The sequence below is a fragment of the Prionailurus bengalensis genome, chromosome C1 (genome assembly GCF_016509475.1).
Source record: "Prionailurus bengalensis isolate Pbe53 chromosome C1, Fcat_Pben_1.1_paternal_pri, whole genome shotgun sequence".
Taxonomy (NCBI): Eukaryota; Metazoa; Chordata; class Mammalia; order Carnivora; family Felidae; genus Prionailurus; species Prionailurus bengalensis.
The window spans coordinates 28,933,947-29,074,358 of NC_057345.1; the positions used below are offsets into that span (position 1 = coordinate 28,933,947).

Here is a 140,412-nt window from a genome sequence, read left to right on the forward strand (position 1 = left end):
TGGTGGCGTTCTCTGTGGGCTGTGTTCACCTCACCATCTCAACCTCAGCCAGGAATATATGAATTTTTTCTTTTTTTTCTCCCGCAGATGGATAAATGAGATATAAATGTTAAATATTTTATGTTTTTAAAAAGTTTTTTAATTTTTTTTTTTTGAGAGAGTGAGAGCGCCAGTGGAGGAGGGGCAGAGAAAGAGACACAGAATCTGAAACAGGCTCTGGGCTCTGAGCTGTCAGCAGAGAGCCCCGATGTGGGGCTTGAACCCACGGGCCGTGACATCATGACCTGAGCTGAAGTTGGACGCTTAACCGACTGAGCCACCCAGGCACCCGGAATGTTAAATACTTAAGTGAAAAGTGGGGCTGTCAAATCATCCCCAAACACCATCAACAGGGCAAAATGGAAGAATACAGTTTTAATAATTCTATATTTGAACATCTCACCTAATTTGTACTTATTGTTTATGAAGCTTTTATGGTAGCTGTATTTTTTTTAGAAACTGTTCTAGCACAGAACAGCTGTGCAGCAAGTGGAGGCCCCCGCTTCGTTCTTCACCCTGAACATTCTTTAGAAGCCTGCACTGGGCAGGAACCCAGGCGCAAGGTGGGAAGGATCTCAGCAAACATTATCTCGAAGCCTCCACACCTGCTCTTCACGGCGCCCCGTGCCCATTGCTTCCAGCCTCCTTCGAAGGTTTTATCTGCACAAAGAAATGTCATTGCCTTATTTATAAAATACTTTCTTCCCATCAAGTACTGTATTCCAGATAAAAGGCTTTTTTATGGGCCTCTGTTGCTTCGTATGGAACAGGAAGCTGCTGCTTGTGTTTTGAGGGATGGGGGAAGGGTCCTACAGGCCGGTGGCAGCAGGCAACGGGGCTAGACCGGGGGTGGCTAATGTCTAGAGGCTGTGCCTGGCCCTGCTGGCTCGTTGACCGGCACCAACAAGGACAGCAGAGCCCATGAGGCAGGTGCCAGCCGAGTCTGGGCTCCGGCGAGGGTTGAGTCAGTCCAGGGCCCTGACGGCCTGCACTTGCACCCAGCTTGGCTGTGCCAGCCATCCGGGGCTTGGAGCTGCCCTGTCCAGGGCCTCTTTCTCAATCTGGCGGCCAGGCCCGATGCCCAGGATGTTTCTTTCCCATGACTTGGGCTGACACTGCAAAGCTCCACGCCACCTCCTGCCCTGCCCGCTGAGGCACCTTTCCTCACAAGGCCTCAGTGTTCCCACCTGTAAAAGGGACACAAGGATCCCTGCATCTCTCTAGACTGACAAGAGGATACCTCAGTTGGTGTGGTGCCAGCCTGAGAGGGAGAAGTCCTGGCTGTGTGGCCCTGGGCCGCTCACTTCCCTCAGCTCCCTGGCTTGCCTCACAAAAGAGTTGTAAGGTTCCCACAGGCTCGTGGGAAGGAGAGGGTGCCAGGGCAGGAACTGATCCTGAGACAGAAGTTCAAGCCACCGAGGCGTGGAGAGGATCAGACTCAGGTGGCTGCCCCGCGTGCCCTTTCCTCCTCTGCCTTCCTGGTTCTAGAAGCTGAGAAGCTGGTGGGGAAACCAGTGAGTATGCAAATCCTTGCCTTGTTGGGAAATGATCCTGGGGAGCTCCCGGTGCATGGCCTCCTGCCAGCCCTTCCTGAACCCCCTCCCACACATCCCCCACCTCACCCTGGGGCTCTTACCAGCAGGGGCCAGGCCCTGAGTCTCCTTGCCAGCTGTCTCAATGCGGGTTAACCCTGCTGGGGGCACAGGGTGACTCCAGAAACCTTGGCCTCCCTGGCAGAGAATGACCTGGCCCCCAACGGATGAGAGTCCCTTCCCACTCTGCCCCCATCCCACTTTGTTAGCCTGAGGAACACCCAGTGGTCCCCGAAGAGCTGGGGAACTTCAACCAGGAGCAGGAGAGCTCTGAGGCTCCAGGGGAGTAGCTGTTTCTCCCAGGCCGCCCACCCCCGAGACTGCTAGCACCTGGAACATTGTTGGTCTCCCTCAGGGTGGCGTGGGGCAGTGGCTGAGAAGAGGCCACCGCTGACCATGCAGTTGCCACTTCCTTCCCTCATGTCCCCTCCCCTACAGAGAAGGGCAGGGCCCCCGGCCCAGAAGGAGGGGGTGGGCAGGCCTCCATCAGAGAAACTGGGACCCAGTGAAACACAAATCTAGGAGGTGGGTGTGGGGAGGGTGGTGGAGCCACCAGCCCAAGCCCCAGGCCCGGCTGGTCCCCTGGGGGCTCCTGGTCCCCTGGGGGCTCCTGCCCCCAAACAAGGCGGTCTCAGGATCCTAGCACTCTTTCTCTGGGGCTTCTCAAATCTCTGGCTCATTTTCTTCCCCCTAGACCAGAGCAGAGTGGGTGGAGTTAAGAGCAGTGAGTAAGTGCCTGTTCAGGGGACCTCCTTGTTCAAGGGAAGGGTGTGGGAGATTTGGCTGAAAAAGACAGGAAGGAAAGCCCTGCAATTAAGGAAACTCAAGCCATCCCAGGCCAGGATATGTAAATCCTTCCAGCTAGTTCCTGGATGGGGAGGAGGCCTCAGGCTGTCCTCCTAGGATGTGGCTTCCTGGAGCCCATCTCAAGGCAGCTGCTGGCCATCTCAAGTTGTCTGCCCATGTAAGAAATGGCTGCAAAGGTGGAAGAAAAGGATCAGGCAACCCATAGCAACCCACACTGACTCCGGCATGTTGCTGGGTCTGGGAAGGGTCCAGTGGCTCAGATTCTGGCTGCTGTCCAGAGAAGAGCCCCACTGAAGGCCAGGGGTGCTTATGGTGCTCTGCCTGCCACCTGCTGGCACCTCCTGGTATGACTGTCTGTGCAGCAGGGGGCGGCTCAGCCCTCACAGCCACCAGCACTGGCCTGAGCGAAATGCCAAGAGACAAGCATCTCCAATAGGATCTGAAAACAAGAATTTAAAGAGAATAATATGGAGAGTGCTAAGGCAAAAATGGGAATTCTTTTTTTTTTTAAATACTTTTTTTTTTTTTTGGTAACACTTATTTTTGGGAGAATGCAAGTGGGGGAGGGGCAGAGAGAGGGGGACAGAGGATCCTAAGCGGGCTTTGCGCTGACAGACAGCAGTGAGCCAGATGTGAGGCTTGAACTCACAAACCGTGAGATCATGACCTGAAGTTAGACGCTCAACTGACTGAGCCACCCAGGTGCCCCTCTTTTTTTTTTTTTTTTTTTTTTTAATGTAAGCTCTACGCCCAATGCGAGGCTTGAACTCATGACCCTGAGATCGAAAGTCAGTTCTACCAACTAAGCCAGCCAGGTGCCCCCAAAATGGGAATTCTTAATGGCGTCTGCAGCTCCACCTGGCAAAGCGGCACCAGACGTCACGGTCACGCCTTCTACAAAACGGGAAGCTCCAGAAAATTCCAACTGCTATGGGTAACAAATAACCCAAGAAAAATCCTCAGGAACTGGAGGAATAAGGAAAGGGAGAAAAACAAAGCATTCACATTTCAAAAGTGATTGGGGCGATAAAAATCACAGTGAGATCCGTGTTTTAAGCCCTTGGTACATTCTCTACAGCTCAGCAATCCCACTGCTAAGAATCCTATTTGCAAAGCCGAAGGCGCCATGATACTGCCCAAAATGGCAAAAGAGGGAAAAGAGCATTCATGCCATCAGAAGACCCGTTACATAAATTTTGGTGCAAGCATATAAAGGAATGTGAAGTAGCCGACAGAAGTGAGGCGGCTGCATTTACAGAACACTTTCCAAGCTGGGTTACTAGATCAAAAACGTACGCCACATTTTTGTAAAAGCCACATGCGTGTCTGCGAATAAACTCCTTTGGGAGGACACGCAATGAACGGCCTCTGGGAAGGACAACTAGTCGCTGAGGGACAGGTGGACTGACTTTTTTCCTTGACCCTACTCCAGCCCTATTTGAATGTATGTCGTTTGCATGTGTTACTTATTCAAATGAAATATTTTAAAGCCTGAGGAAGGTACAGAAGTAAGTTACGGGGGTGGGGGTGGGGATCTGAAGAGGGTTATTTTGGCCGGGGCAGGGCGGCGCGGGGCGGGGGGGGGGGGGTCCTCTAAAGTTTATTCTAGTACACGAACAGTCAACACTTAGAGCACAACGTGTGCGTGTTGTTAAAACATGACAACTGCCCATTCTGAAGATCAAAATGGTTGCATGCCAGCGACTGCTTGCGGTCCAAATGAACATTTATGAATTATCTACATGTACTAATGAGTATTTACAGAGACTGTATCACAACACATTCAGAGAACCAAAACAGGCTGAGCCAGAAAATGGATACAAATCGAAGGCCCGATATGTTCTTCCCACCTGCCATGAGCCATCCTCCATACCCTCCTTCCTGGGGACCACCACCCTGAGCTGAAGTGGGGATCAGAATCCATACCACCGGCTGTCTTAGCAGTGAGAACCTTCACTCCGCAGAAGCAGTTTCTTTTTTCTTAACTTTTTCAACGTTTTATTTATTTTTGAGACAGGGAGAGAGTGCAAGTGGGGGAGGAGGGAGAGAGAGGGAGACACAGGATCCGAAGCAGGCTCCCCGCTCCCAGCTGTCAGCACAGAGCCCGATGTGCGGCTGGAACCAACGAACCTCGAGATCACGACCTGAGCTGAAGTCAGCCGCCCAGCCGACTGAGCCGACCCAGGCGCCCCTGCAGAAGCAGTTTTTGAAGCAAAGTGAAAGCGGTTTCAAATCATGAAGCTTCCCATTTAGAAAATTCAGACACGAGAACATTTACATTAACACAGGAATGAGACTCCCAATTCCTTCCGACTCTCTCCGCGTCTTCCACGCACACGACCTTCCCCGGGCACTGAGGAGGACACCAATCTGGGAGAAGTCACTGTGTACAAAGAAGCACAAGGCCGCTCTCTCTCTCCACACTGCGCCAGGGCAGTGGCCCTGGAGTCGGGCTTCAGAGGTGAACTTCTACATGTAGTAATTATTGCCTCAGTCATTTGGAGTGAGGCTGAGGGGCAGAGCAGTCAGGAATAAAAGCAGAACAACTAGGTCACAGCATGTTTCAAAACAGCGTATTTACTCCTTTCAAAGTTTGGCCATTTTAATATTTATTTCAATGCCCTTATTCACCGCACGGGTCGAGATATCGACAATACTCTCTATAGACTACTTAACAGAGTATTCTAGAGCACCCCAAGGCTCAATTTGTGCAAGCACTGGAAAGGCACCCAAGACACATACAGCAGCTCTGAAAAACCTACGCTCAGCTTGTATGGGCCGGATCCGAACTTACGGCGTTTCCCTCGGCCCCTCCCCCAGAAGAGCTTCCGATCTTTCACTTGGTGGGTTGTCCCTGCTCTCCATCTTCAACTTGTAGGGTCAGATGCTTTTGAGAACATTTTGAGTTTCTTTTTTTTTTTTTTTAATTTTTTTTAATGTTTATTTGTTTTTGAGAGAGAAAGAGACAGAATGCGAGTGGGTTGGGGCAGAGAGAGAGGGAGGCACAGAATCTGAAGCAGGATCCAACCTCCAAGCTGTCAGCACAGAGCCCGACGTGGGGCTCGAACTCACAACTGTGAGATCATGACCTGAGCTGAAGTCCGACGCTCAACCGACTGAGCCACCCGGGCGCCCCGAGAACATTTTGAGTTTCAACAAACTATTTCCTCAGCCCCTGGAAGAGCATACTTGAGACTCCCTAGGGAGCTCTGTACAGACACCTCCCTTCCAGGAGAAGACACAAAATACAACTACCAAGCGCCTGGGTGTTTTAAAATGTCTCATAACTACCAAAAGGAGCGAAGGACAATCTCTTCCCGATGTGGACACGAGAAGGCTAAAGGCCTAAAGCAAAATACCATTCCAAACCCAAGTAACCTGGCGAAGACCTGTCTGGAAGGAAGCCCCTCTCAGGGCTCCTGGCAGCTGTTCCGGTTCCGAGGTCATCGGCCCAGTGGATGTTTGTGGACAAACTTAGTTAATAAGCAGAGTTACAAACATCACAAGCACGGTAAGCGGGATCTCTTGGGTTTCTTTCCTAAACCTCCCCAATCTAAAGACACAAGCAGTCTCTCGGGATGTAAATATCTTCGGTCTGTGGCCAGCTTTCAGGACAACTGGCAGGTCCCCTAATCAATGATTAAAACTTTATAGAGAAAAGAAGTATAAAGCAAGCAGCCTACTTCTAACCATGATTATACACACACATGTGTATTCACATACAGGGGTATGCTTTTATTTATTTACTTTTTTTTTTTTTTTTTTATTTTAACTGTTGATTTATTTTTGAGAGAAAGAGAGAGAGGGCGAGTGGAGGGGAAGAGAGAGAGAGGGAGGCACAGAATCCGAAGCAGGCTCCAGGCTCCGAGCTGTCAGCACAGAGCCTGATGCGGGGCTCAAACCCACAAACTGTGAGATCATGACCTGAGCCGAAGCCGGAGGCCTAACCGACTGGGCCACCCAGGCGCCCCAAGTATGCTTTTAAATAATACATCTTTTTAAGCGCAATCCGACTAGACCTCCAGCAGATGTCAGAGAGTCAGAAATATTTTCAGGTTTGCTGTGTGCTTTTCCTTGGGATCATGGAAACTGTAGGAACCCCCACTCCTCTCTTCCGGAAAAGGGAGAAACTGACAAAGAAGGACAGAGAAAGCTTCTGGTTCCCATCGTTTTCAGTTTTACAGTTGTTTCTTTCTTTTTTTAAGGAACAATCTAAATATAAGAAACTATTTTCTTAAAAATGCAGACACCAGAGTCCTCTTACCAAAGACATAGCCAAAGACATCTAATTAGCCACAGAGTCAAAAAAAAAAAAAAAAAAAAAGTTTATTTGAGAACAAGACTGAAAGCGTTTGCACATCCGACAAGGTAGACTCATTCTGATAACAGATGCCATCCGTATTCAGCTCTACCAATATTATCACAATGGAACATATTTTTTCTAACAAAGATATGGGCATAAATCAAGGACTATGACTAAATAGTATCAAAGGAAAGGTGGGGCCCCAAATCTTATCCCACAGACTGATTCGCAACATAGGATTTCAATCAAACACTCCTAATGCAGTGGTTTGCAACCTGGCTTCTTATCAGAATCCCAGGAACTCTTTGGAAGGAAATCCCCAAAACTAGACTGCACCCCAGTCAGAGTCTCTGGTGGGGGGAGGGCCCAGGCATCGGTAGGTCTTTAAGCTCTCCAGGTGATTCCAGTGAGCAGCCGAGGTAGAGCACCACTCAAGAGGCAGGTGACAGTTCAACAAATCGGCAAGATCCTCAGCCCGGCCGGCCCGGTGAGGAAGGGGGTCTGCCGGGCATCGCTGGCTCTCACGGATCCTATCTTTCACTCTGCTCAAGAACTCCATTCGTTACTGGCTTTGGGTGCAACTGAGAGCCTTTCCATATGCCTTAATGATTTTTAGAGCAACGTTTAATCAGGCAGATACCAGCAAAGAGAGAAAAATGGAGAATGAAAGAAATTTCCATCAGGCATGATATGAATAAATAAAATAAGTGAAAAAACAATCTCAGGTTTAAAAGTAAAGCATGAGAAGTCAACACCTGTGAAATTTTATTTATATAAAAGAATAAAAATATTTTAAAAGGATTGATTTAAACTTAGGTCTTTCAGCTTTTCCTGTTCCTTGAACATGAAACTGCTTCCAACGCAGAAAGATTTAAGATAGGTAATTATTAAATAAACACTCTTTACCTTTCCCCTGCAAAAAAAAAAAAAAAAACAACACAGAGCCGCGTTTCCCATCTTATTTATGGTAAACCAGATCATTCTCTGTTAAAAATAGTGGCAACTGCGCGAAGCGGACGATCAGATATGCCAGCAGGAAGGTATGAGCTGTACAACGGCATTACAAAAAGTCCCAAAAGAAAAGAAGATGGTAAAAACAATAGAAAAATAATAAAACACAAACAAAATAGGAAAATGCCAGATATTTACAGCCTCCCTCTGAAATGTGACCTATGTTCTACTTTCGGCATAAAACAAAACCGGAGAACATGTCTCAATGGGTATCACAGACGAAGAAGCTGGTGCCAGCCAGTTTTGGGGGGGGGGGGGGCGTGGTGGAGGGGGGGAGACACTCATTCCAAGAAGGGAAAAACGCACAGTTAGCAACTTGCTGGAATTGTAACCACGTCTTGGTCTTCTTGCTGTTCTGTTACCAAAAATGACACAAAGTAAATGATCCAATGTGGTCTTACAGAAATGACTTGTCACCACGGTTCAGAACAAACTATTCAGAGTCACAGGCACTGGGTCTGGGAAAGCAGAGGTGGGTGGCCGCACGCTCAGGTGAGGGATATTTATCTTTGTGAGGTCGGAGGAGGGAAGCAGGGCTCTATAGCCTGGAAGCTTCTGCACTAATGAGTCTTCTAATAGTCCTAAAGAGAGAAAAACAAAGTCCCAACTTACTCTCAGTAGAACATCAGTTTGAACCTAGGGGGGAAAAAAAAAAAACCTCACCCATAAAGAACCCTGCTAGGGGGTTGCTCTGTAGCCAAATATTCTACTTCAAATGTAACAGACAACACTTCACATCTGAAAATGGCCTGTCTTCCAAGTCCAGAGAGGGACCGAAACATCAATGCTGCCCTTATCAGGCCCCCTGAGCTCACCAATCAGAGAAAGAAAGAAAAAAAAAAAAATCCTAGTAGTAATTCATTTTTTAATCAAAGGGACTTTTTCTTCAGGAAAAATGTGTGACCCCTTTCTCTACCCAAAATACAAAAGAAAGTAACACCTACAAGTTGAAGTGTACCCAAATGGACACCCCAGCCTTCAAAATGAGAGCTGCAACCCGAGAGAGACAAGAGAGACAAGAGACAGAGAGAGAGAGAGAGAGAGAGAGAGAGAGGGAGAGAGGGAGAGAGAGAGAGAGAGAGCGCTCATGCGGGAGCACTCGGGCTCTGAGGACAAACACATGGTTCTAATCATCTACAAAATCACCAGTCTCTCTGAAATGGTCTGGCTGATACTTACAGCTCGTGGTTTTTTGTTTAACTTCAGATCAATCCTGTGATAGAAAAGATAAAAGATATTTGCATTTTAATTTACAGAAAAAGGGGCCAGGAATCAGCTACTGCATAGGGCACAAGCTATAACAAAGACTATTTGGTTAAGTAAAATCCACATTCTTCATTAGACTATGTCACATTTAGTTGTTTACCCAGATATTATTGAGCAAGTATTTAAAAACATAAGCAGATACTCTTGCCGCAAGGCAGACTTAGATGACAAAAAGAAATGTACAGCAGTTACAAAAGCCGTATCATTTTAAAACTATTCAGAACTAGGCGTTAAAGAGATTGGATTAAGAGGGCATGCTCTACGTTAATGTGTTAGCTCTGTAACTCTATCACTGATAATCACTGAGACACATAATGATTAAGAACAGGAAAGAGACTAGGAGTTTGTATTTCTGGACAGGAAACACAAAAGAAATTAAACAAATTTCAATTTTTAAGTCTTTCCAAAGCAAAATATCAAGATCTTAAACTATTAATCTCCTTACGAAGCAAAGCCAGAAAATCAATTTAAATGTGAATTAAAAGTAAAGGTTATCTACTTTTAAAGAAATTAAAATGCATAAGAGTGAAGTTTACTTAATTTTGCTTAAGTTATTAAATAAAATGTTACCTCCATCACGTTTTTCTGTTTTTAAAAAAAACTTCCCAGCCTAACCTAATATACATACCTACAATTGAACAGATAAACTATGGGTTAGAAAAGTCTCAAAAAGGCATATCGGTCTCTACACACTAAACAACACAGCACAAATACTAATTCAAATCAAACTTACTCAAAGTCATAATCAAACATGCCAGACGGGCTGAGGGGCAGCATTTGAAAGGAAGAAAGCAATAGAAATTAATATACTAATTGAATAAATTAGTCGATTAGCCACCCTAGCAAGATTTGTAGAAACAAAATCAGCTTTCAGAATCTTAAGCGATAAAGTTTCAAACATCAAAGCACCCAAGATTTTGTGGTTGGGAGAGTCCCTTCCCTCCTGGATTTTGTATCAGAGCAGACTATGAAAGGAAAAGTTATTTCATTAGGAAACGAGGTAACTGCAGGCCCTCTATTAGCTGCCAGACTCAGAGTTAGAACTTGTAAAATATTTAATTGTCATGAAGAATATAAATAGGGCATTAGAAGAAATAGAGAAAGAAGGGTTTAGTCATACCATGAAAAAGGTGCTTCGAAGACAGTACTAACAATTCAGCACAATATACTTTGACCAACATAAGAGATAAAAACATCATACATTTTTAAAAAGAAAGCATTTTGCAACTTTGAACTCAAGTTCTATGTTGGAGGCATGTCTGGGGAACACGGTCCTCTTTCTACAGCATTCATCCTAGAGGCCCAGGGTCAAACGAATCACCTCAGTGCTAGGCCTGCTCCAGAAACTGCAGAGACAAGTCACTTTGCCCCTGAACTGGCGATGACAGCTAACTGTTCCTGTCAGGGCCAGGACTTCGAACACCCAAACTGACGGCCCCCCCCTACTAAAACAAAGGAGAGCCGATCTCCCCAAGCCCCCAAGCCTCGGGGATCTGCAAGGGAACGGTGAAGGGGAGGAGGCTGTGTAGGCCATCGCTGCTAACAGACCACGGTCCAGGCAGACCTCCAAGGCAAACATGAACCCTGAGCATGACACCGGCTCCTTGGCTGTTGTAACACCTTTTACAGCGTAGGTAGGTGCTGGAACAATATGCAAAATGCTGTATTTTCCTCCTAGCCCATGTTTGCAAGAGTGAAGCTGGAAGAAAGCATAACTTCGGTATCCCTTATGCAACCGTGTCACTTACGGCATCTGGGAAAGGGTACACGGTGTACCAACCGGGAACTATCAACAACCTAACTCTCGGCCTAACTCAATTTGTTCGCAAATTAAAGTAGACTGTACCCACCTAATGAAAACTTCGCAAACTACCTGGAAGAATTCTAGGGTTTTGTATATTAGTAAAGACCTGTAAGAACAGCTGTAAGTTATTATTGCAGCTTTCTTCCTTACAGCCGCTGGGACTTATTGTTCAGATACCCTGTAAAATATAAGAATTCAGAACAGGGTGATCATCTGTGAATGCTAACCATTATTTGATAAATGTTCATACTCCTAAGGAGGACAAATCCAAAAGTTATTCCTTTTTGCTCAAATATTCCATATTCATTTCCACTTTGCTTTACTCAGCACTAAATAGGGCCTGGCACACAGTGGGTACTCAGGCATTTGCTGAAATAATTTACAACTGACTTCATCTAAATAGGTGGGGGGGGGGTGGCACATTGCGGGGGAGATACAAGTACCGTTCGGGGTGCAAACGTTCAAATGTGTACAAACAAAAAGCACTCCAGCCCCAGCCCCATGCCCACTAGGAGAGACATCAGTCAGGGGGCAAGGGGTCTGGACACTTCCTGACCAAAAATGGCAGAAATCTGAGAACTTTAACTGGCCACTGAGATGCCACTGCAGTGCACTGAACCTGTTTACACAGAAAGAAGGCAAATCAGCTCCACTCTGCTCCCTTGGGGAAGGTAAGCGCCTACAGCCAAAGGGAGGAGGCCGGCCAGATACCACACCAGGCGGGTGACAAAAGGCTCCAGCTTTCCAGAGAGAAAATGTCATTTGTGAAAGCAATAACTAACATCGAAGATCTTTATAAATCCTAGTATTTATAAAAATGGCAGGAAGAAATGCTGTTTCTATGGAAATCTACTAGTACTAGAAGCCTGCAGGAGGAAAGTTAAGTTCATGCTTAATTCCCTTTTATCGGTCAGCTGATCATGGCATTAAAAAAAGGGAAGGATTGGGGCACCAGTCGGTTAAGCATCCGACTTCGGCTCAGGTCATGATCTCACGGTTCGTGAGTTCAAGCCCCGCATTAGGCTCTGGGCTGTTGGCTCGGAGCCTGGAGCCTGCTTCGGATTCTGTGTCTCCCTCTCTCTCTGCCCCTCCCCTGCTCATGCTCTGTCTCTCTCTGTCTCAAAAATAAATAAAACATTAAAAAAATTTTTTTTTTCAAAGGGAAGGATTACCTATAATAAACAGTAGCTATCTACTGTACCACAAATGGAAGAAACATCCAGAAACTTTCAAGGAATGTTCCCCCTACTCAGGACACTGTGAAATAGGAAAAGAGTAATTACTTTAAAATGACACTGGAGTAAATTTAATAAAAGCAACACAATTGTTGCTATAATAATGACAATTATCTTGACAATTAAAAAAAAATATTTTGAGTATGGTTCGGGAGGTGGGGGGCGGCCCGGGTGGCTCAGTCGGTTGAGTGCCTGACTCTTGATTTCTGCTCAGGTCATGATCCCAGGGACATGGGATCACACCCCGCATCAGGCTCTGCACTGAGCGTGGAGCCTGCTTAAGATTCTCACTCTCTCTCCCCCTGCCCCTTGTTCCACCCCTCCTCCACTCACGTGCTCTCTTAAAAAAAAGAAAAAAAAGATTATGGTTCCCTGCTACTGTTTGTGATCAGTTAGCATTAGTCCTACCACAGTGATTATACAGCCTATAACCTACACACAAAAAAAGATAAGCAATTTTTGCTATTTGTTACTGCAGTTACGAGATTGGCATAGTGATTTTTGGTTTGCAGGAAAGTGCTGAGCAGCAGTCTTGAGTCACCATTTGGAGGAAATACTATTTCTGCAGTCTAAAAACCACCACCACCATTGACAAGAAAAATTTTTAAAAGAATTAAAGAATCTATTGATGCCTAGGAGGCTTAAACCAGTTTAAGTTCATTCTACATTATCCCCATGTGCCATAACCATGAAGCTAACAACGTGAATGCCTTGGGTGCGTGTGAAGGAACATCCTACACGTCTGTGGAACAAGCCAGCCCAGAAGCACACTGGAGCACAGGGAGCTCCGCCCTCCTTGCCCTTCCCCTTTCCTCTCAATGTGCAGCCTCCTGGGGCGCCTGGGTGGTTCAGCCAGTTAAGCGGTCTACTTCCCTTCAGGTCATGATCCCATGAGTTCCAGCCCTGAGTCAGGCTCTGTGCTGACAGCTCAGAGCCTGGAGCTGCTTCAGATTCTGTGTCTTCCTCTCTCTCTGCTCTTCCCCTACTCATACTCTGTCTCTGTCTCTCAAAAATAAATAAAAACATTATACACACACACACACACACACACACATCTATCTATCTATCTATCTATCTATCTATCTATCTATCTATACACACACACACACATATATGCAGGCTCCCAAGAGGAGCAGGACAAAAGCCAGCCTGTGGATACCTGGTTTTCATGCCTCCCAGAAGAAGGTTTGAGGTCAGGGCAAGATTCTTCTAGAAACTATGCCATTACCCTCTCTGAGTACAGCTGTTTAATTTCCAATTATCTGAGTTAATAGTCCCAGGCAGAGTGAATGCTAAAATCTTCTCTGGATGACACCTGACCTCTCTGTCCACTGATGTCATACCTATCTCATTACACACTGTAAAAACAAAAGAAACCAAAAGACAACCCCCACCCCACATACACAGTGGACACACATTATCTAGAAAGGCACTCTCATATCTTACAGACTTTATACTACTCCTCTCTGATATCTGAAATCAGCATATTAGAGAGATACATAACAAATCACAAGGAATCAAAAAACTTGTATTTAAAGAGAAAAAAGGCATGTCAGATCAGCTCTCTCCATCCACAAGCGAATAACTGTAGGCAGGGACCAGGATTAAGAGCAGAAGACTTTCTCCACTTTTCCAGCTTCCCAACATGTACTCGTGGCATTTTCCAAAGACTATTACACACATTCCATTTCTACTTCCCCTTTTGCCCTTCTAAAAGGATTCCAAATTCACCGCATTAAACAAAGTTTTCATAGAATGCCATTCTTCTACACTAGAACAGTGGGAAGGATGTCTTCCTTCATGGTTACCCTAAATGCCCACCAATTCCTCCACTGGAGAAAACTTCTATTTCATTTGGATCAAAGCAATCTCTCCCCATCTGCAACACAAAGGGGGCACCAATCCCAAAGAATTCTCACTCTGGTACAGACCCTTAACAGCAATGGTCACGGAGGCTGGAGGGGTTGGGGGGGTGGGCAGGGGGGGCAGGGGGGCAGGGGCGGGCGGGGAGGGGAGGCCCCTGCCACTGACCTGTGCCGGTTTTTATTCTTTCGTTTTTTATGGCTGCTGTGATGACTCCCTGAGGAAGTAGAAGAAGCAGCCTTCTGAGGCTTCACTCCCTGCACAGATCCATCCAGATCCTCAGGGTCCTCCTGGCTGGGCTCATTTTCCTGATTGTGGAAGTCTGGAGAAGTATCACTTTCCGTCCCGCTTCCCGGCTCCCCTGGAGGGAATAAACACAGGTCCCAGAAGCAAGGTCAGCATTCCTCAGGCAGTCTGTCCGGCAGCCAGGAGACATGTCTCGGAGCACTAATACACAGAAAAAGAGACTATTTCCTATCCTCGAGGACCAGGCATTTTACCTGACAGGAAAATACTTGCAGACAGAGAAGGTATGTACCCTCAAGGCATCAGAGTTACCAGTGTTCCTGAACTAGAAGTCCTCTGAGACACCGTAACCAAAAGCAGCCTTTCTAAGCACTGCTGGGAGATGGGACCATACAACCAGGAGTTATTTAAACACAGAATCCACGAATGGGATTAATAATTATACAAGAAGCCTGGGTTCCTTCCCCAAACTGTACAGAAATCCTGTCTATCAAGAAAGGGGGCTTGGGATGCCTGGGCGGCTCAGCCGGTTAGGCCTCTGACTCTTGGTTTCAGCTCAGGTCATGATCTCATCAGGTTCTGGTATCAGGCTCCGCGCTGACAGTGCGGAGCCTGCTGAGGATTCTTTCTCCCTCCCTCCCTCTCCCTCCCCAGCTACGTCTCTCTCTCAAAATAAATAACTTAATAAATAAATAAATAAATAAATAAATAAAGTGGTAATATTCTTCAGCTGACACATATTCCCAATTTTAAAACATCCTTTATATAGGGGCGCCTGGGTGGCGCAGTCGGTTAAGCGTCCGACTTCAGCCAGGTCACGATCTCGCGGTCTGGGAGTTCGAGCCCCGCGTCAGGCTCTGGGCTGATGGCTCGGAGCCTGGAGCCTGTTTCCGATTCTGTGTCTCCCTCTCTCTCTGCCCCTCCTCCGTTCATGCTCTGTCTCTCTCTGTCCCAAAAATAAATAAACGTTGAAAAAAAAATTTAAAACATCCTTTATATATTAAATAAAAAATTAAAAAACACTCTGCATAAACAAATGCTCTTTAAAACATTTATTTATTTATTTATTTATTTATTTAGAGAGACCGCGCGCGCACACACATGCGACAGAGAGGGAGGGAGAGAGAAATCCCAAGCAGGCTCCATGCTGTCAGCACAGAGCCCAATATAGGGCTCGAACTGACAAACTGTGAGATCAAGATCTGAGTCAAAATCAAGAGTCGGACATCTACCCAACTGAGCCACCCCGGGTGCCTCATAAATAAATACTTTTAAGAATAATTGTATATACTCTGGCAAATGTATACCTAAGTTTTTCCTGAAAGGAATTTCTTGAGACCTTAATAGATGAGGACGGAAGAATACTTTCACTTTACTCAACTATTGAAGGACCCTAAGTATGTACACGTTTTCTTGTTTTAAATTTTTTTATTTTTTTTAATGTTTATTTATTTTTGAGAGAGAGAGAGAGACACAGACAGAGCGCAAGTGGGAAGGGGCATAGAGAGGGGGAGACACAGAATCCAAAGCAGACTCCAGGCTCTGAGCTGTCAGCACAGAGCCCGATTGGGGCTTGAACCCACAAACCGTGAGATCATGACCTGAGCTGAAGTCAGACGCTCAACCAACTGAGCCACTCAGGCGCCCCTAAATTTTTTTTAATTTTTTGTACACTATCCGTTTGTAAAAACTGTCAAGAGGGGTCTTGTGGACAGCAGAGCCAGACCCCAATTTTTTTCTTTTTATACCTTTGTATTATAAACTGTTGGGAAGGATTTCAAATTGAGTAGGTCATGGGTATAAGAAGAAAAGAAAGGGATGGTCCCAAAAGAGTGGAAGGGAGAAATGGAACCAGATCTCAGAAATCATGAAACCCTACTTCTGAACACTTCATGAGAGCAACAGAAGAGGGAGCCCTACAACCAGGAAGCCAGAGAAAGCGTGCTGGTGAACTGTGCTTCTAAGGTTCAGGGAAACCCATTTCATGTAAAAATTAGCAAACAAACTTCAAACTGCAGGAACCACGACTGTGGGGGCACTGGCATAAGAAGAGACCTACAGATCAAAAGAATTCAAAGTCCAGTTACAAACATTTGTACATTTACAGTCCAATGATTTTCATGGGCGACAAGACAATTCAATGAAGAAAGCGTCGTCTTTCTGATAAATAATGCTGGGACAAGTGGATGTCCACGAAGGAAAGAATGAAGTTGGAGCCCTGTCTCACACCAAACACGAAAATTAACTCAAAATGTATCACAGGCCTAAATGTAAGTAAGGGCTAAAAACTAAAACTCTCAGAACTCATTTGATTAGGCAAATGGTTTCTCAGATAGGACCTCAAAAGGAAGCATAACAAGGAAAAAAAAATGTAAATTGAACTATATTGTTTTATTATATAAAACCCTTGAGCTGCAAGCAATATTCGAAGAAAGTAAAAAAAAAACAATTCACAGAACGGGAGAAATATTTGCGATTCATATATGTGATAAGACCTTTTTTGTTTGTTTGTTTCTACTTCTGTTTACAAACCCTTATGCCGAGGGCTGACTTTCAGTAGATTGCAGCGAGGGAGGTGCTCTGCCGGGAACAAAACCCCAACCCACAAATGGGCTGTCTACAAATGGCTTAGCTCTAGGCTCTCCACAAACATATATCGTGTGACGGGCGAGGGAGCAGCCCCTTTCTGGCTGCACCCTGTTTCCCAGGACAAGAGGCTCTCCGCACTGGATTTAGAGGCATTCAGTCACCATCCCGCAGTTGGTAGCTTCGCCCCGTTGGCTCTTCAGCCAAGCACGTATACCAAATCTGATGAGGCCTCATATCCAGAATATATATAAGAACTCTTAGAACCCACTAATGAAAAGAGAAAAAGCCAAATTAAAAAATCGGCAAAGGATCTGCACACATTTCTCAGAAGAAGATACACAGTGGTCAATAACACGTGGAAAGATGCTCAACGTCATGAGCCATTAGGAAAGCGTAAATGAAAACCACAGAGATACTAGGAAGATAAACAATAACAAGTGTTGGTGAGGATGTGGAGAAACTGGAACCCTCATACACTGCTGATGGGAAGAGAAAATGGTGCAGCCACATTGGAAAGTTTGGCAGTCCCACAAGTCCCGTGTGAACGAAAACAGGCTCACACAAAACTTGTCATGGATATTCACGGCAGTGTTACTCAACAGTAGCCAAGCGACCATTAACTGATGAACGCATAAATAAAATGTGGTACAGCCACACAATGCAATATTATTCAGCATTAAAAGAAACATAATACTAATACACGTTCTGTTTTGGGTTTGCTTGTTTGTTTTCCTTGGTGTGGTTATAGTGTTAAGAGCGTATCGTTTACAGAGAACTACCATATCATCCAGCAATCCTACCTCTGGGCACTTAACCAAAAGAACTGAAATCAGGATTTTGAAGAGACACCTGCACTCCCAAGTCGACTGCAGCATTCATTCACATTACCCAAGGTGTGGAAACAACCTTCAGGTCCATCAACAGATGAACGCATAAAGAAAATGTGGTATATACCTATAGGGGAATATATTATTTGGCCTTAAGACAAAGAAGGAAACTCTGACATATGCTGCAAGGCTGATGAATTAGGAGGACGTCGTACTAACTGAAGTAAACCAGTCCCAGGAGGGCAAACACCACATGATTCGATTCCGGTGAGGGGTCTAAAATAGACTCACAGAAGCAGAGAGCAGGATGCTGGCAGCCTCCAGGGGGAAGGAGAAATGGCGAGCGGAAAGTTTCAGCCAGACAACACGAAGAATCTCTAAGAGATCTGCCGTACAACACTGTACCGGTAGTTAACAATACTGTATCGGGCACTTAAAAATCTGTGTGGCTCAGCTGGTAGAGCATGTGACTCTTACTCTCAGGTCTGGAGTTCAAGTCCCAAGTTAGGTGTTGAGCCTACTTAAAAAAAAAAAAAAAAAAAAAAAATCTGTGGAACCCATTTTTAGTGTTCTTACAACAATTAAAAAAAAAAAACTCTATGAAACATGTAGACAAGAAAAATAGTATGATGTTTAGGATTTTCAATATAACACAGGGGGTGGAAGTGAGAGTATGGGGGGTGTGAACACGGCGCTGACTGTGTTCTGATGATTTGGGGGCCATGTGCTAGATACACAGGGGTTTGTCATTTTACGGTCTTTATCAGTCTAGATTCAAAAATTCACTTTGATAAAGAGTTGAAAAGTACTCACTTTCTTTTTTTTTTTTTTCAACGTTTATTTATTTTTGGGACAGAGAGAGACAGAGCATGAACGGGGGAGGGGCAGAGAGAGAGGGAGACACAGAATCGGAAACAGGCTCCAGGCTCTGAGCCATCAGCCCAGAGCCCGACGCGGGGCTCGAACTCCCGGACTGCGAGATCGTGACCTGGCTGAAGTCGGACGCTTAACCGACTGCGCCACCCAGGCGCCCCAAGTACTCACTTTCAAGACATCCAGATGGCCAACTGACACATGAAAAGATGCTCAACATCACTCATCATCAGGGAAATACAAACCAAAACCACAATGAGATACCACCTCACACCTGTCAGAATGGCTAACGTTAACAACTCGGGCAACAACAGATGTGGGCAAGGATGCGGAGAAAGAGGATCTCTTTTGCAGTGTTGGTGGGAATGCAAGCTGGTACAGCCACTCTGGAAACAGTATGGAGGTTCCTCAAAAAATTAAAAATAGAACTACCCTATGACGCAGCAATTGCACTACTAGGCATTTACCCACGGGATACAGGTGTGCTGTTTCAAAGGGACACATGTACCCCCATGTTTCTAGCAGCACTATCAACAATAGCCAAAGTATGCAAAGAGCCCAAATATCCACCAACGGATGAATGGATAAAGAAGATAAAGAAGATGTGGTGTGTATATACATATACATATATATATATATACATATATATATATACATATATATACATACATATATATATACACACATATATATACATACATATATATACACATATATGATGGAATATTACTCGGCAATGAAAAAGAATGAAATCTTGTCATTTGCAACTACGTGGATGGAACTAGAGGGTATTATGCTAAGCGAAATTAGTCAGAGAAAGACAAATATCATGACTTCACTCATGAGGACTTTAAGACACAGAACAGATGAACAGAAGGGAAGGGAAGCAAAAATAATATAAAAACAGGGAGGGGAATGAAACATAAGAGACTCTTAAATATGGAGAACAAACAGAGGTTACTGGAGGGGTTGTGGGAGGGGGGATGGGCTAAATGAGTAAGAGGCATTAAGGAATCTACTCCTGAAATCATTGTTGCACTATATGCTAACTAACTTGGATGTAAATTAAAAAAAATAAATAAATAAAATAAAGTACTCACTTTTCCATGTAGTTTACCCAATAATATCTACAACAGGCCTTCCCAAGCTATGCCTTTAGGAATGTAAATGGTGACACTCTTTTTGGAAAGTCTAGGGTGTTTTCCAAAACCAAAATCCCATTCCCTGATTCTCCAGACATCAACAACTGGATTCCATTCTGACACTAACTACCAGAGTTAGGGCAGACCCACAGCTTAAGGGCTCAATCCCATAAGAGTGCCCCACTTCAAACACCAGTCCCAACTCCCAGGCCTCCCATACTTCTGACCAACCGGCTATAAATCAGGGGTACCCTAAACCCCTTCCCTCAGCTTCCATAATTTGCTACAATAGCCACACAAACTCAGGAACATGATTTACTTACTGTTAACGTTGTCTATTATACGGGGTACAGCTCTGGAGCAGTGAAATGGAAGAGACGCACGGGGCAAGGTACCCACGCCTTCTCTGGGCCTACCACCCTGCCATTCACCAAGAAAAGCTCCACCGTTTAGGGGTTTAATGGAGATTTCATTACACAGTCATGATTAATTAAGTCATTGGCCACTGGTGACTCACTCAGTCTCTAGCCCCTCTCCTTTCCCCTCTCTCAGAGATTTGGGGGTAGAGCTTAAAGTTCTAAGCCCCCATCCTGGAGCTCTCTAGGGGCCCCCAGCCATCAGTCATCTTCATTGCCATGCAGAAATTTCTCTTGGGGGCACCTGGGTGGCTCCGTCGGTTAAGTGTCCAACTTCAACTCAGGTCACGATCTCACAGTTTTGTGAGTTCAAGCCCCACATCAGGCTCTCCACTAACAGTGCAGGGCCCACTTCAGAGCCTCTGTTTCTCTCCCTGCCCCTCCCCTGCTCTGTCTCTCTCTCTCTCAAAAATAAATAAATAAATAAACATTAAAAAACATTTCTTATGCATGCTAGTCATTCTTTTTTTAAAAATTTATTTATTTCAGAGAGAGAGAGAGAGAGAGAGAGAGAGAGAGAATGCACGCACACATGTGCAAGTGGGAGAGGAACAGAAGGGGAAGGAGACAGAGAATCCCCAGCTGACTCTGCTGTCAGCACAGAGCCCAACTCGGGGTTCAATCCCATGAACTGAGAGATCACGACCTGAGCCAAAATTAGAAGTCGGATGTTCAACCTATTGAGCCACCCAGGCACCCCACCTGCTAGTCATTCTTATCGCTCTGGAGATTCCAAGGGTTTTAGGAGCTGTGTGCCAGAACAGGGGACAAACACCAAATATATATTTCCCATCACACCACAGAAAGTAACTGTGCTATGTCATGAAAATCATCCTTTGACACAGTAGTGCCACTTTTGGGGCACTATCCTGTAGAAATAAAGTCCATTACAAAAAAGCAAGCAGACAAGGAAGTTTACTGCAACCCTGTTTAGCGGGGGGAAAATGGAGACACTGTGAATTCTCACCCACAGAGGAGGTACCCAGTATTTTTCAGCTTTTAAAAAGAATGTGAGGGTTGCCTGGGTGGCTCAGTCAACTAAGTATTGGACTCTTGGTTTCAGGTCAGGTCATGATCTCATGGTTCGTGAGTTCGAGCCCCGCGTTGGGCTCTGTGCTGACAGTCTAGATTCTCTGTCTTCAGATTCTCTGTCTCCCTCTCTCTCTGCCCTTCCCCTGCTCATGCTCTCTCTCTCCTTCAAAATAAATAAACATTAAAGTAATAATAATAATAATAGATAAAAAGAATGGTGAGATTACAACAATAGCTAACACAGTCCCTACTAGAAGCCAGGCACTGTTCTATACACTTAAAAAATTTTTTTTAAATCTTTATTTATTTATTTTTGAGAGAGACAGCAAGCAGGGGGTGGGGAGGGGCAGAGAGAGGAGAGAGAGAATCCCAAGCAGGCTCCACAAGAGTCAGCACAGAGTCCGACATGGGGCTCCATCTCACAGACTGTGAGATCATGACCTGAGCTGACATCGAGAATTGGGACGCTTAACCAAGCCACCCAGGCACTCCCTCCACACTTCAAATATATCACATCTACAACCTTCACAGAAACCTCTACAACCAAGATGACCATTTGACAGAGACGGGAATTGAGGCTAGAGGTTAAGAAACCTGACCAAGGTCACACAGCTCGTAAGGTGAAGATTCGGAATTCACACTCAAAGACGGTTTGGCTCCAAAGCCCACGCTCTTCATCACGACTCTACCGTTTCGCTCGATGCACACTCAACCTGCAGGAGTGCATGTGCTAAGGGAAAAAGCAGGTAATATGCACTGGGAGAGCCAATTTTTTTCTTTAAAAAAAAAAAATCCTCTTTATGTACATAGTTAAAATTCCAAGTTAAAAAAAAAAATCCCCAACCCTGTGAGTCTGCATCTGTGTGTGTGTGTGTGTGTGTGTGTGTGTGTGTGTGTGTGTGTCCCAGATGTGTTAGGAATAGTGTTAAGCTGTTAACGTTGATTACCTCAGAAAGTTGGGGGTGAAGTAGAGCATGAGGTAATTAACCTGTTTCATATTCACCTCTAAGCAGTTTGACTTAGTACCATCTGAATGTATTACTTTTCTAATTAAAAAAAAAATCTAATGAAATCTACAAAGATGAGTTTAAAATGGAGAAGGATGATGAGGACAGCCTTCTTCTCCCAGAGCCAGTCCTATTTTTATTTAGGTAAAAAAGGCCATCTCTCAAACTGCAAATGGCGAAGGCGCTGGCCAGGGCAGGAATGGGTTGCTGGGCCATGAGGTCATAAAAGCTTTGGCTCACGGCTGGATGACAGAAGGAGCACAGGACTAACTGAGTAGGGGCTGGGCACAGGGAGAGAAAGATTATCTCAAAAAGCGGGAGACAAGAAAGAATGGCAAGTTAGAGCAAATCTGGCCAATGCTGCAATTCTATTAAAAGACATTAATAGGGGCGCCTGGGTGGCTCAGTCCGTTAAGCGTTGGACTCTTATTTATGGCTGAGGTCATGATCTCACGGTTCGTAGGTTCGAGCCCCACACTGGGCTTTGCACTGTGAGTGCAGAGTCTGCTTGGGAGTCTCTCTCTCCTCTCTCTCTCTCTGCCTCTCCCCTGAACTCACTCTTTCACTCTCAAAATAAATAATAAAATAAACTTAAAAAAAAAAAAAAAGAAGTGAAGCTCTGTCTAAAAGAGAGATTAACGGGCAAAACAACTGTTTACTCATTTTGGACCAGTTGCTACGGGAGTACTGGGTAAATGGATCAGTTGGTCATATTCTATAAGTACCTGTGTGGAAACACATACAAAAGAGTGAAAATCAAATCAAAGCCCTATGAATGGAGAATCCACCTGTGTTACCTCTCTGAAGAGGTAACATCCCAGGGAGTAACAGATGTCCCAAAGGACTGATCTGGATATTAAGTATCATGGGAGCCAGAGAAGAAAGAGCGGATTGTTCAGGGAAAGCTTCGCTGAGGGGGTGGAATTTAAACTGGGCCTTGGAAAATGAGAAGCCAAAATAGGTACAAAAAATAGCACAAGCAAAAGTGCAGAGGTGAGGAAACATAAGGTACATTTTGGACAAATGAATCAAGTATCTCTTGAGCAGACGCCTTGAGGATTGAGAGGAGAAATGGAAAGACAGGTTAAGAGCCGTGACTGGGGGGCGCATGGGTGGCTCAGTCAGTTAAGTACCCAACTCTCAGTTCTGGCTCACGTTATGTATGATCTCATGGTTCATGAGTTCAAGCCCCACACTGGGCTCTGCACTGACAGCACAGAGCCTGCTTGGGGTTCTGTCTCTGCCTCTCTCTCTCTCTCTCAAAATAAATAAACTTAAAAAAAGAAAAGAAAAAAGAGCCATGAGTGTCAGATTTAGGGATCTGATCTAGGGAGACAGTATGAGGTGATGGTTAAGATATGTGACTTGTTGCTGAATCTTTCAGACCCTGTTCCTCCATCTGTAAAATAGGACGCTTCTCTGTACTGAGTATCTCTTATGGACAAGGCATTGGACTAGACACTGGAGCTCCAGCAATGTTCCCTACTTTCAAGGAGTCTATAATCTGTACTTATCCCCAAGAAGTAGCTTTAAAGAATAAATGAGATAATGCAAGGGTTTGCATAGTGTCTGGAACACAATAAGTGTTCCAATCTCAATATCCTTGAGATCCATAAATATGCAAGTCAAATTCTAACACAGTAGACAATTTGCCATAAAATAGTTGTTACCAGGACATAAGGAGAAGTCATCGAGCCATTTCTAAACAGAGAAGTGACACTGAACAGTGAATGTTTACTGAGTTCTCTGTATAAACCCATGTTTTAGGATTATCAGGCTACAAATGGTTTATAATAGGGACTGTAGCCAGGGAGACTAGATTAAACACCGCTAAAACACAAAGTGCAACCACAGAGTAAGAATCATGGTCTTTTTTGGGCTCCCGGAAGCAGGGGAGGAGTGAGGCCAAAAGGGCTGGGTTAGAGCACCCCGAAGTACAGCAGCAGTCAGGCAACCCTGTGGTGCTGTCACCAAGAAAAGACACCTGTTTGCTTCTCCCCGACACAGAAGAAGGCAACTCGTTTTTAGAGTAAAGAATGCCAGATTTGGGGGTGCCTGGGAGGCTCAGTCGATTGAGCATCTAGATGACTCTTGATTTCAGCTCAGGTCATGAGCCCAGGGTTGTGGCACCAAGGCCCACCTCAGGCTCCGTGCTAAGTGTGGAGCCCTGCTTGAGATTCTCTCTCTCTCTCTCTCTCTCTCTCTCTCTGCCCCTGCTCACTCTCTCTCAAAAAAAAAAAAAAAGAAAAAAAAAGAATGCCAGATTTTGATTAAGTGTAATAAGCCTACAAATGAGACACTTTACTTATTAAAACAACAACACCACCACCTACTGAATAGTGCTAGGCACTAACTTCTTTTCAGCACAAAAACTTTAAAGGAGGCAAGAAAGATACCCAAAATAATGCTTCATGCGGCCCTTTACTTATCCACTGGAATGATGAGAACACTCAGGGGAGATGTGGTTTGATGAAAGCTTCAGAAGAGTCTGATAAAACAGTATCAACTATGCTGATCCTTTAAAGGAAACTGGATAAAATCTGCCTGCTTGTCTTTTACTTTATTCTTTTTACAAAAACACACAACGCCTAGCTAATTTGCCTAAAATTCCCCTTGGGAACCATGCTAATCCACTCTATCATCCTAGTTTGGGTAGGTAGGCCAAAGGAAGCAGAAAGTAATGCATTTTTTAATTTTTTTTTTTCATGTTTCTTTCTTTCTTTATTTTTTTTTTTGAGAGAGAGTGCAAGCGAGGTAGGGGCAGAGAAAGCAGAAGACACAGAACCTGAAGCAGGCTCCAGGCTCTGAGCTGTCAGCACAGAGCCTGACATGGGATTAGAACTCACAAACCACAAGATCATGACCTGAACTGAAGTCGGATGCTTAAACAACTGAGCCACCCAGGCGCCCCACAGGAATGCATTTTTTTTTTAATTTTTTTTTTTAACATTTATTTATTTTTGAGACAGAGAGAGACAGAGCATGAACGGGGGAGGGGCAGAGAGAGAGGGAGACACAGAATGTGAAACAGGCTCCAGGCTCTGAGCAGTCAGCACAGAGCCCGACGCGGGGCTGGAACTCACATATCGTGAGATCGTGACCTGAGCCGAAGTCGGACGCTTAACTGACTGAGCCACCCAGGCGCCCCAAGGAATGCATTTTTTTTTTAAAACGTTTATTTATTTTGAGAGAGAGAGAGAGAGAGAGAGAACACAAGAGGGGGAGGGGCAGAAAGAGAAATTCCCAAGCAGGCTCCTTGATGCCAGCGCAGAGCCCAGTGTGGGGATTGATCTCACAAACTGTGAGATCGTGACCTAAGCAGAAATCACGAGTCAGATGCTTAACCAACCGAGTCACCCAGGAAGCCCAAAAGTAATGCATTTTAAAAGAAAATGTTCAGAATGGTGTGGAAACAAAATGCCAAAAGTACCAAACTCCAAAACCCTTGAGATCTAAGAATGTGCAATTCAAAATCTAAGACAGAAAAAATGTTCAGTTCATCACCATCAAAAAACAAGAACACAGGAGTCATTCCACAAGATCTGTTATACAGAAATCTGGAGACACTGGAGAGCTTCTATGCAAAGGGAGAAGTGCAAAAGGCAAAGGACACCGTCCCCCTCGTGGAATGAAAGCTTGGTTTGAATCACCTGGCTCTTTCAGGGACCTGCAACTTGGTTTAAAGTGATCCAGCCACCCATCAGAAGAAAACATAAAATCTTTGGAAGATAACAACTTCATCCTCACTCTCAAATTACTCAACAAATAGTTTAAGTTACAGTGAGCGGTACACCGTCAAAGATAAGCACACAGGGAAATTAGACTTTGGAAGCAAACTACAACAGAAACAGGTCTTTAAAGACTTCACAGGTTGGGGAGGCTGGGTGACTCAGCTGGTTAAAAGTCCGACTTTGGCTCAGGTCATGATCTCACGGACCATGAGTTCGAGCCCTGCATTGGGCTCTGTGCTGACAGCTGAGAGCCGGGAGCCTGCTTCAGATTCTGTGTCTCCCTCTCTCTCTGCCCCTCCCCTGCTTGCACTGTCTCTCTCTCTCTCTCAAAAATAAATAAACATTAAAATAAATTTTTAAAAAAGACTTCACAGATTGAAATTGTTTTATTTTTGAGAGAGAATATGCACGCGCACAAGTGGGGCAGGGGCGGAAGGGGGAGACACAGAGAATCTTATGCATGCTCCACACTCAGTGCAAAGCCCAATGTGGGGCTCGATCCCACGACCCTGGGATCATGACCTGAGCCAAAATCAAGAGTCAAACAAACGTTCAACGGACTGAGCCACCCAGGCGCCCCCACAGAATTACACATTAAACACAGAATGTACAGAATTAAAAACAGAATCTTGTACAACAAGCAGGCTTACTTACTCTGCTTAAAGAAACAAAAGACAAGTTTAAAAATAATTGCAGGGAAAGCTACTGAAAAATTACATGGCAGATTTTAGAAATAATTAAGTGGAATTTTGGAAATTAAAAATGTAATAAAAAATTTAAAAATCAAGGAAAGGTTGGGGCCCCTGAGTGGCTCAGTCAGTTAAGCATCCGACTTCGGCTCAGGTCATGATCTCACGGATCATGGGTTCGAGCCCCGCGTCAGGCTCTGGGCTGACAGCTCGGAGCCTGGAGCCCGCTTCAGATTCTGTGTCTCCCTCTGTCTGCCCCTTGCGGCTTGCACTCTGTCTCTTGCATTGTCTCAAAAATAAATAAACATTAAAAAAAAAAAAATCAGGGGCGCCTGGGTGGCGCAGTCGGTTAAGCGTCCGACTTCAGCCAGGTCACGATCTCGCGGTCTGTGAGTTCGAGCCCCGCGTCAGGCTCAGAGCCTGGAGCCTGTTTCCGATTCTGTGTCTCCCTCTCTCTCTGCCCCTCCCCCGTTCATGCTCTGTCTCTCTCTGTCCCAAAAATAAATAAACGTTGAAAAAAAAAATTAAAAAAAAAAAATCAAGGAAAGGTTTAACAGCAAGTCAGACTCAACTGAAAGGAGAATTAGTAAACTGGCAGGCGGCCCAGAGACAAAGACAGAAGACACGGAGGAGCTAATAAAAGACCATGTAGGATAAAATGAGAAAGTTTAACATACAGTTAAGTAGAGTGGGAGAGGAGAGGGGAGACAGCATGCAGCAAATGCATCATCTGAAGAATACTGGGAATTTTCCAGAACTGATGAAAAATACCAAGCTACAGCTACAAGAAGTTCAACGAAACCCAAGCCAGATAATTAAAAAGAAATTCATAGACACATTGTATTTGACTGTAGAAAATCAAGATGGAAATAGACTCTTAAGAAATAGCAGGAGTAGGGGTGCTCAGTGGCTCAGTCGGTTAGGCGTCCAACTTTGGCTCAGGTCATGATCTCATGGTTCGTGAGTTCGAGCCCCGCGTCAGGCTCTGTGCTGACAGCTCGGAGCCTGGAGCCTGCTTTGGATTCTGTGTCTCCCTCTCTCCCCGCCCCTCCCCCACTTGAGCTCTGTCTCTCGGTCTCTCTCTCTCTCTTAAAAAAAATAAACATGAAAAAAAAATTTTTTTTAAAGAAATAACAGGGGGGCACCTGGGTGGCCCAGTTGGTTGAGCGTCCGACTGTGGCTCAGGTCACAATCAAGCATTCTTGAGATCTCGCATTCTGTGGGCCCACATTCTGTCGGGCCCTGTGCTGACAGCTCGGAGCCTGGAGCCTGCTTCAGATTCTGTGTCCCCCTCTCTCTCTGCCCCTCCCCCACTCTCACTTTGTCTCACTCTGTCTCTCAAAAATAAATAAATGTGAAAAAGATTTTAAAAAATAAATAAATAGCAGGAGGAAACGGTAATGACAGGTGGTGAGACGGAACACAGCAGAATTACTTTAAAGGGGCTTTGACCATTTGAATTGATGAACTCCAGTATTTATGTAATTCCCTATTCCAAAAAGAAGCCAAAGCCGCTTACCAAGATTCGTATAATAAAATCCATACAATAAATTTAAAATGAGACAAGTAAAACACAGAAGGACAGAAGACGTCCGTAAGCTGGATGCGGTAGTAAAGATTCATTCCCAGAATGCATGGTCTAGGTTTGGATTTGCTTTCTAGAGGAGAACCACACAGTTGGCTTTAAACATTTTAGCACCTGGGGTGCCTGGGTGGCTCAGTCGGTTAAGCGTCTGACTTTGGCTCAGGTCATGACCTCACAGTCTGTGGGTTCGAGCCCTGCGTCGGGCTCTGTGCTGACAGCTCAGAGCCTGGAGCCTGCTTCCGATTCTGTGTCTCCCTCTCTCTCTCTCTCTGCCCCTCCCCCTGCTTACACTCTGTCTCCCTCTCTGAAAAATAAATAAACGTTAAAAAAAATAAAAAAATAAAACATTTTAGTGCCTACACAAATCAAGTCCATCATCAGATTTTCAGTAAAAACCAACTAGTTGTTCGGGGAAAACAACTAGTCCTAAGAGACATAATAATTAGTAATGGTAATAAACATCTGCAACATCCTATTACAATAAATGCAGTGGCACATTTAACGGGACCAAAATGTAATTCATCAAATGCAGCTTTAGAGGGAAGACCAAGGAAGACCAACAGGATCTATTCCAGGGGCGTGGCCCAGTTCCAGGGGGAAGATCTCAGGGGAATGGATGGCCTGCATGTGTTTCCGAAAATCTTTAATACGTAAGTGCTGGTCTCAGCCAAGCTTCCGCAAGCAGTGGCATTGAGCGTCATTCCTTCACGAGTACTTAGGTGTGTACTTGTGTGGCTAGTGAAGTACAGGGCCAGATGCTGAACTACGCACTAAGCCAGGAGGAGGATTGTAGGCTCTCGTGAAAACTGAGCAGTCAGTAATCATTCCATCTCCGCTCACAGCGGTGGGGTCCAGGCTGTTCCTTAACCAGTCTTGTGACTTCAGAGAGCAGATAACACTAGCTCTATGTCCTAGAAGTGGCATTAACTGAAAAGAAATAGTAGGATTTAACGTATTTGAGCCATAGCAAGAGAAAAATCAAAAGGACTTGCTATAATTGTTGAGGCTGGCAGAAAGGAGTCAAAGATACCTACAGAGTTTTGAATGAGGGGGAATGGAAGTACTATAACAGAAAAAAACTGGGCAGACAAGTTTTGAAGGTAATAGAACAGTTCCATCTTAGATAAAATGTTTTGAGCCTGGAAATCTGAGTGGAAATAACTCGCAGACGTTTTCTAGCATTTTCTACATATTTAGAAATCTGTACCCAGAGGTAATAATCAAAGTCACAGTGTAGTTCTAATTCCCAAACTACCAAAATCCCTTCTCCTCGGAATCACTGGCCCAGTGCAGACCCGAGAACCAGATCCTACAAGATACATCATCTGAAAGAAGCACACAGCCACAGTACAAAAAGCAGGTTATGCTTTGGAGTGATTCAGTGCACAGGAAGAGTGTTCAATACAGCTGCACCCAGTCTGACTCGGAAAGATGAATGTATAGATCTATATCCTATCACTTGACATCAGCAGAGAATTAGACTGTATGGCTTACGTTTGGAGAATGATACAATTTCTTCACAAAGTAAATACTATCTACTCTCTGTTTTATATTTAAGAACACTCAGGTACATTCTGTTCCCACGACCAGATTTTCCTAAGAATTATTAAATTGCGAACATGGAGATTTATCAGATATGTCCAAAATTTTCCATGAGAAAAGGTTTTCTTTCTAAGTTAAAAAAAAAAAAAAAAAATTCCCCTAACACTTAGCAGTGGGGAAGACCTGTCTTTGTGTCTTTGAGCAGGGGCAGTCACCCTCTGCACGACAGAAGAGGCAGGAGGGACATGATAGTTTCTTCCTCAAAAAACAAACAAGCCAACAAATAAACAAAAGGACACGATTAACGAGACTCTAGAGGGTGCTTACCTTCTAGAAAGGAGAGGCAAAAGTATGAGAGATGTAGTCTTGAGACCTACAGTTGGATACGAGTTAAATACAAGGGCTCCTGTAGCTTAAAAATAAAGTAGTAAAACAGTAAGAAAATAAATAAATAAACTTACTCTTTTCAATGAGCTGATCCTGAACTCCTGCCAACGCGCTCACTGCCTAAAAGACAAGAAACCACCCGTTACTAGAAAAATTATCAGAGCCCTCAGGACAGCACTCGGACAGCAGGGAAAGGGAAAACTCACAGGAATTTAACTGAGGTTTCCCTCAACAATGGGCCACAGAAAGAGTCCCCCCACCTCACTTACAGCTGCTGAAGTCACTGAGGATTTACTGAAGAGCCGCTCAGCTTCCTTAAACTTCCGGTTCCTTCGATCGTTTTTGCTATTGGAGTTTCTAAAACACACAAGAAGCTTCGTAAGCAGCAAGCGGGGGACGGCCCTGGATGTAAGGTGTAAGAACTCTCTCTCTCTCGTTGTCTCTCTTAGACAGAAGAGAGACAGCCTCTGGATGCAACGCCTCCACACCAGGTGGATGGACCAAAACATCCGTTATCCTGAATGCCCGAAGGGACAGCAATGGCTTCCAACGCGGGACAGGCTCCAGCGGTTCATGACCATTTTCATTTTAATATGTATTTACTTTAATACTTACTCAAAACAACCGGCCCAGACGAGTGATATGAAATGTTTCTGTCAGATAAGCTTAATTTTTAAAAACTGAAGAACAGACCAGGGTTCCTTAAAGAAAGGGCTGGTACCAGTTCTGGGATAAGGAAAAGGTGAGTCTGAGACACCACACTGGGACAGAAAAGAACCAAAATGCTCAAGGACTGATAGGGTCATGTCGAAAGGACAAAGGCATCAGCATGAGGAGGTTCCCGCTGGCCGCGTTTGGGACAAACTAAGCATCAAAGAGGATAATGGTGGGTGTGTTTGCTTTGTGAAAAGTCACTAAGCTGTGTATGTATGATGTGTGCAATCCTCTGTATATATTTCAATAAGTTTATATTTTTAAAAAAAAGCCTCTACAATGCAAAAGTGACAGTACTAGATTCCAATACGCTGATTTTTTTTTTTTTTTTTTTTTTTTTTAATCCATGGGTCTGTAGTGATACTAAAGAGAGAGGTCTGGAAATACAGAATGAAAGGGAGAGAAGATAAGAAGGCAAGATTCATCTTTCCAAATGCCAGTAAGCCATGTACACAAAGAATAAAATTAGAATCAGCAGTCTGTTAAGTGATTCAAGTAAAAAATCAACAAAAGATACTAACATTGCTGAATAAAAATGTGGAGGATCGCAATATATTCACACCGTGTACAAGTACAACCTCCAAACTACTTACGAATTACAGAGAGAAAAATGAATTAAAAAAACATTTTTTTTAATGTTTATTTATTGTTGAGAGACAGAGACAGAATGTGAGGGGTTAGGGGCAGAGAGAGAGGGAGACACAGAATGGGAAGCAGGCTCCAGGCTCCGAGCTGTCAGCACAGAGCCCGACGCGGGGCTCGAACCCACAAGCTGTGAGATCATGACCTGAGCCGAAGTCGGACGCTCAACCGAGTGAGCCATGCAGGCGCCCCAAGAAAAAACGAATTTTTAACAACAGAGAAATCAGATGCTCAAACTTAACAGCACCAATAATGGGGCAATCTGACATCATGTGCCTCCCAATATAACAGAGGTAAATGACACACGAGGCACACAAATCATTTTCGCCAGAAATGTCTAACGGCTCCCTCATGAGGTCACGAAAAGAAAAATCTGGAACTGGGGCAGTCTGCAAGACAGTGTCATCAACAACAACTTCACCACTAACAAGGGTGGGAGACTGTCCTATTATCAAGAGACTAAAGAGACATAACAGCCAAATACAATACACGAAAACTGCCTGGATCAAAACAAGGGCAGCCAAGCATGCTGGGAACAATTAGGAGAATGTGAATAAAGGCTGTAGGGGATGATACTATTAATGTAATGCTAATTTTCTATGTGTGGTTAACTGTGGTTAGGTAAGAAAAATATTCTTAGGAGGTAATTGCTGACATAATTAGGGGTACAGTGTCATGATATCCGCTTGAATGGCTAACAACAACAAAAAGTATGGGGGAAAGGGAAGATAGAACTACAAAGGGGTAGCAGGAGGGAGAGCTTCCCGGCGATGAAATACTTCTGTATCTCGACTGCAGTGGTGGTTACAGGAATCTACACACAGTGACGGAATTACACATACACATTGTACCAATGTCCATTTCCTGGTTTTGCTATTGTGCTGTAGTTACATAAAACCCAACCATTGGGGAAAAGTGGGTGAAGAGTACACGGACCTCTCTAATATTTCTGCAACTTCCCATGTGCCTGTAATTATATTAAGACTTTTAAAACTTTTAAGTATATAGATATAGGTTTGTGTATGTTTACAAGCATCAGAAAAAAAAGAGAGAGAGAGGCAAAGGTGGCAACATGTTAACAAGTGATGAATGAAGGTGAGGATATCAAGTGTGCACAGTTCTATTTCAATTTGAAATATTTCAAATCAGGGCGCTCGGGTGGCTCAGTCAGTTAAGATCCGACTTTGGCTCAGGTCACGATCTCATGGTTTGTGAGTTCAAGCCCTGTGTCGGGCTCTGTGCTAACAGCTCAGGGCCTGGGGCCTGCCTCGGATTCTGTGTCTCCCTCTCTCTCTGCCCTTCTCCCACTCACGATCTGTCTCTCTGTCTCAAAAATAAACATTAGGGGCGCCTGGGTGGCTCAGTCGGTTGAGCGTCCAACTTCAGTTCAGGTCACGATCTCGCGGTCCGTGAGTTCGAGCCCCGCGTCGGGCTCTGGGCTGATGGCTCAGAGCCTGGAGCCTGCTTCCGATTCTGTGTCTCCCTCTCTCTCTGCCCCTCCCCCGTTCATGCTCTGTCTCTCTCTGTCTCAAAAATAAATTTAAAAAACGTTAAAAAAAAATAAACATTAAAAAAAATGAAATATTTCAAATCTGAAAATTTTCAAAAATCTTAGCAGGTTTTCCCTATTTCCCAGACGTAGGATTTGTCTACAATTACTCAGTGAAGAAGTGACCGAGCCAAAGTCTAAGTTCAACCCCAGACTGCCTTCCACACCAGCACTTTGCTACCGCCTCCCTGCAAAGTTGCTACCAAGAACACATATAGCCCAAAACGCAAATATTACTAGAGCACCATACAAACACCACAGGCTTCTGACACTCACTTTTGGTTGGTCAGGTACCGATCCCAGCCACGAATAATATTGCCATACATCTGAGTGTCTTCCAGGTAGCTTCCTTCAAAAGCATAGATCTGTCTTTCCAAGTTTGCCAGTGTTTCCTGGGAGAGGAAAAACAAGGAAACGGATAATGCCTTTTAAATGCAAACATTAACTCCGACAGAATCAAATTCTCTGACACTAGCCTTAGACACTCAAGCTCCATTACGCTAAGCCCTGGTGGAAAGACATGACATGGGGAGAGGAAAGCTGTTTTAGATTAAGACAATCTAGACCTGTCTTGTTGGAACCCTTGGAGACCAGAAGGGAAGGGATACAACCTGTCTCCAGAAAAATGCACAAAATTTTGCAGATTCTTCAGAGGGTTCATGGAAACCCAGTTGTCAAGAACCCCCGCTCAGGCAGAACGCGGGCAGTCTCCACCCCCACGCGCAAAGGTATTGCTACTGAAGAGACGAAAGGGTGAGCAGCCTTCCAGCGCCAACTCGCTCCCCTCCCCGCGGGCTCAGAAAGAAGGCCGGCCCTGGGCTGTCAGTTGCCATGGAAACCTGGAAGGGCAGCTTCAGGTGAGATGGCCCTCCCGGGTGCCCAAGCCAAAACACGGCGGAGGGGGTGGCCACCAAGGGTGGATAGGACCCGGGGTGCATATCACAGTTCTCAATTCCCTGGGCTGAATCCCTTCCCCTCGCCTGTCAGCTTCTGGATGTTCCCCCAAAACATCACAGCCATGCCCATCAAAAACCCCATCCAACGGATCTCCTAATCCTCAAAAGGACATGCGCCCCTCCACCCTCCAAAGGCCAGACTGGATGACCGTGTCCCCCTCCCACACTCGCCTCTACGCCACCCCCTCCAAGCCACTGGCAAGCCCGAACCGGTCTCCTACGGCCCCCCCGACACGCCCGACCCCACCCCTCAAAGAACACGGACCTGCCGCCCTCACCCACCCCGCAAAGGCCAAGGACACAACCGCTCCCAACCCCAAAGCTCACAGACACCTTTCTCGAGCTCCCACACTGAAGCCCCCCATCCTCAGGTGCCTTCCCGCCTCCACGCCCCCGCCTGTCCCGGCCCCCTCCCCCTCTCTGCTCCTTGCCCCGCCCCCCGGCCCCAGCTCCCGACTCTCGAGCCGCGCAGCAGAGAAGCCGAGGCACCGGCGGGCCGCAGAACGCGCAGCCGGCCTCAGGCCGCCGGGCTCCCGGGCGCCGCGTTGCGCCCGGGGAGTAACGGCCTGGAGCGATCGGGGGGGGCCCTGGAGGCGGCGGCAGGCGCGGGGCCCCCACCGGGCGCCCCCGCTGTCGCTCTCTCACCGCCAGCTCCTGCTTCCGCTTCACGAGCTCCGCCAGCTCCCGCCGGGTGTCCGGGATCTGCGGCGGCGCCGCCTTGTTGTGCATCGCCATGTTGGGCTGAGGCGGGCGGCGGCGCCAGGCGGGGGGCGGTCCCTGCGCGCCGCCGCCCGCCAGGGGGCGCCCGCGCCGCACTGCGCCTGCGCGCGCGGTTTCCGGAGCCGCGCGGCGCGCCGCGTCGGGGGCCTCGGGTTCGCGCGCGCCCCGCCTGGACGAGTCGGCGGTGGGCCTTGCTCTGGCTCCTAGCCGCTCTTGACCCCCTCGGTGGCCGGCGGGGCGTCACAGACACCACAAATTCACTTTGTCCAAAACCAGACTCCTGGCAAGTCACCTCAGTGAATGACTTTCACTGTCCGCCGAACTGCCCAAGTGGGAAACGTGAATACCATCGTCGCTGTCCTCTCCCATGCAAAACCCCGAGTCCTGAGGACTCGCCGCCGGAAGAGCCAGCAGCTCACTTGCTTTGTCTGCCACCTCGCCCTCGTCCAGGCCCTGTGTTTGGCCCCATTATCCCCACAGCCTCCTGTTTCCACCCTTAGCTCTCTTTGATCTTTATCCACAGTGGTGCCGAGGGGATCAGCGTTTGGAAAGCAGGTGTGGTGTCACTCCCCTGGTTAAAATCTTTCAATGGCTTCCCGTTGCCCTTTAGAGAGACCAGTTTGTGTAGTGGTTAAGATCACAAGCCGAAGCCAGAACTACCTCGTTCAGAATCCTGCCTCTACCATTGATAAGCTGTGCCATTTGGGGCAAGTAACGACATCTCGCTAGTCAAAATCCCTCATCTGTAAAATGGAGGTAATAATAGTACCTACCCAGTACCCTTGCCGGGAGAAGTAAATCCCTTCACGTAGGGGCTTGGCAAGTAACAACGATTATGCAAATACTCGTTTTTATCATTAATTCCAGTATCGTTAACTTTGTTTTCCTTTGGCCCTTGCTTACTTCACCAGCCTCCACTCTCCCCATTTTTCAAGGTTCTGCAATTTCACTATCATGAATGGGATTTTTGGGGGGTGGGGGTTGGGGGGAGTGTTTGGGTTTCTACAGTCTGTGTGGATTGGTATCTTCCACTAGTTCTGGGAAATTCTCAGCTCGTTTTCTTCAGATATTCCTCTGCCTCATTTTCCTCTCCTTCTGGAACTCGGATTAAAGCTAATAATCCTTTATTTTTGTTAACCCACTGTGTTTTCCCCCATCTTTTTTCTCTGCTGCATTATGCATAATTTCTTTTGTGTGTTGATCTTGTAACCTGAAATCTTGCCAGACTCCCCTATTAATTCTAGGAGGGTTTTATTGTAGATTCCTTAGGATTTTTTACATAGACAATCATTTCATCAGCAAATAAGGGCTTTTATTTTTCTCTTCCCAATTTGTATGCTTTTTTCTTTCTTTTTCTTGTCTTACTGTGCTAGGTAGGACTTCCAGTTGTAAGAGTGGTCATAGTGGACATCCTTGACTCATTCCCTATTTTAGGAGGAAAGTATTCAGTCTTTCACCATTAAGTACATTAGCTGTAGGATTTTTGTAGAAGCTCTTTATTGAGACAGTTCCCCCTCTACTCCTGGTTTACTGATAGTTTTATCACGAACGGGTATTGAATTTTGTCAAATGCTTTTTTTCTACGTCCAATTGACATGATCATGATTTTTTTCCTCTAGCCTCTTGGGATAGTGGATTATATAGATTTATTTCTGTATGTTGAACCCGTCTTGCCTACGTGGAATAAACCTCACTTGGCCATGTTGTATAGTTCTTTTTATGTATGCTGGATTCAATTTGCTAATAGAATATCCAGGATTTTTATGGCTAAATTTATGGGATAATAGTCTGTAGGGTTTTTTTCTTTTTCTTTTTCTCTGCCTCTCTCTCTTCCTTTTTGGTATCTCCTATCTGGCTACAATAGCAAAGTAATACTGTCCTCATTAAATGAGTTAAGAAGGTATTGCCTGATACTCTAATTTCTGGCAGAGATGGTATAGAATGGTGCTAATTCTTCTTAAAATTTGGTAGATGTCTTCAGTGAAACCATCACCATCTAGGCCTGGATTTTTCTTTGGAAACTTTAAATTATAAATTCAGTTCCTCAAATAGTTATAGGACTATTCAGATGCTCTATTTCTGAAATTTCTTTTTTTTTTAACGTTTATTTATTTTTGAGACAGAGAGAGACAGAGCATGAACGGGGGAGGGTCAGAGAGAGGGAGACACAGAATCTGAAACAGGCTCCAGGCTCTGAGCTGTCAGCACAGAGCCCGATGCGGGGCTTGAACTCACGGACCGCAAGATCATGACCTGAGCCGAAGCCGGCGGCTTAACCGACTGAGCCACCCAGGCGCCCCTCAGATGCTCTATTTCATATCAGGTGAATTTTGGTAATTTACAGTTTTTGAGATATTGGCCCATGTGATTTGTTAAATTCATATGCCTGGATAATTTCTATCTTCCAGTTCACTAATTCTCCCTGAAGCTTCTGTTAAAGCCATCCACTGATGGGTTTCCAGATTGTATTTCTCATTTCTAAAAGTTTTGGTTGGTCTTTCAAAAATTTTCCACTTCACTTTTTGCCATTTCTTATTCCCTGAATTTGCAAGTTACCATTTTTTTCTTTGAAAACAGTAACCATGAACATTTTATAGTATCTTAAATCAAGTATCTAAAATCTTTTGAGAACCAGTTTGTTATTCCTGTTGGTTCTCACCTATAGTACCTTTTCTTTTATGCTTTAAAAAAGTAATTCTATCTCCGCAGGAAAAGAGTGTGGAAAGAACGGGAGGGGAGATAAAAAAATCCCTTCCTCTAAAAAGTAATTTCATTTCTTCTATCATACACCGGAAGGCATCAATAGTACAGGGTCATCTTAAACCAAGTTCAAGGCTTGAATTTTTCTGAGCTCTCAGGCTGCAAGTCCCTGGGAGGATTTGATTTCTGATCACCTCTTTTACTGTGACAAGGATAGCCCTTTGGCATGCCAGCTTTTTGGGGGAAACATCTTCTAACAGTCTATCCATTGTATGTGGGCTCTGGATTTTGATTCTGTCCCATTCAACCTAGGGTAAGGTCTGATTTGCTGAAATCAAATGTGGTTTGCCTTTAGATCAAATGTGGTTTCCAGGCACCTGTGCTCCATTTCTCCCTGGATTCTTGTTTTTCTTCACTTTCGGCCCGAAAACATTTTTACTAATTTGTCCGTTCCTGGATGCTTTCAGAAATGTTTTTGCTTATATTTTATCCAGAGGTTTCGGCTTCTTGCAGCAGGAGAGTTAAAAAACAAACAAACAACTTAGTTCATCATGAACAGACACCAGAAATCTGTTTCCCCTATTGAACTTCGAATGCTTCCAAAAACCTCATTAGTTTATCACCTCAGGCTGTTCTAAGTGCCAGTCTGTCTGCCTAGAAATATTCCTTTCTCTCCTCAACCCCACTGACCTCTTCTGGCTAACTGCTCATACCTCCCTGACTCCCAGGGCTTTGTTAAATCCCATTCCACTATGCTTCCACAATCCCCAATTTTCTCCTATCTAGTAGCCTGTAGCTGCTGGTTATGTTGCTCTGCAATGGCCAGACTTTATACATTTCACAACTATTCAAAAGGCAGTGTATCACAGTGGCTAAGAGTGTGGCATCTGGAACCAGATTGGGTTTGAATCCCAGTGCGACCTTAACCTCTTTGTGCTTCAGTTTTTGCATCTGCAAAATAGGATAACACAAGCCTGCATCACAGGGTTATAGGATGTCAGTGTATGTGTTAATGCTTATGAAAATGGTTAAAATTGTGCCTTGTACATAGAAAGTGCTCCTTATTGAAGTATCGGCTCATGGCACTTGTTAGGCACCTGATTATCGAATGTCTGTATATTTTTATGAATGAACATGATGATTTCCGAGCAGCTCTGACATGGTGAGGTTAAGATTTTCCTGAGCCACTCTCTACCCCTGAAAGGCTCATCCACTGTGGTATCTTTGAGCCCACTACGAATCAAGCAGCCTAATAAACCAGTTGTCTTTTCCAAATCCATCTACTAAGCACTGTTAGGGAGGCAGGAGGAACAGTCTAGAGAAAATGACCACTGAACCAGGACGGAGGTGATTTCTTATCCTAGCTCTACCCCTGCCTGCCTGGCTGTGGGACTTCAGGTAAACAGGTTCATTTTACAGGACTCCTTCTACATACTCCGCTCCAGTCCTGCTGTCCCCTGGACTGCTCAGTCTGAAACAATGCCACCTCTACTACTGGGTTCCAAATCAACCTGTGCTCTAAGGCACACCTCAAATGCCAAGTCTCGCACAAGGTACAGCCCACCTCCAAATGACTGCCGTTTCTAATTCACAATTGTAAACCAACTGTTAGCATAGTATGCTTATGCAATTGTTTGTTGAATTAACTCACTTCAACTTTGGAGTAAATGTGAGCAAATCAACGGTCTTTTTCAATTGTTTCCCATTCGATAAATGGAAACTTTACCCAAGAGACCAGATGAAGCTTTACCTTGCAAAGCTTTAAGTCAAGCAGGCTTCTCACCTGTACAAACGCACAAACGCAGGAATGTTGTGGGCTCAGAACGCCATCACACAAGCAGGCACTGCTGGCGTGCTGTATGCGTGCCCCGCTTAGGCTTTCACTAACATGCCATCATCTCATCGCATTCGCCACATCCACACCACAACTAATTTCCACAAAGGGGAGGATGTTAAAAAATACAACCATCTGTGCACCGTATCAAATAATTATCAACCTGAAATCTGTATTTCAGTTGTAAGCCTTTTAAAATCAAGCTCTATTGTATACTGGCATACTCCATACAAGAATACAACTCCAGTTATCTGAATTGATTACTCTTTTACTTATCACCAGGTTACAATCAAAGTATTCGAAAGCTACATCACCAGGTGCACTCAACGAGCGAGGGGTCCTTTGTCCATGTACTAATAGGGAACTAGGGGCCTAGGGAGAGGCTTGATGGGGAAAATCTGCAGATTCTGTCCTACACCACAGCAGAACTGTAGATCATCAGAGAGGATTTAGGGGAGGGGCTCAGAAACAAAGGGCTGTTTTGCAGATGGCTTGATTTTGACAGCGATGATTTGCAGCCAAGGTGGAGACTAGGTGGAGAATAAAGAAGTTGCAAGAAGAAAGCTTTAGGATTATGTCAACTTCAAATGAGAAGTCTGCTGGTGATATCTGGTTTTAGAGATGGGCCGGGTCTCTTGAGAGAGACAGAGAGAGAGAGAGAGGGAGATAAAAAATATACATGTATATTTTTAGAGAGGGAAGAGAGCACGCTGGGGAGAGGGGCAGTGGGAGAGAGAGAGATTGAGAGAGAAAATCCCAGGCAGGCTCCACGCTGAGTGTGGAGCCTGACGTGGGGCTCAAGCCCATGACCCTGGGATCATGATCAGAGCCAAAATCAAGAGTCAGACAACCAACTAAGCCACCCAGGCTTAAAGGAATTAAAATTCAAAAGGATGCCCAGATATTTGGCATCAAGAATCTCTGAATGCAGAAAGTTATTCCTCTGCTAAAGCAAGTTTACTTCACAATTGGGACCCCTTCTTGAAGAACATAGGCAAAGTGGTCATCTATCATGTTGCCCAGATCGATGGTGTTTCCACCGAAGCCCAAGGCTACCTAGAAGCAGTAGTAGGAGCACAAACTGAACAGGAGGCCCTGGAAGCCAGGTTATTGCCTAATCCCAGCAAGAGAAAGCCATCAGTTTGGATCCATCAAAACAAAACCTACCTTTGAGACGGGCACAGGTGCAATTAGGGGTCTATGGCAGATAGGAAAGTTGGGAAGGTAGCAGTTACCGTGGCCAGGGGCCAGGGTGGAGCACATGGCAGAGGGAATGCTAACTGCTCTTTGGTTGTTAGAGCTTCCCTACATCTAACTGACCTCCTTTCGTATTCACTCTTTAAAGGGAACATCTCCTTTCTTTTGCATAAATGTTAGTCAGCTGTCCCTCCTCCACACTAGTCAGCACTTAGCCCCAAGTCCACATGGGTAGGTGGGACCTCAACGGAAAAACAATGGTGAAGAAGACAATCTAACGACATCATACTTTTCAAAGAGGAAGGCAGACGGCAGCACCAAGTTGCATTGCCGCTCCTTTCTCCCGCCAGGTGACCACCTGAGGGCAACAGAGCAGGGACAGGGGTCAACTGGGGCAAGGCCTGCTATGTATAACCTGCCCCAACGGACTGTTCTGGAAAGGAAAGCCCCTTCACTGCCAATTCAGAAAACACTGCTGCTTCAACAGGACTAGCACTCACTCGCTGACATGTGAGGGTCTGGCTTGCAGAGCTGCTGCTGGTCCCAAGTTCACTCTTCCTGGTGTCACCCCTGCCCCTCCCAAGTCAGCCCCTGCAACTAGCTATTTTTACCTCACAAATACTAAGATTCCCGTAGCTGCAAATGGCCCTATAAACACAAGGAAGGCCCTCTCTGCTAGGAAAGGATAACCTTTTGAAATGGGGCTGTATTTACAAATTTTATTATTATTATTTTTTTATCCCAAAAATACATATAAATGAAAACCTGCTCTTCAAATGCAGGGAGGCCTTTGCCTATAATGTAGTATTACATTTACGTCACAAAACATTCCCATATGAAAATCAATATGCAGCTCTTTCACACGCAATGTTATATATACACACATACGCACAAACACACGATATATGCAAGTAGTTAGGACTCTGCTACTTACACATATTCCTCTGGTGGAAAATTAGGAAACAGGGCAATTCCCTTGCTTTCTGGCCTTGGGAAGATAAATACAACCTCTCTGAACAGTTTTTGAAAAGATGAAATGTGTAAACTACACAACCTCCTTTAGACATATACATATGTTGTTAGAATAAAGCAAGGACCCTGCTACGAAACTGACACTGTTTTGCAAAGAAGGAAGGAGATAACATTTGAATGAAAATGCAAAGTTGAACAGATGATCAAAATTGTTCTGTACATGCTCTATGGAGAAATCAGAACTCTTCACAAGAAACAGATCTATGCTCCAGTTCAGCTTCTTGTGACATTACATCCGCACCCACTGGCAGAAGCCAGGACCTTCCTATACAGTCCATGCTGAAGCAGGTTCCATAAAGCATCTGTTCAAGTCCAATAATCAATAATGAGGTCATGTGGTACGTTCCCACCCCTCCCCCCCAAAATGAAGTGCAAAAATCAACCTCTGTGACTCAAGAGCTCAACCAGGTCAAAGCTTTGGTATATACTGGAGGCTGTTTTGGTGACAACCAAAGCTTAGTAAGATTCTCTGTTCAGGGGGTTGCCCCCAAAACAAAAACAAACCCAGTCCACGAAGCTTAACAGCTATATAAATAAAGTAACTGTACAAAGAGAACAAGCCACAGTTCCCCTTTATCCAAGGGTTTATAGTCTCCTAGGCAGCAGTTCTGGAAGCACCAACTAAAGCCACAATGCTTCTACTGAAACACGATGTGTTGGTGAGACTGTTCTGAAAACAAATGCCCATAGGCGAGTGGCTGATGTGCCACAGGAAAAAGTTCAACCAAACATAGGTCAGTTTTCTTATACTAGAACATACGCTGGTCAGCAACAGAGGAAAGACTTAAGGCAATAAGAGGCATTACAGAGAGCACCCTTGTACTCTCCGAGTCAATCCCAAAACCTTCAAAGAAAGAAGAGGTCTCTCCAGAGTTTGGGTTGGTTCTTAGTTTGCTAGCTGTCAGATACTTCCTCCTCCTCCTCGTCATCCTCATCTTCTTTCCTGTCTACTTCGGAGGTGTCAGAGGACTCGTGAAGCAGGACATACTCTCTGCTGCTGAACCCAAATTTAAGTACGTCCTTTTCCTTTAGTTCATAGTATCTCTGTGGCTCAATGCGCTTGTTATTCAAGAATGTTCCATTGCCTGAGCCAAGGTCAATGATGTAGGGCCTCACCCTTCGGCCAACTGTACCATCAGCACGGGTATATTCCACAAGCCTAGCAGAGATAAAAGAGAGAAACCTGTGAGCAAAATCCCGTCTCGAGGCCCTCCCGTTATTTTCCTAACACAGCCTACACACAGGATGTCAATTACCTGGCCTGAACACAGTTCGAGTCAACTCCAGGAAATCAAGGGGATGGTATGGCCCTGGATTTTGAAATTATGAGCAAGTTAATAAATATACTTAGTAGAAAAGGTGGGAACTGGTTGCTGAGGGAGTAGACCAGGAAATTCATGGCAGATCAAAAGTTTAACATCAGAATCCAAGACCTCTTGTTGTGATTAAGAAAAAACACTTTTAGGGGCGCCTGGGTGGCTCAGTCGGTTGGGCATCCGACTTTGGCTCCGGTCATGATCTCATGGTCCATGGGTTCAAGCCCTGTGTCAGGCTCTGTGCCAATAGCTCAGAGCCTGGAGCCTGCTTCGGTTTCTGTGTCTCCCTCTCTGCCCCTCCCCTGCTCGTTTTCTCTCTCTCTCAAAAATAAATAAATGTTAAAAAATTAAAAAAGAACAAGAAAAAGAAGAAACACTTTTGTGCTGTTTACAATCAACACGATGCTTCTTTCACCCATGTTTCAACCTATCTTATCTCCTGTCCCAACGGGAATAAAGCAGTGCATTTTGACTCCAGCGTCAAGGGCGCTAACTCTGAAGCTGACCTTCAGTCTTCACACCTTTCAAATGGGGATATTGATGTGTGACCTGTCCTCCTCACAGGATTGTCACGAGCACCAAACGGTAACAGACGCACTCCACAAACTGCCAAATACAGACGCGGCTAACACAGATGCCACACACATTCTCATAATCTAAGACAAAGATTAGATCCGAGGAGTGTGGCATTCTGCCGCAAGCACGTGTACACAAATGTTAGTAATCCTCACACTGTCGGCGTCTACCCACACTCCTGGTTCTTCCTACAAACACTCACCGATACTGAAAGACCGCGTGCTGCTTTGAGCAGGAGGGATGATCAATTGGGATGTCCGCTATGCGGCGGTGCCGGCCCAGGAGGTAGGCGCTCTGCCGATGGATGTACATGACGGGAAGCACCTCATCATTTTTAAAGGGGTAGAGGCGCCACCGTTTTTTGGGGATCCGTGCTTCTGGGGGCTCACTGTATTTAATGACGACACCCCGGAAAGTGTTGGTATCCTCAAGAAGTGCCCCAGAAAGTTCAAAGCTTGGCTTTTCTTTAGCGGGCGCCTCTTTGTCCTTACTGTTGCCACCAGGTCGGGGAGCCAACTCCTGAGGCTCATTACCGCCGGCACTAACTTCGTTCTTCTGGCGATTCTCCCGTCGTCGGGCATTGTAAAACTCCCGCTCTGCGTCCTGAGCCTGGAGGTTCTGAATGTCTCGGTCCCGTCCCTGAGCCTGCCCACTCCCAGGCCTCTCATTAGAGCTTCTCCTCTGGTGGGAATGGCCCCTGTGTCTGTCACGGTCGCTATTCCTAGCTCGCCTGTGTTCCTGGCCTGATGGTTCCCTGTGCTGCCGATCTTCCCGTCCTCTCCGGGGATGATCCTCACGTTCCTGAAATTCAAAAAGATCCAGTAAATTAAAGGCAGCCCACAACCTGTGAACAAGCTGCATTCGAAAAGCCATTTGTGATTTGGACTTTGGCACTCAGAGCAAAATGTCCCACAGAAATAAGGTGGGCAGCGGTGGTTATGTTCCCTTGCAAGGCTACACAGACTATTTCCATGCTGTCACCAACTACAGCTCTAACACTGCAAGCCCAAGTTCAGAGCCCTAGAAATAAATGGAGCTATTGGCAATCTTGTAAGGAAGCACATACAGAAAATACAACTAACAGAGACAGTTAAGTAGTCACGTACAAGATAAACATGTGAAGAAAGAAAGCCAGTTTCCTCTTGTGTCAAAAATGAGAAAAAAGTAATTATAATTTTAAAAGATCTCATTTCAACAATAATAAAAAATATTCAATACTCAGGAATACATTTAAGAAATATGCAAGGCATGTAAAAAGAAACCTATAAAAATTTACTGATAGATGGTTTTTAAAAACCTGAAAAAATGAAGAAACATACCACGGTTTCTTGAAAAAGACTCAGTATTGAAAATCAGCCTGATATAAACTGTTTGAAACATATAACATCTATTAATATATCATTAAAAAAATAAATCAGTAACAAAAATAATTCAACAGAAAAAAACAGGCAAAAGATATTAACACGTAATTTTCATTAACAAATAAGTACCTAATGAACACGTGAATATAACAAGCTTATCCTTACTAATAACCAAAGCATCAGAGTTCAAGACAGAGCCCCGCACACTGTAAGCAAGGCTACCCCACCCGGAAAGGGTAAAAAGGTACACCTGAGCACTGAGTTCTCACTGCCTCCCGGGCTCCCAAGGCCTTCTCCTGGCCACCCACTCTCAAGAGTGGGCCTGCTTACTCCGAGCAGGACTCTGGTTTTTGAGACTTTTTAGCCTCCAAGACAAGCATCAAGAGGGGGTTTCCAATGCCTATCCCTCCTACCTTAAGATATTCACAAGCTTGCCACCACCACTTACCTTGAGTACATTTGCCAGGACTAATCTCATTATGTCCTTTATCCCTGATTAAATGAGTCACAACAAGCCACAGACTCTGGGTCATCACCCCCACCTTCTGTGAATTCTAATTCCCATAAGGCTGTATACACGCACTATTCCAATGACTAATTCTCAGTCTTCATTTCAAATACGTGTGGACCAAGCAAAATTAGCAAAAACTAAAGAAAAAAATATGACAAATTACATAACCAGATAATACAAAATAACTAAAATTTCAATTACTGATAAGCAGTATAGTATATATAATATGGTTCCATTTTTTAATTAAAAATTCTGCGGGGTGCCTGGGTGGCTCAGTCAGTTCATGATCCAACTTCGTCCCACTTGGGGTCAGGTCATGAACTTGCAGTCCATGGGTTTGAGCCCCGCACTGGGCTCTACACTGAGAGCTCAGAGCTTGGAGCCTGCTTCGGGTTCTGTGTCTCCCTCTTTCTCTGCCCCTCTCCCGCTCAAACACACACACACACACACACACACACACACACACTCTCTCTCTCTCTCTCTCTCTCTCTCTCTCTCTCTCAAAAATAAACATTAAAACAAAAAACAAAAAAACTCTATGGGAGCACCTGGGTGGCTCAGTCAGCTGAGTGTCTGACTTCAGGTTAAGTCATGATCTCGTGGTTCATGAGTTCAAGCCCCCATGTCGGGTCCTCTGCTGTCTGTACAGAGCCCACTTCGGATCCTCTATGCCCCTCCCTCTGCCCCTCCCCCAAACAACTGCATGTTAAGACACATACTAAAACATAAAAGAAAAAAGTAATGGAGTCTTGAAGAATAAATATCAAACTATTAAAACGGTTGCCTCTGGGGCACCTGGGTAGCTCAGTCAGTTAACATCCAACTTTGGTTCAGGTCATGATCTCACAGTTCGGGAGTTTGAGCCCCATGTCAGGCTCTGTGCTAACAGCTCACAGCCTTGAATCTGCTTCCAATTCTGTGTGTCCCCCCCCCCCCCCACTCTCTGCCCCTCCCCAGCTCACGCTCTGTCTCTCTCTCTCAAAACTAAATAAACATTTAAAAACTTAAAAAATGAAAATAAAATAAGTAAGAAATAAAATGGTTGCCTCTGGGGACTCACGTGATTTTTCTGTTGGGGGCTGCAATTGGGGATAACAGAAGTAACCACACGTTACGTATGCCATACTCTCACCTTTCATTTTACATACTTGGGTGTTCTTACAATGAGCACGCAATCGATAAATTTATTTATTAAATGGTCGTTCAGTGGTGGAGAAAAGAATACCTGCAAGCACAAGTCATGCCTAAGTCACAGGGTGTGTGCATTCCTCCTTAGAATTAACCCATGTGAAAGTCACTTAGTTTCAACTGTCAAGCCCTTTTGCTTGAAAGTCACTTCCAAGTTTCCAGCTGGTTAATACACAGAAATTAGCTTTTAAAGAGATAATTTAAGGTCAGGAGGGAAGTTAGCACAGATAAGCAAATAAAGATACTTCAAAAACAATAAGCACAGAAAAGTTCCATTCTAAATGTTTTTATGTATTTTTGAGAGGGAGGGAGAGAGAGAGAGAGAGAATGAGCAGGGGAGGGGCAGAGAGAGATGGAGACACAGAATCAGAAGCAGGCTCCAGCTCTGAGCTGTCAGCACAGAGCCCTACACGCGCCCAAACTCATGAGCTGTGAGATCGTGACAGGAGCCAAAGCCGGACGCTTAACTGGCTGAGCCACCCAGGTGCCCCAGCAAAGTTCCATTCTAAAAGTCTCAGGATTTGGGGAACCTGGGTGGCTCAGTCGGTTGAGTGTCCTACTTCAGCTCAGGTCATGATCTCACGGTTCATGGGTTCAAGCCCCACGTCAGGATCTGTGCTGACAGCTCAGAGCCTGGAGCCTGCTTCGGATTCTGTCTCCCTCTCTCTCTCCACCCCTTCCCCCCTCACGTTCTTTCTCTCAAAAATAAATAAAAAACATTAAAACAATAAAAAATAAATAAAAGTCTCAGGATTTATTGTAAAATGTTCATTTAGAAACCCCAGGTAAAAGGCTGCCAGTTGTGCACTGAAAAAAACAAAAACCTGAAAAAGTACAAGCGGTTTGACAGGCCTAGTATGGGTGGTGTGGTTCTCGTGGCTGTATCCTGAGACAGCTAGGGCAGGGCCTGATCAATTTATATGCAGACCATCAAGGCTGCCTGGCTTTATATCTTTAAGGTAGCAGAAAGCTGACCCATAGCCTGTCAAATTAACACGAAAATACATTTTCTTAATGCCTATTAGCATGCTGTTAACAGAATTTCTTTAAAAAGACTGAATGCTTGTCTCTCAAGATTGAGGGCAAAGCAAGGGTGTCTGCTCTCACTACTCTCATTCGACATAGTGCTGGAAGTCCTAGCTAATGCAACAAGGCAAGACAAGGAAATAAAACACATACAGATTGTAAAGGAACAAATAAAACTGCCTCTATATGAAGATATGATGGTCTATATAAAAAAAAAAAAAAACCAAGAATCTACAAAAAAGTCCTCCTGGAATAAAGAAGTTGAGTTCAATGAGGTCACAGGATATAACAAAAACACAAAAATCAATTATACACACATGTTTTTCAAGTTTATTTTGAGAAAGAGAGAGAACACTAGAGCACAACGTGAGCAGGGGGAGGGGCAGAGAGAGAGAATCCCAAACAGGCACCCCAAAAACTCATTATATTTCTATATATTAGCAACGAACAGAACATGTGGACTGCAGTTTAAAATATCACTCACCATCACTCCACCAAAGAAAAAACTTTGTGTAATCTAACAAAATTTATGTAGAACTTGAATGCTGAAAATTATAAACGTGGAAGAAATAAATCAAAGATCTAAATAGGGGCACCTGGGTGGCTCAATCCATTGAGCACATGACTCTTGGTTTCGGCCCAGGTCACGATCTCACAGTTTGTGAGACTGACCCCTGAGTCGGGCTCCGTGCTGAGCGTGGGGCCTGCTTGGGATTCTCTCCCCTACCCTCTCTCCCCTACCCCCACTCGTGCATGTGCACGTGCATGCATGTGCTCTCTCTCAAAATAAATACATACATACATACTTTAAAAGAATTAAAAAAAAAAATCCAAACAAATGACACGTACAGTGTTCATGGATTGGAAGAGTCAATCTAGTAAAAAGCCAATTCTTCCCAAAATACAGCTTCATGTGATTTCTATCCAAATCCTAGCAAGATTTTTTTTTTTAGACACAGACAAGATTGTTCTAAAATTTATACGGAAAGACAAAGAACTAGTAAAGCTAAGCCATTTTTAAGAAGAAGAAACAAAGAGGAATCCATCTACCCAATTTCAAAACTTACTATATAGTGACAATAATCAAGACTGTGTGGTATTGGCAGAATGAGAGAGATCAGTGGAACAGAACACAGAATCAGAAATAAACCCATGCACATACCCCCAACTGATTAAGGAACAAAAGCAATTCAAGGAAGGCAAGACAAAAAATGAACCTCAACCCAGGCCTTGCACCTTATATCAAAACAAACTCAAATCATGAACTTAAATGTAAAACTTGTAGGGAAAAAAACACGTCTTCGGGATCCAGAGCGAGGCATAAAGTTCTTAGACATGACGCCAAAAGCACGATCCATAAAACATAAAAAGTAAATGCTGACAAGCTTAACTTCATGACAATTTAACATTTTTGCTGAGAAAAACCCTGCTGTGTGAAGAAAAAGACAAGATACAAGACTGAAGGGAAGTATTTGCCAATCACATACCCAAAAAGGCCTAGTATCTAGAATATACAAAGAAGTCTACAAACTCACCAGTAAGGAAGCAAATATACCAACTAGAAAACAGGCAAAAGCCACGAAGGGACATTTCACCAGACAGGATATACAGATGACAAATGAACACATGAAACGATGTTCAGCATCGTTAGCCATCAAGGAAATGCAAATTAAAATCGCAATGAGATATCGTTATACGGCTGCTGGAATGGCTGAAACAAAAACACCGTCAACACCACGTGCTGAGAATGCAGTAGGGAGGATACAGAGAAAGTGGGTCACGCACAGTACCGGTGGGACGTGAAGCAGCACGGCCACGGTCATGGACTGAATCGTGTACCCCCAAGATGCATCATGTCGAGTCCCAACCCCATCCTCTGAATGTAACCATTTTTTTTTTTTTTTCAACGTTTATTTATTTTTGGGACAGAGAGAGACAGAGCATGAACAGGGGAGGGGCAGAGAGAGAGAGGGAGACACAGAATCGGAAACAGGCTCCAGGCTCTGAGCCATCAGCCCAGAGCCCGACGCGGGGCTCGAACTCACGGACCACGAGATCGTGACCTGGCTGAAGTCGGACGCTTAACCGACTGCGCCACCCAGGCGCCCCAGAATGTAACCATTTTTGTGGAATTTCTTGTATTCATTCTTTCTTTCTTTCTTTCTTTCTTTCTTTCTTTCTTTCTTTCTTTCTTTCTTTCCTTTCTTCTTTCTCTCTCTCTCTCTCTTTCTTTCTTTTTTTTGAGATAAGGTCTTTAAAGACACGGTTAAGTTAAAATGCCAGCAAAGCCCTAATCCAATATGACTGCTATGCTTACACGAAGAGAAGACACCAGGGATGAGCCGACGGTGGAAAGCCCATGTGAGGACACAGCCAAGAAGGCAGCCATTTGCAAGCCAAGGAAAGAGGCCTCCGGAGAAAGCAAACCTGCTGACACCTTGAACTTGGACTTTTAGCCTCCAGAGCTATGAGAAAATTCACTTCTGTTGCTTCAAGCATCCAGTCCGCGGTGTTTTGTTATGGGAGCCCCAGCAAACTAATGCAGCCAGACACTCCGGAACACGGTCTGGCAACGACCTTACAATCTAACAACTGCACTCGTGGGCATTGATCCCAGAGAAATGAAGACATGTCCACACAAAAACCCGTACACAAATGTGCCATCACAACCTTCTATGTAATAGCCCCGAACTGCAAACAACCCCGACGTTCTTTAGTGGGCAAATGGTTAAACCCACACCACTGAGTGTCACTCAGCAATAAAGAGGAACGAACTACCGACAGATACAACAACCTGAACGGATCTCCGAAGAAGAAGAACCGTGCTGAGTGAAAAGAGCCAATCCCGAAAGGTGATGCGTATGACTCCATTTACATAACGCTCTTGAAGTGACAACACTGGAGAACAGATGAGAAGTTGCCAGGACTTGAGGGCTAAGGGTGGGAGGGATGTGGGCGGGACTATAAAAGGACAACAGGATGGGTCGTTGTGGCGACGGAAATGTTTTGCGTCTGCACCACAGCGACGTCAACATTCTCCTTGTGATACTGTACCAGAATTCCGTAAGACGGGGCCAGCGGGAGTAACAAGGTAAAGAGAGCACCTCTGCGTTTCCTTTTTTACAACTGAATGTGAATCAACAAGGATCTTAAAACAAAAAAGTTTAGCTTCATAAACAAGCAGAAAACAAGCACAAGAACCCAGTTTCTAGAAAAGCCCATCACAGGTACAGGTAAAACACATACAAAGCACTCTGTAGTTATGATGGGAAGAGGCTCTAGATTTGCACCTAGTAGCAAAACATCTCAGCGCACTTACCTGCTTCACTTTGACTGTCGAGTGGTGAGGGCTTCGGCTTCTCTTACTTCGTGGAGACTTGCTTCTTCTCCCTGAGGACTTGTTTTTCTTTTTGGCTGGGGACCTTTTCAGAGCATGGCACACACAGGGTTTTATCTCAATTTCCCTTCCCCCATGTAAATTCACTTCAAGTATCAAGCTTACCTACTAACACAAACAGCACATTTGTGAACGCCTCTGCTTTTCACGCTAAAGGAGGCAGGGGCTCCACTCTCCAAGCCTTGACGTCTTCCTGGCGTTCCAGACCCACATACACAGCTGCCTGCTGAACGTCCTCACAGAGCATAATCCTTGCGTCCCAACCCCTCGACACCCTTTCCTCCCTCGGTCTCTGCCATCTCAGTAACTGGCACCACCATGCACCCTGCTCCTCAAGCCAAACACCCAGAAGACACCCTTGACTCTCCTTACTGTCACCACCAGCGGTCCCTACCCACCCCCCCACCCCCAACAATCACCTCCACCCGTCAGCAAGTCCCTGGCTCTATCTCCTCCCTCTCCCACCTCACTCCTACCACACTCTCCTTGATCACTAGACGGTCTGTGCTCTTTTTTTCTATTTCTAGAACAATCACGTTCATTCTGCTTCAGGTTCTTGGCACGCAGGGTCTCCTCAGCCTGGATCTTTACAAGGCTAGATTATTCTTATTTGGGTCTCAACTCAAATGGCACCTTTTCAGAGAGGCCTTCTCTCACTTGCCTTCAAGCTCTATCCCATTCCTGTTTTAACCTCTTCCTAACACTGGTTACTAACTGACACTATTTTCTGTTACTTTGTCTCAATTTCGCGAGGGCAGACACGGCCCATCTCCTTCACCTTTGAGGCCCCAGTACCCAGGGCAGTCTTTAACAGGCAGTAAAAACTATGTTGAAGGAATAAATCAACGGGTCTATCAAGAGACCATTTTTCTTCTAAACCTCTACCAGGTAGGTCGCTTAGGCTCTCGACGGGAAACATCTGGAGGCAGATCAGTGGGAAGCCAACGACAGCACTCCATTTGTAGACAGATGGGGCAAATCTTTTATTTCAACTTGATCAATGCTATCTGCTGGGCCGTACTCGGACACGTGCTGGGCACAGGGATGAAGGACGGGGCGGGGATCCTGCCCATTAGGCATCAGGCGCTTAACGTAAGTGACACGTACCGGAGTAAACATTCTTTAGCACAAGCACGACCGGGTCACTTCCACCACCTTAGGATTAAATCCAAGCTGCTGCGCTCAGCATTCAAGGTGTGTTTCTCACGCTAGCCCTGTCCTTTCTCAATGAGCCCGACCCAAGTCCGTCCCGGGCGCCTTCCCACTTACCGGCTACCTCCTCGGGCTCGGTTCCCTCGGTGACCAGGGCGGCCCGGCTCGCCGGCCGGCGGGGACGCGCTACCGCCAGAGGAATCTGGGCGGCGGTGGGCGGGAGGCGCGGCTTCCGGGCTGAGGCGCTCCTGCTTCACCTTCACCACCACCGCCGCCGCCGCCGCCGCCACCATGTCCCCGTCGCGGTGCCTCCGTCGGCTCCCTCGCTCCCGCTCGCTCTTTACCTCCTTCATGCTGAGATATCAGCCGAGCCAAGGAAAAAGAGAGCCGTTGCGCTCCTCTCACTAAAGGAAATGACGGGTGACCCCTGGACTTCCGCTTCCGGGTCCGTGTTCTCCCAGAAACCCTCGCGGCGGAGAGTTAAGCACGTGATCGCGACTCTTCGGCGGGGGGGCGGGACTGTACGGGCCCGGTCCGGTTGGCGGGAGTTTTAAGGTGTCAAAAGCAAACTTCTGGAGAAAAACTACTCTCGAAGCTGTTTGTGGCGGCATTATTAGTAATTACTAAACACGGAGGCAATCTGAATGCCCACCAGGAGGAAACTGTTTAGCCAGCCGATCGGTGGTCTGTCGCCATTCGCAATGCTATTTACACACTGTGACAGAGGAATCCCTGACTTGTTCAACGAATGAAGCGGGATAAAAAATTGTGCGCAAACTGTGATTGCGTTTATCTTTGGAAACACGAACTTAAAAAGAGACGGAAATGCAGTCGCAGCTGGCAGCCAGTGGGCAAGTCATTAGTATTTACCCCTCTGTTCTTGAACTTTCTGTTATGTTGCCATTTCTCCATTTAGTTAAAAACAAATACTTAAAAAAATTTTTTTTTCAAGTAATCTCTACACCCAATGGTGGGGCTCGAACTCAACCCCGCGATCGGAAGTCACACGCTCCACCCCACTCACTGAGCCATCCAGGCGTCCCCGCAAAAGAAATACTTTTTTATTTATTTTATTATTATTATTTTTTAGTTTTTTTAATATGAAATTTATTGTCAAATTGGTTTCCATACAACACCCAGAGCTCATCCCAAAAGATGCCCTCCTCAATACCCATCACCCACCCCCCATCAATCCCCAGTTTGTTCTGTTTTTAAGAGTCTCTTAAACTTGGCCCCACTAGGGGCGCCTGGGTGGCTCAGGTCATGATCTCACGGTTTGTGAGTTCGAGCCCTGCGTGGGGCTCTGTGCTGACAGCTCAGAGCCTGGAGCCTCCTTCTGATTCTGTGTCTCCCTCTCTCTCTGCCCCTTCCCCACTCATGCTCTCTCTCTGTCTCAGAAATAAATAAACATTAAAAATAAATAAATAAATAAATAAATAAATAAATAAAACTTGGGCCCACTAGATGGCTTCCTCTGGAAATCTCCTGAACCCTTCACTCAGGAGTCACATGACTCCCGTTTTGCAGGTGACAAAATTGGGGGGCTGAGAGGGTGACCTGCCACCTCATTCAACTTGCGAGCAAGATGAAGCGCAGGAACTTGAACTCCTGTTTTGCCTGCTTCCAAGAGTATCAAGGCGACTCGCTGAACAGGAGGCCTGACAAACTAAGCGCAAGGAGAATTCTTCCGTAAGGCTGCTCGGAAACTCGCGCGCTGCTGGCCCCGCCCCACTCCGAGGCCCCGCCCAGGCCATGAGGCCGGGAGAGGAGGTTTCCATGGAGACGGCAAACAAGGCGCATATTTGAGGGGCTGCCGCTGGACTACTACCCCCGTCGCTGCCATGATCCCCCCTGCGGACTCTCTGCTCAAGTATGACACCCCGGTGTTGGTGAGCCGAAACACGGAGAAGCGGAGCCCCAAAGTAAGGAGGGGTCTCAGGGGGCGTCTCAGGGGGCGGGGGAGCCTGGAAGCTCGGATACAGAAAGGTCCCGGCGTTGAAGAGGGGGAATCCCGAGGGATAAGGTTTGCAGCAACTGGAAGAGAAGGGAATTGGGATGGGGGAAGGAGGATGGGAGAGCGGAACAAGAAACCCAGATGGGGGACCCCAGAGGGCAGATTTAGGATGAGAAAGGAAGTCAAAGAGATGGATGGAGCTCACCCTTTTTCATAAGTAGCCTGGTCCAAGAACGGATCTGGTGGTGACTACTCCATCACTAGAGGCGTGAAAGCAGAGGGCTGAGCACCCTTGCCAGAAACGTCGTTCCAGGAGATACAAGCCTTGGGTCAGGGTGGGACCAAAGACTCTTCGTGGCTTCCTTCAGCTAAGACACAACTTCTGACCAGAGGAGAGATGGGGGAAGTGAGCTGGGAAGAGGGGAGGGGTGTTGAGTAGACCTGGAGCAACCCCAAGGCCTTGGATGTGTGGATTTCAGTGCCTGAATGACCTCCTGCCCTATCTTGTCTCTTCTCAGGCACGGCCGCTGAAAGTCAGCCCCCAGCAGCCTGGACCCTCGGGTCCGGTCCCACAGCCACCAAAGACCAAGCTTCCCTCAACATCCTGTGTCCCAGATCCTACGAAGCAGGCAGAAGAAATCTTGAATGCCATTCTGCCCCCAAGGTAAAAAAAAAAAAAAAAAAAAAAAAACAAAAAACAAAAAAAATGGGAGCGGTGGCTGACAGAAAGCCCAGGTTTTGCATTCCAGTGCTCCGCAACTTAGGAAGAGGCACCCTGTCTCTGTTCCTGGCCAGGATTTCCTCCCAGCATCCCAGAACTCCTAGAGCCTGCAGATGGCTGGATCCTGGGAGGGTGGGGGGGACCTCTTCTCTGCCATCGTCATTTCCCAAGTGCTCTAACCCAAGCCTGCGGCTTTAAATACCATCTATATGCTGATGGCTCCCAAATGTGTTATCCCCAGCCCTGTCCTTTCCTCGAAACTCCAGACCCATATGTTCTACTGCTTTCTCATGATCTTCATGAAGGTGCCTCATAGACATCTCACCCTTCAGCATGTCCAAACGAAATCACAAGGCGTCCCTCTCCCCACCTACTTGTCCCCAGTCTTCTCCTTTCTACTAGTAGCTCAGGCCACCCTGCGTTCCTTTTGGTCTCTCACATCACATTTCCTATCCTTCATCAACTTGTTTTGGTTCCGCCTTCAAATGGACATCCCCAATCCAACCACTTCCCACCGCCTCTGCTTCCACCATCTTGTTCCTCGTCACTGTTTGTCACCTACAGTGGCCTCCTGTCTGAAAACCTTGCTTCTGCTCTTTGCCCCTACGATGTATCCTCCAAACAGCCCCGAAATCACAAGCCAGATCATGCCAGTCTTCTACCAGGAACTCTTTACTGGTTTCCCATGTGATTCAGGCTAAAATCCAAAGTCTTTAGAATGACCCGGAAGCCCTGGCATGATCTCGTCCCCTGTTATTCTCCTTCTTGTTCAGTGTACGAATGCCATAGGGGTATCTTCTCACTGCTTCTGAAACACCTTCCATCACCCTCCGGGCCTTGACGGTTGCTGTTCTTACTGCTAAGGATACTCTTCCCCTGACGTCCACCTCATTCCCTTTGTCTCTTTCCTCGGGTCTTGCTCAAATGTGATTTCCTCAAGGGGGCCTTCCTTGCGGATCCTTGTAAAAGAGCACCTTCTGCCTTCTTCACCATCCCCTTACCCTGCTTCTTCCTCCTGCAGCCGCATTGATCACTATCTGACATGCTTTGTTGATGATTCTTATGGAATCGGTTGACAGTACGGTTTCGAAGGCTGTGATGTAAAGAGAGACTGCAGTCTCGTCTGAGATGGAAGTCAAAGAAGGGAGGGGTGATTTTTCAGGTGGTTCTTTCCCATCAATAAAATGGAAATCCTCGGGGTGCCTGGGTGGCTCAGTCGGTTAAGTGTCCGACTTCGGCCCGGGTCATGGTCTCACGGTTCATGAGTTCGAGCCCCACGTCAGGCTCTGTGCCGCCAGCTCAGAGCCTGGAGCCTGCTTCGGATTCTGTGTCTCCCTCTCTCTCTGCCCCTCCCCTGTGCGCGTGCGCTCTCTCTCTCTCTCTCTCTCTCTCTCCAAAAATAAACATTTAAAAACATTTTTTAAATAAGTAAATGGAAATCCTCCCCCCCACAGTGATTCTACCCTCAGGCTCCCTCCTCGTGGTTCTGGAACCTGGCCATGCCTCTGACACGAGGTCTACTATAGTGGGGGCTGGGGGCGGGGGACACATAGGCACACACCTTCAGGCACACACCTCCCCACTGCACACATCTGCCCCATTCTGGCTGGCAAGGTTCATGGTGCCCTGTGCCTCCCACCCCACAAGTCAGTGGGGGAATTCTCACTGGGCCTTCTGTTCCAACCAAGCAACAATGCCCATGAATCTGTTCTCAACCCGCTAGATTAAGATCTGGAACACAGGTGATGTTTTCACGGGGACACGTAGGAAGGTGGAGTTGGCCCACAGCTAGGGGCCCCGTGGAGGTGGCTTAGTGGGTGTGGCTCTGGAGCCATACGCTCCTCAAGGAAGAGAGGGGGGTAGAGGATTGCGACGGGCTGGGGACCGAGCTGCCGCCTCGCTCCCACTCAGCCAGAGAGCTCAAAGGGCCGCCTCTGCTCGGGTCCCGAAGACCCCGTGGCCGATGGGCCTGCTCAGCCTCGCTGTGTCTGTGCCACAGGGAGTGGGTGGAAGACACGCAGCTATGGATCCAGCAGGTGTCCAGCGCTCCCAGCACCAGGATGGATGTAGTGCACCTGCAGGAGCAGCTGGACCGGAAGCTGCAGCAGCGACAGGCCAGGGAGACGGGCATCTGCCCCGTGCGCAGGGAGCTGTACTCGCAGTGCTTCGGTGAGTGGCGCGGCGTGCGCGGTGGAGGTCGGGGGGGGGGGGGGATCCGACGCACATCTGCCGCCCCCTCCCCTTCCCTTCGAGCACAGTCCCCAGCCCTGAGCGTCCCTGAGCTGCAAGCCCACCCCATCCCGGAGTCGTCTTGTGTCCCCCTACCTGCCCCACACCCAGGAACTGCCAAACGCGCCTCCTTCCCGCTCTTTGCCCGCCGACCTGACAACCCGGTTCCTAACCTCTCGGCAAATGTTCGGAGGTAAGATGAGAACTTCCGTTCTAAGTCTTTTTCTTTTCAAAGATTTTTATAATAAGCATGTGCTGATTTTTTAAAATCGGAACAATTAACGTGCTAGATTCATATCCATCGACCAATGTTCCAGCCCTTGGGCCGGGGAAATATTTCAGGGCAACTTACTGTTAACTGACAGTCACGAGCGATTTAAGTGGTCGTGTCAAATGGCTGTCCCCCAACCAAACTCACTGGCCCCTGTGGACTCTGACGTTCAGACTGCCTCCAAACCCTGAGGCAGCTGCAGGGGCTGGCAGGCTCCCTTCAGTGTGAGTATGATTAGGGTCTGCTCTCCAGGTCAGCATTTATGAAGAGATGGGTGGGCAGGCTCTAAATCCTACTGTTTCCAGCCCCAAGCCCATCCAGCTAGAGGGCACACAGGATTTCCCTGCTGCTTTAACGCAGACGTCACGGGGCGCCTGGGTGATTCAGTCATTTGAGTGCCCGAGTCTTGAGGTCCAACTCATGACGTCATGATCTCACAGGTCGTGGGATCAAGCCCCATGGCAGGCTCCGCGCGGTCAGTGTGGGATCCTCTCTGCCTCTCTCTGTCCCCCTCCCAAAATAAACATTAAAAAAAAATAAATAAAAATAAAGCAGTCATCACCTTCAAACTGAAAAGTCCAATTTCTATGACTAGTACCCTGGAGGTTTTGCCTGAGGGTGGAAGAGAGGGGCCTCAGGACCGCAAACAAACCTGGGGGCGCCTGTCTCCCTCTGTCCCGGGCCCCCAAGTGCCAAGTTCAGAGCAGTGGCTGTATGGCAGGGCTCCTGGGGCCTCTGTCTCCAGGTGAGGAGGACACATGCTAGCACCCTCCCCAGGAGGGAGGGTGGTTAGCCGGAGACGTGGTGCACTTCCCTCCTGCCTGCCCTCCTGACCTCGGTGTGTGTGTGCTTTGGAAGATGAGCTGATCCGGGAGGTGACCATCAACTGTGCGGAGAGGGGACTGCTGTTGCTACGAGTCCGGGACGAGATCCGCATGACCATCGCCGCCTACCAGACCTTGTACGAGAGCAGCGTGGCCTTTGGCATGAGGAAGGCACTACAGGCCGAACAGGGGAAGTCAGACATGGAGAGGAAAGTGAGTGGGGTTGACCCTGGAGCTTCAGCCCTCTGTGACTCTTCTGTCAACCTCAGGGTCACATGCTTGTCGTATCAGATGACATTCTGACGACCGACCGAGGGTGCCATCCCCTCAGAGGGCACCCCCCCCCGCCCCCCGGGGTTCAGCCTGGTCCTGGCAGAGCTGGCTCCTCTTGGCTGTGCCGTGCCAGTCACTGACCTCCCACTGGGTGGCAGTACAGACCCGGGCCACGTCTCAGGTTGGACAGCTGTGTCCCAGGTCCCCTCTGAGGCCCAGGCACTCACACCACCCCATCCTCTTGGCAACGTCCCAGGATGACGGGAGGTTCTGTCCTCAGATTGCAGAATTGGAAACGGAAAAGAAAGATCTGGAGAGGCAAGTGAACGAGCAGAAGGCCAAATGCGAGGCCACCGAGAAGCGGGAGAGCGAGAGGAGACAGGTGGAGGAGAAGAAGCACAATGAGGAGATTCAGTTCCTCAAGCGGACGAATCAGCAGCTGAAGGTGAGCCCCGTGCAGGCCCGGGGGGAGGGGCTCCTGCCGCCCCCTCCCCCAAACTCCCCCCACCCCCCACCCCCCACACCGGCCCCACGGCTCCGTTTCCTGCAGGGGACTCCGAATACTTGTCCACATGTACTGCCAAGGACTAAAGGAAGCTGGCGGGGGGGGGGGGGTGCGGGGGGATGCAGGGTGAGGGGTCATTACACAGATTCTCCACCCTTCTGTCTCTGGAGGGGGGCTCTGAATTTCCACGACCCCTCAGCCTGGCTCCTCAGCCCCTCCAAGTGGATGGTTTTGTTGCCCTTGGAAAAGTTGCCCAGCGTCCAGGAGAGGTGGATATGGCAGAGTGGAACCTCTCTCCCGTTACGGCTGGCATTCTGGAGCCTTCCTGGAGTGGGCGGGATGTCTTCGGCAGGCTTTCATGGGGGTGCCGTCCCGCCTGCAGCCCCCTCTGAGGCACAGCATTTGGGGCCGGCAGGGAAGGAGAAGAACCATTTGAAGTCAGAAACCCTGCCTGGGTGTGTGGTCAGAGGAACTCAACTGTAGGTATTTTTCCTCCAAGCCCCTTTGCCGGTGGTTTACTTTTATCCAGCTGAGCTGAGATGGGGGCCAGGCTTCCCAAACTCCAGGCTCTCCGTGGGATCTAAAGGTTCTCAAAGGCTGTGCCCCCAGAGCAGCGGCAGCATCACCCGGCAACTTGGAGAAATACCAACTATTGGGCCCATTCCGGATCTACTGAATGAGAAACTTTGGGGTTCGGGCCCAACAACCTAGCCAGGTCTGCAGGTGATTCTGGTGCTTGCCTAAGTTTGCGAACCACTGTTCTAGATAGGAGACCTGTTGTTGAGTGGCCGTCTCCCACGGCCCTGGCCACAGGGGCCCCTGGGTGGATCTCCCTCCCCTCCCTAGTCTCATGGAAAGCTTACATTCTTGGATTGGCAGGCCTCTTGGGGCTACACCAAGGACAGGCATTTGAGATAAAGAGGGCTTGTCTTAACTGCTAGTGCAGGATGACAGATTCTCTCGTTGCTGAGTTTCACGAAGAAAAGCTAGACACTTCACAGCCGGCCACGAATCTGTTGACTTAGCAGCCTCTGAAGCTGCGTGCCTTATCTGCCATGTTCCTTGATCACCAGCCCGAGTTCTTCAGTTCCCCCTACGGTACCCGCAGCCAGAGCAGAGCAGAGCAGAATATCTTGGCATCTTTCTAACATTTACAAGCAACCTTGTCATCCCCTGGGTGAAGGACTCTTTAGAAGTGAGTTATTTTTATTGGCTCCAAGCTGCACTGCAAATAAAGCAGTGTTTGCAGTCCCCAGGATAGACCTACTTAAAGATCTGTCCACACACCATGATAGTAAATTATGTTACCGGCTGCTGGAGGAGCAGAGTATATAACTCCCAAGGGCCTTGAGCTTTACATACAAGATGGACAGCTCCCTACTTACTGGTAGCAATTCTCTCTAATTGGGTGTCAAGTTGTCTCGGTGGCTGAAAAATTGCTGTTTCCCAAACCTCTTGTCCCAGCACAAGAGCTCCCAGGATCCCAAACCAGAGAGCCAAATGTTTAACTTAGCATTTCAGGCCTGAAATCTGAGCCACGAGAAACCACTATTTCAACAACTTTTATTCAATTTCCTTTTCAATGCTTTATGTTCTACACTGAGCCATTATTGTATGGAAACCAGGACAGCTCCGGTTTCTCCTAATGTAGCAACACCGTATGCCAAGCCAGACATCAGCTAATCTAGAAAATATGGAATTGGGAATGAAGGGAAAAACACTTGGAGGGGCAGCGTCGGATTCTTCTTCCCAGAGCCTTTTATCACCTCTCAGCTATTTGTTAGGCTGCAAACTTCAAATAATTAACGGAGTTTGTTTTTGTTTTTCAGGCCCAACTGGAAGGCATTATTGCACCAAAGAAGTGATAATTTCCATATGGGTCTCAGCAAGCACTGCTACCCCATCATAAGCCCGTTGTAATAAAAAAAAAAGCTAGTCTCCTGAGTGAACAAGCCATACCCTCCCCTGATCACCACCCACACGTTTGTCAGAAGTCACACGTGGCCCCAGTGTCATGAACACCTAGGTCTGGCAGCCAGGCTCTCGGCCAGGCAGTGGAAGGTGGCACAGTCTCTGTATGTGGCCAACCTTGGGATTCGCCAACCCGAGCAGTCAGGCTTTCTGCCCCGTCCCTCGCAGGTGAGGCAACGGCCCTCCCGCCACTGCTCCACGCTGGCACTTATTTCTAGCCCAGTGAAGCTGCCTCCCTGCCCTGGTCCATGATTCATCTTAGAGCTGAACTTGGGCTTCTGGGGCCTGTCTTTCCCTTACTTGGTGCCTTTCACCATCCCTACCCCAGTGCAGTTCTAGTAGCTCATTTTGGAGATTTGGGTTTGTATGATGTTGTTTTATCCCTGCCCACCTAGCCCACCACACCCACTTCCCCAGTTTGCCCAGTTGAGGAGGCGCCAAAGGCGGAGTCAAATCCGCCTTGAGAAAGTAAATGTTTGCTGGGAAGAAATACAAATCACAAGGTCCCCAGTGAGCTGCCTGCACCTCGGCCCCTGCCCGCCGATCTGGTTTGTTCATCTTATTCTGCAGAAAACCAACCCCTGACCCTACACCCCTAACTGGCTGGGGTTTAACAACTGGAGAGGTACCCAGACCTCACATGCAGCTCTAATTATTAATGGTTACGCTACGGCCTGTAGACTGCACTTTAGTATTCCTTGTAAGTTAAATCCAAAGTTTGGAGGCCCGTAAACCCAGAAGAGGAAGTTAGCGAAACAAAGCTTTAATTTAGGGCAATCCGGGTGGGCCAGTGCAGCAAGAGGACTCCATCATTCATTTAAATTTCACAAGGAACACACCTAAGGAGGCACTGACGTGTCCACTCGGTTGGAATGCCTCAAGCTACATTCCCAGGGAGCCAAGAAGGAGTCTCCTTAGTGGAGCTTTGACCCGACATCATCCCAGTGAAGGCTCCAAGGCTCCCTGGAAGAATCGCATTCCTACAGGAAGAGCTGTGTTCCCAAACATGCCCCACGCAGCTCTAATCTCAGATCTGAAGTCACAGCTTTCACCCTCCTCCGGGTGCCCTGAGGGGACTCTAAGACCCCACCATAAGAGCCTGGCTGGGCTGTCACCATCGCGAGACAGAACTCTGCTGAGGTGTGCTGGTTCCAGGACTCCTTGGACGTCAAGCACCTACGTCCTGTGGCCAGCTAACAGACACAGCGACAGACAACTGAAGATGCTGTCACTTCTTCCTATTTTAAAGCTTAGGCCGTGTACATTACATCCTTGAGATTTTCTCATTTTTACGCTTCTGTTTCAAACTGCTAATTGCCAGTGTAAGAGAAATGCCGCTCTCCGTTCTGTAGACCTCATCTGTTTCCGTCAGACGCGCAGGACATGGCTATGCTCTGGAGGAACCAAGAAGTGCCAGTGGACCCCATCACGGAAAGCCCTGGGGGCGGACAGACTGTTTTCACCAGCACTGGTGAATGGTTTCAACTGTCAAACCTCAGAACAAAAGCATCATGGCCTTAGAAATGCCAACCGGGCATGAAGAAAATGAACACAGTTTCTAATTGCCTATTTCTGTATAATTTAATAAACTTTTAAAATGTTACTGCTTATGTTTGAATTTTTTGTGTCTGTGTTTCTGTCCCTCTGAGTCATTGGTCTTCTTTTTGTTCCTGTTCCTGTTTTTCACGTTGTGTGTTTCATAGTAGCGGACGCCAACTTTCCTGGATTGCTGCTGCCTCGCTGCTCGCCTCCGCTGTAAGAAAAAAAAAAAAATGGCAAAGAAGACAAACCGATCAATCGCGGAAGTCACAGAACAGGCCCCTCTGTTCCTCTGTGCCCCATTCCTGTGCTGCTCTCCCAACCAGTGGAAGCAGCGCTCACAAGGGAGGGCTCCCCTCCCAGACCCAAGTGTGCCCTCCCACTGCAACCCGCGACAGCTCTACAGACTGTCGTCAGGTCATCCATGCTGGAATCTTTCCTACTGTGCTCCCGACCAGGGGCCCTCTGGTCTAAGGGTAAACAGTTCCAGGAACAAGCTCTTCCCTTCCCAAGAAGGCCCACTCCAGCTCTGAAGAGCCAGTTACTACACTGAACTTCACAGAGGGCAGGGATCTGTCGGCCTGAACGGCTCTGCTCATCACAGAAAACCAAGGGGCCACATAAAACCAGCGGACTTTCTAGAGGACAGTCTACATGTTTGAGGGCAGCGATGAGAACTCCTAAAGCATAAGACATGAACTCAAGGACCTTCATCCAGTGAGCCAACTCTTGATCCTAACTAACCTCAACTAGGTCACTTAGGACTGGGGTTCCTAGAATTCAACTCCAGACCATCTCTTTTAGAGAGCATCGTCTCTTAGGAAATGGATTTCTCCTCTCTACTTTCTAGACCTGGGTGAAGTTTAAGACCAAAACCAAGACCAAGACCACGTACTTCCTTAGATGTAAGCATCCTGCGAGTTTTATTTGAACGGTCCTCTTCCCTCTGTGCCTTCCGCTTCCTTCCCTTTTTGGTAGGTGCTGGAAACAATACATGAGCACAAAGAAAACAAACAGGAATTCTCTATTCAAAATGTGTCTGTGAATCCTAGGGTGGGAATGAGCTTGACGTGCTGGAAGACCAGTGTGCATGGAGCGTGGGTGGGCACAGCACAAAGCGGGGTGAGACAGGGTGCCTGGGTGGTTCAGTCAGTTGAGCGTCCGACTTCGGCTCAGGTCATGATCTCGCGGCCCATGAGTTCGAGCCCCGCATCGGGCTCTGTGCTGACGGCTCAGAGCCTGGAGCCTGCTTTGGATTCTGTATCTCTCCTTCTCTCTCTCTGCCCCTAACTCATTTGCATTCTGTCTCTGTCTCTCTCAAAAATAAATAAATATTGAAAAAAAAAAAAAACTATTCTGGAAAAAAAATACAAAAAGAACAAAGTGGGGTGAGGCCGGGAGGGTGCCAGGCTAGGAGGGTCCTGGTGGGCCATGGCAGGATTGGCATTTATGTCAAAGAAACGCACTCCTGATGTAGAAGCTGTGAGTCCCAACGGAGTAAAGAATAAATACCTGATCCACCCTCCTTCCCCCCAGAAAATCTGCTGACCCACCCCTAGATTATAAGGTTACTAAAGTACTCTTCTTACAGGAAGCTTCCTGAATTAATCCCAAGAAACATGCAGAATAAAAAGTGAATAATCCAACCTGTATCATAAACAGTACATGGTGCCAGTTACGATGAATATCTGTGTGGATGAGCACGAGAGAGGACAGAGAGAGTAAAGTTCGATTCCCCATAGTTCTGAAGACGCAAATCCCATGCCAGTGGTTGCACTATTTTACCTGTATCTTCCACTTCTTCAGCTGCTCCTTGCTCTTCAGATTTTGCAAAAACCTTCTCACTTAGTCCCTTGGATATTCTGAAACAGAAAAGCCAGGTAACAAAGCTGCCCGCCAGCCCCCTCGACTGCCCAAATCACGTGCCCACCAGGGGGCTGTGACCACCTGGCGGACCACCTTCTGCGCACGGTTGCCACCCCCAGCCCGCCCAAAGCCGCTGGGCCTCTGCCGAAGCCTGAACTAAAGCTTCTCACACTTCATGGAGCTGCACCTTAAAAACCTACAGATCACTTTTTAAAAATGGCAATAACTCCCTTTCACGCCCCATAGAGCCGTGGCTCCAGTACGCATGGCAAGTGTGTGAGAAAAGAACGAGCAAACCGCAATTGGTGAGATGAGGCTGCTACCTGACTGCTGAAAACTTCTTAGCTTTGGCTTTGTTTAAAAATCTCTGATATTTAGCGATCTTCTCATCCAGGGCTTTAATAACCGCCTTGGTGTCATTCTCCGTGTGTTCTTCCTGGGACTCCGGGCAAGACTCCTCCTCTTCGTCTCCTGGTAGCTCCTGTGCCTCCTCCTCCCCTTCGGAAAAGCTCTCAAGCTCTTCGTCAATATCCGACATCTCCAAAGGGACCAGGTCATCCCCCGAAAACTGAGGCACGACATTGATTTTGCCAAAGTTCTGCCGAACTCGTGCCAGGATCTGCTGCATTTCCGAGTCCGCGTCACAGGGACTGTTCTCTTTTTCCTTCTCAGTGACGGGCTCCGATGCTTCGCCTACAGCTGCCGTGATTTCCTCTTCTGGGTTCTTCTGGCTTGTTTCTGTGGGGACTTCCAACGACGAGGAGGATGGGAGCTGTTGAGGCCAAACAACGGGGTGCAGGTGGGGGAGAGAGACGGGATCAGAAAATGCCAACCATTTCTGGCCTCACACCTGGCTCTCAAACGAGGGAGTCCTCCCCCGGGACTAAGGAAAGTACTGAAAACCTCACACTGGAGTCGTGTCGTTCATCTCCCGGGAGCCATGGTGCGTCAAGCCCAGAAGCCGGCACTAAAGGATCAGAGGGACTCGGCTGCAGGGCCCAAGGAAGAGCCAACTGTGGGTGTTTAACCAGTCACACTATCAGCCATTCCCCACGGTGTGCGATTCCCTCCGCCCCACCTGAGGAGGGCAAGGGACGGGGGTGCTGAGGTAAGCATGCACAAGAGGGGCGCACACAACCGCCCGAGAGCGAAAGCAGAGCGCTGCTCGGGGCGCCGGGACAGGCCCCGGGAAGAAAGGTGTGACCGGGAGGGGCCGAGCCGGGGGACATGCCTGTCTGAGGTAATTAAAGGTGAAGGAGAAGCTCGTGCCAGGCTTTATCCTGGCGCTTTGTGCTTGTAAGCACTGTTTTAACCTTGCGACGGAGACTCCTGGAACTTTAGTGATTTTTCCGAAGGCAAGGGTGGCTACACAAAGCGCTAAATAAGTCAGGAATTCAGAAAATTCAGGAAGTTGCATACAAAATTCGCAGGTACGTTTTTATACCTTTATCCTCAGCTAAGCGTATAGCGTTTGCGTTCTGAAGGAGTGTCAGCCACTACCAAGAAGAATAAAAGAAGAAAATCGCACACTGGGGGAACTAATGATCTGACACACTCAACGACCAGACACGAAGAGTCCAAGATCGCCCCACCGTGTGCACACAGGGTCACGGCAGACCCTGCCGACTTCTTCCTCCCTCACGTCCAGCAGCTGGCAAACTCACGACCGTCCAGCGGCTTCCCACCGCGTCGCCCTGCCCTCGCCCATGTGGGTCCGGGTCCAGCCCCACGATCTCTCCACACCGCGACCGCAGCACACTTGCTCCCACTCAGGTGCTCCGGGTGGGGGGCAGCCTCTGCCCGCACCCCTCTCCCCTCAAGATACCCGCAGGGCTCCTGCCTCCTACCGTTAAGGGCTCCACCAAAACGCCACTTCCTCAGAGGCCACCCCCAGCCACCCCACGTACAAGAACACTCTCCCATCTCCCAAACCCACTTCCCTGGTCCTGTCCTAGTCACAGTCAACGGTACCTCCCAACGGAACGTATTTATCTCTTTACTATCTGTCCCTGTAGCATAATAACGTATGTTTGGTCTTCGCACCAGAACTGTAAAACCCTCTGCATCTCCTGGGTACAGAAAGGTGTCTTTTGTTATTCATAACGAGTCCCTCTCCAGCACCCCAGAGTTTATCTGATGAGATGCTCATGGTGGGGCCTTGCTTCAGAATGGGGGCTGGTCACCAGACGGACCAAGCACTTGATGAGAGGACTAGAGATGGAGTTTGATCACCGATGGCCAATACTTTAGTTAATCAGGCCTACGTAGGGGTGCCAGGGTGGTTCGGTCAGTTGAGCGTCCGACTTCGGCTCAGGTCACGATCTCACAGCTTGTGAGTTCGAGCCCCACATCGGGCTCTGTGCCAAGAGCTCGGAGCCTGGAGCCTGCTTCGGATACTGTGTCTCCCTCTCTCTCTGCCCCTCTCCTGCTCATGCTCTGTCTCAAAAATAAAACATTAAAAAAAAAAAAAAATCAGGCCTACGTAACAGAACCTCCACAAAACACCCTGAAGGATGGGGTCTGGGGAGCTTCTGGGCTGAATGGATTGATATGCTGGGAGGGCACCATGCCCAGAAAGGCCACAGGAACTCCATGCCACCCACAACCCCACTCCTGGCCCTACACATCTCTTCCATTTGCCTGTTCCTGAGCTGTGTCCTCTACAATAAACTGGCTGTCGTAAGCAAACCCTTTTCTGAGTTCTGTGAGTTGTTTCAGCACATTACCAAACCTGAGAACCCCTGAATTTGTAGCTGGCTGGACAGAAGTGTGGGTGGCTGGGGAAGCCCATCCGCAGCTGGCCTCTGAAGCGTGGACCATCCTGTGGGGCCGGACCCTAGACCTGTGGGCCTGTGCTAACTCTCAGAGATAGTGCCAGAACTGAATTACTGGACACCCAGCGGTGTCAGAGCATTGCAGAATTGGTGCGGACAAACGAAATGCATCTGGTATCAGAAAAAACCACAAGCTCCTCTGCCGGCAACTGTATACACAGAAGTGCGATAGGCAGGGACTCCTCTAGTTTCACTGCAATACTGCCTGTGCCCAGCAGAGTGCCCAGCACACGGGAGATCCTCAGGACGCTTTTGCTGAATGAACCAATCAATGAGTGAACCAGGAACTGGGTATTTTTGGCTGTTTGGTGGCTTTAGGGGGAGAGGAAGAAAGTTAACACCAGTTTCAGGTATGGTGATGCTGAAATGCTGGAGAAAGTATTCAACTGGAAGTTTCTAGCTAACAACTGAAACACGGAACGGATTTCAGGTAAGAGGGAATGAACCAAAGCTACACAAACCCGAAAGATCAGCATGGAAGTGAAACTTAAAGCCCCCTCTTCAAAAGACTCGGCAGAGCTCTGAAAAAGAGCCTAGAAACAGAAAAGCAAAGGGCCACGGTTGGAGCCTTGTGGTGGTCACTGCCAGGGGGAGGGAAATCCAACAGGAAGGAAGCTTCTCAATTCAGCCCAGAGGCCCCAAATCTAAGACTTCTTTCCCGGACTATAAACTGTACCACTCTCCTTTTCCCCCTAATTACCAGCTTCTTGAGGACAAAAAAGTTATTTATTCCTATATTCCCTGGGCCTGGCATATTGTTGGGCCTCACAAATGTTGAGTCAATCTTGGAAATGTTCCTGTTCCTCAAGCATAAGGACAGACCCAGTATTGGAAAAGCACTTATAGTTACAGCCCTCTTTGTTCGAGGCCCCAAAGGCTGGTATTCAACCTCGGACCTCCACCACACATCTGCTTCCTGGTCTCCAAATGCCACCCCCACCCCCACCGCCACCCCCCACAAGGTCATAGCCACGGCTCTATGGAAGGGGAGACACTGGCACGGACAGACCACACAGGAAAAAGGCACTCCACAAAGGGAGGCAATCAAGGCACCACGCCTAGGGCAGGAAGCGTGCTCTCCAAAAGGCAGGTCTGCCCCGTTCTTACCTGGGAGGCTTCAGGGGGCTCTGCGTTGGGCGGCTTGACAAAGAAAGGAATCCGGCCCCTCTGCCAGTCATTGAGAACCATCTTACCCACAGTCTGTAAGTCTGGCTCTCCACCCTGAAATGCCACAGAAAGACTCCCCATTAAATTCACAGGCCAAAGCACCTGCTAGTATGGGGGCACGTCAGCCACCCCAGGTGCTCGTCACCACCGGCCTGCCAAGTTTTGGACCGCTCCCACCACACATACCCACAAAAAAGGTCCTCGCCACATACACACGTCTGCCGTGTGACCTGCCCTGGTCTCAAGTCTCACAAACCCTCGCTCACCTTCAGTAACTTCCCAGTCCGGAAAGCTAGCTTCTCAAGAAAGTCCTCAGCATTCTCCCAAGAATCAATCTTGTATGTCTTGCTGATATATTCTGGCTTTGCCCGTTCAAGTACAGCACCAATGTGGTCTTCGGGAGTCTTAATTTTTTCAACTTGAACCTAGATGTTCAGAGGAAATTTCTGGCTTACGAGCTTTATATGGAAGCAGTGAAGTTCACATCTGTAACAGTATCTGAAAATAGATTTCAACACCACGATGCAAGGGGAGCCTGGCAGGGGCCGGTCTCCGAGGTGGCCAGACGTGGTCAGGGGAAAGGAACACCACCACACAGCGTCCAGCCAGGGAGCCCGGCACTCAGCTGTAATCCCAGCTCACCACAAACTAACTGTGTGGTTCCTTCCGCAAGCAGTTCAAAGTTGGACTGTTTCATGCCAGTCGCGTACAGAAATGGTTAAAAGCCTGCCAATCCCAGGACACAAAGAGAATTCGATAGTTTAAGCAAAGAGGGGAGGAATGCGCGCAGGACGTATAGCCAGCAGCACTGGTTAAGGTCAAGTGGAACCATTTAAAGTTTTTGGTCATATTCAGAAACAAGTGAGGAAATGCCTGCCTGAGTTCCAAAATGACTCAACCCATAAACCCTCGAAGATGAATTATCACTAAACATAAACAGGCCCTGCTTCCCTTTGGATCCTGTGTGTAAACTACAAACTCTTTTGTGGGATGACATTGACCAGATATGCCCGTGGCTCCACTGACTCCTCAAACAGGCTTTAGCGGAATGGAGAGGCTGCCCTGCAGAGCATCACGTTCCTCAAGTTTGGTCAGACAGGCTGACCCCAAACCGCCTTCCAAATGAGTGAAACGCGAAGGTATCCAGTGTTCCCCACAGAATGCTTCCCCCAAAAGGCAAACAAAGAGCCCGTCAGGACCAAAATACTCACCACTCCTTTTAGCACAATGTCTGTCTCTGAGTCTTCGGAGGGATAAACCACACCCGGACAGTCGATAAGGAATATCCGACGCATCAAGGTGATATACTGCCAGACCTGAAGTCAGTAAAAAGCCAGAGACTTCCCTGGGTCAAAACTTAAGAGCCCGATTTCACAAATCTCTGATGCTCACCAAGCTAGAAAGGGGTGGGGTCAGGGCTCAAAGAGAAGCAACCTGCTGAGTGATGAAGCAATAAAGCGTCTCCTCTACTTGGGCCACGCACAAGGTGCTTCCTCTAAGTACAGACTACAGCTTCCACCAGCCAAGAGTCTAAAATGAAGGCAGAAGCGGGAGCTCCGTGTGGTATCGCGTGGTAATAATCCAGTAAACCTTCTCTGGTTTTTCAAGGTACTCTTGGGAGTCTAATACTGTCTGGCCCCTCCTCCTTCCGGGAGAACCACGTTGACCCTCACTCTGTATCTCAGGGTATGTCCCCCCAACTGCCAGAATCTACCATAACACCTGAGTTTTCTTTCATAACGCTTGCACCAAATATTCTTGGGTTAGTTTTGTTTATCAAAGAAAAAGCCTGGAGTGACCATTTAAAAGAGACTTAAATGTGAACGGCACTTCCCACATTGTGCCAAAGGCACACAGTGCCATACGAACCAGAAACTACTCTCAGTCTTACCAAAACGGGCAGAGACAACTCTGGTAACACTCCAAACTATTATATGGAGACCAAACTCCCATTGGTAGCCTTCACTCAAGAGAAGTAGGTAGAAATCTCCATGCTCTAAACAATCACCCTCTAGGGAAATACAATACGGAGAAGTAAATAAGGCACTTAAAGCCGGACGTACCTTTGTTTCGCCTGCAATGGGGGCCACACTGCAGACTTTCTTGGAGCGCAATGTGTTTATCACGGAGCTCTTGCCAACATTTGGGTAGCCAATGAACCCAACACTGATCTGCTTCTTGTCAGTGTGCAACTGTTCAAAAAGAGAATACACACCACACACACACACACACACACACACGGTCATGAACATCCCTTGTGAAAAACAGGTTGTGTTACTTGGCTAATACAAAGAAAATAAGGCAGAAGGGTTACTAGAACTTGATCTAAAACCTAGACACATGCCACCTACATTGCCTGAGTGGGCTGCACACATACACTTATTAATAAATCAGACATGACTCATTTCCTCAAGTTGTCCATGTGCAATTGTTCTTGAATGTTTTAAGGTTAAAAGTATGTAGGTCGAGAAGCAAAGGAAGAAAGAACTTGTTAGTCATCAATTTAGAACATCATCCATGGATAAAATATCTTAAGGGAAGAGAACCTCGGCAGATGGCACCAACTGGCAATCCCATGACCCACCCCTCCTTTGCTCTGCACATTTTGCATCTGCATTGCCAAAGATAAATGACAGAAGTTAAAAAAAAAACAAAACAAAAAACCAACCTCAGAAGTTAGACCACTGGGTGAAAGTCTCAAGGAGACAGAACTCAACAACTGCCTAAGGCTAGTTGAGGACTTCTAATTCAAGATGGCGGACCCAACGTCCACACTGGCCTCGCTCCTGCCACAACCTCCACTAGGATGACAGCAGTGGGAATGAGCACATACAGGAACTTACAGAACCAGGCATATAAAACAAAAGAATGAGCTGGAGATGAGACAATAAAAACAAACCTACAGGGGCACCCGGGTGGCTCAGTCAGTTGAGCGTCCGACTTCGGCTCAGGTCGTGATCTCGCAGTTCGTGAGTTCAAGCCCCGCATCAGGCTCTGTGCTGACTGCTCAGAGCCTGGAGCCTGCTTCAGATTCTGTCTCCCTCTCTCTGCCCCTTCCCCACTCACGTTCTGTCTCTATCTCTCAAAAATGAATAAACATTAAAAAAAAAATAAAAAAATAAATAAGTAAATAAATAAAAACCTACAATGTTAATAAATCCCTACCAGCTAAGTAGTACCCAACCTGGCTCACTACAAAGATGAAAGCTAAGTGACAAAGTTAGGAAAATTTACAACCCAGCAAAAATATTGCCAAAGAATCACAAAATGGGGAATGGGCAGGACAGCTACCACTGAGGGGGTCTGAAATCAAGACTAGTGAGAAGTCTGCAGAGCAGTGACACCACCCCACCCCGGCCTCCCCCACCAGGGGCACCTAGGTTCTCTGCCCCAGAACCTTACCAGATACTGATTTTTTGGAAATCCTACATCTCTGAAAACATTGCATTCTTAGACCTAAAAGGGAACCTGGACTTGTGGATAACAGTAGCTGAAGGCAAGTGATCCCAATGTGATTAAATGAAAGTCTAAATAAATAAATATATGTTTTTAATATTTATTTTTGGGAGAGACAACACGAGCGAGGGAGGGGCACAGAGAGAGGGGGGAACAGAGACTCTGAAGCGGGCTCTGTGCTGACAGCACAAGCTTGGGGCTCAAACCCACAAACTGAGAGATCACAAATTGAGCTGAAGTTGACACTCAACTGACTGAGTCACCAAGGCACCCCATGAAAGTCTAAATATTGACAAGACCCCCAGGTCCCTACTCCCACTGAGCTCCCGAACCCTGCAGCCAAGGGATTATATACATCCCCGAGCTGGAGACTGGAAGATTCCTTTACGGGGAAACTTACACTGACATCTAGAGTGCCCTCCGACAAAATATTGGCTTTTAACCTAGTCACCTGACAGGGAAGTCCAGTATTCAATAGTCTACCCCCCGCATAAAACTTCTATTGGTTGTTTTTTTTTTTTTTTTTTTTTTTTTTTTCTGAGAGCGAGAGAGAGCAGGCGAGCAAGCAGGGGAGGGGCAGATGGAAAGGAAGAGAATCCCAAGCAGGCTCTGCGCTGTCAGCACAGAGTCCGACACAGGGCTAGACTGCATGAACCGTGAGATCATGACTTGAGCCGAGATCAAGAGTCAGATACTAACTAACTGAACCATCCAGGAACCCCTACGAGACTTTTTTTCAGTGGTTCACCCTTAGATATGAAAACAGGCGAAAATAACTAGACATTTGAAGTGTGACTACAGACAGAAAAACACAAACTGGCAGGAAACAGAGTTAATATAGGGAGAGAGGAAAATTTCAAAATACCACCATCGTTACCATTCTCAGAAACAGAAAACAGTTCATCTGTGAAACAAAAATGGGGCAGGGCAATTCTTAAAAGTGACAGGCAAAATAAATTTTGCGATAGAACAGCTAGATAATCAAGTCAGAGAAACTTCCCATAAAATAGAGCAAAACATCACAAAGGCACTGAAATAAAGAAAAGAAGATTCAAGAATTAAACCAAGAGAGCACACCCAATTCCTGAACCAGAGAAGAGCTGATGGGGTAGAGGGCGGGAGAATTTCCAAGAAATAATACCGGACAACATCAGGCAAAGTCCCATCCAATGCCTAACTCACTGAACAGTAAAAGACCCACCTTAAAACACATCAATGTGCAATTTTAAAACAGGAGTTTCTTTTTTAAGAGCTCCCAGCCACAAAGGACCAAGAGTTGGAATGGTCCCATTACTCAACAGCACAACAGAAACAGCACAACAGAAGCCACCAGAAGACGATGCGCTGGTGCCCTCGGCATTCTGAGGAGAAACAGTGTGAGGACAGAATAAAGGTATTTCTGAAATGCAAGGTCTCAAAAAATGTTCCTTCTTAAGCACTCCTTCTCCGGAAGCTTTTGGAAAATATGTTCTATTTAAAGGAAAGAAAGAGTAAACCAGGAAAGACGAAAAACCAAGAAAAAAGATCCTGTGTGGGATCCCTTGATCCCAACGAAATGCTCAGGGTGGCAGTGAAAGGGAACTCCAGGAAGAAGGTTCCGTAGCCGGTCCCGATGGGAAGGGAGGGGCCGAACACTCTCCAAGTTCCCACTCTAGCAGAGGATCTGGTGACACATTAGTGACAAATGACACAGAGCTAATTAACGCCAGAGAAAACAGAAGGTTGCATCAGAGAGGAATTACATTCAGAGTGCTGTGTGGATCAGTGGCAACTGATATCGTACAGTCATGACCACGTAAACGCTGAAGGAAAGAACAATCTGGCCAGATGATGTAGAGCGATGCAGGGAGAATGGAGAGAGGGGAGTACGTGTGGGGACAGAACAGCCATAAGAAACTGAGTCCTCATTTTCCACAGCAGAGACTTAACATATAAATATCTAAAACGGCAGGTGGAAGGGCAGGAGGAGATGAGAAATAGAATCACAATAAGCATGTATAAAAAATATGGAGGAAAATACTAAAGGTAACTAACAGTCACGGGCCGGACATGTTCACTCCTGGGAAGCAGGGAAGGGTGGGACAAAGGACACATGTACTTTGTCAGAAGCCAAGACAGAATGAACTAAACACACAAACACCAAATTGAAGGTACAGAACGTGAAGCTTTGAGAATACCTACTAGGGCGACCTGGCTGCGGGGCTTCCCAGAGAACGACACGGGAGCAGGGACGGGCAGGATGCCCCGCAGGCAGAGGGGACAGAAACTGCACAGGCCTGAGGGCAGAGGTGGCATGGTAGGCTCACAAACCCAGGATGGGGAACACAGCATGGGGAGGGGGTCTGTTCTCAAGCAGAAGACGGACCGTCAGGTGCCAGGGACACGGCAGAAAGGGAGGCAATGCCAGTCAAAGATAGGGGCGATGGTTGAGCCAGAAAACATTTTCCAAAATCCCTTATAACCCCGAGGTTCTAGGAATTTTTACGTTGGAACACACATATTAGGAACACATACGTCTAGGAACACACACTTCTCATGGGCATGATGGGGGAGGTGAGGTGGGTACCCCTCTGCCACATGCTGGCAAGACCAATGCTTTAACAGCCCCGCAGCTGCATGTTCCCGGAGATGGGTCAGGTCCCAGTACCTTTCCAAACTGCCGCAGAAGCTGAATGAATGCTCCTTTGCCGAAGGGGTTGGTAAGACTTGCATGGAAGGCAAGTGTCGGATAATCCTGGGAGAGGACAGCAACCCAACGTTTCTAAAGTGGGGAGAGAAGATGCTGGTGAGTTGTAACCTGTTTATTCACAATACAGGAAGAGTCGGAGCTGGAGTAACAGACTGCATTTCAAATACACAGCTATCCTAGGAAATGGTAGCTGTAATTCTTTAAAATGTGTGTGTGTATTTTTTTTAGTGTTTATATTAGAGACAGAGTGTGAGCAAAGGAGGGGCTGAGCGAGAGAGGGAGACATGGAATCAGAAGCAGGTTCCAGGCTCTGAGCTGTCAGCACAGAGCCCGATGTGGGGCTGGAACTCACGAACACCAGATCATGACCTGAGCCGAAATCGAAGGCTTAACCGACAGAGCCACCCAGGTGCCTCAAATGGTTTTTGGTTTTTTTTTTTTTTAAATGAAAGTTAACACTTTGTCTTTTGTCTACGAACACGGACAGAACAATTACAAAAATGCCTTCGTTGTGACTAAATGCAATTGATGTGACATAATATGGGACAGGCCAGTGGCTGTGGCAGCTGTCTCCACGCAAAGGGGCCTCATGATCCGTCCAGGGGATACTGGCAACTGTGCCTTCACCAACCATCAGGGGATAAGAGATAACTCTGCCCCCTGTCAGTGAAGCACATTTTGCTTCTGTTTTCAGTGAAAACACTTCCGTGGCTACTATGTGAGAAGTGTGATACTTCACTGTCTCAAATCCTAAAAACCGTGAAACTGACTCATTTACAGAGAACTCAGCCTACGAGGAGCTGAGTGGCCTGGCAGTCTGGCAGTGGATAAGCAGCCGTACTTACTGTTGCCCAGGTTGGAACAAGGTCACATTTGTTAAGAACAAAAATAAGGTGCTTCCAGGGTTTTTCCTTCTTCAAGTAAGTCTCAATGTGAGGGGAACGGGTACCCATCGGATCTCTGGCATCAAGAACTTGAACTACAACATCTGAGGAATCTATCACCTGCAATTCAAAGAGGCAAAAGTGATTTGCTTTAGTGAAATGAGAAATGGGAGAGGGATGACATCTAAGGGAACCCAGGGAAAAGAAAGCAATAGTGAGGACTTCAAAACAGGAGTAGCCAATCCTGATGCCCAGTGATCAGAATTCAAAACTTTCTCCATCCTGTGAGTGTCAGAAACTTGTTGAATTTCAAACAGGAAAACTGACTTAGGTGAAACCCACCTTACTTCGTGACTACTATCGATTATTGAATGGAACCATTCACTTCTTAGATTTCTAAAAGTTTCTGCTGCCACAGCTTTTGTGTATTGTACAAAAACCTAAAAAATTTAGTTTGCCTTCAGGGTGCTGCTTTCCGGTTATGTTACTGTTGGATTATGGGACTGTGCTTGAAAGCCTCTGTCACCAAGGTTGATCTCTAGCATGTGGACATAAAACTCAGCCAGCTGAAGAGTGCTGGACCAGGACTCAGGACACAGAATCTCCCACTAACCAGCTGAGTGAGCTGGGTGAGGAATTCAATCTTTCTAGACCTGTGTTCTCGCCTGTAAACGAGACGGCTGGACTACGAAACTTAAAAATCCCCACACGGCTCCACCACATACGATAAATGTAAGGTCTGTGTATGGCAGCTGTTACTATTACGTGAGCAATAAAAAGAAATCGAATGCAGTTATCGAGAACAATGGCAGTACATACGTGGGCACACCTATCCCGTTTTTGTGAGGGAATGAGGACAGAATGGGCAGCGGAGTTTGGGCTTTATTTGACAGATCTTCGATACGTCAAGATTACTTCTCTCATAGAAAATCACGAAAGCCAAGGGGAACGCTCAACGAGAAAGAACTGCAAGTCTTACCTTATAGAGCTCACCCCATATTCTCTTGGACTGTCCCTTTTTATAGATCTCTTCTTGGGCTTCGTTTCTAAGTAAGAAAACACTCAAAGTGAGCAAGTGAAGCCCTACAAAGGGGAAGAGGATGTTTAGGGAAGAGCCGGCCATGTGCCACGGGAAAAGGGCACTAAAACTACTTGGAGACGGACCAAGAGCAAATTTAATTTAAAAAGTGACTATATCCAATCCAAACGTCCATCGATGGATGAATGGACTTAAAAATGTGTTGCAAACATAATGGAGTATTATTCAGGAACGAAAAAGAATAAAGTACGAACACAGGCTACAACATGAATGACCCTGGAGACATTCTGGTAATGAAACAAGCCAGACACGAAAGGACACACACTGTAGGACTGCACTTACTATCAAGTACCTCTCACAAGGGTAGTCAGACTCCTAAGAGACAGAGGTAGAATGGTGGCCACCAAGCACTGGGGAGAGCAGGGGAGGGGACGTTACTGTTTAATGGGGAAAGACTTTCAGTTTGGGATAATGTAAAGGATTCTGGCAGTAGACCCGGAGCAGGGACGGCTGCATAACCACATGAACGTACTTAATGCCACTGACTTGCAGGCTTAAAGATGCCTGAAAAGATAAAATTGTATGTCCAGTTTACCACAGTAAAAAATGTAAAATTTAAAATAAAGTGACTCAAGAAATAACGGGTGTTGGCAGGGATGCGGATAAAAAGGAACCTTCACGTACTGCTGGAGGGAATGCAAACTGGTGCAGCCACTTGGAAAACACTATGGAGGGGGCGCCCGGGTGGCTCAGTCGGTTAAGCATCTGACTGATTTCAGCTCAGGTCACGTTCTCATGGTTCGTGAGTCTGAGCCCTGGTCGGTCTCCGTACCAACAATGCAGAGTCTGCTTGGGATTCTCTCGCTTTCCCGCTCTCTCTGCCCTCCCATAACTGCGCTCTCTTTGCTCTCAAAATAAACGTAAAACCGAAAAAAACAGTATGGAGTTTCCTCAAAAAATTAAAAATGGAGCTAGAGAGTGTAATGCTAAGTGAAATGAGTCGGTCAGAGAAAGACAAATACCATGTGATCTCACTCATATGTGGAATTTAAGAAACAAAACAAACTAGCAAAAAAAAAAAAAAAAAGAGAGAGAGAAACAAACCAACAAACAGACTTTTAACTAAAGAGAACCGATGTTACCCAAAGGGGAGGTGGGGGGGCGGGGGATGGGAAAAATAGGTGAAGGGGATTAAAGAGTACACTTACCATGATAAATAAATTTAAAACATTTAAAAATTTATGGGGCGCCTGGGTGGCTCAGTCAGTTGAGCATTTGATTTCAGCTCAGGTCATGATCTCACCACTCATGAGTTCGAGCCCCGCATCAGGCTCTCTGTGCTGACAGCTCCGAGCCTGGAGCCTGCTTCAGATTTTATGTCTCCCTCTCTCTCTGCCCCTCTCCCTCTCATGCTCTCTCAAAAATAAACATTAAAAAAATTTTTTTAAAGAGAATGGTATATCAATTAAAAAATTTTAAACCATACATCATACATAAAAAATATGGAAAAATTAAAACAAATATTTTAAAAAGCAACTGTAATTAGGCAACATGTCATAGAAGATTATGAAAAGGATTTGGCAAGACCTGAACCATAATCTACACTCCCATATGAAGTGAAATTTTTCTGATAAGGCTGAGAATCTGTTTATCCACTAGCCTCACAGATATTTACCCAGTGTCTTGGAAACAAAACCAGTTTTCTTCTCCCCCCCCCCCCCCCATTATATACTGCACCTTTGGGAGGGGGAAAAATTCACATCAGCAGAGGCACACAAAGTCCAAATACTTATTTTTAATTTAATGTTTGTTTATTTTTGAGAGAGAGACAGCACCAGTGGGGGAGGGCAGGGGGAGGGGGGAGACACAGAATCCGAAGCAGGCTCCAGGCGCTGAGCTGTCAGCACAGAGCCCGACGTGGAGCTCGAACTCACGAACCGGGAGATCACGACCTGAGCCGAAGTTGGATGCTTAACCTAAGGAGCCACCTAGGCGCCCTCCAAATACGTCTAAGAAGAAATGAACTTGCTACCGCTTTTGCTTGGCCTCAGATGGCCTGACTTACTCTCCAGGAGACGCACAGTTAGAAAACAGGCCGCCGACAGCACTGGGGCAGCCCTAGTGCAGGTGGGCAACAGCACCTCTTTGCTGAGGCATCTGGGACACTCACGAGCGGTGAAGAGGGGACACGGCAACGCTTTCTGGAGGGCACCGGGCAGCTGCCTGTCAAAAACACGCATGCTGGGGCGCCTGGGTGGCTTGGTCGGTTAAGCGTCCGACTTCGGCTCAGGTCATGATCTCACGGTCCGGGAGTTCGAGCCCCGTGTCGGGCTCTGTGCTGACCGCTCAGAGCCTGGAGCCTGTTTCAGATTCCGTGTCTCCCTCTCTCTCTGCCCCTCCCCTGTTCATGCTCTGTCTCTCTCTGTCTCAAAAATAAATAAACGTTAAAAAAAAATTAAAAAAAAACAAACACGCATGCTCTCTGACACAGCCATTTCCCCCATAAGAATGTATCTTAGGGGAATAATTAAGGAGAAAGATTTAGTCACACAGATACTTTACCCTAGCCTTATTTACCACAGGGCAAAACTACAAACGGCATAAATGTCCCACAGCGGGACTGTCGATGAGTACTACCATGGAAATCTATTTTTTTAATGGAAATTTATTCTTAATAATTTAGAAAAATATATTAAAATAAAAAGTAAGTTCAGGGCACCTGGGTGGCTCAGTCAGTTGAGGGTCTGACTTTGGCTCGGATCATGATCCCACCGTTCGTGAGTTCGAGCCTCGTGTCGGGCTCTGTGCTGACAGCTCAAAGCCTGGAGCCTGCTTCAGATTCTGTGTCTCCCTCTCTCTCTGCCCCTCCCCTGCTTGCACTCCGTCTCTCTCTCAGAAGTAAAAAAACATTTAAACATTAAGGAAAAAAAGGGGGGGGGCAAGTTAAAATACACTCTTAAGGGGGTGCCTGGGTGGCTCAGTCAGTTAAGTGCCCAACGTCGGCTCAGGTCATGATCTCACGGTCCATGCGTTCGAGCCCCAAGTTGGGCTCTGTGTCGACGGCTCTGAGCCTGGAGCCCGCTTCAGATCTGTGTCTTCCTCTCTCTCTCTGCCCCTCCCCCGCTCACACTCTGTCTCCCCCCGCAAAAATAAACATTAAAAATTAAAAAAAACAACAACACTCTTAAGGTATTATAAATGAAAACTGAGTGTAAAAAAGATCCAGAATAATACATCTAACAGTGACTAATTCTTGATACTTTTTGGGCATGAACTCTATGAGAATATGATATGACAAAAGGTATCAATCCTTCTCCTCCCCCTCCGCAGCAAACATAAAAATGACAAAACACTGCCACCTCTACACATGTACATACATTTCCCACATTATCTTCAGAAGGTCACAGGAAATTCAAAGACCATCCATGAACCCCCGGTGGTCCAGAGTCTCTGATTAAGGAAGCCCTGACATTGATGATTTTAACAATTTAATAACATGGTCGGTGGGACTAGGAGTTCTTAGTTTTTGTTGCATTTCTAATTTAACTATATATTCTAAATTGTCTACGACAGAATCTACTGCTATTATTATGAAGAAAAAAACAATCATGAAAAAAAGAGACCCAGAGAAAACAAGCCACCTCAGAAATTATTTTCCATCTGGCCCCAACGTCACAAATTTTTCTAGCGTAAGGGAAGAAGATCACTATCTAGGAGGTAAGCACCAAGCTTCATATTGGTAAAATAAAGGTACAAAAATATTTTGTTGCAGGGCACCTGGGTGGTCTGTTGAGGGTCCAACTCTTGATTTTGGCTCAGGCCATATCTCAGTTTGTGAGTTGGAGCCCTAGTCCGCCTCTGCGCTGACAACGCGGAGCCTGCTAGGGATTCTCTCCCTCCCTCCCTCTCTCTGCCCCTCCCCTGGCGCATCTTCTGTCTCCAAATAAAGTCAAAAAAAAGTTTTGTTGCACAAGAGCAAATGATGAGAGCAGATGACACCCAAACCGTACCTCACCCCAGGGTCTTCGGTGACCAGGTCACGATCCTTGCCCTGGTCGTAGCTCTCGCTGGACATTTCTGCATTTTCTAGAAGAGACTGCATATCACTCGCAAGTAAGTTTGGTCGCTTCCTCTGTGACTTAGGGCCGAATGTAGTTTCAAAGCTTTCGGTGTCAAGAATGTGCACCTTGGAGTTCTAAAGAGAAAACAGAGTTTCACGTAAAGCTAAGGAAAGCACTGAGCAAAAACAGACAGTTTAAAACCTACCCAGGAAAGGCTTCCCGCTTTTGTTTTTTCAAAGCTCAACCCATACCAAAAACTACAACAGGGATGCAGCCTGGTTTCAAATTTGAAATGCTTAAATAGCAAAAGCACTTGTTCCCCAATCCTAAAGTTCTATAAGCCTCCTTGGAGAAATACAAAAGTAATACAAAGAGTCAAAGCAAATATGAATAGTTGTGTAAGACTTGCCAAAAACTCTGCTTTATTTCATTTATCATAAACTTTAGTCATATGTAATTACGGCCACAATGATAAAAATTAACTTATCTTTTCTTTTCTTTTTTGAGTTTTCAAACAAGTGCATAAAATTCGCCAAATTCACAGATTTTGTCAAGGACAATTATACTCAAATTTGTGTTCTTTTTTAAACCAACTGTAAATGCCAACTTTTTCTTGGAAGTTCACTTCTTTCATGGCCAAAAGGAATTGCTTGTTTTGTAAGATGCATTTTAGTTTCAGATAACATTTTTCCTAATTTAGGTAACGTTTTTATTAAATGCACATGGAAAGCCTTCAGATGAAAAACATCTAGCAGAAGTCCAAAGTAATAGTTTAGATGTGATAAAAGGAACCTGATACTAACTAGAACTTGATGTGCCTGTAAAGGAGTTACGGGCATAGGAATTTTTGAAGCAGGATAAAAGTCGAAGTCTGAGTTAGGATCTAACACGTAACAGAACGTTAACAGACGGCAGAGTATAGCCTCAAAAAAAAAATCACCCTCTGCCCCTCAGTACAAAGCTCCTCTGTGAGCACCAGCCACTAAACACGGATGATGGACCGGCCCCTATGGCTTCTGACCTTGATCGCCTCCTCCAATTCCTAAAGATCCTTAAGCTGTTGTCATTTTTTTTAGATTCTCTAACCCCTCTCTTAGTTCGGTTTTACAGGGGAACCAGGTACTGATGTCAGCGGGAAAACTGTGACCAAAGTTATTCTCGGAAAGCTCATAAATAACCTATCAAGTACAGTACACACACAGATGTGTGTGTGTGTGAGTCCATACGTTAACGAGCATCACGCAGCTATAGCAGTATTTAACAAAGCACACAAATAAGTGACAGTATTTTTGCTGGACTGCTACAGAATTATAGTAATTATAACGCACATGTAGCTGACGACAGTGTAAAAGTTAAAGCATATCTGATTGGACTCCCCTGTGCAGGGATCTAGGATTAAACTTTATAAGGAGCAGTAGATACCACACTAAAATAAAACAGGGAAGGTTTTTCAAGGCCAAAGCAGTAAAGGCATCCCGTACTCTTGAGTATTATCTGCATCAAAATACCAGCTGACTGGTGCAGCTGTCCATCCTTCACTCTATAGATCAGATACTTGGCACTGAGTTTTAGAAGCACTGAACAACTAGAATGAGCAACAAAGCAATAAATCCATAATAAGCCCTCTCTGTTCTCCTCGTAAACAAGATTCAATAGTTTGTGAAAAGATGGCTTTAGGGAGAACAGACCAAGAGAACAAGGGAAATGAGCAACTTGTCTGTGGTTCGTGAATTACACTCATGTGTTTCCCTGAAAGAAAACAGTCATTCCACTAATAGGTGCCATTCTTCTAGTCCGTCATAAAACAAAGCATAATTGACAAAACCTGAGGCAATAACCAGGCCTTGGTTTTTATTTTGTTCTGCGAGTAAACAATTTGCTTTGAACTGTTTAATCCATGCATGCATGTCAATGTTTCCTTCCCCTCCTTACATTTGAACTGAGGCTTACGTACTGGCTACATTTCTGAGAATTAATATTCGATGCAAGTAAAAGCGAGCAAACATGAGGCCATTTCTTTGGTTCTGTGTGAAACTCGTTCCACTCAAGCAGGATTCAGTCCTCACTGTCCTTCAACCACAGTGGTTAAGAACCAATCTGCCCAGCACCCTTTCCTTCACTAGAAAGAATTCCAAGGGTCTCACAGAAGCCCAAAGTACATAGCACCAAAGGCCTCCCTCCTACCAACCCAGTCCTAACTCTACATTTCCCCGAAGTCTGAAGGAGTTACCACTTAAACCAGTTTGCCTACCCCAAAAAACCCAAAATACAACTAGTATTAGTAATAGCCATGATCTAGTCAGCTCTAATTAACGGCAGTGGGCTATGACCTCACTGTATGCCAAATGCTTCATCTGGTCACCCAAGGAAGTCGGTTTTCTTGACTTTATGGCCGGGAAGTGAAAGCCCATGGAGATACCTAAGGCTCTAGGAAGGGGGAGAGCAAAGGCTAAGTGGGACCTGACTCCCAAGCCTGCGCTCTGATCCACTAGGTAATGCGCCCTCCTGACACAACGCAATTCATACTAGGGTAAGGCCCTAACACAGATGAAAGGAGAAGTCTCAGAAAGTTCATCAGTACTGCATTAAAGCCACTCTTCCCTATGGAAAAACACAAAAGACAAACATGTTAGAGCTGGATCGGTGTGGAGTGTGCCCACGAAATTCCATTGCCAGGGATATCCTCCAACTTACGTGAGGCTGGATCCGATCGTGGAGAAGAGACATGGGTAGCTTGCTTTGCTTCATGACAACTTTGTATGGATCCTTCATAACTGTGCCCATTTCCTCTTGAAATTTTTGTAACGACGACTGTTTAATCACACGTGTGTTTCCTGTTTTATGGAAGAATGTTGTCATTTATAAACAACTCCTTTTTGATTCTGCATCCTTCTTCCCAAAGACACAGGGAAAGGCAAGAAAGACTCTGTTACCCTGGCTTGCCCAAACATCCAATACATCTGTCCCATGTAGCCATTTTGAAATTTAAAGGGGGGGGGGGGGGAATAAAACAAAAAAACTGCCTCTCCTGCACTCATACACTATGAACTAATCCACCAACCACACACACAAAGGGTTTCAAGAGTTTTCCAAGCCCAGTTTCCTGACTGGATGAAACTGAAAAATCAACATCACTGAATGGAACTGAGATTTGACAACTATCCTATACTTCCTGCGAGATCTGGCAAAGAAATCTGGAGCCAATCACAGCTGAAGTACTCATATACAAAGGGAATCTTGAAGCACAGAACCTGAGTCACAATTACTGCCTTTAGGGTTATGAGGGTTTGAAGGGACTATTGAGTTCACCAATAAATCCATGCAAGGGAACAAAATAAAGCTACATAACACTAGCTGGGGAACTCCTTGTAAGTGAGGGAGCCTGAAACACATATTCAACAAAACAGCATGGGCAGCACAAATACAGAACTCAAGATGGTGAGGGCCAAGGGGCCGCTGGCTGCTACACTGCCCACGTCTTCCCCCACCTAATCCCCACCACAGCCCTAGGAAAATAGGGACTATTTTTATCCCCATTTTAGAGACAAGGAAGTCAACCAACAGAGAAGCCTAATAACTTGCCCACGGTCACAGAAATGGCAGAATTAGGATTCACACCCAGATGGTCTGGACCTAGAGTCACAGTCTCCAGAGAGGCTAAAACACCTCTCTAAAACGTTTTCTCGGACACCTTCCCGTGTTGCCGCTTCCTAGAGGGTATCCCCTCAAAAGATGTGAGAGACACTCAAAGGTAGTTGTCACCTGCCTCCACGCACAGAGGTCAAACACCAAGCAAACCATGGGGTGTGACCTGACGTGCCCACGCACCTAGCAGGGACTGAGAGAAAGCCCGGCCTCAACTGGAGGCCGACTTTCCAAAGCAAGAAGCCCTGACTCCGCTCTCTTCGCTCCTGGGAAAAGGCCAACAAGAGACCCTTTCACGGCCAGTGTAGGTGCCCATGAAGAACTGTTTCAAAGGAGCTTCCAGCCAATGCACTTGTGCTTCGAGTTAAAGGCACAGGCGTTACCTGCAAGGCACCCTCCAGGCCACCGGAAAGGACGAGATGACAGCTCTCAGGTTCTGTGAAAGCAGGTCACCAAGGACGGACTTATCTGTTTAAGAGGGTTCACTTACAATGAACAATGAGCTCTTTACACAAAGAACTTGTTGAGGGGCCGCCTGGGTGGCTAGGCCGGTGAAGCGTCTGACTTCAGCTCAGGTCATGATCTCGTGGTTCGTGGGTTCAAGCCCCACAGCGGGCTCTGTGCTAGCAGGGCGGAGCCTGCTTGGGATTCTCTCTCCCTCTCTCTCTCTCTGGCCCTCCCCCACTGCAGCTTTCTCTCTCTCAAAAAAAAAGGAAAAAAAAGAAGAACTTGTTTCTGGAATCCAACTACTTTTCTTAGCACTTTTCCCACTACGGGTACTTCCCATCCCTTTCTCCTATAACCCCCGACAGTACTACTCGCCCAAAAGCTTCTGCCTTTTAGACCCCTTTTAGGCCTACCTTTTTCCATACAGCGCACATTCGGTAGAACAAAGTGACAGGGGACAGTGACAGTACTCACCAAACCATTTAATATTTGGCTCCACTCTTGCCACCGTGCCAGAAGCCACGGTTGACTGATATTGCAGAGGCTTAATCACTTTACCACGACTGTTCCTAAATGGAGGAAATAACAGATTTTGGTTGATGACAGAAGAAAGGCAACAGAAAAGCTTGGTTTACAGAATACCCTTTCCATCAAAAGGACCTTTTTTTCTTTTTCTCGTTTTAAATGATCATGAAATGCAGATTTCAGTAAACAAAAAGTACTTCTACATTTGAAACAGATTGTCCAAAAGCCATTTAAACCTCTTGCAACAGAGCACGTAATGATTTCTGCTGGATGAATAACAAATAACGCTGATGTCTGAAAATCTGTTTACTGTTTGTTTGGTTTTTTTTAAAAAGGAAAAAAAAAAAACCGCCACATACTTGAGTTTCTGCGGTAATTATTTGAAGGCCGGTTTAAACGAGTTTTAAGTAGAGGGTGATTTATGCTGGAACTCAAAATTTTAAAACAAACAGCAGAGTAGGTGACTAAGGAAGATTAAGTTCATTGACATTTGTGCTTTAAACACATCTTTCAGAATGGATGAAGAATCTAATTACCAAACAAATTAAGACCAGCTAGCAAAATGCCATGGTCAGCAAGTCCCTGTGGTAGAGGCTGCCTCAGCAGAACTCCCAGTTGTGATGAGTTTCCAAGTGCCACAATGTTGTGATCTAAAGTTTCGCATTAAAAAACAAGTTTTCTGGCTGCTTTCATAACTACAGTCCTATATGCTTTGTGAAAGAAAACCAGATTTCTAGCTGAGGGATATGTAACTTGAGATTTCATGTGCCATTCGTGGAGGGCGAGGCTGTGAGGAATAAAACCTCGATTTGTCCTACAGTCTTGTGACACAATCACTGTTTCACCACCCACTACCCACGCCTTTAACCGGAACCTTACAGTTTATCATAACAACACCCATATAAGATGACATCTGAAAATACACTACTGGTATTTGGGGAAAGCGGGTGTGGGAAGGTCATAGGTTATGAGGTCTCAGCTACAAGTCCGGGGCACGAAGGGAAAGGGGGCATGGCAGTGTGCAATGCTCACCTGCGTTCCTTCTGCCTGTACATATTCAGGCGCCGGATTGTGGCCCGGTCCCTCATGTTCTGGCCTCCTGCTCCCTGTACTCGATCTAGGAAAGACAGAAGTCGACCGCAAGCTATTTGATAACCAAGTTTCAATATGCTCATTGCCTCAAACATACCAACTAGCTCAAAGTAGGCAAGCTGCTGCCCTGCCTCACTGCAAAATATCTACTCTCCCCAAAATTATGATCACCGGAAGCTACATGGTATGACAAAGGTGACCTAACCTCTGACCCTCAATATGACTGCGTTTGATAAGCGTTAATAATTGTGAGCATTAATCGTGGCACTGTGTGATCCACAGTACAGGCATCATCTCATGTAATCCATGCAATAACCCTATCAGGAGAGACACGTTATCCTCATTCTGCAAGCTGAGAAACTGAGGCACAGGTGGCCAGACGCCTTGCCGAAGATCACACAGCTACTAAACGGCAGAGCCAGAATTTAAACAAAAGCATTCGACCACTGTCTGTGCTCTCTACCTCTGTGGAACCAATACGGAGTGCCTGCTGTATGCAAGGCACCACGGAGACTACATATTTTGATACCTAAGTATTCCTTATGTACCAGTTTCTTAATTTCCTAATGTTTGAGTTTAGTTTCATCAACAGCAACATAGGTAGCAAATCTTGCCTTACATCTGAGAGAGAGAAGGACAAATAAGCATGTTAATACTGGCCTAGCTCTTCCCGTTGGGGATGTCTTCAAGTCACCTGCCTACTCCTGAAGCGATGCAGTAGAAAACAGGCTGAAATCCCAGTGCTGACGGCTCTACTCACCAACTCTGCCAACCGTGATGAGCCACTTCCCCAATTTTGGCCCTGGCTCCTCACCTACAACATTGTAACCCCTAAGGGCCTTTTTGGGTCTGACATTCTGAGATCCCAGGGTACAGAAATTGCATAATTTATCAGCAATCCAGGGAAAGCATTCAACATCAACTGAAGTCATCAAAAACTTTAGGCCACATTTTCAAAAAAGGATTATTACGGGCACCTGGGTGGCTCAGTCGGTTGGGTGTCCGACTTCGGCTCAGGTCATGATCTCACAGCTGGTGAGTTCGAGCCCCGTCTCTGGCTCTGTGTTGACAGCTCGGAGCCTGGAGCCTGCCTTGGATTCTGTGTCTCCCTCTCTCTCTCTACCCCTCCTCTGCTCATGCTCTGTCTCTCTCCAATGGAAGAGACTCCCCCAAAGATTATCTTGTTCATCCCGCAAGTGGAAGCTCAGCAAAGCGCACAAACATCTCCAAAAACATCTTTATTGAAATGATCATTATCCGTCCACCTGCAGTGTTTCCGTGCGCTTTACCAGGCAGGATGACTCCAACAGCCAAATGTACAATCCCTTTCTCATTTAAATGGTCAAAGCTAGAGTGGCAGGCAAGTGTGGTCAAGTGTAAAATGCCAGCTGGGTCGGCCTACACCACTTTTAATCTGACTATCCAATTAACTCCTAATCATACAAGTCTGAAACATATATATTGGGAGAGAGGCTGATCCACCTAGGAACACAAGAGGAGGTCGAGATAACTGCCCTTTCCAACTCAGAGCTTCCCAGTCTCTGCATTTCACAACTGGAGATGCCCCATGGCTGTCAGGCCCAAGGGTTCACTTTCCCCGACTTTAGAACTGGTGCGTGGCACCTGGCCCTGAGAGGCGTGCAAGATGTCAGCCCTCCTCAGTGCCTGCGAATGAAAAAACCACCTTCTGCCTTCTCGTCCCCAATAGCCACTCGGCTCGAGGCCACTCCAAGTTATTTGCCACCCGGGTATCCCTCCTCCCCCTCGATCCCCTCGGAGCCCTCCCTACCAAGCTTCCTCCAAGCTCCACCCTCCGCGAGCCCCGCCGCCCGTACCAGGGTTTGTGCTGGCCTTGGAGGGGTTGATGGTGCTCCGTCCTTTGTACTTGGGCTTCACCATCTTGCCGACGGGACGGGCACCGGAGCGCTAGGTCCGGCCTCTGTCGGGTAAACGAGCTCGTAACTTTCCAGGTCCGGCCGAAACGACCCGCGGGAACCACGCTGGACCACGTGGGCACGGGCGACGTCACTTCCGCTCGCGCCCTTCGCTTTCCCGGCACGACTTCCTGCGAACGCACGGCGCGCGCCGCCGCTCCCCTGGCTCCGCCCCCGTCCCGGCCGCTTAGCCTTCGCGGTGCGTAGAGCCCCGCCCCTCTCGCTCCCTAGCAACCGCCAAGCTGCTCCTCCCTGGCGGCCTCCTAGGTACCCTCGCTTCCCAGGCCAATGGCACGAGCTTAAGTTCAATTATCTTCTGAGGTTGCCCTCTAACCCTTCCAAAGGTGGCTGACCAAATAGCAGTCAGACCTGGTCGCCCTTCTTAAAATTCCAATAGCGCATCACACTTACAGAGAGAAAGAAATTCAAGACTCCTTGCCATCCCTACAGAATTCTGCAGGATCTGGCCCCCGCCTATTTATCTAGCCTCACTTGTACCTCCCTCCCAGTGGTTATTCTGACATTCACTCTGGATCCCTCCGCCTGAATCACTCTTTCCTTGAAACTTTGAACAGCTAGTTCCTTCAGGTCATTCCGTTCTTAGCTCAGATGTCACCTACTGGTAAGCTTGCAAGATTTCCGCACATAAAAATACAGGATACCCAGTTAAATTAGGATTTCAGATAAATAGTAATTCCTAGTGTATGTGCCATGCAATATTTGGGACATGCTTTCACTAAAAAAAAAAATAAATTCATTGTCTATCTGAAATTCTAATTTAACTGGGCATCTGGGATTTTATCTGGCAATCCTTTCTACTGAGAGAAAACTTTCCTGTCTGATCTTTCCAAATCAGCTGCCTCCCTCCCTTCTGCAGTTATTCTGTGTTACTTGTTTCATGACATTTATCACTAGCTGAAATTATGATATTTACAGGTCTATCAGAGCTTCCCTAAAACTAGAATGTAATTTTCTCGAGAGCAGGGACTTTGTAGGTTTGTTCACTACTGTAATTCCAAGACTTTGAATAGCACTTGATACACAGTAAGGAGTCAATAAGTATTCACTGAGTGAAGGGATAGAGAGATGGTATTTTAGCTCAGCCTGTTGTAAAAAAAAAAAAAAAAAATACCATGGACCGGGTGCCTTAAACAGCAAACATTTCTCACAGTTCTGGAGGCTGGGAAGTCCAAAGTCAGAGTGTCAGCAGAGTCGTATTCCTAGAACTCTCTCCCCAGCCTGCAGACAGCTAATTACCTCCCACAGGCCCCACCTCCAAACACCATCACGTTGGAAATTACAGCTTCGATGGATGAATTTTAGGGGGACACAAACATTTAGTTAATAGCAGATGGGAATGCCTCTTGCCCTGAGGGTAAAGTAAAACCCAGCAGTTGCTGTTTCTACCGCCGAAATATGGAAACGTCTGTAGATGCCCTTGTTTCAACCAAGAAGCCCTCCCTCTGTTTTTGGCACCTCAAGTTGTCAGGAAGTGCCCATCTATCACTGTGCCTTGAGGAGAAGCCAGAGAAGAGGTGGCCAGGCAGGAGGAAGGTGGGTTCCCACCTGTGGTGTAGCTTACTTGGTAAAAACAACTTGGTACTAAGTGAATACTCTTTGGGTAGGATGATTGAGTCTTTATTTCTCTGAGTCTGAAACAAACAAGCCACAAAAAACATTCGTGCTAGAGGAAAAACAGCGCATGTCCTGGACTACAGCGGGGAAATACCTTCTCTTCCTTGACATTCACTTTTATTGCCCCAAGGACACGTATCATGAGATTAAACACAATTTTGCTACAAAGGCCCTGACCCGGACGTGGCGTCCCGGAGGAGTCTCTGAGAGCCAGTCAGAAACAACTTCATGCCCAGTGAGGACCCAAAGATGTCCCCTTCCTCCTCACACTGTCCCTTTGTTCCCCCAAACGCCGGTGCAATAGCCCACTCCTGGAGTACAGACTAGCATAATGTGTTTCTGATGCCTCAATTTGGTTCAAACCAGAATAAACACGAATGGCAAAAATCAGCCCATGAGCTCATTCAGGCTTTGATCAGAGACATAATTTCATTATGAAATTTTGAATCAGGCTGTTGTGAAGTCTTGCCAAGGAGTTTCATTTTCCCAGATGATATGGTGGGTTGTTTCTCTCCTGTTCCCATAGTCAGCTGCGTTTATCGTCGGAACTTTCCATCTATTTTTATAATCTGATCCATCAATCCTTTCACAAGTATTTGCCGGTCCCAACAACCAACCTCAGTTCGACCAGCTGATAAGACGTTTGATCTAGGAAGGTCAGGCCAAAGTTATTGGTCTGGTTTGCCCGCCCTGCTCACTGCAAATTGTAGTACAGCGACTATTTTTCACCCCCCCTTCCTCGTGTCATGGTGACCAAAGGAGGCAAGATGCACCTCCAGGCCTATCAGTCCTCAGCTTTTAAGCAGATGTATTTATTTAACGACTCTGAAAGGTTACAGTACGAGCATATGAATTCCAGTGTATGAAAGCATCGCAGACATCGTACAGAAGATGCACATGGGTGCTTTCTCTTTTCCTCCAGACCCATGGTTAGCTCCTCACTCCCTGGAATCTTGCTCCCAGTGACCACAGGTTGGTCTGAATAAGAAGATCCCTACAGGAGCCTGCTGGAGACACGCCAGCTCTCTGAAACAGTCTTGTGCCACGTTCTGATAGGAAAGATTGGCTTGGTGTGTTCACAGGAGGCCGAGAATCTTGCTCCACCTCACGTCCTTCTTCGTTCTGTGAAAACCTTCTCTTTGGGATCTAATGAGCCAGTAGCGGCAGCTTCTAAAGTAGCATTTTTCAGAGTGTGGTCGGAGGATCACCGCGGGGGAAACTGATTGCAAATGCGGACTCCCGGGCTTCACCTGGGAGCTACTGCAACCAAACCTCCTGGGGGTGGGGATACCCCTCCCCCCCCCCCATATACATTTTAACGAGCTCCGCTGGTAATTCTGGAACACACAAAAGTTAGAGATCAAAAAAGCAAATTCTTTCCTAAAACCTTCCCCCCCCACCCCCCCCCACCCCCGGGCTTTCTGACCAGCTGACCAGAAGGCAGCTCCAGTTCAACCCCACTCCTTTCCCACCTACCTTAAATCCTCTTTTTTTTTTTTTTTCTTGCAGAGCCAGGGCAAGGAAGGCTGCAGCGGTGTCTAATGTACTCTGAAAATATATGTCTTGGCTCTGTCCCAAATGCCTTGATATTTATGCTGTAGCCTGAGGGTCGTTATCCTTTGGCAACGCTCCACTGTAAGGCCATTAGCTCTTAATTAGTGCCAGCTTGTTGGTTTATCCTTCCCAGTTGAACTGAGAGAGGAGGCTTCTCCGTTCAGTCTCCTGTGTCTCTCTCCTCTGGCAAGGCGGTGATGAATTGACCCCCCGCCCGCTGAGGCCAAGGGTTGGGCCCCTGGGTGGTGGCTGCTGGATGTGAGACAGTTAACTAACCCCCAGGCAGAGGCTCTGGGACCCTGGAAGAACAGAGAAGCACCCGGAAGAGAGTCTCAGACTTTGGTTGTATTGTTTCTTTTGTACGAAACAACAGGAGAGAGTCCTTGGTCGCCTAAGCTCAACCGTTTATAAGGGAATAGTGGAAAACTAAGGTGTATTAACTGGGAGTTTGATGGGCCAAATTGCCCTCGGTTTTCAGTCGAAGATGCCTGGGCAGTTTGGAGACCAGGGTATGGCAAGCCGGTGGGCTGAATGGCTATGAAACGTGGCCGAGAAACTCAAGAAATTTCTCCACGTGAATGATGTATCTCATCACCACGTCTAAGTGGGAAAAACACGGTCTATATTGGTCTTGGCATTCATCTTATTGCCAGACAAGGAGCTCTTCAAAAAGATCCCTCGATTAGGCTTCAGAAAAATAACTAGCAGCAGTTTGCTCCTTTCTATCACGGAATCCTTGTGGCCCTCAGCGTATCCCACTTAGGAAAAATCTGAGACGCAATTTCGTGAAAGGCTATTAATGACTTGTAATTTTCAGCCTGGTTTAGATAACTCAAGATTGCTGGCTGCGTCCCGAAAAATGCATCCAGAACACACACCGATGTGGGAATTTAAAGCATAATTCCAAATCGTAGATAATTGTTTAAGCCCCAGAGAGACTGAAGGGCCCGTATTAAGTCATCTCCCCAGGATCAGTGTGTTTCCTATTACACTTGATATCTTATCTGTCCAGTGATCCTTTTGATTTTTAAGCCGTTAGACTAAATCTTTGTGTAATTCTTTACCTCCTCTCCTCCTGCCGGCCTCCCCCCTTTTCCTTAGGAAAACAGTTTTTAGAAATGTTAACCGGGTCCCTTGGATTGTTTGCAGAAGAACAATGTCACGTTAAAGAATCCGAAAAGTCAACTCCTGAAACCGGTGGGGGGTGGGGGGGGCTCTCTGTCAGAAGGTCAGTCTTGCCCAGAGGCAAGCGTCTGCCCAGCAAGACACTAAGGTTTCCCTTGGTCTCCCGCATCCCTCTTGTCCCCTTGTCTGGTCTAGTCTAGACTGGAAACAAAATCTGACCCCCAACGTGGAGACTCAGGCTGAGGTGTAGGAGAAAGTTAGGATGAATACCGTTTCAAGTAGCAGAGGAAGAACAGATCAAAATCTTGATTTAGGTAACTTTGGGGTCTGGATGAAAAAATGACAAGTCTACCACCCCCTCATCTCAGGGGAAAAGCAATCCTTCTGACTACTCAGTGTGCAACCAGGTTGGAGGAATCTTCTAAATTCCTCTCATTGAGAGATTTTATTTATTTATTTATTTTTTCAATATATGAAATTTATTGTCAAATTGGTTTCCATACAACACCCAGTGCTCATCCCAAAAGGTGCCCTCCTCAATACCCATCACCCACCCTCCCTTCCCTCCCACCCCCCATCAACCCTCATTGAGAGATTTTAGAGTTGTGTTTGGCTTCCAGCCAGAGCTGGGCAAGTCCCCAGGATGTCTGGACCCTGTGCCCAGGACCTGGGGATTCAGGTTTCTGCTCTCCCTATCCTGTCCCACCTCATTGGCGCACCGGGCATAAACCAAGTAGTCCTGGACACCTGGGTGGTTCAGCCAGTTGAGTGTCCCACTCTTGATTTTGGCTCAGGTCATGATCCCAGTCAAGGGATCCTTCGGGTCATGAGATGGAACCTCCTGTGGGGTTCCGTGCTGAGCGTGGAGCCTGCTTAAGAGTCTCTCTCTCTCTCTCTCTCTCTCTCTCTCTCTCTCCCTCTGCCCCTCTCCCCGCTCCTGCTCTCTGTCTCTCGTAAATGAAATAAAATAAAATAAACAACAACAGCAACAAACCCAAGCAGCTCATGTCCAAGGGCAGGGGTAGGCAAACTGTTATAGCCTGCCCACCAAATCCTGCCAGCCGCCTGTTTTTCTATGGCCCGTGAGCTAGGAGTTTGCATTTTTAAATGGTGGGAAAAAAATCAAAGTAAGAATAATGTTTTGTGACATCTGAGGAATACATGAAATGTAAATTTCAGCTCCGGCCTTGGCTTACACATGATCTACAACCGCATTTATTTATTTATTTATTTGAGAGTGTAAGTGGGGGAGGAGCAGAGAGAGAGGAGGACAGAGGATCTGAAGCAGGCTCTGCGCTGACAGGCTGACCGCAGTGAGCCCGATGCGGAGCTTGAACTCACGAGGTGCGAGATCATGACCTGAGCTGAAGTCAGACGCACCGACGGAGCCACCCAGGTGCCCCTACGTCTGCTTTTGCACTGCAATGGCAGAGATGAGTAGCTACATGGATCTTTATAGAGAGAGTTCGCCCACACCCCGTCCTAGGGTTCTGGTGCGTGTTCTGTGCGTTGAATAAGCATGTAACGGACTACAACTGGCTGTCAGTTGCCATTGTCCTCTGAGAGTGAACGTTGCCTGTCCCAATATGGAGGTACATTTGGTTTTTTTCTGCCTGGGGGATTCAAATGAGGGGGTCAGATGCACACCTGAGTATAGCTGATGCTTTAGTGGACTAGGAGGGAGCTTCTATAGAGGTTTAACCTTCCTGGCGAGGGAGCAGAGGGAGGCTTGCATAGGAGAAAGGAGATCTGAGGGGAGCAGCACTGGCCAGTCCCCTGGCAGAGTCCTGGGATTTTTTGTTTTTGTTTTTGTTTTTTCTGGGTCCTAAGGAGAATGAAGCTTCCGGCAGAAATCCAAAGAGCCCCTCTGCCCAGGGTCTTTATGAGACTACCTTCGATGACCTTAAGACAAAGCACAGCACAGGTAGAGAAGTGACTCTCAGCTTTGCCCAAAGTGGTCCTGGTGCATTGGAATCTTCAGGAGCTGATCTCGGGGTGCGCAGCTGTAGGAACAGAGCATCCCAAGGCAGTCCCCGCACCCAACGCTGGCACGCTTGGTGGCAGCCATGCGGTCATAAGGCAGTTGTGACCAGCTTCATGAGCAACGGACACCAGTGAGGGGCTGGAGTGGAGAGCCCGTGAGGACCCTCCGGCATTATTTGGGAGCTCATGTGATCTAGCCCCTGGATCCCATCCCTCTTCCTACTGAACAGATGAGACCTGGACAGCCTGGGCGTCCTGGCCCACAGGTGAGGAAGAGCACGTGCAAAAATGTGAGTTTTCACACAGCGGGGCCGCAGTGCAGCCAAACTTCCTGAGTTCCAATCCTGGCTCCACCATTTATTAACTGCGTGCCTTGGGTCACACACCTTCCCCAATTCCTGTCTCGGTGTCATCGTCTGCAGGATGGGCATTATAACAGTGTCCACCTCCCAGGACTGCGTTGAGGATTAAGGGAGGCAATGCAAGTAAAGGCCTGAGAGTAGTGTCAGGGCTCCATAAATGTTTGCCATGGGCGATTATGAGTATGCTTCCAGCAACATCCACACCTTAGTGGGAGGTGGGTGGGGACAGGGAATTGCAACAATGAATCCCGCAGCCCCTGCTCTCAGGGGCTGGTGTATGGCTGGGGGCATAGACACCAGTGTGATAAGGCACACAGACGGAGAGGGGAATAACTCGCAGTAAGGGGAGCTTCTTCACACAATAATCTGGTCTCACCATGAAATGTAAGTAGAAAATCCACAGATGAGAGCATGGGGGAAGTGCATTTTAGGGGGGAAGAACGGCGCACACAAAGGCACCCCAGTTGGAAAGATTGTTTCTATCAGGCATCACTGAGTAGATGAGTAGACAGGAGGGGGGCATGGGAGTGGCCAGAGATGACTGGAAAGCTGGGTTGTCCCAACCAGTCGTGGCCACACGACAAAAAGATCAAGGTCAGGTTGCTTTCGGTTCGGTGTCCTGACGAACTTTGATGCTGGTCTCATTTTTCGTCCCAGATGGAAAAAAGAGAGTAGTCACTATCAATAATTATGATCTCCAGGAATAATGTGAGAACAAACCCATTCAAGCGGGACCTTCCCATTCATTCACTTTTTTTTGCATTCGTTCAACAAACGTCTAGGCTGTCGTAACAAAACACAAATGCAAGTGCTCAAATATACAGGGGAAATATAGACCGGGCGAGCCACGGCTGGGAAGAAACTGTGGCTGCATATCAAAAAAAAAAAAAAAAAAATGGGGCGCCTGGGTGGCGCAGTCGGTTAAGCGTCCGACTTCAGCCAGGTCACGATCTCGCGGTCCCTGAGTTCGAGCCCCGCGTCAGGCTCTGGGCTGATGGCTCAGAGCCTGGAGCCTGTTTCCGATTCTGTGTCTCCCTCTCTCTCTGCCCCTCCCCCGTTCATGCTCTGTCTCTCTCTGTCCCAAAAATAAATAAACGTTGAAAAAAAAAAAAATTAAAAAAAAAAAAAAAAAGAGAAAAGAAAGAAAGAAAAGGTAGGAAGGGCCCAAAAAGCTCTTGGGAGAGTCAAAATATCCAAATCGGCCAACGTGGAAAGGAATCAGTAGGACCAGAAGGATGAAGCAGGTTGGTTTTTGGTTTTGGGGTTTTTTAAGAAGGAAATAGGAGAAGGCAAGCCACGGGAATGTTGATGAGAATGTGTTTGTGAGAAATCGAGATGCAGTGTCTGTGGACATTCTGTTGGTTTGGTGGCAGAAAAAGAATTATAAATATGCGTGATAGGCAAATACCTCATACAATAAAGTACCTTGTAGAACAAATGTGAGGGCAGATGTCGAACAGTCTATCGCTGGCGATGGTCCTGCCCCCGGGAGAAAGACCAAGTATATATTCGAGGCAGGTGTTGCTGGTCTCCCAGCCCCCAGGGCGGATTTGGAGTCTGAACCAGATGGGTTCTGTGTATCTCAGCAAGCAGCTGCTGGGCCGTCATCAGGCTTTTGGGAGCCCAGCCCTTGAGGTGGCCAGGGAGGCCGCAACTCCACTCAGTGCCCAAAGGGAGGTGGCTCCGGCCTCAGCCCAGTCCCAGAGCGCGGCTCACTTCGGGCTTTACTCTGCCGCTGGCTCCCCGGTCCCACAGCGCGTTGGATCAAGTGAGTGCAGGGCAGCCGGATTGAGGGTGCGGTTTCAGCATGCCCCCCGGCGGTGAGGAACACAGAAGGGAGACACTGGCTCAAATCAGGCACCACTGGCCCGATGCAAAGCCCTCAGAGATCAATGTAGTGATTGAGATGCCCAGATGAAGCGGCCGGCTTCTGCGATCTGAGCCTGCTCTTTGCTTGGCCTTGACACCTACGTCTTCCTGCTTGGATCCTCCAAGGCGAGACAGTGGAGTTCAACTGCCCAAGCGTCCATCCTCATGTGGCCACAGGGCAGGCCCGGGGCCAGGAGAGCCAGAGCTCACGGATGCGCTCACCCCACCGCCACCAGCCTCTTTCCACGCCAGTGTCTTGCCCCAGCTCCCAATCCTTGAGAGGACGCTTCCCCTGGCCCCCGGGATTGTGACACCCTTATTGGGACCACCTTTTGCCAAGTGAGCTTTCCAGGGCTGGCCTGGGAAAGCACTCTTCTTTGTTCCTTGAGCTGCCAGCTTGTTTGACAGGCTTGGATCTGGTCTGGCTGTTCCAGCATCACGGAACCCCCTCCGCTGCCCCCAAATCCCTGTCCCCCCTCCCTCCTCCTGCTCCCCTGCCCTGAAGGCTGCCGGCTTATTCCTTTTGGAGATGAACTCATTGTTGACTTTAACTCACTTCGATGTTTCCCAGGGAAGCATGCTGGCGGGAAGCCCACCCCAGCTCCTTGAAGAAGACAGCCGGGCTAGTGCCAAGACTGGGTGCCAGGGGCCTTGGAACTGCCAAAATGCCTCCCATTTTATGGATAGGCCTCGCTCAACCTGAAGACATTCCAAGTATTTAATCAGCAGCCCATGGTACGTATTGGGTTGCAGAGGGAGCCCTCAGAAGCCAGCCTTTTCGGCCAGAGCAAGGAGCCGGCCTTCTCCACGGGCCAGGCTGATGCTCCACAGATGGCAAAAGTACATCCCGATCACAATAATCAATAATCAAAGGCTGGCAGCTGGGGTGGCCTGGCCTGAGGGGCCCTTGGGGGTTTGGCTGTGCCCTCTTTCCCGCAGCCGGCTGCGTCTAGCCAGGAATCCATTTCACCCACCTCCCTGCACCAAGCTCCGGGAGAGCGAACAGGCGAGGGAGGAACCATATTTCACATACTTTCTCTTTCAAAATGTAGCTCTGTTTCGCAATTTCCTACTTAAGTTCTGGAAGGGCTCTAGGGTAGGACCCAAGCCACCTTCTCTAGCCACAGTCCTGGGTCTCTTATCCACACCACCAACCTGGCAGGCTCGAGGTGCCAGAGAAACGGGGGCACCAGAGTTTTGTAGCTCTGCCCCCAGCCCCTTCAGTGGCTGCTCACCCGGGGTCTATGCGATGCTGAAGGAGCCTCAAGCAAGCCTCCAGCCAAAACCTGTTTATTCTTCACCCTGTGTAGGTTCTTTCCCTCGGGAGAGCCAGGAGGCACACCACACCAAAGCAGGTGCACCCAGCTCTGGTATGCTTGGCCTCAGCAACCCTGGAGGCATCTCACCTTCAGATCTTCCCTACTCCCCTATAACGAGGCTTTTGTTCTGGCTTTTACCAGCCAGACTGTACTCCAACCCCCTTCGCAACGAATCTCTTTAATCCTCCAAAATGGAAGCTGTCCTTGCTGGCTTTTTTCTCCTTCCTTTGACACCTTTCGCTGGGGTTTCCACCTGTCGTCCATTTAAGTCTGGTCTGGACTACAGCTATGGGAAGCCAGGGAACAAGATCAAGCACCTAAATGCCTGGGCCCGGGTCAAGGGCTTGAATCAAGGCCCAGGAAATTGACCCTTTTCCTAAATTCCCTCACCGCCCTTCTAAACCAAACAAAACCAACCAGAGAGGGGGAAAAACCACTTTAAAAAAATCCAGAAAACAACTCCATCACTCAACATCCTGAAGTGGAAAACAAATCCATTCTCTAGAGACTTGGTCTGAAACATACCCACGCTGGCACTGGGTAAGGTGACAGAGATGTATTAGTCTGGGCAGATCTGCGACCTTGTGGAGGAAAAAACTAACCTTTCCCAAATGACAATGTGGGCACATAATGGCCACATAAAAATCATGTGCTGTGTTTGCCTAAACGGGGGGGTGGGGGGGGGTAGGGTTAGGAATCTCAACCACACTCCCTCTTTCCGGTGTGCCTGAAAATCACCAGGTGTGCCTTTTGGTCAAGCCTTGTGGTCCACAGCCTCAGGTGGGCTCCATCTAGGGCCATGCACAGGTCGCTGCCCCCTCCCCAACCATGTGGAACCCACACCCCGCCACCAGCAAAAAACTACATTCTTAGTCTTTAAAGGATAGAGTGAGACAGACAGGGGTAGGTCCAGGCGGGGCTAACTTTTCAAGAAGAGGTCATATCTAGAAGCGCCCGGCATATGGGTATCAGGAGAATTCCCTCCCACCCGTAATTCTGCAGGTGTGGAAACTCAGGCCCCGCTGAATCCCGCGTCACGGTCCTTTCCTCATTGGCCTAGAGCTTCAGGAGCAGCCTAAGGAGTGGATGCGGAGAAGCTGAAGGTCTCAGAGTAACATCAAGGTGACACGGGAGATGCAGGGGAGGATTCAGATCGTTCCATCTTGCTAAGATTCTGATTTTTTGCTTGGGTGTTTAGAGGCGCGCTGCAGGCAACGCGCATGCCCGTGAGTTAACATGCACGTGAATTACTCGGGGCTCTACGGCAGATTCAGGGTCTCTAGGTGTGGGAGGGGCGTGAGATTCCGCGTTTCTAACAAGCTCCGAGGCTGCTGATCCATGGCTACGCTTTGCATATTGGGGACCCAGGGGATCTGGGAGATCAGGACCAATCAGAGCCAGAGGCAGCCAAGACGTGGCGGGGCTGAGGGTTGGTGCCCAGAAGGGAGACAGAAGAACAGAGAGAAACAACGGCGTGCACAACTAGAATCAGGGGCTGAGGTGGGAACAGAGAAAGATAGGGGGCCAAAAAGAGGGAAAGAGGAGGACTGTCAGAGAAACAGGGAGGGGCAGGGGCAGGGGCAGAGGCAGAGAGACGATCCCACAGGGTGTCAGGTGCACACACCGGAGATTCCCCCACCTTCCAGACCTCTAGCCTTCCCTCCCCTGCACACACCTCTCCTGGCTGTTGAGCTGGCTCTCCTCGTTTCCCTTTGCTCTCCTGTGGATTCGACCTCTTTCTCAACTGGACACTTCCCAGTGGGTTTTAAACGTGTTCAAGTCTTTCCCACCTTTAAAAAAAAAAAAAAAAAAAGGACTCTCTCCACCCCCATCTCTCCTTCTAGCCCCTGTCCTGCTTCTCCCCTTTTCTGGGCTAAACTTCCTGGAGGAACCGTCTCTACCGATTTCTGCCCCCATGACCCCTCCAAATGGCTCTCGCTGAGGTGACTATTGGCACACGTGTTGAAAGTCCGACGGTTGATTTCCAGTCCTCCTTTACGTGGTCCCTGAGCACTTTAGGTCCCCGTGATCTCTCTCCTGCTCGCTGGCTCCCTGGGTCCTTCTCATCTGCTTCTGCTGTGCATCCTCCGAGGTTGATTCCCCACTATCTGATCTTTGTGAGGGCCACACCGCTGAGTCCTGAGCGCGCTCCTCCCCCGGCTCTCTTTCTATTCGACCTCTTCCAAACCCATGGCCTCAATTATCTGCTCTATACTAGTTTATGCTCCAGCTCAGGCTTGCCCCGGACACGCTAGACCTGCATCTGCATTTACACACCATCTACTCGCCATGGTCACCGGGATGTCTCAGAGGCACCTGACATTCACCACGGTCCAAACCCTCTCCTCCCAAACTGGTCTTCCTCATGGGTTCCCCGTCTCACCTGTGAGTGTTCCAGACAGAAATGGGAACTTCGTCCTTGAAGCCTCCTCTCCCTTTCGTCTCTCTTCCACATCCAGTTTATCACCAAACTCTGCCAACTTTATTCTCCAAATGCCTTTTGACTTTATCCACATGTCTCCCTTTCCTCTAGTCCGTGTCTCCAACACCTCTCACCTGGATGACAGCAACAGCCCCCTAGGCAGCTTCCCTCCAATCTGTCTTGTACACGACAGCCTCCAGGATCTTTGCAAAATGCAAATCTGGGCATGTTGGCCTGCTGCTTAAAATCCTTTAGCAGCTTCCCCTGGCTCTCAGAATAAAGACCCAACTCTGGGAGATCTTTCTGGAATCCTCTCACCTCACTTGCCCTCCAGGCCTTCCAGCTACGTTGGCTTTTTTTTTTTTTAGTCCCTTGAACACCACGCTCCTTTCTGCCACAGGACATTTGCATGTACAGTGCCCCCTATACATAATTCTGCCGTCCAACACAGTAGCATGTAGCTAGTGAGCCCTCGAAACATGGCTGGTACAACTGAAGACCTGAATCGTTACTGTTATCTAATTTTAATTATTCAATTTAAAATTTAAAACATATTCAATTCAATAGTTGGAAAACCGTTAACTATTCCTGAACCAGGAATTCAGTATGCGAATCTACTTTTCAATTTTTCTGAAATCTAAATACAAATCAAGTATTTCCGGTGAGAATTCCGTGTCCAAATTAAGATACGCTGTGCAGTGTAAACATACACAGAGTGGTGAAGACTTAGTTTGAAAAAGAAAATGTAAAAGATGTTGTTAATCATTTTTATGCTGATTACATGTTAAAGAGGTAACATTTTAGCATCTATTTGGTTAAATAAAAGACATGATTAAAATTAACTTCGCCTGTTTCTTTTTACTCGTTAAGCGTGGTCACTAGAAAACTTTTTAATGACATCAGTGGCTCATATGATATTTCTATCGTACAGCACTGGTCTAGAACGCCATTCCTTCTCTGTCTTAACTCCTACTTGTCAGAGCTTGACTCAAATACCACCTTCTCTGAAAAGCTTCCCTGAGATAAAGTCTTATTTCGATTCACCTTAATTCACTTTCATAGCTATGTGTACGTGCCAGGGGTTGACTGGCCTCAACTCCACCCATTTGTGATTACACACTTATCGGAAGGATCCCTTGGTCTGTGACTGTCACCCCTACCAACCTCTCCTTCTGTGAGGGCAAGGTCCCTGCCTGGTTCCCCCTGGAAACCAAACACTGAGTCCGGGGCCCGGGGCCCACTAGGCTGACAGTGGACACTTGGGGATGCCACAAGAGGTCATTCTACCCACCGTTCTGTCTTTGGGATCCAAGGGTTTCCAACCATCCCAGAGAACCTGGGCATCCCCGCCCCCTAGGGTGCCACTAACCCCCCCAGGATGCATTCTACCTCTCCCAGATGGCAAGTCTTCCTGCACGGCCGACCAGAACCCTTCCCGCGGCCAGGTGGCCAGGACCTTGGTTCCGTCCGCAGAGGTAATCAGAGCAGTACTTCTTAAACTTGAATGTGCACGCCAGGGACCTGGAACCTTGTTACACCGCAGATTCTGGTTCGTCAGGTCTGGGATGTGACCCGAGACTCCCACTTCTAACGGGCCGCCCGGTGATGACGTTGATGCCGGTCCGCAGACCACACTCTGAGTAATAAGGATGTAGAGAAGCTGGTTATCACTCTCAGAGTATCCCCAAAGTTTTCTTCCTGCTCTGGACCCTCTGTCCAGAAGGCCATTAGGGGATCTCTTCAAAACTCAGCCCTGTTCCTTCCTGCTCCCGTGTACCCCACCAACCCCTGGACCCTGAAAAGGAACGTGCTGCCTGTGGCTACTGTTGTCATTTGGTTTTGTTTTTAATTTGAAATAAACTTTTAAGCAGTTTTCAGAGTCGGGGCAGCCCTGACACGGATCATGGGTGTGTAACAATACTCTCCAATGATAAAGTCACACAGCTGGAGATGCTGAACAGGCCTTGAGCTTTGGTTCCTGTCTGCCACCCTGGACTGATCCTATCAGCTCCTCCAGAAGGCTCCACTCTGTTTGGGCTTGCACGCGGGGAAATGGTCTCTCTGACATGTCCCTTGGGAGCATCGCAAACCAAGTCTGTGACGCTGGGCCCTCTGCCAGGCAGAGGTGACCCCTCCACCTCCCCACCCTGTTCACACGGTGACGTCCGGGAGATAAAAGTGTCATCCGGTGGCCTCGATTGTGTGTGTGTGTGTGTGTGTGTGTGTGCGCGCGCGCGCACACGGATGCACACATGTACGCTGGTTGCATGTTTGGCCATGGACCCTTGTGTGTGTGTGTGTGTGTGTGTGTGTTTGTGTGTCCATATACGTATGGAGAGCGTGTGAACGCTGTGCCCCCAGCGCTCCAGTTCAGTAAAGCTTTCATCACACAGAGCAGCGCTGGACTCTTTCTGCACGGGCCTGGAGGCTGAAGAATGTCCCTAGGCCCCTAGGTGAGCCCTGCAGGCGTGACCGGCCCCGCTGTCCCCTGGTGCTGCGGCTGCTGCTGGCCCTTGCGTCTCCGGGAGCCGGCGCCCGCCTCCTTGCTCTCCTTCCTGCTCAGGTTCCTGTTGGCGTTCTCCCGCCGGCCCTGGCCACCTTTCCTCCTCTTCTGCCCTGCAAACCCAACAGCAGGAAGAGTCAACAAAGGATGTCCCACAGCAAGCGAGGTGGCCCTGGGCATGGCCGAGGGCTCTTGGGGGGGGGGGTGGTGAGGAAGCAGGGCGGGGGAAGCAGGGGGGCTGGAGTCGCTGCCTTTAGGCAGCTGGGGACCTCAAGGCTTCCTCTGACTGGCGGCTACTTCCGAGGACCCTGCAACATGGGCACAGAGACGGGGGTCTGGGAGCCTCTCACCCTCCACCCCTCGACGAACCAGACGCCCTCCTCATCCTTGTGACCTCCTCAGACCTCGGGCCCCAGTGGGCCAAGATGTTCGGTGCAGCTCTCAGGACAAGCAGGACAGCCCCCGACTCCCCTGCCCCCAGGGCCAGCTGCCCCATCATTGCCGCCTACTGCCTGTGTGACCTTGGTCACATCACCGCACCTCTCTGGGTCTTAGCATCCCCTTCTGTGCCCCCATCTGACCTCCGAGGGTCCTTCCGGTGCCAAACCTCTGCTGGCTCCCAAGAGATGGGGAAACTGGAGGGATGTGGACACTGAAGGTCCCAGCTCCCACCACACAGAGTCCTGGGGACTGCTCTCTGCCGGGACCTGGCACCCGGAGTTGGGGTTCCCACCTGGCCCTGGGCGACGGGCAGGAGGCGGAAGCGGCCGCACCTCCGTGGCGGTCCCTGACTCCCAGCCCTGGGGAGGCCGAGGGCGCAGCTCACCCTCAGGACAGGGTGTCCTCCGCACTGTGCACCTGCGGGTCTCCTTGGTGTCGGAGCAGGCAGCGTGGTCTCCCCCGGGGGCGTGGAGCACCCTCCGTGTCCGCTCCTCAGAGCCCCTCCGGAAGCCGCACAGCCTCTTCTTCTTGGAGCATGGCCCCCACAGGGACCACTCACTCATTTCACATTGTGCTGGCAGGAAGCGAGGGAAGAGGGAGAGAAGGGGGGGGGAGAGGGTCACACCTCCTCCCCCCCTCCCCCCCACCCAGAATTCTCCACGGGAGTCTCCCCCACCTGCTCTGTGCCTGGAGGCATCTTCAGTGCAGAGGGCAGAGAAACCCCACAGGGTCGTGGGTGTGTGTGTGTGTGGGGGGGGGTAAGCTTTGCTGCACGCCCCCCCCAAGCCCAGGCTTGCCCTGCCCCCCACACCACCCTGCGCGCCCCTCCCCTGGGGTCCCGCACCCTCTGCCCGCAGCTCCCAGCAAACTCACCAGGACTACTGCACTCCATGGTGCTGTTGGCAGCCGCCGAGCCCTCGGGACAGGCTGGATAGCAGCGGCCCTTGTGCAGGTATAAGCTCTCCTTACACTTGGTGCAGAAGTTGTGGCTGAAGCAGGCCTCGCAGTGCTCAATCTTGCACTCTGAGGAGAGGACCAGATGGGGGCCCTCTGATTCATCTCCCATCCCCAAAGCCCCCCCTCCAGGGCAGACACCCCCCCCCCCACTTCCCCGAGGGCAGGACTCTGGCCTAGAGCGGCCATGACTGTGGGAGGGAAGGCAAGGGCGGGGTGGGGAGAGCAGGCCGAAGTGGCCACTCTTCGGGTCTGCCAGGGACAGTCAGCTAACTCCACCCCAAACCCCACACCAGGCCCTGGAACCAAGGTGAGGCCCCAGACAGCTGTTTTCAGAGGAGGAGGGCAGGACACCTTGTGGGATCAGTGGGGATGAGAGAGAAGGGTCCCAGCGTGTCGTGGCACCCTAGAGGGCCACCCGGTCAGAGGGTCAGAGTCGAACGGAGGGATACAACGGTTTCCTCTCTCCGTTGCCCCCACAACATCCCACGCTCTGGTTCCCCTCCTGCCCTGCGAAAGGACTCTGCTTGGAGGGGGGTGGGGAGAGGAGAGATCCCAGGGCAAATTCCTCTCCCCCTGTAAGGCCTGGTTCCAAGAACCACCCCGGCTGGACTCCTGGGTCCCTCCCCATCCCCTCCTGCCAGCTCTCCCTCCTCTGGGGAAGTGGGGGGTGGGGGGGTTGCAGGGCTGAAAGTAGGCAGGGCCTTTCACAATCTCTCCCTTCCCAGATGGTGGGCAGGACTAACTTCCTCCCAGTCTCTGGCACCTGAAGCTGGGGCTGCCAGTTTCCCAGGAGCTGGCACAGCCAGGAACTCCTACCCCAAATACCCCAAGGACCAAGAGGGCAGCCCCAGGGCCCCACCTCTAGCCTCACAAGCTCCCCACCCCACCCCACCCCACCCCACCCTTCCTCTGTGCCTCCTGGGCTCTTGGCATTATCTCTGTTTCTTCCGCTAGCCTCCCTCCTCTCTTGCTGATTCCTGGGTTTGGTCGCAGGTGAAATACAGTAAAGACAACAGCAGGTACCACTTACAGAGCGCCAGACATCTAGGGCTTTCTATATGCCTCTGATGACAACCCTAGGGGGGTAAAAACTACCACTCCCATTTTAAAGATGAGGATTTGAGAGGCTGCAAAATCCCGATGTTGCACAACGAGTGAGAAGCAGAGTTGAGATTAGAACCCAGGGCCGATCTCGGGGCCATCATTTCCCCCTCCAGGCCTCACCGTTGTCATCCAAAAGAAGGACCCCTGTCACTTAGGTCCCACCTCCCTCCAAAGGCTGTTGTGAGGCTCGACTGATAGGAGGTCTGGAAATGCGTTCTAAACTCCGAGGCACTGACCAACTGGGAGGCGCACTGGCATTGGTCACCAGAGTGTGTTCCCTGCCTGTCCCCCAGGGTGCCACCGTGAGCCTGAACAGAGGTGGGCCGGGCCGTGCCTTAGAGCACGCGGAGCTGCAGCTGATAGAGCGGACCCCAGCCAGAGAGAAGACCTGGGCGGAGGCAGGGGAGGCTTGAATTTCCCCGCAGTCAGGGGAGCCCGGGGCGGGGGTTCAAGCAGGAGTGTCCTGGGAAAGGACATACGTCTCAGAAGCACCTGGCTTTCTGGCTGTGGTGTGGAGGGAGGGTGGGGTTGGAGGACAGATAAACAAGCTCCTGCAATATTCCAGAGGAGACGTGCCAGAAGGAGCCTGGGTGAGACCATGGCAGTGAGGATGGAGAGAGAGGGGAGGCGGCGGGCACCATGTGGTTATGGGATGGACCGGAGGCGTCACAGCGAGAGGCGGAGAGGCCGGCTCTCCGGTCGGTGGTGTGAGTGGCTCAGGACCCTGCGGGAGTGCAGGTGGGTGCACGTCTGGAGGCAGGAGATGTGGTTCTGAGGTGGACCCCCTGAGCCGGAGAGGAGAATGGACCCTCTGAGATGTCTGGCTGGCAGCTGGATACTTGAATCAGGAGCCTCATCCCTGCCCCCCACCCCTCGGTGTCCCCTCTACTCCTCCTGCCGGCCACCAACGGTCCGAAGCACCCTCCCCCCGGGGGCCAGAGCCTTCTCCAGCCCTCCCCACACTCACTGATGCACTTGTTCATGTCGGGGTTGCGGGCGTCGAAGTAGCCAGGAGGGCAGGAGGGCAAGCACACGCCCACCTGGCGGATGTCGTTCCTCTCCAGCAGGATGAACAGCTTGGGCGAGCACTTGAGGCAGCCGTTGACTTCCGAGCAGAGCTCACAACCTTTGGCACAGGCCTGGCTCCCCTCGGCACTGACTGCAAGGGTGGGACAGGGGGAAGGAGGGGCTGTAGGCGAGGCCACCGTCTTTCCCAGGCCCCCACACGGTTGGGAAGTGAGTAGACTGGGGTTTCTTCCCGCGCAATGACTGTGCTTCTCAGGAGGCACATGCCAGGATGGCACCTCTTTAAGACGGTGTCATGGGGGCGCCTGGGTGGCTCAGTCGGGTAAGCGTCCGACTTCGGCTCAGGTCATGAGCTCACGGGTCGTGGGTTCGAGCCCCACGTCGGGCTCTGTGCTGACAGCTCAGGGCTTCCGATTCTGTGTCTCCCCCTCTCTCCGCCCCTCCCCCGCTCACGCTCTGTCTCTCTTTCTCGAAAATGAATAAACATTTTAAGACTGCTTTGTAAACCTCCCCAGCGTCATCTCTCAAGGGAACTAGCACAGATGCCTGAAGCAAGCGCCCTCGTCCACCCTAAGTGTCTCTCTAGCTCCAGGCACAACACAGGCTCGCTCTCCGGGCTTGCTCTACCCTTCCGGGAGAAGCTGCTGAAGCCGCGCGCTTCCCAGAACCTACCCCTCCCCTCCCCAGAGGAAGCAAGGTTCAGCCTCAGGTACGAAGGCTCAGGTATGGAAGGCGGGTATTTTTTAGCCTTGAGAAAGGTTTAAGGTCAAGAAGGACAATGGGTTAAGCCATCTGAGCAAAGGATCATCTGGTCAGAGACAGGAAAACAACTAGAATAACTATGTCCAGAACAGTGGCCTCAACCAGAGACGATTTTGCTCCCCAGGGGATATGTAGCAACGTCTAGGGACCTGTCACTCCGGGGAGGGGCGTTGTTACCGGTATGGAGAGAGGCCAGGGATGCCACGAAACATCCTATAATGCACGGGGTGGCCCCCGCAAGAAATTGTCTGGTTCAAAATGGCACTGATGCTGAGGTTGAGAAACCCTGGCCATCCTTTGAGGCGGTGTGATCTCCAGCCCCCGCACGGGGTCTCAAACCTTCGATGTCATTCCTTTATGGACTTGTTTAACCAACACTCCCCGAGCCCCTCCCAAGTACCCTGTGCAGTGTGAGCGTCAGGGGCCTGGACACGAGGTCGCCTGACCCTCCAAACTGATCTTTCGGTGGTGCCGACAGACCTGCAGACGGGCAAATGCTGACAGCCGCAGGCCTGGCGATAGTGACCCCAAAAAGAAGAGAGGGAAGGAGTCACAAAGGAGGCGCCATTTGGGCCGACTCTTGAAGAATCCGTAGAGATTTGTCCATTAGGAAGTAGAGATCACGGCCTTCTAGGAACAGGACCACAGAGGTGTAAAACAGCCAGGGGAATTGCAGATAATTTGGGGTGCAGGAGGGGTAGGGAGGGGGATGGCGAAAGATAAGAGCTTTCGATATCACGGTAAGGAATTTGAACTTGATCCTGCCAGGCAGCGTTTCCCAAAGAGCATTCCTGGGACCATGTTCTCCCTTAGATGTTCGTCAAAGGCTGTGGAGAAAAGGCCACTACGTCAGGTAAGACCGAGAACTGCTGGGTCCCACGGGTCTAAACAGGATTCTTTACTGTAGGGCGTCTTCAACCCTTTTATTCAAACTGTGCAGTGGCTCCCTAGGAGGGGGACAGAGGAAACTTTGTTTCCCAAACATTTTGGCCACAGAACCCTTGTTTTGCAGAGTTTTTCCTGGGACATTTCTCCGAGCTGATTAGACAGGAGGAAGCTATCGGCAAGGTGCAGGACCCGGGCTGATTTGTACGTTGGAAGGTTCCTCCGGCAGCGTGGGTGGAGACCAGAGATTGAAGGGCCATTTGGAAGGAAGTGGACCAGCTCATCCAGGTGAGGAAGATGAGAATGTCTGAAAGAAAATTCTGCCCAGTTGGAGATGGAGAGAAACAGATTTGAGAGAAGCTTAGGGACTATAACATGTAGGCGGAAGTGACCAACAGGGGGGAGGAGTCTGGGGTAAGCGCTAGGGTAGGTGGCAGAACAGTGTGGCTGGTCACTAAAGGAGGCTCACTCCATGGGAAGGCACGCAGGTGGAGAAGGGGACAGGGAGAGAGGTTATGAGCCACTTAGGACCCAGCCTGCAGCGAGGGGCTGGAGACACGGGCTGCAGACGGAGGGCCGGGAGGATCAGAACAGACGGCGGGACCACTGCCACTACACGCAGCATAGTGGACCCCCAGCTCAGGCTTCCGAGTCGCCTAGAGCTGGAGCCAAGTCCCCAGCCTGTGACCCGGGGCGAAACACAGTGTCTAGTGTGCCTCCCTTGCCACCACCGGAGAGGGACGTGAGGACGTCCACTCTGGAGGGCTGCTGGGAGGAGCGATCCCTGATTTCAGAACAGGAGAATGAGTTGGAGTTAAGAAGGCGAGCAGAAGGAGCCAAAAAGACCATGACGAACACAACCATGTAACAACGCCGTAACCACGGCAACGGCCGCTAACTACCAAGCGTCCAGAACTGAATCTGTCCTCAGAGGTCATCGAGTGTTCACTCACTTAAGTCGCACAATCCATGAAGCAGGTGCTGTTATTATGTTATCATCCTCGTTTTTACGGGGGAGGACCTGGAGGAGTGACGGGACTTGGCCAAGGCTTCGCGGCCCGCACGTGCTCCAGGCAGAGGGAACGAAGTTTAGGAAGGCCAAGGGCAGGACCACGCCGGGTGACGTGGGGACCAGAAGTAGGAGTCGATTGTTGTTTTTTTTTAAGTATAGAATTTAGTTGCATAGAGTCAGTGTTAATCGACCAGTGCATTTAACAATTAATATTGTTCTTGGTTTAGTTCTTCTAAGAGCAAAAATACTCACATGTTGCATTGGCGTTACGCGGGAGCCCTGGGGACTACTCTTCCACTTTGAGTCTTTATTCGGCTGTGTTACAAATTAATAAGGTACTGCAGAGAGCCTGACGCGGGGCTCGAACTTGTGAACCACGAGATTATGACCTGAGCCGAAGTCGGAGGCTTAACCGACTGAGCCACCCAGGCACCCCATCTTGCCTGGGTTTCAATAACTGAACTGATCCAGGTGTCCCATTTGCCGGCCACTATAGCTATGTCCCCATGCTCATTCATTCCGTCCTTGTCACTTTTGTTAAGGACAGATTTGCAAAAGGCCCCTCAGAATACTGCGATCCTCCTCGCATTCAACCAACAACAAACCTCTGTGTGCATGTCGCTTCGGATCTCTCAATGACACAGCAAGAGAAAGCGTGGAGCACTCGGGGTCTGAAATCAGCATCGGGGGCGGGGGGGTGGACCATGGAGGGAGGAGTAAGACAGAAAGTTGGAGAGGGAAGCAGGCCCAGATGAGGAAGGGTCTTAAACCTGTACGCAGGAGTTTGGACACTGCCCTACAGGCAGTGAGGAATTACTCAGGGCTTTAAAATCGGAGACGTGGTCAGGATCACTGTGTGGTATGGAGAAAGGGTTGCGGGGACGGCAATCTGGAGGCAGGAAGACTCCTCAGCTCCAAGAGACACAGCTGAACCAAGAAGATGCAAAGGAGCAGACAGAGGTAAGATATTCAGGTGGGAGAAGCAACCAGACCAGGTGATGGGCTGGACGTGGGGCCGAGAGGCTGGGGAAAGTGCAAGCCGAGGGTGACTCCCAGGTGTTGGGCTTGCGTGACAGGGTGGCTGTTGGCCCTTCACCGAGAGAGGGACCGCAGGAAGAGGAGCAGGTTTGGGTGGGGGAGATGATGCATAGTCGGGTTTTGGATGGGTTGAGGTTGTGGTTCCCGTGGGGCATCCGGGGGAAGGTGTCTATGAGGGAGTCGAGCCCGTAGCTCTGGAGCTCGAGAGAAAAAACACCTTGGCTGGAGACCTCGATGCGGAGTCCTTGGCACGAAAACAGTCCCGAAGGCATGGGGGCCCATGAGGCAGCGGACAGTGGGCACAGAGGGTGAGAGGAGGAATTAGGAAGTTAAGGGAGGGACAGAAGAAAAGAAGGGCGGCTAGGAGGCTGCGAAGGGGCAACCGGACAGGTAGGGACCTAACTCAGTGGAAGCCAAGAGGAGAGCACCCTGGGCAGGCCCCTGGCTGCTGAGGTGTCAGATAACGAGGCAGCAGAGGACGGGGGTTGGCGCCCCTGGTGGGGGCGAGGGCAGAGGGCAGCGGTCGAGGAGCAGAGGAAGGAGAGCCATCTCCTTCAAGAAATCAGCTGCGGAGCGGGGAAGAGAACCCGGGGATCTGTCCGTGGAAGCCGTGGGCATCCGTGGTTCCACCGTGGAAGTAGAGGCATTCCCGGGCAGAGGCTGAGCAGCCTGGCCGCGCTTGCTTCACAGGCCAGCAGAGGAGGAGGGGCTCAGAGAGAAGCTGGGAAGTTCAACGAGGAAAGGGATGCTGGTCAGGAAGGATAGGAACCCAACGCTGTTCTCGGCTCAGTGAGACAAATGCACGGGCAGTGGGGCAATGGACAGCCATAGGGAGGGGGGTCTGTGTAGGGGAGGGGGGGGTCCCCGGAAGACGGTGGGTGTTGGGGGGCACGTAATGATTCAAAGGGAAAAACCGAGGCTCGTTCATTCCCCAGACGTTTATGGCACACCTGACACGTGCCCAGAAGTGCTAGGAGCTGGGGACCTGGAGATATAAACAAAGGCCCACCCAGGGATGCAGCAGGCAGGGCTGGCTAGCACCGTGTAAGTGGATGAGTAATGAAAGGCACTCCCTTACCCAGCCGGCTAGGTGAAGAGGGTGTGCCAGACAGGAGGAACGGCCTGTGCAAAGGCTCCGAGGCACCGAACATCCTAGTGCATTCACAGAATGGAACATAGGGCTTTTTCCTATTGGCAGGGAAGGTGACCGCAGAAGGGCATGGCCAGATTCACCATACGAAAGGACCCTTTGCCTACGATGGAGGGAGGCATACGGGGGAGGCAGCCTTGGAGGGCCGCAGCCTGGCTGAGGAGGCTGGGTGGGCTGGATGAAGTGGAGGGCACTCGGAGTAGGGATGGAGCCTGCTTCCCAACCTCTTCACAAAACCCTCTCCCACGGCTCTGCCTGCCCTCCCCCAAGTCCTCAGTGAAGCCCGCTTCCCCAGGCCAGGAAGGCAAGGCTGTGCCCTCCCCCCGCCATTCCCCTGCGGCCTGTGTGGCTCTTTCATCCTTGTGTAAAACCCCTGCAAGTAGATATTCCTAAAGCCAAAACACCCCTGCCCAACATCCCTCAATGGCTCCCTATTACCAGCAGAATTGAGACCCATCTGGCCTTATTAATTTCTCCACCTGGCCTGGAAAGCTTCCCTGAGCTGATCCTACCCTCCTCATTTCTCAACACTACCCCTCAGCCATCCACAACTATTTTTTTTGGGGGGGGGGTCTGGCCACATCACACTATTTCACACCTGCGTGTCTTTGCTCAAATCGGTCCTTCTTCCTGGAACATTCTCTGCCACTTCCTGAGCCTGAGTAACTCTTTCAAGCCTCAGAACGAAAGTCATCTCCTCCGGGAAGTCTCCCCTGATCTCACTTCCCCACAAAGTCTGGATGGGGTTGGATGGGGGAGTCAGGATTCAGTGAAGGAATGGGGGCTTCATGGGAGCAGGACTAAGCAAGGGGCCCAGGAATCAGTTAGGAGAAGGGTCTCAGTAAGGGGAAGGAGCCCTCAATGCCAGGAGTAGTGAGAACATGAGGGCAGGGTGAGGGGCACAAAATCCAGGCGGGAAGGCATTCTGGAGAGGGCGAGAAGACAAGAGGCGGAGTGAGTGAAGACGGGGTTCAGGGAGGGGATGCGTCCTCGGCGAACAGGAGAGGAGGAAGTCAATCTGCCAGGGTTGGTAACTCACAACTGAAGAGCACTTTGCTCAGTTTCTCCCCCTCCAGGCAGGGAGACCATCAGACATGCGACCAGCCATTTCTGGACCCAAAACTGGGGTGTGCCTCCAGATCAGAGCCGCATGGGGTGGCTTCTAACAGCCCTACTGACACGCAGTTACAGATGATGGCAGAGTCGACAGACCAGAGGCTCACAGCACAGCCAGCGAGCCTCCTCTGCCGTCCAGTGGTTAGGAGGCCAGGGTAGCCACACACCACATCTTGGGCCTCTTTCTTCCCTCCCCTCAACCCTGAAAACCCGAGCGCAAGATGGCCCACACGTTGTTTACATAACAGTGACGTGCATCCCAAAGTCTATACAGAGCTTGGTGTTTTACAAAGAGCTCACGACACATAAATAGATATGAATAAAATCTCACATAGACTAGGGGCGCCTGGGTGGCTCAGTCAGTTGAGCGTCTGACCTCGGCTCAGGTCACGATCTCACAGTTTGTGAGTTCGAGCCCCACGTCGGGCTGTGTGCTGACAGCTCGGAGCCTGGACTCTGCTTGGGATTCCGTGTCTCCGTCTCTCTCTGCCCTGCCCCCACTCACGCTTTCTCTCTCTCTCAAAAATAAATAAACATTAAAAAAAAAAAAAAGTAGACCCACCCAAATTGCTGCATTTGATGGCCCTTTGCAGGGACCGAGCCCTTTCTGCAGGCTCAGGCCAGCGCTTTTTATTCACTTATTTTTTTTCTGTACAAAAGTCTTGAACCCAGCTCTTCGACCCCTGGCTTCGACCCCCCCTGGAGGTGGGGGATGCGTGGCTCTGCTTGTGAGCGGGAAGCGTGACAGCCAGTGTGCGTCGCGGGAGCACGAGTCCTCCCTCCCTCCCGTTTGCTCTCTCTCTCTCTCTCTCTCTCTCTGTCTCTCCCATCTTGGAAACAGAGGAGACTGGTTATGAACCGCTAAACCGCATCTGGCCCATGGAGTCCAAAACGCTGGCCGCAACAGAGAGGAAGGGAGGAAAATCAAGGCCTCGCTGCTGATTAAACCTAACCGTCTCTAATTGTTTGTTAAGCTGGGGATTTTCAGCTTCACCAATTCTCTGAGCTTCTCTCCCTGGGCTGGGTTCTGGCCTTGGCCGCTCCCGCAGAGGCCCGACAAATCTCCACTGCCTTTCCACCTTTACTCGTGGGCCTCCGTCTGGTTGTGCCACACTTCTGTGGAGCCTCCGGCCTGGGGGCGTGGCATCTTTTATGAGGGACAGGCCTTGGGGTCTGTAACATCGGCCTCCTCCTTCTCCCTGGCACGGTCCCATACACACAGTGGCCACTCCCACTACATACTGGGCAGGTACGGGTCCCCCGTTGCTGGAGCCAGGCTGAGGCCCGAGGGCTCTCAGGGCTGCCCAGTCAGTCGCGATTTCTATCAAGCTCTGTTTTTAGGAAGACTGGGCTCACGGGAACTAATTACGTTCCAATACCGACCCTGTGTCTTTAGGCCTATTATCTCCTCCCGTGTCCTAGCCTCGGTTTCCCCATCTGTACAATAATAGAATTTAGTTCGGTTTAGTTTTTAAACTGGGAGGACCCTTCTTTCCAGTGACATCTTACGTGGAATCTTACCGAAAGCAGGGAAGAGTGAGGCACTCTGGTTGGGTGGGCAGTGGGGCCAGACACCTTCCCACTGCCTCCCTTTCAGCCCCCCGTGCGGCTCCCTGAATCCCACCGGGCAGAGTTAAAAACCACGGGAGTGGATAGTCTCACGAGCCTCCGTGCTCCACTGTCTCTGCCCGGTGATCTGGGCAGGGAAAGCCGTTGCCCAAGCTGAGCAGAGTTCCTGGCCCCAAGGGGTTGAGGGCTGCACTCCAGCCAAGACTCAAAGAAAAGAGCCCTGAACTCCTGTCGGTGAGGAGAGGACCATGAACCCCAGGCCACAGCGGTAGGGGACACATCTCCATGGATACCACACAAAGCTGGTGGTATGTCAAAGCGGCATAATCCACAAACTGGATCCTCACAAGAGAGAGGTTAATCTAGAAAGCAGAGTCTACAAAGGGGAAAACAGACAACGTGGGTAATCTGCAGAGTGGGTAATCTCCCCCAAATCAATCCACAAGCTGGATAATCCACAAGCAGGATAATCTACTGAGAAAAGTACGAAGTGGCGACAGACAAGTAGAATCTGCAATGGTCATCAGAGAAGGAAACCACCGATGGCCCTCTAGTCCCCAGGCGGCCCCCGCCCGCTCCCAAGGCCAGCGGTGGTCCGGCCCCGCTCCATTACTCACTCCGCCTCTGCCTCTTCCCCTTGATCCCCCGGCTGCCGGCAGCGAGATGCATCCAGCTCAGAAACAGGGCCACCACACACAGCCCAAGCCGCATAGTCACTCGCCAACTCCAGGCCCCTGGTAGGAGGGGTGGTCTCTGGGGAGGGGGGGCGGACAGTGCAGGGCTCTTGCTAACGCCTGCGAGGTTGGGTCAGCAGCAGGAGGCCCAGGCCTGGGCCGTATCCCAAATCCACCATAATCTCAGCTGGGGACAGAGAGGGCGTGGGGAGGCAACTTCTTCATCAGCCCATAGGGAGGTCCAGAGAGCGTTCCTCAAAGGCACCTTGGGGTGTCACGTGGGAGAACTCTTTGTCACTTCAGCAGGGACGCCTCCAAAAACCAACCTGGTAGGGGAGGAGAAAGAAAGGTTAATTCTGGGGAACCACGCGGTCCCCCCCAGTTTATACCTCCTACCCTCCCCTGTGGCTCTCCTTAGCCAGGAGACTGTGAGAACTCAGAATGGTTGAATGTTACAAGCTACCCACCTGGCACCCCTGTAGAAGGAATCTGCCCCTTCTCCCAGGAAGTTTGCAGAGTCCCCTAACCTGGGACTGGAGCCGGCTACCCAAGCAGCTGGAATATGGTAGACAGATCAAATCTGTGGATCACTGGGAACTAGCTGGCCCCACCCCTGCCCAATGTTGGCCGGGCTCTAACTGGAAGTCCTTCTTTAGGTCTATCCTACAGACGTCATGCTGCAGCAATCGCCTCTCTCTAGAAGAGGAGCTCTCTCTGTCCTTCTGTAAGGGACCCCTCAGCCCTCTCTTCCCAGTGCTGAGTCACCCCTGTGCCTTTCACCTGTGGGGCTAGAGCAGTGGCCCCCGACAAGCTGGCAGACTCTGCGTGGCCCTCTGGGCTTGGCGGGAGAAAAGGAAGTAAGGCTTCCCCCGGCCACAGAAACTCTGACACAGCAGGCCCTGCGGGCCTGGCCTTTGTGAGAGGATAAAAGAGGCAGCGATGCCCGCCCTGGCCAGAGACACAGAGAATGGGGATAATCCCCCAGCCCAGCGAGAGCCAGGTCTCTGGACCCGCTGGCCGGGTGATGGGGGCAGGGGGAGCTGGTCCCTCCCCAGTGAAATGTGTCTGGAGCCCGACAGGGGAGTCCGAGGCCGAAAACCCTGCTTCACGCTCAGGATCGCGCGCTCCCACACATTCTCCCAGCAGAGAGGTCTGCCCGAGCACTGCCCTGAACACTTTGGTGCGGACCCACCCACGCTCACCCAGGGATAGAAGGAAACAGCGAGCCTTCAGGAAGCTTTGGAGATGCCAGGGAAGCACTGCCCTCCCGTCTGCTGGTTGGATGCCTCTGAACGAGTCACTGAGCCTCCCTGAACCTCAGTTTCCTCATCTATAGAATGGGGACAAAGATGCCTATTTCACAGGCTTGCTCTGAGAGTTGGCTGAGTTTTTGGCTTACGAATGAGAAATCTGAAATGCTAGAGTGGCAGTGCCCCGCCCACCCCATCCCAGTCCCTTTCCCCTTCGCCTCTCAGGGAGGCCCCAGTGAGCCCACCTGCATGGGAGATAAATCATTATCCCACGAGGGAGTTCAGCACCTCCCTCCTCGGCCTCTCCCGCCCGGCTTTGAAGGCCAGTCACACTCAAGTGGTTAAGCTGCCCGGAGAAGTGTTTACACGAGGCTGACGGGTCCCACCTGGCGCTGCAGCCGGAGCCAGGGGAGACGCCCCCAGCCACCCCCAAATGCCAGCCCCTACATGCCCCTCCAGTACTCCCTGCGTGAACTGCCAGAGCCTCCCATGCTCCCCAGCCCCCACCACACACTTCCATCGCCTACAAATCACCGTCATCCGGCTGAGCTTATCAAACTGGGGTCTTCAGCCAGAGGTTGGCCCGTAGAACATACGACGGTTAAGGGCGGAAGTCAGATCACTGTATTGGCCACGCTATGTGTTAGCGGTTACCGCAGGTGGGACTGGGCGGTCGCCTCAGTGTCCTTATCTGCAAGAGGGTGGTTGTTTTTCATGGCTTAAACGAGTTAATGCACGCCGCTGCTCAGAACGGCTCGCTCAGAGCTGTTGTATTTTCTGTGACCAAGAAGACACAATTTTGTGTCGACACGCCAATGGTCATCTAAAGAGCGAGACGGGCGTTTCATTTTGTTTTGGTATCATCTGGATCCCAACCACGATGCTGAGCACTGTTACGCAATCTCCATTTTTGGATCTTTATGGTCAGTTGCCTTGGCCCCAATGCGATCACTCAGCATGGCAGGGTTAACTTTTAATTGAGGCATGTGTGGAAGTGAGGTCCTGGGACCCCTGGCAGATACATGCTCGGGGTGCCGTGGGTCCTTACGCCGGACAAACACTGCAGGAGAAGGCCACGCAGATCAACTGGTGTTAAATCCTGGGTCTCACTCTGGGATCAGTATCGATGGGGTCCTACGAGCAGGAAAGGTCTCCTATGCATCTCCTGTGTCTGCCTGGCTCGGTGCCTGGCACATCGGGCTTGGTGCTCGGCAAAGGTCAGCTCCCTTCCTTGCCCTGCCTCTACTTTCCTTCTATTCCCTTCAATCCTCCCCGCCCCCACCCCCCACCCCCACTCTGGCTTAGCTTTCAGCCTGGCTCTTGCCATGCTCACCCTGGCCCTCTCCCACCTGAATCACTATGGAACCACGATCTCAGCTGGAAAACGGGCAGGACGATCCACATCGGAATTTCACTGGAGCAAAGGACACTGGCCTCCCTCACCTATCACTGGATGGGAAAAAGTTCAAGCACTTTCAGTTGATTGATTGTCGATGGGCAGAAATAATGGTTTCATATGGTCAGACCTTCTGATGTTTTTAAAAAGAGAAGCTGAAAATTCAGAATCGTATGTGAAATGCAATTTTTAAAGCTGGACAGGTCTCAGACTGAAAACACGGTAGAACCCAGCCCCAGAAGATCACAGGTGGGTGCATCCAGCTAGCTCCAGCCAGCCCCTGCCCATCCTACCCCCCTACCCTCAAGGGCAGTGGACACACACAGACTACCCTGGATGGGCAGAGCCAGCGATGGGAACTGCTGGCAGTAATCAAGGTCTCAGGCACCCGGGAGGGGGGGGGGGGGGAAGGAAGGGCATTTTGTCTCAGCCAGGGTCAGGGTGAAAGGCTCACATTCATCAGGTACCTGCACCACCTGCCATGCGCTAGGCCCTCATTCACTGAGCACAACTCTAGGAAGGAAGTAGAATTACTCCCATTTTTTTTCTGGTCCAGACAGGTTACGGGTCTCAGGGCTACCAACCTTAGGACTGGGTGTCTGGAGGGCGAGGCAAGGGACAGGGAGCTGACCCCGGAGGTGGGGAAGGAACTGGTGGCAGAGGCAGAGCTGGGGCGGGAGACCCAGGAGAGAGGCGGTGCCCTCCCTGTTAGGTGGTCTCGCCAGAGAAGGGCACAGGCTGCGGAGGGGAACACAGCCGGGGATGGAGCTGAGGGCGGGGACTCGGTGCCCCCATAAGGTTGGAGTCACATTCACCTTCTTGCCTGTAACACTATCAGGATAAATTGGTACTCCGTCCGGGCCGGATACAGACCCAAAAATGTAAACCATCCCGATAATTTCTCATTAACCCTCCCCGGGACCGGCTACGGGTGGAGAGTTTCGCGGCTGGCGGGCGGGGGCAGAAGCATTGCTGGGCGGGGGGCGGGACCAAGTACGTGCCTGCCCGACCTGTCGGGATTAGCGTGTCGGCCGGAGCCAAGCCAGGTGCTGGGGCCGCCCCCCACCCCCCAACACCGAGGGCATTGGGGAAAGGCTCCTTCACGTCCCTCCATCTGCGCCCCACGCGCGCAAATTCTTCTTCCCTCCCCACTATCCGGGAGAGGCCCAGCAGGTGCAGGGGGAGGGGAGGCGGACCTCTGGCTGTCCCCCCAAATCCAAGAGGACTCTCCAAGTCCAAGGGGCCAGTTTCACAAGAAAAGCCCTGCCCCCAAGCGCCCGCGCCCAGAATCCGTCTTTGCCCTCCTTTGAACCCCGGGCGAACACAGCCCCCACCTCTCCCCGACCAAGCAGTACCCCCGTCCCTCAGCGCCCGACCCGCGTGGGTCAGGGAGTCGCGCCACCTCGCAGGGCACTGGCGGAGGCCGTGCTAGCTGCCTGCCACGTCGGACCCGGACCCGGGCTGCGGGACTGGGGGGGGGGGGAACCGGGGGCCATGGGATTCAGGGGGATCCGAGGCGATGACACCAGGGGATCGAGAACTTCTGGCTTGGGGAGGAGGGGTGAATAGGGCGGATGGGTTTGGGGAATCCAGAACGATCAGCTTCGGTCAGTTTCAGAGTCAGAGTCAGACGGGATGAGATTCCGAGTGAAGACGGTCACCGGGGGCTGCGGGGTTGAGGGGAACCCCGGGCAGCAACCGGGAGGGGGCTGCGCGTTGGCTTGAGGGATGACGGAGGTGGCGGGACAAGCAGGAGCGGCTCCAGGAGGTGCCCTCTCCCGCCCTCCGACCCGACAGCAGTCAGAAGTCCCCTTCCCTTCGCTGTCGCCCCCCGCCCCCACCCCCCGCACTCAGCTCGGCGGAGCCCCGACGGCACGGCCCGCGGCGCCCCGGGTCCCGGGAAAGGGGGCGCCAGGGAGAAGGACGGGGCAGCTCCGGGGGCACTCACCTCCGCGCTGCCAGCCGCGGCGGGGGCAGGCCCGGGAGGGGCGAGGGCGCGGCCGGCTCACCCGCCCGCCCGCCGCAGGACTGTCCTGGGCGCCCGGCTCGCCCGCGCTCCGCCCGCGCGTTCCCAAGTTGCTCAATCTGCGGGCGGCTCACGCCCTCCGGGGCCAGCGCCCCACCCGGCGCATCGGTCCTTTGGGGAGGCTCGGTCCGGCCCTCGCTCTCCGCAAAGCCCCACTCTGGCGGTCCGCTCCCTGCTCTCCGTCCGGCGCTGGTGCTCTCCGTCGCGCCTCCGCTCGGCCGGAGCTCCCAGCCCGGAGAGGGGCCAGTCCTCCGCTCGCACGAGGGAGGGAATCCCCCCCCCCCCTTTGCAGTCCCACCCCCCGAGCCGGCCCCCCTTGCCGGGATCCGCAGCAAAAAACGGACTGGAGTGCCAGGCCCGGGAGTCCGTAGCCCCCTCCCGCAAGCGCTTGCCCGCAGCCGGGGCGCTGCGCGTGGAGCGCGGGGCTGGCCGCGGCACATGTCCTCTGGGGCCTGGCGCAGACCCTCTGCCCTTGCCTCCTCCCCTCCCCACGCCCCGCACCCTGGGGATTCCACGCAGCCGCAGCACCCGCCGCAGCTCCAGGCATCGTGGGGGTCAGAACTGGGTCTGAGAGCCTCTCGAAACCTCAGTTTCCCTATCAGGAATCTAGAAAGTGACAAGGAACAGGCTCCACAGGGCCCGTGGTCCTGGCCACGCCCTCCTCCTCTCAGGGTAGAGTCTTCAGAGCATCTTCCCAGTTCAGAGGAAATGTGAGGCTGTGAGATTCTGGTAAATCCGGGCGAGGACGCCTCCACACGGACATGCTGCCGAAGAGTGGGGGGGGAATTCTGAAATAAAACCCAGAGTCAACCCCCTGCTCCATCACTTACCAGCTGTGTGGCCCTACCTAAGTGACTTAACCTCTCTGAGCCTCATCTGTTTTGAGGGTTCAGTGAAACGAAAGCTACAACAGCCTGATAAGTGGCGGGGGAGCTGTGAATGCCTGTGGAGTGTCTTGAAGGGCTGCGGACACCCGCAGGGACCCACATGATGTTGAAGTCAAGCCTGATGAAGGGAGGGAGGGAGACTCACGTCTTGGGGCGGCAAACAGCTGTTCTCCAGCTTCATTTCAGACTGGTTAAAGGAAAATGGGCTAAAACTGTAGTTAGCAGGAGTTAAGTTAGAGCAGAAAAGCTATACTGATGGCGGGGGGGGGGGGAGGTTGGGGACGCGGATAGGGGTGGTGAGTAATCAAGACAGGCTGTGGGATCTCCTCAGGACGGGAGGCGGGAGCCCTAACTATTGACACAAGGGTGCAGGGTCTTTTACAGTGACAGGGGAATAGATGGAATGACCCCTGGAGTGTCCTGGTGGCCAGGGAACAGGGATGGTGAATGGCCAAAGAATGTGGAGCAGTTGGGTCCCAAATGCCCAGTGGCTGGGCTCATTCAGCCACAGCCTTGCCAAGTTTGCAAGAGGCAAACAGCCATTTCCAAGTTCCTCCTGCCCCCACCCCCAGCTCCCTCTCAAAGCCGCTCCCCTGTCCACTCTGCCCTGAGCTTTCCCTATGTCTCACCGGCCCTTGGCTCTGCTCCGTGCCTAATCAAACAGCCCCAAATGCCGAAAACGCAGTGTTTATTTTATTTTATTTTTTTACACACTTGCATAACTCCCTGACAAGCCACGCCAGGCGTTGGGCTTTTTGTTTGGTTTTATTTTGTTGCATTTAGGGGAAAAAAGAGAGAGAAGAGAAGGAATCACACAAACCATCCAGCCCTAGAAGATGTCTTAGGCCAGGCCGTGGGCTCGGGTTTCCTGCCTGAGGAAAAGTCTGCGGGAGTTGGGGGGCCTCACTACTAGGCTCAGGAATGAGTGAGAAAGGGAAGAAAACCACCTGGGTCAGGGAAGATAATGAATTAAAACCATGTGACGAAAATAAAGAGCATTTCTTGTGCACCTAATATATGCCAAGCCCTGTGCTTTGCATATATATTCTGTTGCCTAATTTTGCAGCCATTTGCTTTTCCTTTTTTTTTTTTTTCTTTTTCTCTTATAAATGTGAGTTCTGAGCCTCAGAAACATCAAGTAATTTGCCCAGAGACCAATGACCTGTAGGTGGCCAGCCCGGTTGCCATTACGCTAAATGACTTGTAATTTTCCCCGAGGGAGCCAGGTTGTCCCGAATTTGCATATGTTGTCCATTCTTCCAAGAAATGCTTTTTTTCTCTCTGACGTTTTCTCTTGTTGTCTTTCAAAATGCCCTCATGAAGTTTTACCCAGCCACCTTGCACGTCAGGCTCTGGACCTTGTGTAGACCTATACATCACTCATCACTGGCCTGTGATTGTCTCTCCCACTGCACTGTGAGCCTCTTATGGGCAAAACCTGTGTCTGATTCATCCTGAGGCCCCCAGCACCATGGACATACCTAACTGATGTTTGGTGAACTGAACCTCCGGACAGCTAGGATTGTGCCTTTTGTAGATCCTGCCAGCTGATTCAGATGACATCTCAGGTCATTATCATTCCTTACCCAAACCAAGATCACCCTTCTCATTAGAAGACCAAAGGTCAGTGGATCCAGGCCTGGGCTGTAGCTCCTAGAGATCAGCAAAGTTCCTTATAGTTTACGTCATCCTTTACCAGGTGAGAACTGTTCTCCCAGCGGGGTTGTCACCTTACCAGTATACCTTCAGCTACAAGTAACAGAAGACCAGCTCAAAAAAGCTTAGACAGCAGGGTGGTTTATTATCTCATCTATCAAGAAGGGCAGAGGTAGGAATGATCCAGCAGCTCAGCAACCACATCGAGAATCAGATTCTTTCCTATATTCTCATTCTGTCATCCTCAGCACCACAGCTACTGCCCTCCTGATCACAAGATGGCTGCAAGAGCTCCAGGCACCACATCTTTCCCCACTAAGTCCAGCAACAAGTCCAGCAGTCTGTTTTTAAAGAGTTAACTGGCATTTTAAAATGCTTAAAATGGTATATTCTGTGTTACATATATTGACCACAATTTTCTTTAATTAAGCGAACCGGATCACATGTCCACCAGTGAACCAATTGCAGACAAGAAGGATGATGCTATCAGCTTAGACCAATCAGGACTATGTGGGGAAGAGTGTTCATGGACAAAAGCAGAACTCTGTTGCACTGAAGAAGGGACAATGGGCTTCTGGGCAGGCAACCAACAGTGACCGTGGCCATCCGTGTTACACACACACACAAAACTGACTTTGTTAATATCAATTTATCACAGACTCCCCCACAAGCCTTAGTCTCCCCGACCCTGTTAATCTCTGCGATCTTGTTATTCTCTCTTTCATGGGGGCAATATAGGATAATGCTTGATCGCATTAGCGATTAGCTCGGTTAGCCCTGAGTTCAAAGCCCATTTCTACCACCAACTAGCTCAACGTTCTTGGCGCAAGTCACTTCGCCTCCCTGAGGCTCAGTCCCTTCATCTATAAAATGGGTATAAGGACAGTATCTACACTACCCTTCTCGTGGGGCTAATATAAAGTGATGGATTTATTTTATTTTATTTTTAACATTTATTCATTTTTGAGAGACAGAGTGTGAGCGGGGAGAGGGGCAGAGAGAGAGGGAGACACAGAACTCGAAGGAGGCTCCAGGCTCTGAGCTATCAGCACAGAGCCCGTTGTGGGGCTCGAACTCCCAAGTCCCGAGATCATGACCTGAGCTGAAGTCAGATGCTCAACCGACTGAGCCACCCAGGCGCCCCAAAAGTGATGGATTTAAAGAGCTTAGCACAGTGCTAGGGATTATAGCAAGTACTTAGTACACGCTGGCTCTTGTAATTAGCTATGAGTTTGTCCTCTAGTGCATTAAATATTAACTGAGTGTGATTGTATCCCAGGCACCAGGCTGTGATTGATGGAGGGTGGAGACACGAACGTCACAGTGTCTGTCTTCCCGAGGGGCTCCGGGACTAGTGGGACAGACCGATTTATAAGACAAGGAAGACTGGGAAAAATGACAGCACAAAATAAGGGGTGATCACCACTCCTGGAGGGAGTCAGAGAAGCTTCTCCAGAGAAGCTTGAAAGACTTGTTGGCATTTTCTAGGCACATGAGATGGAAAAGGTGTTCCGGGCAGAGGGCGCGGTGCGTGTGGGGGTCCAGAGGCCTGATGCACAGTGGCGCCCTTGGAGACCTAAGGAGTTCTGCTGTGCGGAGATTTAGGACGAGAGTGAGGTGGCGGGAGGGCGGTAGACGATAATTTTCCAAGGGGGGCTTGGGTACCAGGCTAAAGAGCAGGGACTTTACCTTGAGAGCAGTGGGCCACCCCCAGCATTGACGAGGTGGGTGAGAGGCAGGTTGGGGGAGACATGGCAGGGGGTGCGGAGCCCCCGCGAGAGAGGATAAGGGGGTCATCCCAAAGAGCACAGCTCTGTTTTTCCCCTTCCCCCCTCCACATCCCTTCCAGAGGGCCGGCTGTGTCCGGGACACCAGAAACACAGCCTCCCAGGTTCTCCATCTTGTCGTAACGGAGACGGGGTTCCCCTAACGCACACCTGGGACACGCAGCTCTCACCCTGCGGGGTCCGGAAAACCACTGGCTCTCCCTCACGAGGAGTGAGGAGCCAGCCTGTGCCAGCGGCCTCCTCTCCCCCTGACCGTCCCTTCATGGCCCTCCCTCCACCATCCTTCGAATGCCCCCAATCCTTTCGATTCCTGCTGCTCTCCCTCCCCACCCCTCCTCACCCACGTTACCTGCCACAGGCCCCGTGGTGCCTTCTTTGCTCACACAGGACTTTGACAACGGTCTCAAGGTCCTCTTCTCCACAGCAGCCTCAAGCATCACCCTGGGGACCTTCTCCACGCCAGCGCCACTGTCACCTCCTGGACCTCCCGGACGGTGCCGATATTCTTGTCCACTTCACTGCAGGCTCCTGCTCACGTGGCCGTGCCCTCTTGGCCCCCAAACTGTTCCATCACTGACATCACAGGCTCTAAGACCCACCTCCCAGAGCCCCCAGGCCCCCCACCATAACCTCCTTCTGCTCCAGACCCCTTGCTCCCTTCCTCCTAACTCAGGTTCTTGACATATTGACGACTCAGTGATGATTTCGGTGCTGGCCTTCCCCGGGCAAACCCTCTGCCTCTCTTCCTGCTGAGCTCCGCAGGACAATCCCCCAGCTACCTGGGACGGGGGCTGTTGCAAATCCACAGCCAGGCTCAACTGGGCCCTCGGCCACCAGCGTTGACCCCTCAAGCCACCCGGGCCCCACCCTCGTCAAGACAGCCGAGACAGCCAGGGGACGCCTTCAGTTTCCTTCTGCTAACGCTAAACTCGTGATCCCTACCCAGAACCTCTTTCTCCCCAGATGCCCCCTTCTTGGTAAACAGCAGTGAACCTGATAAACAGGAAACTGGGAGTTGTTTTCATTCTCACCCCTCTCCCCTCCCACATCCACTCCATCTGCAAATCCTGTTGGGTCTACCTCCAGACCCGGCCCAAACGCACGGACTCCTCACCTACTGCTGCTTACCTGGCCGATTGTGAGCGTCCCCTACTATCCCCCCTGCTTCCGCTCTATCCCCCCACCGGCACAGGCTTCGCACGGTAGCCGGAGAAAAACCTGAAAAATTATAAGGCAGATCCCATCACTCACTACCCTGTTTAAACCTCCCAGTGATTTTCCATTGTACTTGGAATCAAATCCAAACACCATCCCTTATAAGGCCGCATCCCTCTGGCTTCAGCTGTCTGCTCTCTCAGCCTCTGCCTCGCTGGGCTTCTTCGACCACTGCAAGCCCTTCCTCGCCTCAGGGCCTTTGCACAGTCCTTCAGATGGACAGCTTCCTTGCTTCCTTCCACTCTCAGCTTCCCACCCCTGTGTCAGAAGGGCCACCCTGACCTCTCTGTCTCAGTAGCTCCCCCATCACCCCTTACCACGGCCTCCTTCCTATTGGACGTTGTGTTTGCTCATCATTTCCCTGTTTGCTCCCCTTCCAGCCTCCACTTCCCGGTGCCTGTGTGTGAAAGAGCCCTTCTCTCTTTCACAGCCCTCTCATGCCCTGCAAGGTCCATTGCCAAGGTCACGGACAACCTCCAAATCGTCCTATTCTGCAACTCCTTTGTCTTCCTCCTTCTCTCGCTCTCTGCAACTCTTGACGCCCCCTCCTTCTTGGAATGCTTCCCTCCACCCTCCTGGTCCCAGTTCCTTGTCCTTCTGCTTACTCTCCTCCAAGCCCTAACTGTAGGCAGGCCCAAGGTTATTTCTGGCTCTCTGCCCTTCCCTTCAACCATGAACTAATCATACAGATAGAAAACACAATATCCAATAGTAAGGAAAGTAAATGTGATGGTTAATTTTATATGTCAACTTGGCCAGGCCATGGTACAAACATTATTCTAGATGTTTTTACATGGGATTAACATTTAAGCCAGTGGAGTCTGAGGAAAGCAGATCACCCTTCATGGTGTGGGTGGGCCACATCCAATCAGTTGAAGGCCTTAATAGAATCAAGACTGACATCCACTGAGCAAGAAAGAATCCTGCCAACCGTCAGCCTTGGCACTCAAACTGCAACACCAACTCTTCCCCAGGTCGCCAGCCTCCTGGCTTACCTTGCAGATTTTGGACTTGCTAAGCCTCCACAATTGTGTGAGACAATTCCTTAAAATACACACGCGCGCACACACACACACATTATCGGTTCTGTTCCTCTGGAGAACTCTAATACACTAAGTGATAACTGAAAGTTAACCAAAAGAATCCGAAACTCTTTTCCTTTTTTTTTTTTTAAGTTTATTTGTTTGTGTGTGAGAGAGAGAGAGAGAAAGAGCATGCATGTGCCCGAGTAGGCAGAGAGAGAGGGGAGAGAGAGAATCCCAAGCAGGCTTTGCACTGTGGGCGTGCAGGGGCCAACGTGGGGCTCGAGTTCATGAACCCGTGAGATCATGACTTGAGCCGAAATCAAGAACAGGACGCTTAACTGTGCCATCCAGCGCCCCCCGCCGCCCGGCCCCAAACTCCTTTCCTTAATAAGATTATTCTCACAGATCCAAGTCTGTTGGGCCTGAGAGTCCGGATATCTAGGCGTCAGTCCCAAGTCTGCCACAGGCTGGATGGATGATCTCATCTAAGCTCCAGTCTTGCTCATATCAATAAAAAGCACCTCTAGTCACCTGACCGCTTGAGGTAAAACCTGAGAGATTTGGTTGGCAGCTTTCCTCCGATCCCCAGGCCTGGTCCACCAGCAAGTTGTCTCCCTTCCACCTCCAGAGGGTCTCCTGGCTCCAAACACTGGCTTCCATCGGCTCTGCCGTCATCCTGGTCCCCGCAACGCCGGCACCTGCCTGCCGGAGCTGTCTGCCCCCTTCCCTCCTGCTTTATAGTCCACGGCAGCCAGAGCGAGTTTTAAAATCGCTCTGATTTCTAAAAAACATAAATCCTACCGTACTGCTTGTATTAGTTTCCTGTGGCCGCTGTAACAAATCACCCCAAACTCGTGGCTTAAGACACCCAAATGTATCATCTTACAGTTCTAGAAGTGAGAAGTCTGAGATGGGTTGCTGGGGCTGCGTGCCTTTTCCACCTTCCAGAGGCCACCCACACCCTTAGCTCATGCCCCCTCCTTGGATCACTTTGACCTTTGCTCCTCTGACTCTGACCCTCCCCGCGTCCTTTTAATAAGGATGCTGTGATTAGAGGGGCCCACCTGGATGACCCAGGATAATGTCCCCATCTCAAGATCCTTAACATAGGCACAGGTTTTGGGGATTCAGATACAGACATCTTCGGGGGGTGTCTAGCTCAGCTCTTTAATCCTCCCAACGGGTCCCCACTGCACTTAGAATTAAAAGCAAACATTTCCCCTGCTTTACAACACCCGCCCCCTCCCTGGGAGCCGGCCCGTATTCACCTACTCTGCCCATGGAGGCAATGTTGGTGTCCCCTGCATGCACCAAACACAGTCCTGCCATAAAGCCTTTCTCTTGCTTTCCTTTCTGACTCCAAAGTTCTTCGGCCCCGTCTTATCTTTTAGGCCTCAGCCCTCCTCAGAGAGGCTTTCTCTGGTCCAAAGTGCCTCTCATGGGCCATTTGAAATTGTTTTCTTCGTTGGACTTAATCTGTGCCTGATGTTTTCTTGCTGATTATTTATTTGTTGGTTGTTCCTCTCCCCCATTAGAACGCAGATGTCTTCAAAGCTAGGACCCTGTCGCTCCAGTATGCCGGCAGTGGAACTCAAGTAGTATTTGTTGGATACATCAGTGAGCCTTGGTTTCCTCATTTTTCTTTTCTTCTTCTTCTTCTTCTTCTTTTTAATGTTTATTTTTGAGAAAGACAGAGTGTGAACAGGGGAGGGGCAGAGAGAGAGGAAGACACAGAATCCCAAGCAGGCTCCAGGCTCTGAGCTGTCAGCACAGAGCCCGACGCGGGGCTTGAACCCACAAACTGTGAGATCATGACCTGAACCGAAGTTGGATGCTCAATCGACTGAGCCACCAAGGTGCCCCTCCTCATCTTCCCAATAATCTTACTTTCTGTCTTATCAGCTTCTTTTGAGGAGTAAATGAGGTAATGATAGCTACCACGTTTTGTTGCCAATAATGAGTCAAGCAATGCACTAGGAACTTTACATCTAACATAGAATGTTCATGTCTTACGGGCACCTGGGTGCCCCTTAGGGTGCCCCTAAGACAATGTTCATGTCTTAGGAGCCTGCTTCGGATGCTGTGTCTCCCTCTCGCTCTCTGCCCCTCCCCCACTCATGCTCTGTCTCTCAAAAATAAATAAACGTTAAAAAAAAAAAGAATGTTCACGTCTTAGTTCAAGGTCATCAGTGACAAGAGAAAGAGAAAGAAAGAAAGAAAGAAAGAAAGAAAGAAAGAAAGAAAGAAAGAAAGAAAGAAAGAAAGAAAGAAAAAAAGCCCTCTCAAGCCAGCTCAAGGAAAAGGGGGTTTATTGGAAGGCTGTAACCCATGATCTTCAAGCATCCAAGGAGAAGAAACAAAAACGAGAGACGGGCTGCTTCCTGAGGACCCAGAGGTGATAGCTGTCACCCTCCATCCCTCCCACTATGAGGCTGCCTGCTCCTTCATCACCACTTCTGTCTGCACTCACTGGGCCTTCTCTCTGAAGACCAGCTTCTTCTGCGTAGACATGGCCACCCATGGCTCATCACAGCCTCAACTCTCTACTACCTTACGGCGTAGCTGCCCAGGATGAATTTCTGTCTCCCGGGGTCCCCAGCCTCTTCCAGAAAAAGAGCATCCAATTGCCCTGAATAGAGTCCGCGGCACAATCACCTGTAGGCGGGATGTGGAGGTCATGAGGCACATGTGGCTGCCTGGGCACGTGCCTTCAGGAGGGGTTGTGGATGGGGGCTGATTCCAAAGAAAGGAGCCTGACCAGGTAGTGACCCCCCAAACACATCTGCTATAATGCAGAGCACTTGGCACAGCCCGGCACATAGTGTGTCCTCATCAAACATTCTCCCCTTCCCACCTCCCTTCCGTTTTACTGGCCCATAGTTCTCTGGCTTCCCAATACCTCTGTCTCCAGCGTGGCTCTCTTATCTTTACACCTGTCAATACTACAGGCTGCCCTCCATGTCTTCAAACTCAGCTCAGAAAAAGCCAGATTCTTCTTCCCCCCCCCCCCCCCAAATTGGCTCGTGTCCCTAGTTCTCCTGGCTCTGCCCCAGCCCAGCTCCAAACCCTGCATCTCCCTTCACCCATCCGAGAGCCTCGGACAGAGTGTCTGCTTTCCTGTCCCCACCCAGCCTGTATGGTTGTCTCCTCCTGACCCCTGCCCGGTCCCCATCCCCAGAGAATGAGTGTGCACACGCACGTGGGGCAGAGTGGTGAAGCCCCACGCTTTGGAGCCAGACAAACCCGGGTCCAAATGCCAGCGCTGCTCATTTTGTGTCTTGAACTTGACAAGTTCGGTCTCCTTGTGAGTGAAATAATAATAATATGACACAGGGGCGCCTGGATGGCTCGGTCGGTTGGGCGTCTGACTTCGGCTCAGGTCACGATCTCACTGTTCGTGAGTTCGAGCCCCACGTCGGGCTCTGTGCTGACGGCTCGGAGCCTGGAGCCTGCTTCGGGTTCTGTGTCTCCCTCTCTCTCTGTTCCCCCCTGCTTGCGCTCTGTCTCTCAAAAATAAATGAAGATTTGGGGCGCCTGGGTGGCGCAGTCGGTTGAGCGTCCGACTTCAGCCAGGTCACGATCTCGCGGTCCAGGAGTTCAAGCCCTGCATCGGGCTCTGGGCTGATGGCTCGGAGCCTGGAGCCTGTTTCCGATTCTGTGTCTCCCTCTCTCTCTGCCCCTCCCCCGTTCATGCTCTGTCTCTCTCTGTCCCAAAAATAAATAAACGTTGAAAAAAAAATAAAAAAAAATAAATGAAGATTAAAAAAACATTTAAAATAATATAATAATATAATAATAATAATAATATAATAATTATTATTAGAGTTCCTGCCTTACAGGGTCCTTGTGAGAACTGATGTCGTTCATGTGAAGCGCAGGCCTATGTACATTTTCTCAGCGACTGATTAGTTTCCCAGCAGTGCGCCAGGAAAACAAAGATAAGTGAGAAATAGTCCCTTTAAGAAACCTGAAGTTTCCTGACAGGTCTGCGTCACTCACTTGCAATAGCTTTTTGACTTCCTGCCTGGCAAGGCCCTCCTGGCAATACATGAACCATTAATTATAGTATATAGCTTTAATTATATATAACTGGCTCCCAGTTATGAGAGCAATTATAATGATTTAGAAAACATACAGGAGGATTAGAATGACCCTTAATCCCCCCTTTTGCGGTAGAATCCACTCCTTCTGGGTACGCTGTTTTGCAACCATTATATCGCTCGTCGTGTGCAGCGTGTATCAATGATCATTTTACAAGCATTGGGCTATGTCACGAAAGGGCTTTGAAGGGCCCCTGTAAGCAGCTTCTGTAGGTGAAGTGGCGAATGTAACAACACACATTTGCCCCCTTTGGTTGTCGGGACGCCGTGGGCGGGCTTCTCCCCCACCACCAGTGATGCCCAATGGGTAGCAGGCCTTCACAGTCTCTGCCACTTGAGGCCTGGCGTTTTATGCCGGCGGTTCGTTTCGTGCTCAGGACAATGCTGTGGGCGGATCTCATTATCCTCATCTTACAGGATGAGGAAATAGGCCTTGACCATTCGGGCAGCTCCCCTGCGGTGCCGCGGCCACGAATGACACACTCCGGGTTTGGATCCACATCCGTGTGAACCACCGCCAGGCTCAGTCGTGTCAGTCAGTGTCATAGGCACGACTCCTTTTTGCATGGCTGGTGTGAGTCCTTTCCAGGCCCTTCGTCCATACTGCCAATGTGCTTACCAGAACCCAGACGGTGCCGGGCACGCAGTAGAGGCCTGAGAAGTACTGAATTGACACGTGAATAGGGGGACAGTGTTTGTCTTTCTCATTATGGCTTCGCGACACTGGGTATTCTCTTTAAAGGAAAAAAGGGGCGCCTGGGTGGCTCAGCCAGCGAAGCATCTGACTTCGGCTCAGGTCATAATGTCATGGTTCGTGAGATCGAGCCCCACGTTGGGCTCTGTGCTGGCAGCTCAGAGCCTGGAGCCTGCTTCCGATTCTGTGTCTCCCTCTCTCTCTCTCTGCCCCTCTCCCGCTCACTCGCTGTCTCTTTCTCTCTCAAAAATAAACATTAAAAAAAATTTTTTTAAACAAAATAAAGAAAAAATGCTTTGCTAATTTGACAGGCAGAAATGTTATCATTGCTTTCCCTTGCCTTTCTTCGATGCTTGAGAAGACATTTTACAAATGTCTATGATTTCTCTCCTCTGAATTTTGTATCCGTATCGTTCACCCGTTAATCTTCTGGGGACTTTGTGGGGCTGTTTTCCCCCTTAAGTTGTATAAGATTGTCATATGGTCAGAATATTAGTTATCTGCTTCTCATGTTCATTGCAACTGTATTCGTCAGCCTCTCATGGGCCCTTCGCCTCAGATTACATTATTTTGTCTCCCAGGGTTCCTGAGCATGCATCCATTCGCTTGGTTAGACCATCAGTTTCAAAAAGCAGGCAGCACGTGCACCTCAGACCTTTCCCGTATCTCTCAAATCCTTGTCAGGAGCCTGAGCACAAAGCAGATTTCTAATAAATCGTTCTTCTGGGTCACATGACGTTTCGTGTGCTTTGTGGACACTCTCCCTCCTTTTGATCAAAGGCTCCCCCACAGGGAAGGGATTACCATTTCCATTTTGCTGACGGGGCACAGAGAGGCTGAGCGACCCACCTGTGGGCAGCACTGATTGTCGGCGGCCAAGCCTGGATCCGAATTCATACCGCCTGACCCTCCGTCCGTGCTCCCTCCGTCACTTGGAGATGCTGGGGAAAGCCCAGATCAACAACGGGCAGCTGGCGTAGGCCCCCAACCCCTTCTTCTTGCAAGCTGGACTCACGGGCTCAGGCTGAGCTGTGGTTTTGCCCACTGTCCATGACCGTGTGTGTGTGTGTGTGTGTGTGTGTGTTGCATGAGATGAGTGGAGGGAATGAAATAAAGAAGAGAACGGGGCTGAGAACGGATTGTGGAAGGCCCCAAATGCCAAACCAGAGTCAGACTTTATGGAGTGAAGGATGCTCAGATTGACCACTCACATCCTCGCCCCTCCCAGAAAACAAGACCCAGCCCCGCCCAGACCGCAGGGCCCACAGTAGGGAAGCCCGAGACCTTGGGGGCACGTGAAGTGGCACGGCTAGAAGGAACTTAGGAAGCACGTGGCATGGCCATCGGCGTCCCTCCACCTCACAGAGAGGGAGCCAGGCCCAGCAAGGGGAGGTGCCTTGCCCAAGGTCACACCGCAACTCAGAGACTGGAAGCCAGGTGTCCCCACTCCTCGCTGAAGCCCCCATCTCCTAATCCCCCAGCCGCTCCAAGCAAAACCAGGGACGCAGACATTTCATTTACTCAGTTCATATGTGTGAAGCGTCTGCTGTATACCAACTTCTCAGCTAAGACCAAACAGAACTAGAAATAAAATGGCAACACGACAGTCTTCATCTCTGCCCGTGAGGGCAGCCCAGAGGAGGAGAGGGACAAGGAAGGTAGCTATTACAATTCAGAGGGGTGGTGCTTCCTTTGGGATGAATTGGAGGTAGTGGGACCACTGAGCAGAGGTGGACAAGCCATAAAGATTCCTGAAGACAGCGACTCTCAAGCTGGCACCAGAGAGAGAGCGCACGTTGGTTAGGCCAAGAGTGGGGAGGAGAGGTCTCTCTCTCTATTTTTAGTGTTTTATTTACTTTTGAGAGAGAGAGAGCATAAGAGGAGGAGGGGCAGAGAAAGAGGGAGACAGAGAATCCGAAGCGGGCTCTGCACGGACAGCAGCGAGCCCGAGCGGGGCTCGAACCCACGAACCGGGAGATCATGAGCTGAGCCGAAGCCAGACGGCTACCTACCCAGGTGCCCCAGGAAAGGTCTATGAGGGCAAGAGCACATGGGAAGTCCTGGAGGCTGAAGGTAGATTATCATCAGAGACCCAGGAAGTAGGAGATGACCGAGTGCACACTGTGAAGTTGGAGTGACAAGAGATGATGCTACCTGAGCAGGGCTGGTGGGGGCTGCCTGAGTCTGGGTGCACAAAGGCTGTGCCTGCCCCTCCTCTGGCCAGCCTGCCCCAGACAGGAGTGACCCAGAGTGGCCACACAGCCTGTTAGGTTCAGGTGCAGCGGCCCCTGGACTCTGGGGAGGGGACAGCAGACGGCCCCTCACCCATCCTTTAGAACGAACCCTCAGTTCCGTTCGGTCTAGCAGTTCAGGGCCTGGGAGAGCTCAGGTTTGGGGAAAGAGCGTATCGGTGGAGGGGCAGGGTGGATGGGGCAGGTGCAGGGGCAGGAGCTCCTCCCAGGATCATGAATCTGTCTGAGGACCTGCATACATGTGGCCGCCTGCTATGTGCAACATGAACCTGCGTCCCTGAGGATGGGAGCCCGTGTCCGTGTGTGCGTCCATGCACGTTTGCACACGCGAACACGTGTGTGTGTTTGTATGTGTGGGAATCAACGGTCATAGACACGTGCTTGCACCCGTGTGTGTGCTTGTGTGACCGTGTGTACTTGCGTGTGTATGTGTTCTCACTTAACTCTAGATCTGATGCGCCCCGCTTTTTCTGGGAGTGGGGAGGAGGGTGAGCATTTGCCAACCCCGGCCCAAGCATTACTCTGCACCCCCGGTGTCCACCCCCGGCTGCCTGCTCTCTGATACACTCCTACCCGGTGGCACCAGGCCAAAAGCTGACTTCTTCTGCCTTCTTCGTGCAGCCTTCCCAGGACCCTGTTTTGTCTGTGAAGAGTTGAACCCCCAGGGCGAGGTGGGCCAGGGTCCCCGAGGCAGAGAAGCAACTCACGGCCACATGCACACGCGTGCCTACCCAACACGCCCACGCGTGCAGACATGTGTACACGTGTGTGCACACCATGTATGAGGACAAAGATGCACACACATTCACACTCTTTGGGCACTGGTTCAAGAGACGGAAAGAACCGACCAGGTCGCGGTGTGCCCCAAGCGGCCCGGGTGCCTTGTCCTTGTCCTGCGTCCTACATCCCACGTCCAGTCCATAGTCAGTGGGTGCCCAGGTCACATGAAGCTGGGGTTGGTGCATGCCCAGGTTTCTGGAAGCCCTCATGGGCATGCTGAGACACAAGAACGTGTAAGGACTTCTGTGTGTGTCTATGAGACTGTGGGGACCAATGTACCCCTTTATAGGACACTCTCATGCCAGGGCACCTACCCACACAGAAGAGCTGTGGTCCTCTGGGCCTGTTTAACAGTGAAGGGGACAGAGCAAGGGCTTTATAGCCAGACAGGCCCAGCTCTGCTGTTTTTTTTTTTTTTTTTAAGTTTATTCATTTTGAGAGAGAGGGCATGAGCAGGGGAGGGCAGAGAGAGAGAATACCAAGCAGGCTCTGCACTGTCAGCGTGGAGCCCCACGCCGGGCTCAAACCACAAGATCACAACCTGAGCCAAAACCAAGAGTCGGACGCTCAACTGACTAAGCCACCCAGGTGCCCCCCCGCCCCCCCGGCTCTGCTATTCACTTGGCTGTGTGACCTTGAGAGAGTCACTTAACCTCTCTGAGCTTCAGGTGAAGATAATAACGGCACCTACCTCACAGAGTTATGAGAGCATGACGGGTACAAATTCCTTTGTTCAACACGTATTTACATGCCAGTCACTGTGCTTTAGGCACTGCGCTTACAACACTGACCAAAACGGAGAAAAGTCTCAGCCGTCCTGGAGCTACATTCTGGTAAGTGCATACTAACATGCGCATTGTCCTGAAGCAATGCCTGGCGCACAGTAGGTACTCAGTAAACGTTTACTTGTTACCCTTTCCTCCCATCTGGTATCATTTCCCCGGCAAGGAGCCCCTCTCACTCCCCCTCCTCCCTCAGCAGTTCTTGACTCCAGCCCAGATTCCTGCAGAAGCCTTCTTCAAGGGCAGGAATGGGGTGGGTAGAGCTGTGAACCCTTCAGGAGTGCAACAGTGAAAAGCACAGCAGCAGCCAGTGCTGCCCTTGGCCTTGGGGCAGGGAGGGGAAGAAGGGCTTCTGTCCTGACTGCCCTCCTTGCGCCTGCAAGGAGAGGTCCCCATCGGGGGTCACTAGGCAGCTCCAAACATCACCAGCACCACCTGCCACCCAGCAAGCACCCCTCCTTTCCCAATGGCGTATGGTCCTTAGGATTCCGGGGACCGACAGGAGAACCGTAAGAGCCAGAAGAGTCTCCTTGAGGGACACGCTGCCCCTGCTCATCCAGGCAGGATGCTCTCCGACCGAGGTGGACGCCCACATGGGGGTGCTTGCCAAAGGATGGGATTCCCGAGGGTACAGCCTGCCCTGGACTGGAGACAGGTCTCGCTTCAGGATTGAGTCAACAAGCTTTTACTGAGCACCTACTCAGGGCCAGGTGCTTTGGTGACCTCAGAGGGTCCTCGCTTGCAGGGAAGTAAACCAAAGCTCGGAGGGGTGAAATGCTTTGCCCCAGATCACAGAGCAAGTCGATGGCAGAGAGGATCTGAACTTGAGTCTGTTCTGACTTCTAAGAACAGAAGGAGGAGGCCCTGGTTTGCCTCAGAGCCCAGAGTGTGAGCAGGGAGGGGAGGGGCACCAGGGCACTGGCAGGGGCTTGGGGGGGGTGTCTCTGGCGGCGGGGCTCACACGTGTGCCGAGTTCTGCTGGGGAAGGGGCTGCTCTGGGCTCACCGAGATCTAACGAAGAAAATCCTCCCACCTGCTTTGGCGATCTGGGCTGGGGGAGCAGGGGCTGTGACTCATAGGAGGGTGAGCTTGGGGGAAGCGGAGGGAGGAAGGGTGGGCCCTGGGGGCCTCAGCTCCTTGCTCTCCGGTTCTCAGAGCTCCTCAGTCCCACAGCAGCCCAGCACTGTGCCCGCCCTCTTAGGGGTTCAGAGAGTCTGCCTGGAGTGCCCCAGGCAGGAGCTATCTGATTTGGTCTGACCGAGCCATGATGGAAGCCACCTGTGGTTGGCGGGAATGCGGAGGGGGGTGGAAACTCTTGTTTCCAAGTTCATGGCTCAGATCTGGGAACTAGTGTTGGTGGATAGGAGGTGCCAACCCATGGACTATTTGGGCAGGGGAACCATCACCTTGACCCTTCACCCTCCTGATTCGCCCCTCCTCCCACAGAGCCTCCCTTTCACCTGGAGCTTCTGGAGAGTTCTCCTGGGGTGTGTGTGACTGGGGTGAGGCCTGCCACTCCGGGTGTTTATCATCTCCCACCCTACCCACCCCGGGCCCCCAGAGTCAGGGGGGCTGGTCCCCCTGTCGTAACGTCCCCAGCCTGCCCAAGAAGCAGGAGAGCGGTTGACTCCCTCCCTCAGCCCAGTAACCGCCCCCCTCATCTAATCCCCAGCCCCTCCCACCCCCCCCCCCAAAACCTCCCAACTGGGTGGGAATGTGTGAATGGGCTGAGAGGAGAGTGTGAGTGTGCACTATGGTGTGGGTGAGTGTGTAGGTAAGTGCGGGTGTGTTAAGGAGTGTGGATGTGGGAGGTTTCACTTCTGAGTACAGGTCCACTCGTTCACGTGCGTGTGTATGCGTTGGGGAGAGTCTGGGCTGCCGAGCACGTGCGTATGCACAGCTGTGCTCCTCTGGGGTTCCGGAATCACGGAACCCCAGTGTTCCCAGGGACCCTAGAAACCTTTCAGTCCCACCCTGTGCCCTTGCATTTAGTGGAGGAGCCAATATGCATGTGGGGTGCATGTGCGCAGGAGAAGATAGAACGAGGAATAGTTAACAATAACCAGGGTTCTCTTCTAGGAGCAGCAGCTGGCCTGCTAGGCACCAGGCCAGGTGCTTGCACACAAGATTTTAAACAGCACAATAGTCCCATGAGGTAAAGAAGGTGATGACCACATTTAAAAAAAAACTTCTTTCTTATTTATTTTGAGAGAGAGAGAGAGAGAGAGAGAGAGCAGGGGAGGGGCAGGGAGAGAGGGAGAGAATCCCAAGCAGGCTCCACACTGTCAGCACAGAGCCCGATTCAGGGCTCAATCTCATGAACCATGAGATCATGACCTGAGCCCAAACCAAGAGTCAGACACTTAACCAACTGAGCCACCCAGGTACCCGGGTGACGACCCCGTTTTAAAAAAAAAATTTTTTTTAAGTTTATTCATTATTGAGAGACAGAGGGAGACAGAGCATGAGTGGGGGAGGGGCAGAGAGCGAGGGAGACACAGAATCCGAGGCAGTCTCCAGGCTCCTAGCTGTCAGCACAGAGCCCGACGCGGGGCTCGAACTCAAGAGCTGTGAGATCACGACCTGAACCGAAGTCGGACGCTTAACTGGCTGAGCCACCCAGGCACCCAGGTGACAACCCCCATTTTATAAACCAGGGAACTGAGAGGCTCAGAGGGCTAGAGCAAGGTCACAGGACTCAGAGGGTCAGCGTCCAGACTGGAGCCTAAGGCTTGATCCCGGCCACCCTCTGGCGTGCGAGGCTCACCTGGGACTCGTGAGTATTCAGATGGTGGAGGACCTGGGGGGGGGGGCGGTGCGTGCGAGGCCCCAAGAGGGGACAAGTGCCCAAGATGTGTAGGCGTGAGGCTGTGCACGCTGGGCGGTGTGTGTCGACTTGTGCACATCTGCGGAAGCTGGGGCTCAAGGGTGGTGTGCGTACCCACGTGAGGTGGGGTGGAAGTGAAGGAGACCTGAGAGTGGACAGGGCAAGGGAGCGGACCCTGAAGGTCTAGGGTGGTGGGGAGGGGGAGGGCGCTGGGGAGGGGGGTGCTAATGCATGTGCTTTTGAGTGAGGGTGTGTGAAGCGTGAGTTTTCCTTTCTTCTCTCTCTTCTCTGACTTCAACCAGGAACAGATGTCTGAGAGGCTAACGAATTGGAAACATCTGAAACAACTGTCCGAGCCGAAGTATAATAAATAGACCTTTCATCGCATTCCCTGCAAGGGGGTTGCTGGGGACGGGCTCCAGGGAGGATCCAGAGGGGCTGGGAATTGCCAGTGGCCTGAGGATGTGTGGGTGGAAGGACAGACAGACTGGCCTCCCCTCTCCCGGGAAGGAATGGCTGCCCCAGAAGGACAGGAAGGCCGACCTGCCCCCAGCTGCCCTCTTAGCAACCACAGGGCTTGGTACTTCTATCTGGGTAGTGGGCTTGGCGTTAGTTCTGGGGTCTGAAACATGGCACCCTAAGGGAGAAGCATTTTGAACTTGGAGACAGGGTAGCAGTTGACCAGACATGGTGCTGAAGGCTATAAGCCAGGACTGAGCAACCCAGCAGACAGATCGATGTCCTCACCACCCACCCCCTCCACGCCCCCCCCCCCACCCCCCGGCCCTGAGCTCCTTGGGCCTGGCTTCTGCACCCTCCGCAATGCACACCAATGCCTCCTCCTGGACTTCAGCTTTCCAAAGGAAGATGCATCCCTGGATATATTAGTTTGAAGGGTCTGGTAAGAAAAGCACAGAGGCTGGGGCTGGTGAGGGAAGGCAAGGGGCCTGGAGGCCAGCATCAAACAGGGGGTATCCTGGCAGGCCTCACCCCAGGCTCACATCTGCCACAGCAGATACACGCTCCTGAGAACTGCCCTCAACCTGACAGGGGCCGGATGCGGCACCCAACAACTCCAGGGAAGAAGACATGGGCAGAGGCGGGCCCAGTAAGCGGGAGAGTCCGGTCCAGGCCATCGAGCGGCTGGGTGTGGGAAGAGGTCAGACCACAGGCTTAAGGATGGACAAAGGTCCCCTAGAAATTGGGACTCTGGGGATTTGGGCCAGGTTCTGGGCTAGACTGTGGAATTTGTAGCCATGACCTATTGGGTCTCTGGGCCTCTGCACATGCTGTTCCTTCTGCCTGGAACACCCTTCTTCCCACTCTTCAGCCGGCTGCTCCTACCCACGCTTCGGGTCTCACCTTGAAAGTCCCTGCCCCAGGAGGCCCTTCCCCCAATCCAATACCCAGGTTAGGATCCCCTGCTTTGCGTTCCCTAAAGTCCTGCCTTCACCCACCTCAACACTCCTTGCACATTATTGTGACTACTTGATCAAGGATGGCACCCCATTCTGTTCTCTAGCCTCCAAAACTTTGAGCTCATTGAGGGCAGGCACTATGTTCACCTTACTCATTGCTGTATCCCCGGCACCTGTCAGTGTTTGGCGTATAGCTGTAAGTTTTTTTAATGTTTCTTCAGTTTTTAGAGAGAGAGATAGAGACAGAGACAGAGTATGAATGGGGGAGGGCCAGAGAGAGAGGGGACACAGAACTCAAAGCAGGCTCCAGGCTCCACGCTGTCAGCACAGAGCCCAACCCGGGGGCTCGAACTCACCAACCATGGGATCATGACCTGAGCTGAAGTCAGATGCTTAACCGACTGAGCCACCCAGGCGACCCCAGTTATAAGGTTTTTTTTTAAGTTTATTTATTTATTTTTAGAGAGGGGGGAGGGGGGAGGGGGGAGGGGGGAAGGGCAGAGAGAGAGGGAGAGAGAGAATCCCAAGCAGGTTCTGTGCTCTCAGTGCAGAGCCCAACATGTGGCTCAATTTCAAGAACCATGAGATCATGAACTGAGCAGATATCAAGAGTTGGATGGGACGCTAACCTAACCAACTGAGCCACCCAAGCTCCCCCGAAGTTGTAAATTTCTTTAAGCTAACATTTACCCGGCACTTACTTTGTGCCAGTTGGTGTTCTGTGAGTTTACAAGCCACAACTCATTCAATCTTAACAATCCTTGAGGAGGATACTATTACCACCTATCTTTTAGAGAAGATAGTCAATGGCTGCAGGTGGGGCAGCTGGTAAGGGAGGCTGAGTAAATAAATGAATGAGCCCCAGAAGCCACGCCCTGGGTTAGAGGAAGGCTCTAACCCAGGAATGAATGAGTGGAATAAATTACTGGAGCCAGGGTCACCTGGAGCTCGGGCCTTAGGCCCAATGGAGGCGAGTTTTGTTCTAGCTCATTCTCGAAGTGTTCATTCTGATCTCTTTAGCCCTAGACGGGGCGGGGAGGGTGTCTCCTCCTTCAAATGACCCTCATCCCCTTCCTCTCCCCCACCTCAGAGCCCAGGATCCTGTCCCTCCCTGCTAAGTCCCTGCCCAGACAAGGGGGTCCAAATCAGCTATCCTGCCCAGGTTTCCTGACCTTCCCCGCCTTGTCCCCGCCCCCACATTTTCCCTGTCGGCCAAGGGCATCCGGCATCATAGGGACAGGGGCCTGAGCTTCTTACTTCTCCTCCTTTGTTTAAGCAAACAAGCCAAACGTTCTCAGCTTGGACCGGACAAGGTGTCCTCCCTAATCCAAACCAATGCTTCCCTTTGGCAAGGGCTCCCTGTGAATCCTCCTCCCCACCCTCCCCTCCCCAGAGCCCCGTCTCTTTGAAAGCCAGCCTCGGGCTCTAGCACCTGAGGCTTTGAGTCACTGGAGGTGGATCCCAAAGGACCAGAACAGTAAGATCCATCTGACCAAAATCGGATGTCGTGAGAGCTCCTTGACCTTGGAGCCAGGACCAAGAGCTGGTCTCCCCCCGGGGTGATATTGCAGCAGCTGGGGAGGGCTGGGGAGAGCCTGCCAGGCATAGGCATTTTCAAGGTCCATACACTTTCAAGGTCCCTTCTAGCGCTGGAGCCAAGGGTTCCTTGCATATAACCCTGCCCTAAGAATGAGGACACGCCTGAGTGTGTCTGCGACAGGCGTTAGCGTGTGCGTCGTTGAGTGTTCCTGTTTGTGCATGCCTGAGCACGTGCCCCCAGAAGCGTGTTCGAGTGTGTAAGTGACCCTTAAGTGTCTACCTAGGGTGGCTGTCTGTGTGTGTTCACGTGTTAGTACCTGGCATTGCGTGCGTGTGACTGGAAGTACAGGCAGCTGTGAGTGCCTGTGTGTGCGCGCACGCGCGCGTGTACGGGTACACGTGACTGACCAGGAGTGAGGGTCTCACGTGTGTCTCCATGTGCCCCTGCGGCCGGGACAGGGCGTGTTCGTGTGGATTGGGAAGGGATGA

General features: G+C 49.5%; 5 protein-coding genes across 8 annotated transcripts; 1 reads left to right on the forward strand and 4 right to left on the reverse strand.

Annotated features, from left to right (window-relative positions):
- Positions 1-6,748: 6,748 nt before the first annotated feature.
- Positions 6,749-34,624, reverse strand: MEAF6 (MYST/Esa1 associated factor 6). Of its 4 annotated transcripts, none has more exons than XR_006296545.1 (8): positions 34,493-34,624; positions 33,168-33,283; positions 30,256-30,343; positions 30,061-30,106; positions 14,089-14,281; positions 9,589-9,646; positions 8,932-8,965; positions 6,749-8,333 (listed from the first exon to the last, which is right to left on the reverse strand). XR_006296545.1 is itself a non-coding variant. In XM_043574519.1 (8 exons), the coding sequence occupies exons 1-8, from the start codon at positions 34,580-34,582 to the stop codon at positions 8,325-8,327; spliced, it is 606 nt and encodes a 201-aa protein (XP_043430454.1). In that variant the 5' UTR covers positions 34,583-34,624; the 3' UTR covers positions 6,749-8,324. The 4 variants fall into 4 exon arrangements, 3 of the variants coding, with proteins under 3 accessions (XP_043430454.1, XP_043430455.1, XP_043430456.1); XM_043574519.1 differs by lacking the exon at positions 9,589-9,646 and adding an exon at positions 9,752-9,781; XM_043574520.1 differs by lacking the exon at positions 9,589-9,646.
- Positions 34,625-41,003: 6,379 nt separating this feature from the next.
- Positions 41,004-52,316, reverse strand: SNIP1 (Smad nuclear interacting protein 1). The gene is made up of 4 exons (XM_043574517.1): positions 51,975-52,316; positions 50,628-50,730; positions 43,425-44,023; positions 41,004-42,489 (listed from the first exon to the last, which is right to left on the reverse strand). The coding sequence occupies exons 1-4, from the start codon at positions 52,208-52,210 to the stop codon at positions 42,225-42,227; spliced, it is 1,203 nt and encodes a 400-aa protein (XP_043430452.1). The 5' UTR covers positions 52,211-52,316; the 3' UTR covers positions 41,004-42,224.
- Positions 52,317-53,410: 1,094 nt separating this feature from the next.
- On the forward strand, positions 53,411-60,583 carry DNALI1 (dynein axonemal light intermediate chain 1). Its single transcript, XM_043574523.1, has 6 exons — positions 53,411-53,779; positions 54,330-54,475; positions 56,532-56,701; positions 57,891-58,069; positions 58,410-58,574; positions 60,464-60,583. Exons 1-6 carry the CDS (start codon positions 53,699-53,701, stop codon positions 60,497-60,499), a joined length of 777 nt encoding a protein of 258 aa, XP_043430458.1. The 5' UTR covers positions 53,411-53,698; the 3' UTR covers positions 60,500-60,583.
- A 1,584-nt stretch (positions 60,584-62,167) lies between these two features.
- On the reverse strand, positions 62,168-87,911 carry GNL2 (G protein nucleolar 2). Its single transcript, XM_043574522.1, has 16 exons — positions 87,685-87,911; positions 85,790-85,874; positions 84,707-84,801; positions 82,835-82,974; positions 80,090-80,274; positions 76,020-76,086; positions 75,002-75,160; positions 74,115-74,228; positions 70,075-70,203; positions 69,223-69,327; positions 68,278-68,436; positions 67,952-68,065; positions 64,334-64,782; positions 63,930-64,006; positions 63,040-63,125; positions 62,168-62,358 (listed from the first exon to the last, which is right to left on the reverse strand). The coding sequence occupies exons 1-16, from the start codon at positions 87,746-87,748 to the stop codon at positions 62,206-62,208; spliced, it is 2,181 nt and encodes a 726-aa protein (XP_043430457.1). The 5' UTR covers positions 87,749-87,911; the 3' UTR covers positions 62,168-62,205.
- Positions 87,912-101,873: 13,962 nt separating this feature from the next.
- Positions 101,874-119,207, reverse strand: RSPO1 (R-spondin 1). Its single transcript, XM_043574524.1, has 6 exons — positions 118,884-119,207; positions 114,233-114,615; positions 106,025-106,216; positions 103,870-104,019; positions 103,382-103,570; positions 101,874-102,668 (listed from the first exon to the last, which is right to left on the reverse strand). Exons 2-6 carry the CDS (start codon positions 114,324-114,326, stop codon positions 102,502-102,504), a joined length of 792 nt encoding a protein of 263 aa, XP_043430459.1. The 5' UTR covers positions 114,327-114,615; positions 118,884-119,207; the 3' UTR covers positions 101,874-102,501.
- Between the last annotated feature and the right edge of the window lie 21,205 nt (positions 119,208-140,412).

What these genes read in the sequence shown, in the direction of transcription:
- RSPO1 (XM_043574524.1), bottom strand. Translation starts at nt 114,326, where the DNA reads ATGCGGCTTGGGCTGTGTGTGGTGGCCCTGTTTCTGAGCTGGATGCAT. An exon ending in CGACATGAACAAGTGCATCA is followed by an intron (nt 104,020 to 106,024) that starts GTGAGTGTGGGG and finishes TCCTCTCCTCAG; the next exon opens with AGTGCAAGATTGAGCACTGC. An exon ending in GAGGACACCCTGTCCTGAGG is followed by an intron (nt 102,669 to 103,381) that starts GTGAGCTGCGCC and finishes TTGGGTTTGCAG; the next exon opens with GGCAGAAGAGGAGGAAAGGT.
- SNIP1 (XM_043574517.1), bottom strand. Translation starts at nt 52,210, where the DNA reads ATGAAGGAGGTAAAGAGCGAGCGGGAGCGAGGGAGCCGACGGAGGCAC. An exon ending in CGAGCCCGAGGAGGTAGCCG is followed by an intron (nt 50,731 to 51,974) that starts GTAAGTGGGAAG and finishes TGCTCTGAAAAG; the next exon opens with GTCCCCAGCCAAAAAGAAAA. An exon ending in CACGCGGTCTTTCAGTATCG is followed by an intron (nt 42,490 to 43,424) that starts GTGAGTGTTTGT and finishes TATCTCTGCTAG; the next exon opens with GCTTGTGGAATATACCCGTG.
- GNL2 (XM_043574522.1), bottom strand. Translation starts at nt 87,748, where the DNA reads ATGGTGAAGCCCAAGTACAAAGGACGGAGCACCATCAACCCCTCCAAG. An exon ending in CCATTGCAGGCGAAACAAAG is followed by an intron (nt 69,328 to 70,074) that starts GTACGTCCGGCT and finishes TACTGACTTCAG; the next exon opens with GTCTGGCAGTATATCACCTT. An exon ending in ACATTGTGCTAAAAGGAGTG is followed by an intron (nt 68,437 to 69,222) that starts GTGAGTATTTTG and finishes CTGAACATCTAG; the next exon opens with GTTCAAGTTGAAAAAATTAA.
- MEAF6 (XM_043574519.1), bottom strand. Translation starts at nt 34,582, where the DNA reads ATGGCGATGCACAACAAGGCGGCGCCGCCGCAGATCCCGGACACCCGG. An exon ending in AGCGGAAGCAGGAGCTGGCG is followed by an intron (nt 33,284 to 34,492) that starts GTGAGAGAGCGA and finishes TTCCTCTCCCAG; the next exon opens with GAAACACTGGCAAACTTGGA. An exon ending in CGGTACCTGACCAACCAAAA is followed by an intron (nt 30,344 to 33,167) that starts GTGAGTGTCAGA and finishes TGTGTGTTTTAG; the next exon opens with AAACTCCAATAGCAAAAACG.
- DNALI1 (XM_043574523.1), top strand. Translation starts at nt 53,699, where the DNA reads ATGATCCCCCCTGCGGACTCTCTGCTCAAGTATGACACCCCGGTGTTG. An exon ending in CGGAGAAGCGGAGCCCCAAA is followed by an intron (nt 53,780 to 54,329) that starts GTAAGGAGGGGT and finishes GTCTCTTCTCAG; the next exon opens with GCACGGCCGCTGAAAGTCAG. An exon ending in AGTCAGACATGGAGAGGAAA is followed by an intron (nt 58,070 to 58,409) that starts GTGAGTGGGGTT and finishes TTCTGTCCTCAG; the next exon opens with ATTGCAGAATTGGAAACGGA.